The following is a 136,045-nucleotide window of genomic DNA, read 5'->3' as shown; positions in this document are numbered from 1 at the left end:
TCACACTAGTTCAGTAACTAGGTTAGATTTTTGAAAAGAATCTAATAAACTAAAATTGATTTTTTAAGATAAATTAATAAAATCTTTACAATCTCTCTCTTGAAATATAGTGAGAAAAAGTATGATATTAATTAATAATAAATCAGATGATATAACAGTTTTTGAGAGAAAAACTGACAAAAAATAAATCAATTTTTTGCAGAGAAATTGATTAAAACTATTCAATTTTATTCTAAATCATTCAATTCTTCTCACATAACAAGTATGCAACTCAAATCAGTTGATAAAGAGTGTAAAAAAGAATTAAGTATTAATAAAAGTTTTTCAGTCACTGAAAAAGTAATTCTTACTTAAAAGAATATAAAATTATGATAGAAAATAACTCTGTTTTTAATTCTTTGTAAGAATATTGTATAAAATCCAGAGAAAACCATCTTGCTTTTTCAAGAGAAGTAAAAAACTATTTCTAAGATCTTTTTTTTTTTTTTGTATTAACTGCTGCAGAAGAATGAGATAGAAACTGCTAAGATATACACTACTGTATACTTTCTATCAAGACTTTCTCTCTTCAGAGTCTTAATATTATAGAGAATATAAGTCTGTTTCTATATAATAATATAAATATTGCCAGCAGAATGTAGAGAAACTGGTTATTTATATCTCAAAATAGAAGACTTTGTATGGCCTGATCTTACACAAGATGAATTAGAGTCAGCTATCTTCTCAAGTTCTGTTAAAACTGCTGCAGGGCCTGATTCAATTAATCACTTGATTATTCAAAATACATATTCCTACTTAAAGAATGAATATTTTGAGCTCTTTTTCAATCTCTTGAAAAATGGATATCATTCTGAATCCTGGAGAGAAGCCACTGGAGTGATTCTTGCAAAACCTAATAGAAAAACTTCAATTCCTAAGTCATATAGAGTAATATCTCTATTAAACTGTCTAGAAAAGGGTTTGAAAAAGATAATAGCTACTCAACTATCTTTTATAAGCTCTATTAATAACTCTCTTTTATTCAGTGAATAAATGAGAGGTAGAAAACAATGTTCTGCAATTGACACTGTTCTCTCAGTTGTTCATGATATTCAAATAGCAAAGCATGAAGGTCTGGTCTCAACTGCAGTTTTTATTAACATAAAAGAAGCATTTGATCATATTTCAAAGTCAAAGTTAATTCAGACTTTGAAGATGTTAAAACTGCCACTTTCTCTAATAAAATGAGTTAACTGTTTTATGTCTAAAAGAATCATACAACTTTTCTTTGATGGAATGAAACAAGACAAGACTGAGATAAAAATAGAAGTGCTGCAAGAATCTTCAATCTCACTCATTTTATTTGCAATATACACTGCATATCTATTCAAAGATAGAAATATGAAAATAGTGCAATCTTCAAGTTATGTAGATGATATTGATCTAGTCTACAGCTCAAAAATTATCAAAGAGAATTTGAAAGTGATTGAAAAAGCTGCAAAGGAAATCCTTGTCAGAGCAGATATCAATCAAATTCAATTTGATATAGATAAAACTGAGTTAATTCATTTCTTTTCTAGATTCAATGAGAAAGAACTATCTCTAACTCTTTTAAATAAAGAGATTAAACCTAGTTTAAATGTCAAATGATTAGGAGTATGATTAAACTCCAAGTTGAATTTTAAATATCATATTCAACAAAGAACTGTCAAGGCAGAAAGACTATTGAACAACATTATCAGACTATCAAATACAGAGAGAGATCTATTCTTTCAGGCTATGAGATAGTTATATATAGCCTGTATTACCTCAGTAGCTGATTATGAAGTTCAAGTTTGATGAAATAATCAAGGAAATTTCACTGAACTCTTTCAAAGTCTGCAAAACAGAGCTTTGAGAAGAATTCTAAGAGCATTCAAATCATCTTCTATTAAAGCAATGGAAATTGAAGCTTCAATTCCCTCTCCTGCTATTAGATTTGAAAAGGCCTGTATGAACTATGCTCTGAGAGTTATAAAGATGAGCTCAAATCATATAATCAGAGAAAGAGTCTCTTTCTCATTTTCATCAGTTAACTCTGGAAATGAACTGAATTGAAATAGATTTCTTGATTGAAATGAAAATAATTCTTTAAAGAAAATGCCTTCTCAACTGTACAGACTATGCTCACTGATTAAAAATCAATTTTCTTCTTTAAATGTTGAAAAAGTTGATCATGAGAAGTTATCTCTCTGAAGAGAAAAGCTTGAATCTCTCATAGACTTGCAAATAAGTGAACTATCTAAAGAGAAAGAATATGAACAGCATTTGAAGAGAATTTCTACAATCAATATAAAAGACTCTATTCTGATTTATTCAGATGACTCAAAAAATGAGAATTTGAATAGATTAGATGTAGGCATTGCTTATACTGAAGATAATATTAATTTTATCTCAGATTTCTGAAATTTAGGCTGTGAATCTGAAGTCTTTGATGCTGAACTATTTGCAATAGTGAAAGCTTTCAAACTTATTAACATAAAATCTCATAAAAGAGAAAATAGTTTGAAAGAGACATGACTATTCTCTGATAGTCAAGCTGCTTTAAAAAGACTTAGAAATAGTCAGATTCATAATGATCAAATGAATCTTGAACTGATTTTAAACTTCATTTTAAAAATTCAAAAGAGAAGAATATCAAAGCTGATAATTCATCTGCACTGAGTTCCTGCTCATATGAATATTCATGATAATGAATTGACTGATTCAGCTGTAAAAAAGAATTCAGAATTAAGCAGATCTATTTAAAAAATTATATTCTAGTCTTTTATAAAGAGAAAGATAAAAGAATCTTATTTAGACAAGTGAAATGAAAGCTAGTAGAAATAAAAGAAGAGTATACATTATTCAAGATTTGAAACAAAACTCAAGTGAAAATCTTGTTTAATTAAATACAAAAAGAAAATATTCTCATCTATAATACAGCTGAAACTAGAACATGACTATTTCAAATCTTATATACAAAGATTTGATGATAGATTTGATTCAATAGAATGCTTATTCTGCAATGCAAATGAGAATTCTGAGTATATTGTAATGCACTGTGCATTATACAATAGTCTCAGAGTCAGATTGAAAGAGAAGTATAATCTAAATCAATTAAATATGAGATTCTTATTCTCAACTGAGACAGGAATTAAATACTTAATAGACTTTCTATCAGAAACTCAAGCAGCTACAAGAAAATGACTGAATTCAGAAATATCTGAATATGAAGAGGAGGAAATTGATCAGATATAGTCTGTTAAAACAGCTATATACTATCTTTCAATAATTTGTTTCATTACAGTCTCTCATTATTTTACTTTACTTTTTTCTTTCTATTCTTTTCTATCTATCTATTTACTGTGTCTATCTTTAAGACTGTGTTCTCTTTTCTTTTATCATGTTAAATAGTTTCAAAGTATCAGAAGATGTTAAAATACTGCAATTTGTAAACAGTTTTTATATTCTGAGCTGGAATTTTCTGATTTTGCATATCTAAAATTGGTGAATGTATAATAGTTAACTTTATAGATATAGGAATAACCCTGAGAACTTTTAGTTCTCAGGTAGATGTCATAGTCTCTGACTGCATACATCTATAATTGAAGAATAATAATAATAATAATAGAAGACTTTGTCAATGATTATATTAATATAGAGTTAATTCTCAAATTTAATAGAAATCTAGTATTGCTGTTCTCAATCTCTTACAGAATCTATTGAACATTGAGATATTAAAACTAGATTTAATATATCTCACTGTGCAGGGATCAAAGACTCAGTCGAACCTTGAAATATACTGAATTTATAGTTGTTAATATGCTGTTGACTTGTTCTGTTAACTCATTGTCTGCTGATTATGTATTAAATACTGTTACTGAGGTATCTTTTTGTATTATTCTGTCAGAAATGAGTCAGACTGAGAGAGACAGTATGAGAATGAGACTTAATGTTGATGTCTACATACACTGAAGACAGACAGAGTATTCACAGAGATTGCACTTCAGAGATGTTCATTGATTATATACTTGATATCATTACTGAGATATCTTTTTGTATTTTTCTACTGAGAATGAGTCAGATTGAGAAGGGTGATATGAGAGTGAGACTTAGTGTTGATGTTTTGAAACATCAAAGATGAACAGGGTTTTCACAGAGATCACTTCTCAGATATCTTCACAATTACAGATCAGAGATCTTCCAAAATCAAGAAGATTGATGCATATGACTAGGTCTCTTCACCTTACAATTTATATGGCAATTTGGCCCAGGGTTGTGGTGTGATAGGGGAGAACAGAGGATAATCCCACACAGGAGTTTCAAACAACATCTGGTTCACATTTGGCTGGATAACTCCACCACCACACGGGGTATGCGGTCGGCGATTGGGGTTAAAATTCTTGTATAATCGAGGACTTTTTGATGAATCTATCGGCGGGTTCTTATTCAAAAAATCGAGCGAGTTCGTGGTAAAGCGGTTTCTAATCGTGTCTTTGATTATAGTTTTGAGAAAATAGAGTATAAGTCTTTATAAAATCTTCTATTCAGATTGTCAGAACAGTAACTGAAGAATAAATATACTCAGTATATTCAGAAACTGCTTTTAATAGAAATCAATTCTGCAGAAATAAAGAATTGAAGAAACTTAAATAATCTCTTATAAAGAGAGAGCTGAATTTATATATCTATAAATAAGTTTCTATGTATAGAACTTATTAAAAGATATTATAACTCTTCTTTAGTGAGTCATTTTATAGATACTAGAACTTATAAGTTACTTATAAGAAAATACTTCTGACTGAAGATATAAGAGCTTGTGAAGAAGATAGTGAATTCTTATACTATTTATCAAAGTTTATAGATAGTATAATTCAGACTATATAAAGAACTTACTTCTCTACTCATCTCATAGAAATCTTAAGAATAGCTAGAAATGAATATTCTGATAAGTCTCTCTGAAAGTAAGAATATATATAATATCTACTTTAACAGTGTGCTGATAAAAGTAGATTACTTTATCAAGATAATACACTTTATACTCACTTAGAAGAACTTAAAGTGAAAGAATTAAACTTATATCTTTATTTATAATATAATTCAATTACATGAGTTGTCTGTGAATATTATCTCAGATAGAGAATTAATCTTTATAAGAGAGTTCTGATTTAATCTGATAACTATACTGAAGATCTTATAATATCTAAGCATGACTTTTCATTAATAGATAGATGATCAGATAGAATATCTGATAAGTATATTAAAATAGTATCTGCAGTGCTTTATTAATTATAATTAGAATGACTGAGTGTATTGATTATTACTCACAGAGTTTATATATAATAACTTAAAATATATTAGTATAGATAAAACTCTCTTTAAGATACTCACTGAGACTTATCTGTAAATAATCTTAATATACTTGTAAGAGTATACTATAGAGTGTGATAATATCTGTGAATAAACTGAGAGAATTTAGAATATCTAGAAGAAAGTCTGTGAATTCTTAAGAAAGACTCAAGAGTGTCAAAAGAGATACTATAACTTTAAGTATATTATAAAGAGTTTCAAGAAAGATGATAGAGTCTGACTGAGTCTGAAAAACATTATTATACAGAGATTTAGCAAGAAGCTGAATCTCTTATAAATAGAGTCTTATAAGATTATGAAGAAAGTTAGTTTATAGTTTTATAGATTGAAACTGTTATCTAAGTTACAGATATATAATATTTTTCATATCTCTTTACTTTATAAATATAAGAAATTCTTAGAAGAGAACTCTGTAACTCATCACTCTATTCACAAAGTATTAGAGAGTGAAAGAGAATATCAGATTAAAGAGATTATTAACTCAGAGAAGTGAGATTATAAGCTCTGATTTAAAATTTAGTGATAAAAGTATTCTGATAAGATAAATAAGTTCACTTAAGAATTATCTGAGTAGATAAGATATCTGTGAATTCTGATAAGTCAGAATAACACAGTCTTCACTAAGAATCTGATTGTGATAAAGATATTAACACTATTATTTATAAATTCTAGTCTATAAAGATGATGAGTTTCTACTGAAATGAACAGTTCACAGTATATATAAAGAGAAGAAGAAATCATGTTATTATTAAAGTTAAAAATAAAGAAAAATAAAAACAGAACTGTGAACATAATTTAGAGATTAATAAAGAAAAAATAAAGAAAATTTATATTTACATTTTCAACACTTATAATACTTAATCTTTCTATGATTATTAATTTTTCTCTTCAAAGAAGCAGAGAGTATTATATCTATGATACAGATAATTATTACATTTGATATAAAAACTGTCAGAAATGCACAGACTTTAAGAGAGTTAAATATCAGAGTATGTATAGTTGCAGCAGAGTCTTTGTAAGAATAAGTGCTCGCAGGCGATTATTCGGGTGTTTGCAGCTTGGCGTGATATGTACTATTAACTACTAGAAGTATTCATGATAGAAAGATAAAATATAGAGATTAAATATATAATAGCATTCAAGCTGAGTTGTAAATAGTATTTGTGAACTCCAGTCTATATAGTTGTGTGTAGTCAAGAGCTGCTAACTCTATTAATTATATAAGAGATAGAAATGAAGATAAAGAATCTGTAAGAAGTAAGATTTCTTATATACTCTTCTCTCTCTAAGACTTTGTCTGTAAAGCCTTTCACTGAGTGACTTTATAGAATCAGCTCAGCACTGCAGTGATACTCACTAAAAACTCTTTATATTTATAAAAAAAAACCTCAGTGAGAAAAAATCTCTTATTATTATAAAGAGAAAAGAGTCTGTCACTTAGTTTCTTATTCTATGAGATTCTTTATAATCTACAGATTCTTCTCTGACTACTACACAGATTCATCTTGCATCTTTCATACAGAAGAGTTTCAGTTAACTCTTAATCATTTTCATAAGATTCTTATGTGATTATTATATAGATTCATCTCACAGATAAATCACTCTCTGTAAGATTACTCTCATCAAAGAGAAGTATTTATGAGTTAATCTTTCATTCATTCTTATGAATCATTGTTCTTTAACACTGTAGAATTATGAGGAATTTTTTATTCTTTTATCAACTCTGTAGAATTGTAGAATCAAGATATCTGCAGTGTGTAATCACTCTTTGTAATTATATAGAAAGATTCAGATCTGTAATTCATAATCACTCTTTATTTATTAGAGTAATCTAACTGTTTTACAGAATCACTCATAGTGAAAGTAAATCTCTCTAGAGTAGTATAAATATCTCAGATCTGTTTATGAAATCTTTTCTTCTTTTCTCTTTTTTATAACAGCTCTTATTCTTATAAACTATGAGTATTCTCATTTATCTGTGAAGTGTTTTCATTCAAATGACAGAGAGAGAGTGTTTCTAATAATATTCATATATTGATTCAAGAACTTCTCAAGAATAAAATTTTTTTCAATTTTAATATCTTTATAAATAATATCTGACTGCTGTTAAGCTTCTTATGAGTGTCTCTGTGACTTCTCTGATTACTTTTTACTAGCTGATGAAGCAGAGACATTATTACTTATAACAGTGTCTTCACTCTCTTCAGCTCTGTCACTGTATCTGATCTTCAGGTCAGCAGTTAATCTTATACCTCTCTCAGATCAGTCTCTGACTTTAAGTAGTATAGTTCTACTCTTTGCTGTAAGTCTCTCTGTAAGTAATTTCTTACAGATTCTAGCTAATAGTTCTTATGAAGCTTCTGATATTATCAGTGTCTTCTGCAGTCTTATAGATCTAAAATGACTCTCTTTCTATCTGCACAATCTCTGATCAGGTATATGCAAATATGCCTAGGTTCTCTCTCAACAGTTCTCATACTGTGGTGCATTTTCATAATTTTATTATCAATAAAAGATGAATCTCTGAGTATCTGTAAAATCTGAGTAATCAAGACAATGTAAATGTCATGAATTTGTGACAGAAGTTAATCTGAGTAGATGAGCTCTCTCTTTACATCTTAATTGTTTCTGAGCTGAATACTTCAGTATAACTGAGAGAGTGAATACAGCTTTGTGAGAAGTATCTGATCACACACACAGATAATCAGTTCTTAAGATTCTGCTGCAACTGTGTATATTCTGATGTCTGACTTCTCTGAAGTCTGTGCATTTTCAGCAGTCTTCACATCAAATACAACAATTATCTGTATCACAGACATGATACTCTCTGCTTCTTTGAAGAGAGAAATTGATAGTTATAGAGAAATTAAGTGTTACAGATATTAAGAATATAAGTGTGAGTTTTCTTTGTTTTTTCTTTATTAATCTCTAAATTATGTTTGCAGATCTGTTTCTGTTTTCTTATTTTTTAACTTTAATAAGAATATGATTTCTTCTTTTCTTTTTATATGCTGTGAACTGTTTATCTCAGTAGAAACTTATTATCTTATACACTAGAGTTTACAAATGATAGTGTTAATATCTTTATTATAATCAGATTCTTAGTGAAGACTGCATTATTCTGACTTATCAGAATTCACAGTATAAAAGTTATATCTCAGCTTTTACAGATATCTTATCTACTCAGATAATTCTCAAGTGAACTTATTCATCTTATCAGAATATTCTTGTCACTGAATCTTGAATCAGAGCTTATAATCTCACTTTTCTGAGTTAATAATTTCTTTAATCTGATATTCTCTTTCACTCTTCAGTGCTTTATAAATAGAGTGATGAGTTATAGAGTTCTCTTCTAAGAATTTCTTATATTCACAGAGTAAAGAGATATGAAAAACATTGTATATTTACAACTCAGATAACAGTTATAATCTGTAGAACTGTAAGCTAACTTTCTTCATAATCTTATAAGACTCTGTCTGTAAGAGATTCAGCTTCTTACTAGATCTCTATATAATAATGTTTTCTAGACTTAGTCAGACTCTATCATCTTTCTTAAAACTCTTTATAATATACTTGAAGTCATAGTAATTCTTCTGATACTCTTAAGTCTTTCTCAAGAATTTGTGAGCTTTCTCTCAAATATTCTGAATTCTCTCAGCCTGTTCACAGACATCATCACACTCTATAGTGTACTCTCACAGATTTATCAAGATTATTCACTGATAAGTCTCAGTGAGTATTTCAAAGAGAGTTTTATCTGTGCTGATATACTTTGAGTTATTGTATACAAACTCTGTAAGTAATAATTAATATACTCAGTTATTCTGATTATAATTAACAAAGCACTGCAGATACTGTTTCAATATACTTATCAGATACTCTATCTGATTATCTGTCTATTAATGAAAAGCTGTGCTTAAATCTTACAAGATCTTCAGTATAATTATCAGATCAGATCAGAACTTCTCTGTGAAGATTGATTCTCTATCTAAGACAATGTTTATAAGCAACTCATGCAACTGAATCATATTATGAATGAAGATATAAATTAAATTCTTTGACTTCAAGTTTTTGTAAGTGAGTATAAAGTGTGTTATCTTGATGAAGTAATTCACTATTATCAGCACACTGTCAAAGCAGGCATTATATATATTCTTACTTTCAGAGAGACTTACAAGTAGACTGGCACTGAGATCATGAATTTCACATTTGATTTCATTTGGTCTGGTCCTATACATTTCTTGGCGTGAATCCCGCTGGGACTAGTCATTAAAAAAATATGCAAAGTGACTATATATCAGATCTTAAAATGAAACCATGACTTGAAAAAAATGAGAAAGTGATCTCATTTGATCACATTTAGTCTCATTCTTGGCATAAAGTTACTATTTTTAAACATTTTAAGGTTTTTTTTAGACTATTTTTAATTTTTTAAAAAGTAATGCTTTTTGATAACACTCAAATGAGATTTAAAGTCATTTTAAGCAATAAAAATAATTTAAATTGAGAAGTGGAAATCACAGTCTCATTTGGAAAATATAATAAGAGTAGACAGTAAGTCTCACTGAGACAGTATGAAACTACTATTTAATGTTAAAACCGTGTAATAGAATCAGTTGAATTGATAATAAGACTATCAAAAAATCTGGTCCTGATCTCAGACACGGTCACACGGTCAGTCTACTTACAAGAGTGTTCATTTCTAGCTATTCTCAAGAGTTCTGTGAAATGAGTAGAGAAGTAAGTTCTTCATATAATCTGAACTACACTACTCATGAACTCTGATAAATAGTATAAGAATTCACTATCTTCTTCACAAGTTCTCACATCTTCAATCAGAAGTATTTTCTTATAAGTAACTTATAAGTTCTAGTATCTGTAAAATAACCTGCTAGAGAAGAGTCATGATATCTTTTAATAAGTTCTATATATAGAAACTCATTTACAGATATATAAATTCAGTTCTCTCTTTATAAGAGATTATTTAAGTCTCTTTAATTCTTTATTTCTGCAGGATTAATCTCTGTTGTGAGCAGTTTCTAAATATACTGAGTATATTTATTCTTCAGTTGCAGTTCAGATAATCTAAATAGAAGATCTTATAAAGACTTATACTCTGTTTTCTCTTATATCAGATCTTCTACAGTACTTCTCAAAGTCTGCAAACTCTTCAGATTATAGATACTCTCTTCAAGAATTCTCACAGAGATTCTCAGAGTGTTAACTCTCAGTGTTATAGAAAGTAGTTGTACAGACTTCTTCTCTTTCTTTTCTCTCTTCTCTTACAGAGAATTAAAAGACTCTTCAGTTAATCTCTTTATAACACTCAGTCTGAGTATTCTGTGAATCTTTTCTGTCTTCTCTAGTCTCTCTGTGTCTGTCATTCTGATCTTCTTAACATAGTCTGATCTGTGAGAGAGTTTATCTACAGAGTTCTTAGTTCTCTTAATATACTCTATCTTGAATCAGAACTCACTCAGTCTCTGAGCTCAGTGAATCTATCACTGTGAGAGTTTCTTGATTAAAGTAAACTATTATAAGCTGTTATAATCAGTTCTAATAGTAATCACTATCACAAGATTCTCAAAATAGTGATATCAGTGATAGAAGAATTTCACTATTATAAGAAGCTTCTAATCATGAATATTATAGTTGATCTCTGCAGATTGCATCTTCTATGAGAAAAAGATCACTGAAACTCAGTTCTTATTTAACTATAGTTATAAAACTATTTCTGAAATTGTAAAGAAGAAGATATCTGTCTTTAATCTGATTAAGAGTAAGAAATTAAAGTGAAACAGTATCACTGTGTCTATGAATATCTATTTCAATCTTATAAAGATCTTGTAAACTTCTGAGATAAGAAAGTTCTTATAACTCTCTCTTCTTAATAATCTTTTCATTCTCTATTTATAAGATAACTTCTTCTTATTTTCACTCTTCAGCATGTCTGTAAGAGTTAAGAAGATTCTTATAAATACAAAGATAAATTATTTATAGAAATTCACAAAGCTTAGAAAGATCTGAATCTTATAAATACTAGTTGACTTCAGTTATAATAGAATAGTCTTAACTTATGAAGATTTTATCTGAATATCATCTGCAGTGATTATATATTTTAGAAAATTAATTCAATGAGCACTGAAGTTATACTTTATAAGCTTAATATACAGTTCTGTCTCATCTAAGATCTTTAATATACTTCATATATACTTAGTGTATTCTTTCTTCTTCATAGAGTACATCATCACATCATTCAGATATGTTATCATAAAGATATTTAGATATATATGAAGTGTTTTATTAATGAAAGACTGAAATACTATAAGAGTATTACTCAAATCAAAAGACATTACTAGATATTTAAATAATCTCAGTGCAGTTCTAAAGACAGTCTTTCATTCATTCTCAGACTGTATTCACAGCTGTGTATATATATTAATTACATTCAGTTGTGTGAATATAACAGCTTCTGTGAGACAGTTAATTACATTCTCAATCAGAGACAGAAAATAGTAACTCTTTATTATCTTGAAGTTCAGATTATAGTAGTCTATATATAATCTGAGATCTTTATTCTTCTTTTTTATAAATATTACAGAGACTTCTGCAAAGATCTGTGAAGATCAGATAAAGTCATTCTTCAGATTCTTCTTCACATAGACTTATAAGACCTCTATCTCATAGTAAGAGAGCTTATAGATTGATTCTTAGAAGAGTTTCTACTCTTCTATTAAATCTATTATCAGATTCTTCTCACAGTGAGAAGAAAGCTCAGCTGTCTTTACTGAGCTGAATATCTCTGTGAGATCTCAGTATTTCTCTGATATCTGAAGCTCAGTTTTCATAACTGTGAAGTTCTCAGACATTTACAAAGTCATTATATAGATGAGCTTGTCTTCTCTAATCAACTCTGTAATATCAACTGATTCTATCTCTGTGAGTGAGTCTGTCAACACTGATCAGAAGTATAAACCTGACTCACAGACAGCTATATACAGATTGTGTCTTTAAAGTTATACAAGTCTCAAGTACATGTCATCTATAATATCTATGATAATCACAGTTTTTATAAATCTTCTTCTGTGGCGGGCTGCGCCTGATCAATTATATAGACTATTCTGTTACACTTCACAGATTCCAACCGCTCCATTCTCAAACACGTACACTCCGATTCTCAGCCATTCTCGATTGCCAATCCTCAGCCATCACGAACGCGTATAGATTCTTCCGCCCTGAAGCTCCATCACATACATCATCACATACACATATAAATATTCACTTCAATTGCTGATTCTCACACTTTCTCTTTCTTTTTCTTCTCTAATGTTTTTCTCTTTGTTATATAAGACCTATTAATATAATACTGATCTATTCAGTGTAGGCCTCTTATACTAGAAAAACATTCATTGTCTTCTTATTAGAAATGATTATTCTCACATTGTTTTCTTATTAGAAATGATTATTCATTGAGAGATATCTGAACATATAACAATGTGTAAGAAAGAGAAACAGTTAAGCAGACACTGAGTTCTCAGATAGAAGCTTGCTTATCAGTCACTCTGACTCTGTAATAAGATTTTACAAGAGAATGTCAGTGAAAGATCTGAGAGTTCTGATATCTCAGACATATAAGATATTCATATAATTACACTTTTACAGATATCACACATCTGATAAACAATATAATCATGTCTAATGACAATATGAGAGAACTCTCAAATGCAAGCATAGATATGATATCACAGTAACTTCAAGCGATATTGAAATTATAATATCAATAAATAGTTGATATGCATGCAACTCAATAACATCAATATGAAGAGATTCAACAATTATCACAATAAGAAACTCATGCAATTTCAATATCTACAGAATTGAATACAAAAGCACTGAAAGAACACTGAGATGCTCTTACATATTTCAATACTTCTGATCTCACTCTCTACTCATCATGAAGAATGAAAATGCTTGCAAAACTGAGTATGAATGAAGATATCATCAGTTCACTAATCAATCAAGACTGATATATCAATGAATAATTGAAGAATTGCATGAAACAGAAGTTTTATTCATGAATAAAAGTATGTGAATCAGTATTGTGAATATCTGACAATATTATGAAACATCTTGATATTCTGTTCTGAGACACTGCCATGCAATAGAAGATGTTAGATTGATTACAGAGTATCTGACAGAGGAATATTTCTCTTACAACATTCATCTCTGACTTTAACACTAAGGTTTTAGAAGCAGGTGATCAATCTTGAAAGAATTAAATGAAGATTAGCATGCTCAAGAAGACATTAACTTTTGAACTCTTACAGACTCTTATAAGCATAAACAAAGACTTAACTTATAAAGGCTTCTGCACACAGCTTCAGACATTGAATAATCATCTTACTAAGCTCAAGAGTATACAGAACAGTGGCAGAAAACATTACATCTCAGTCACTCATATACCTGTGCTGAAGAATAACAATGATGCAGATGTCATGAATTGAGTAGACTTGAATATCTATACATAAGCAAGGATCTCCGCTATCTGAACAGGCTTTCAAGTTCCTGGGATCACTTCTGAAGAAGTCGCTGATCAATGTCAATAAGAGGTGTACATCAACTGTAACTGATCAGAGCACATTGCTTTCAACTGCTGATTGACCTATGTACCTTCTCACTCAAGAAATGAATCAGTGCCTGTCCGCGCTAATCACATTGCAGTGAAGAAAGATTCAGAAGATAACTATGAGAATACTCTAATGAAACAGGGAAAAGATTAGCTTCTGTTCAAATTTATAAACAGAAGCTTGAAGAGATCAGATGATAATAATTTGAAGAGAAAATAACAATGAATGTGATTCTTGTATCTACTGTGATTGATAACATGTATAATATGAAAGTTATAATAGACAGTGATCTATGTCACTATGCAATAATAAAATCTTCAGTCATAAAACATTATAATCTTCAGTGTATTCTCTTATTAAAACCCTGACTTCTCACAGAATTTAATGATTCAAAAGATATTTGTACTCATTACATGATGAAACTAAACATAGATGTGAGAGAACATCAATGTGAAGATGTCTATATATATGAAGTTAATAATCTCAATTATAATCTTATATTAGAACTTGCCTGACTATCTGAACAAGACATCTTATTAAATACTCAAAACAGAAGCTTGATATTCTCTAACAATGATAGAATTCACAAAGATAATATTCACAAGACTATGAACCTTACATAGATCTCTGTCAACACTTACAAAATACTCTGAAAAAGAAGTCATCATCAAAACTGCTGACAAGATCATTAACAGCAGAATCATGTATCAATCTATTTCATCAGTCTGACTGATATTAAAAAGGCTCTAGAAAAGTTATCTCATGTTATAATAACAGATTCTCATACAAAACTCTCTTAATAATATTATGAATATCTAGATATCTTCTGATACAATAATAATGTTACAAATCTACCTCTCTTATGAGGTTCAGAAGTGAACCACAGTATCAAGTTGAAAAAGATGAATGATAAGAACTCTAAATCATTATAAGACTCTCTTTATAATATATTCTGAGATGAACTTCTTTTTCTTTGAAAGACACTCAATGATCTGTTGAATAAAGAATTCATATATATTAGTAACTCTTTCATCACAGCTTCTATTCTCTTTGCAAAGAAACCAGGTGAAGAACTTCAGTTCTGTGTGAATTATTGAGAATTGAATAGATTAACAAAGAAGAACTGTTATTCTTTATCTCTTATCAATGAAACTCTAGCTTGTATCAGACAAGCTCAATAATTTATAAAGTTAAATATTATCACTGCATTTCATAAGATTCACATCACTGAAGAAGATGAGTGACTTACAGCATTTCAAACATGATATAGTCTCTTTGAATGAGTAGTCACACTCTTTGAACTGGCTAATACTTTCAGTACATTTCAGAAGTATATTAACTAAGCACTCTGAGACTTTCTTAATGAATTTGTATCTGTATATCTTGATAACATTCTCATCTTCACTGATGAATCCAGAAAAGAATATCAAGAATATGTGTGAAAGATATTATAATAACTACAGAAAGCAGGACTGTCAATAGACATAGACAAGTGTGATTTTGAGATTAAAAGTACAAAATATCTAGGCTTTATCATAGAAGCTGATAAGAGAATCTGAATGAATTCTGAGAAGATCTCTCTTATTCTTGAATGAGAGATCTCACATACTGTGAAAGATGTACAAAGCTTCATTAAATTTACTAACTTCTATCAGCAATTTATACAAAACTTCTCAGATATCATGAGATCACTTACAGAACTTACTAAGAAAGACTCAGTATTTCAATAATCAGTAGACACTGAAGCTGTATTTATATAGATGAAGAAGATGTTCATTAATATCTCTCTGCTGATAACATTCAATTCTGATTGTGAGATAGTTATTGAAGCTGATTTCTCTGACTATATCACAGAAGAAGCTATATTATAATATGATAATGAAGATGTCTCACAATCATGTGTCTTCATATCTAAGAAACTGAGTCTCACTGAATACAACTATGAGATCTATGATAAGAAACTTCTCATAACTGTACACTGTCTAGAAGAATGAGACTCTGAACTTCAAAGTATCTCTGAATTTAAGATAATCACAGATCATAAGAATCTTAAGTACTTTATAACTATCTGTAAACTCACTGAATAACAGATATAATGATCTGAGTTCTTAAGCTGCTTTCATTTTACAATTCACTATCATTCTGACAGTCAGAACTTGATAACAGATGTTCTCTTATAATAAGAGTAAGATATGTCATTCAATGTAACAGATACTCACTGAATGAACTGAGAGTATCAGCTCTTAAATCTGAAGATAATAGTTGATCAAGATGAAACAGCTCATGACACTATACACACTTCTCTGATTAGAACACTCTCTCTCTGAACTGTCACTGACATTAACACTGATACTGATACTGATATCTCAACTTCTTCTGAATCTACACTAAATGAATTATGACATGTAACAGCTTAAACTGATGAACTTCTTCAAGTACTCACTGAAGCAGTATATCAAGAAGCACTCTGATTTCTCTCAGAACTACATATAAGAATCAACATCTCATAATACTCAATCAATAACAATAACACTTCGCAGTTTCATGAATGACATTAAGTTCTCTACTCTGAACTCTTACATACTCAGATAATGCAAGAGATGCATGATTCACATATAATCAGTCACTCAGATTATAAACAATTGTATTAAATAATCTCTCAAGAGTTCTACTAACCTGAGATATTAAACAGTATTAGACATTTCATTCAAAACTGCAACTATTATTCTTCTGTTATCTTATAAAAGAACTGTAGAAAAGATCTACTGAAATCACTCAATATCTCTAATAGAATCTGATAAGATGTGATAATTGACTTCACTATTGATCTCTCTAAGAGTAAGAGTTATAGAAACATTCTGATCATTATGAACTGATTGAGCAAGAATATAATATTAAAACCTTGTGATAAGATGAATACTGAACAAGTCACTGAAGCTTTTCTACAGAGCTCATTCTATCAGATGTATGAATTACTGAGATTCATAGTATTGAATCAGAGTCATTAATTCATGAGTACTCTCTAAACAAGAATCTGTCAAGTTCTCAAGATTATACACTGTCTGTCAACTGTCTATCACTCTGAGACTAATGATATGTTAGAATAGATAATTCAGACTGTAAAGAATTATCTTCATAAGTTCTGCAATCACTTATAAGATGATTGATATGACCTGCTTCTACACACAGAGATCACTATCAATGAATGAGATGCTGTTTCAACAGGCATAAGCCTGTTCATTCTTATACACAGTTATCATATAAAAGTGTTGAATCTTCTAGAGATTATACAGTTCACATCAAACTCTCACAGTTCAATTCAGATTGCTGATAATATAGTAATAAAGCTTCAAGATATCTGTGACTGAGCAGAGGCCTTCATGACAACTACAAAACAAGATCAAGAGAATCAAATCAATGTTCACTGAGACCTCACTGAATAATATAAGATAGAAGACTTAGTGTGATTGAATCTTAAAAATATACAGATTACATGTTCATCTCATACACTGAATTATCATCATATCAAGTATAAAGTGATAGAAGTTCTAGATAGTTATAACTACTATCTTGACATATTATCAGAGATTTATGATATCTTTCACACAAGCTTGCTTCATCATATCATCACTGATTCATTTTCTTCTCAACTGACTTTTAACTGACAGCTGCCAGGCATCATAGAAGAAGATAATAAGCTTAAGTGAGAGATTGAGAATATTCTCAATAAGAGACTCTGCAGCTGTAGCTGATAATATCTCATGAAATGAGTCAGCTATAATTAACTGATCTGAACTCTGAGTTCTGTATTATCTGAAACAGCAGCTCTTGACTGATGAGAACTGCTTCTGAAAGAAGGAGACTAATATAACAGGCTGTGTCTGATCAATTATATAGACTATTCTGTTACACTTCACAGATTTCAATCACCTCATTCTTGAATGTGTATGCTTCAATTCTTGGCCATTCTTGATTGCTGATTCTCAGCTACTACAAACATGTATAGATTCTTCCATCTCGAAGCTTCACTGTGTACATCATCATATACGTGTATAAATATTCACTTCAATCACTGATTCTTGCACTTTCTCTTTCTTTTCCTTCTCTAACATTTTTCTCTTTGTTATATAAGACCTATCAATATAATATCAATCTATTCAGTGTAGGCCTCTTATATCTTCAGATTCTGAAAGAATCTTGCAATTCAAAGATAACTCTTATGAGTCTCTCAGCTCTCAAATCTGAGTTCTCATACTCTGCTTATTATAAGAGCAGGTTCTCAGTTTTCATCACTCAGCTTATTCACTCTGTGAGCTTTAGAGACACTACAGTGATCTGAGATTCTGAGTTCATCAATACTTCTTATACTTATAGAATAGCAGTATTACAGCACAGTCTCTTCTCATAAGCAAGTATTTTCATTGAGAGAGTAACGGATTCAGATGTTAGCTTTAAGACTTTTAAGAAGGCTGTTACTAACTCTGTCTGTAATTTCTCAAATTTCTATTTTAATTTATCTGAACAGTTTACATGAAGATATTCTAATTTAGAACAGATAATTATTATTATTATTATTATTATCATTATTCTTTCATTATACTCATATGCAAGTGAAGCTTATGATGAGTCCTTGCGTGATGTTAAATACAGGTCAAGTGTTAATTATACAGGAGGAAATACAGGTGTTGAGACCATGTCAAGATAACAAGAACATAGGAAAATACAAAGAAGTGATAATTAGATACATGTGATAATAACTTCCCAGCTCAGAAACATAGAGCAATTTATTGAAGCAATTTGTACATCTCTGTATTTATTAGAAACCTGAGGTGCTTGAGTTCTGGATTTAATGTATTCCCTGCGGGTTTCGAATCCACGCGCCTTGGTTTCCCACGTCAAGGTGCTACTGAGTGGCCGCATTAATCATTCAGCTACTGAGGCTAGAACAGATGAAGTAGAGACTCTTTTTCTTAATCTCTCTATTATACACTCTGTTCACAGAAGCTTGTAAAGCTCTCTCTCTCTACTCAGCAGTCAGATATAAATCTCTCTATATCTTATCATCTTTCTCTAATAAACCTGTTCTCTGTTATTCTGACTCTTATGAGACTGATTGATGATCTACTCTCTGTAAGTCTATAACTCTCACAGTGATCTGTAAGTGATAAATAAGAGTTATCAGTTTCTTCAGAGTTAAGAACTTAAAGTCTTACTTAATAAGCTTGTTCTATATATCTTTATTCAGTCTCTTTATAAATATCATCATTCAGAACTTGTTTCAAGACCCTGTTTTCACAGATCTTAATTCATATCATAATTTCATGAAGTGCTCTGAGTAATCTTCATCAGATTTCTCATCTCTTTTTCTAATATTGATAATTACAGTTCAGATGTTCTCTGTTCAGTTTACAGAGTTCTCTAACTTATTCTCTAGATAGATCTTGAGAACAGATTAGTATAATCTCTCATGATTATTCTCTAGATAATTCAGTCAGTTCTTGACTTCAGTGTAGTAGAGATCTGTCATTATATAGATAACAGCTTCTTTATCTTTCATATTACACAGCTGAGCTTGTAAGTCAATTTCAAATACAAACTTATAAAAGTTTTTATAGATTATGATTCAGTAAGTAATCTTAAGTGATCACAGCTTAAGAAAGTTTCTTTTCAATTCACAGATATTTCTGAAGATTATGTTTAGAGACTCAGTTTGAGAGTGTTTACAGACAGTAAGCATTTCTTGTAGAAAAATAGCTTAATTCTGTAAGAGATACTTAAGAATGTTCTTCACTGAGATTGATTTATTCATGAGTTTAGAGAATTTCTCTGTCACAGATATAGAGAATGATATTCTGTGAGTAATTAGTAAGTTCTTTAAGACTTCTTTTATAGAGATTATTCATAATTTATATAGCTGCTTCTGAGTGTCTATAGTAGAGTTCACAGAGATTAAAGTATATGAGTTTCTAGTTCTTTCAGTTATAACAGATGATTACTAACTGACTGAGCTTGAAATGTAAGAATAAGTGCTCATAGATGATTATTCAGATATTTACAGCTTGACATGATATGTATTATTAACTACTAGAAGTATTCACAGTAGAAAGATAAAATGTAGAGATTAAATGTATAATAGTATTCAAGCTGAGTTATGAATAGTATTCGTGAACTTCAGTCTATATAGTTGTGTGTAGTCAAGAGCTGCTAACTCTATTGATTACATGAGAAAAAGAAATAGAGGTAAAGAATCCGTGAGAAGCGGGATTTCTTACAGTCTTGAAAACTGATTATCTATATATATAATCAGATATTTCTTATAAAGCTGTGTCTGCTTTCTCAGTTATACTGAAGTATTTAGTCTGAAAATAATTAAAATATGAAAAGAAGACTCATCTGTTCAGATTAACTTCTATTATAAATTTATAGCATTTGTATTGTCTTAATTATTTGAATTTTACAAGTATCTGAGAACTCATCTCTAATTGACAATGAGATTGTGAAAATGCGCTGTGATATGAGAACTGTTGATAGAAAATCTAGACATATTTACATATATCTTATCAGATATTATATAGATAGAGAGAGAGTGATTATAAATCTGCAGAGCTACAGAGAGTACTGACAGTATCAGAAGCTTTACAGAAACTGTCAGCTAAAGTCTGTAAGAAATTACTTATAAAGAGACTTACAGTAAAGAATAAGACTGCACTGCTGAGAGTTAGAAGCTGATCTGAGAGAGATATAGAATTAACTGCTAATCTGAAGATTAGATGCAGTGACAGAGCTGAGAAGAATAAAGATACTGTTATAAGTGATAACATCTCTGCTTCATCAGCTGATAAAAAGTGATCAGAGAAGTTACAGAAACATTTATAAGAAGCTTAACAGTGATTAGACATTATTTATAAAGATATTAAAATTAAAAAGAATTTTATTCTTAAGAAGTTCTTGAATTAATATATAAATATTATTAGAAATACTCTCTCTCTATTATCTGAGTGAAAACACTTCACAGATGAATAAAGATACTCACAGTTTATAAAAATAAAAGCTGTTATAGAAAAAGAGAAAAGAAGATAAGATTCTATGAACAGATCTGAGATATTTATACTACTCTAAAAGAGTATATTTACATTATAAGTGATTCTATAAAACAGTTAGATCACTCTAGTAAATAAGAAGTAGACTGGCCGCTGGGACCATGAATTTCACGTTTGATCTCATTTGGTCTGGTCCCATACATTTCTTGGTGTGAATCCCGCTGGGACTGGCTATTAAAAAAACATGTAAAGTGACTATATATCAGATCTTAAAATGGAACCATGACTTGAAAAAAATGAGAAAGTGGTCTCATTTGGTCCCATTTAGTCCCATTCTTGGCATAAAGTTACTATTTTTAGACATTTTAAGGTTTTTTTTAGACTATTTTTAATTTTTTAAAAAGTAACACTTTTTGGTAATGCTCAAATGAGATTTAAAGTCATTTAAAGCAATAAAAATAATTTAAATTGAGAAGTGGAAATCATGGTCTCATTTGGAAAATGTGACAAGAGTAGACAGTAAGTTCCACTGGAACAGTATGAGACTACTATCTAATGTTAAAACTGTGTAATGGGATCAGTCGAATTGGTAATAGAACTATCAAAAAATCTGGTCCTGGTCCCAGACACGGTCACACGGTCAGTCTAATAAGAAGTGATTATAAATTATAAGTCTGAATCTTTCTATATAACTATAAAGAATGATTGCAGACTGTAGATATCTTAATTCTATAATTCTACAGAGTTAATGAAAGAATAAGAAATTTCTTACAACTCTACAGTGTCAAAGAGTGATGATTTATAAGAATAAGTAAAAGATTAACTTATGAATACTTCTCTTTGATAAGAATGATCTCACAGAAAGTAATTCATCTGTGAAATAGATCTGTGTAATAACTACACAAGAATCTTATGAAAAAATGATTGAAGATTAACTGAAATTCTTCATATTAAAAGATATGAGATAAATCTGTGTAATAATTACATAAGAATCTCATGAAAATAATTGAGAGTTAACTGAAACTCTTCTGTATAAAAGATATGAAATGAATCTGTATAATAGTTAGAGAAAGATCTGCAGATTATAAAGAATGTTATAAAATAAGAAACTGAGTAACAGACTCTTTTCTCTTTGTAATAATAAGGGATTTTTTTTCCTCACTGAGATTTTTATAGATGTGAAGAGTTTTTAGTGAGTATCACTACAGTACTGAGTCTGACTCTATAAAATTACTCAGTGAAAGACTTTGCAGACAAAGTCTTAGAGAGAGAAAAATATGTAAGAAATTCTACTTCTCACAGATTCTTTATCTCTATTTCTATCTATTATATAATTAATAGAGTTAGCAGCTCTTGACTACATAAAACTATATAGACTGAAGTTCATGAATACTATTTACAACTCAGCTTAAATACTATTATACATTTAATCTCTGTATTTTATCTTTCTACTGTGAATACTTCTAGTAGTTAACAGTACATATCATGCCAAGCTGCAAACACTCAAATAATCGCCTGTAAGTACTTATTCTTACAACTATAAATCTTGATAATTTACGCATCTAATAGAACAGACTCTGTAGAAAGACTTCAGTGACTTGTTTAGTATTTATCTTATTATAAGGTTTCAATATTACATCTTTGCTTAATTAGTTTATAATAATCAGAATATTTCTACAACTCTTACTCTCAGAGAGATTAACAGCAAAGTTAATTACTATATCTTATCAGATTCTATCAGAAATATTGAGTGATTTCAGTAAGTTTTTTCTATAATACTTTTATAAGATATTGAAAGAATAATAGTTGCAGTTTCAGATAAAATATCTGATACTATTTAATATCTCACATCAGTAGAACTCTTGAGAAATCATTTAATACAGTTACTTATAATCTGAGTAATCAGTTATATGCAAATCATGTATCTCTTATATTATCTAAGTGTGTAAGAGTTCAAAGTGAGAGACTTAATATTGTTCACAGAATTATAGAGTGTTATTATTATTAATTAAGTATTCTGAGATGTTAATTCTTATATATAGTTCCGAAAAGAATCAGAGTGCTTCTTGATGTACTGCTTTGATAAGTATTTAAAGAAGTTTATCAGTTTAAGCTGTTATATACTATAATTCATTCAGTATAAGTTCAGAAGAAGTTGAGATATTAATATTAATATCAGTATCAGTGTCAGTAATAGTTCAGAGAGAGAATGTTCTAATCAGAGAAGTATGTATAATATTATAAGTTATTTTATCTTAATTAACTAGTATCTTCAGATCTAAAAGCTGATGTTCTCAGTTTATTCAATAAGTGTCTGTTACATTGAAAGATATATCTTACTCTTATTATAAAAGAGTATCTGTTATTAAGTTCTGACTACTAAGGTGATAGTGTATAATGAAATAAAAACAGCTTAATAGCTTAGATTATTACATCTGACATTCAGTAAGCTTATAGATAATTATAAAATACTTAAAGTTCTTATAATCTGTGATTATCTTAAATTTGAAGATACTTGTAAGAAATCCCGCTTCTTGCGGATTTTTTACCTCTATTTCTATCTCTCATGTAATCAATAGAGTTAGCAGCTCTTGGCTACACACAACTATATAGACTGAAGTTTATGAATACTATTCACAACTCAGCTTAAATACTATTATACATTTAATCTCTACATTTTATCTTTCTACTGTGAATACTTCTAGTAGTTAACAGTACATATCATGTCAAGCTGTAAACATCTGAATAATCACCTGTAAGTACTTATTCTTATATTTCAACCTCAGTCAGTCAGCAACTGCCTGTTATAACTGAAAGAACTAGAAACTTATATACTTCAATTTCTGTGAACTCTACTGCAGACACTCAGAAGCAGTCATCTGAATCATGAATAACTCTTATGAAAGAAGTCTCAAAGAACTTATTAATTACTCACAGAATATCATTCTCTGTATCTGTGATAGAGAAACTCTCTGAACTCATGAATAAATCAATCTCAGTGAAGAATATTCTTGAGTATCTTCTACAGAATTAAGCTATCTTTCTATAAGAAATGTTTACTGTCTGTAAACACTTTTGAACTGAGTCTCTAGACATAATCTTCAGAGATATCTATGAACTGAAAAGAAACTTTCTTAAGTTATAATCACTTAAGATTACTTATTAAATCATAATCTATAAAAGCTTTTGCAAGTTTATATTTGAAATTGACTCACAAGTTCAGCTGTGTGATATGAAAGATGAAGAAGCTGTTATCTATATAATAACAGATCTCTACTACACTGAAGTCAAGAACTGACTGAATTATCTAGAGAATGATTATAAGAGATTTCACTGATCTGTTCTCAAGACCTATCTAGAGAATAAGTTGAGAGACTCTGTGAGTCAGACAGAGAATATCTGAGCTGTGATTATTAATATTAGAAAAAGAGATGAGAAATCTGATGAAGACTACTCACAGTACTTCATAGAATTGTGATATGAATTGAGATCTGTGAAAACAGAGCTCTGAAATAAGATCTGAATAATGATATTTATAAAAAGACTGAATAAAAATATACAGAACAAGCTTATTGAGTAAGACTCTAAGCTCTTGACTCTAAAGAAACTGATAACTCTTATTCACTGCTTACAGATCACTGTGAGAGTCACAGATCTACAGAGAGTAAATCACTAACTGACTCTGTAAGAGTCAGAATAATAGAGAACAGATTTATCAGAGAAAGATAATAAGATATAGAGAGATTTGTATCTGACTGCTGAGTAGAGAGAAAGAGCTTCATAAGCTTCTGTAAATAGAGTATATAACAGAGAGATTAAGAAAAAAAGACTCTGTTTTATTTATTCTAAATCAGAATATCTTCATACAAACTATCTGAATAAATCAATATAGAAATTTAAGAAGTTATAAACAGAGTTAGTAACAGTCTTCTTAAGAGTCTTAAAGCTGATATCTGAATCTGTTGCTTCTCTGATGAAAATACTTGTTTACAGAGAGAGACTGTACTGTGATACTACTACTCTATAAGTATGAAAAGTATTGATGAACTCAGAATCTCAGGTCACTGTAGTGTCTCTAAAGCTTATAGAGTGAATGAGCTGAATGATGAAAACTGAGAATCTGCTCTTATAATAAGCAGAGTGTGAGAACTCAGATCTGAGAGCTGAGAAACTTATAAGAGTCATCTTTGAATTGCAAGATCTCTTCAGAATCTGAAGAAGATTTGTAGAAACTGTGATTATTGTAGACATCACAGATAATATGTACTTGAGACTTGTATAACTTTAAAGACATAATTTATACATAGCTATCTATGAGTCAGATTTATACTTCTGATCAGTGTTAACAGACTTACTTATAGAGATAGAATTAGTTAATACTGCAGAGTTAATTAGAGAAGATAAGCTCATCTATATAATAACTTTATAAATATCTGAGAACTTTGTGATCATGAAAACTGAGCTTCAGATATCAGAGAAATATCAAGATCTTACAGAGATATTCAGCTCAGTAAAGACAGCTGAGCTTTCTTCTCATTATAAGAAGAATCTGATAATAGATTTAATAAAAGAGTAGAAACTCTTCTGAGAATCAATCTATAAGCTCTCTCATTATAAAACAGAGATCTTACAGATCTATATAAAGAAGAATCTGAAGAATGACTTTATCTGATCTTCACAGATCTCTGCAGAAGTCTCTGTAATATTTATAAAGAAGAAGAATAAAGATCTCAGATTATATATAGACTACTATAATCTGAACTTCAAGATAATAAAGAGTTACTAGTTTCTATCTCTGATTAAGAATGTGATTAACTGTCTTATAAGAGCTGTTATATTCACATAACTGAATATGATTAATATATATACACAGCTGTGAATACAGTCTGAGAATGAATGAAAGACTGTCTTTAGAACTGCACTGAAATTATTTAAATATCTAGTGATATCTTTTGATCTGATTAATATCTCTATAATATTTCAGTCTTTTATTAATAAAACACTTCATGTATATCTGAATGTCTTCATGATAATATATCTGAATAATGTGATAATATACTTTATAAAGAAGAAAGAACACACTGAGTATGTATAAAGTATATTGAAGATCTTAGATAAGACAGAACTGTATATTAAGCTTATAAAGTATAACTTTAGTATCTGTTAGATTAATTTTCTAGAATATATAATCACTATAGATAGTATTCAGATGAAATCTTCACAGATTGAGACTATTCTATTATGATTAGAGTTAACTAGTATTCATGAGATTCAGATCTTTCTGAGCTTTGTGAATTTCTATAGACAGTTTATCTTTATATTCATGAGAATCTTCTTAGCTCTTACAGACATGCTGAAGAGTGAAAATAAGAAGAAGTTATTCTATAAATAGAGAATGAAAAGATTATTAAGAAGAGAGAGTTGTGAGAACTTTCTTATCTTAGAAGCTTACAGAGTCTTTATAAAATTGAAATAGATATTTATAGATGCAGTAATACTGTTTCACTTTGATTTCTTACTTTTAATCAGATTGAAGACAGATGTCTTCTTCTTTATAATTTCAGAAATAGTCTCACAACTATAGTTAAATGAGAACTGAGTTTCAGTAATCTTTTTCTCATGAAAGATATAACTCACAGAGATCAACTATAATATTTATAATCAGAAGCTTCTTATAATAGTGAAATTCTTTCATCACTGATATCACTACTTTGAGAGTCTTATAATAGTGATTACTGTTAGAACTAATTATAACAGCTTATAATAGTTTACTTCAATTAAGAAACTCTCACAGCAGCAGGTTCACTGAGCTCAGAGACTAAGTAAGTTCTGATTCAAGATAGAATATATCAAGAGAACTAAGAACTCAGTGAACAGACTCTCTCACAAATCAGACTATGTTAAAAAGATCAGAGTAACAGATATAGAGAGACTAGAGAAGATAGAAAAGCTTTACAGAATACTTAAACTGAGTATTATAAAGAGATTGACTGAAGAGTCTCTCAATCTCTTATAAGAGAAGAGAGAAGAGAAAGAAAAGAAGTCTGTATAACTACTCTCTATAACACTGAGAGTCAATACTCTGAGAATCTCTGTGAGAATTCTTGAAGAGAGTATCTATAATCTGAAGAGTTTGCAGACTTTGAGAAGTGCTGTGAAAGATCTGATGTAAGAGAAAACAGAGTATAAGTCTTTATAAGATCTTCTATTCAGATTGTCTGAACTACAACTGAAGAATGAATATACTCAGTATATTCAGAAACTGCTTATAACAGAAATTAACTCTGCAGAAATAAAGAATTAAAGAGACTTAAATAATCTCTTACAAAGAGAGAGCTGAATTTATATATCTATGAATAAGTTTCTATGTATAGAACTTATTAAAAGGCATCATGACTCTTCTCTAGCAGATTATTTTACAGACACTAGAACTCATGAGTTGCTTATAAGAAAATACTTCTGACTGAAGATGTAAGAACTTGTTAAGAAGATAGTGAATTCTTGTACTGTTTATCAGAATTCACAGATAGTGTGATTCAGATTATATAAAGAACTTACTTCTCTACTCATCTCACAGAAATCTTGAAAACAGCTAGAAATGAATACTCTTGTAAGTCTCTCTGAAAGTAAGAATATATATAATGTCTGTTTTAATAGTATGCTGATGATAGTGAATCACTTTATTAAGATAACACACTTTATACTCACTTACAAGAACTTAAAGTCAAAGAATTTAACTTATATCTTTATTCACAATGTGATCTGATTGCATGAATTGTCTATGAACATTGTCTCAGACAGAGAATCAATCTTTACAGAGAAGTTCTGATCTGATCTGATAACTATACTGAAGATTTTATAAGATTTAAGCACAGCTTTTCATTAACAGACAGATGATTAGATAGAATATCTAATGAGTATATTAAAACAGTATCTGCAGTGCTTTATCAATTATAATCAGAATAACTGAGTGTATTGATTATCACTCACAGAGTTTACATATAACAACTCAAAGCATGTTAACACAGATAAAACTCTCTTTGAGATACTTACTGAGACTTATCTGTGAATAATCTTAATAAACCTGTGAGAGTATACTATAGAGTGTGATAATATCTGTGAACAGACTGAGAGAATTCAGAATATTCAGAAGAAAGTCTGTGAATTCTTAAGAAAGACTTAAGAGTATTAGAAGAGATACTATAACTTCAATCACATTATAAAGAGTTTTAAGAAAGATGATAGAGTCTAACTAAGTCTAGAAAATATCATCATATAAAGATCTAGTAAGAAGCTGAATCTCTTGTAAACAGAGTCTTACAAGATTGTGAAGAAAGTTAGTTTACAGTTCTACAGATTGAAACTGTTATCTGAGTTACAGATATATAATATTTTTTATATCTCTTTACTTTATAAATATAAGGAATTCTCAGAAAAGAATTCTGTGACTTATTACTCTATTTATAAGATACTAGAGAGTGAAAGAGAATATCAGATCAAAGAAATTATTGACTTAAAGAAGTGAGATTATGAGCTCTGATTCAAGGTTCAGTGATAAGAATATTCTGATAAGATGAATAAGTTCACTTAGAAATCATCTGAGCAGATAAGACATCTGCAGAAGCTGAGACATGACTTTTATACTGTGAATTCTGATAAGTCAGAATGACACAGTCTTCACTAAGAACCTGATTATAATAAAGATATTAACACTGTTATTTATAAATTCTAGTCTATAAGATAATGAGTTTCTACTGAGATGAACAGTCTGTGATATATGCAAAGAGAAGAAGAAATCATACTCTTATTAAAGTTAAAAAATAAGAAAATAAAAATAGAACTGTGAACATGACTTAGAGATTAATAAAGAAAAAATAAAGAAAACTTATACTCACATTCTTAATATCTGTAATACTCAATCTTCTCACAACTATCAATTTCTCTCTTCAAAGAAGCAGAGAGTATTATATCTATGATACAGATAATTATTACATTTAATATGAAGACTGTCAGAAATGCACAGACTTTAGAGAAGTTAAACATCAGAGTGCATGCAGTTGCAGCAGAGTCTTGAGAACTGATTATCTATATATATAATCAGATATCTCTTATGAAGCTGTATTTACTCTCTCAGTTGTGCTGAAGTATTCAGTCTGAAAACAATTGAGATGCAGAGAGAAGACTCATCTATTCAGATTAACTTCTGTTATGAATTCATAGCATTTGTATTATCTTAATTACCTGGATTTTACAGGTATCTGAGAACTCATCTCTTATTGACAATGAAATTGCAGAAATGCGCTGCAGTGTGAGAACTATTAATAGAAAATCTAGACATATTCACATATATCTGATCAGAGATTGTGTGAGTAGAGAAGAGATGATCATAGACCTGCAGAGCTGCAGAAGATACTGATAATACTGAGAGCTTTATAAGAACTATTAACTAGAGTCTGTAAGAAATTACTTATGAGAAGACTTATAGTAAAGAATAAGACTGCACTGCTTAGAGTCAGAGACTGATCTGAAGAAGATATAAAGTTGACTACTGATCTGAAGATCAGGTGCAGTGATAAGACTGAGAAGAGTGAAGATACTATTATAAGCAGTGATATCTCTGCTTCATCAGTCAGTAAAAAGTGATCAGAGAAGTTGTGAAGATATTCATGAGAAGCTCAGTAATAATCAGATATTATTTATAAAGATATTAAAATTGAAAAATTTTTATTCTTGAGAAGTTCTTGAATCAATATATAAACATTGTCAGAAACACTCTCTCTCTGTCATCTGAGTGAAAACACTTTATAAATGAATAAGAATACTCACAGTTTGTAAAAATGAAAGCTGTTACAGAAAAAGAGAAAAGAAGATAAGATTTTACAGACAGATCTGAGATATTTATACTACTCTAGAGAGGTTTACTTACACTGTGAGTAATTCTGTGAAACAGTCAGATCACTTTAATAAATAAAGAGTGATTATAAATTACAGATCTGAATCTTTCTATATAATTATAAAGAGTGATTGCAGACTGCAGATATCTTAATTCTACAATTCTATAGAGTTAGTAAAAGAATGAAAAATTCCTCATAATTCTACAGTGTTAAAGAATAATGATTTGTGAGAATGAGTGAAAGATTAATCTGTGAATACTTCTCTTTAATGAGAATGATCTCATAGAGAGTGATTCATCTGTGAGATGAATCTGTGTAATAATTACATAAGAATCTCATGAAAATGATTGAGAGTCAACTGAAACTCTTCTGTATGAAAGATATAAGATAAATCTGTATAATAGTCAGAGAAGAATCTGTAGATTATAAAGAATCTCACAGAATAAGAAACTGAGTGACAGACTCTTTTCTCTTTGCAGTAATAAGAGATTTTTCCTCACTGAGGTTTTTTATAGATATGAAGGATTTTTAGTGAGTATCACTGCAGTGCTGAGCTGATTCTATGAAGTTACTCAGTGAAAGACTTCACAGATGAAGTCTTAGAGAGAAGAGAGTATGTAAGAAATCTCACTTCTTGCAGATTCTTTATCTCTATTTCTATCTCTTATATAATTAATAGAGTTAGCAGCCCTTGACTACATATAACTATATAGACTGAAGTTTGTGAATACTATTCATAACTCAGCTTGAATGCTATTATACATTTGACCTCTACATTTTATCTTTCTATCATGAATACTTCTAGTAGTTAACAGTACATATCACATCAAGCTGCAAATGTCTGAATAATCGCCTGTGAGTACTTATTCTTACAATACTTCAGAGTTCAGAATCTCATTCTTCTAGATAGTATATAATTATAAGAAGTTTCTTATCATAGATCTTATAATTACATGCAGCAGAACTCAGTTTCTTAGACATGAAAATACATAATTATAAGATATTTTTATTATTATATTATAATATAGCTTCTTCTGTAACATAGTTAGAGAAGTCAACTTTAATAACTATCTCACAATCAGAGTTAAATATTATTAATAGAGAGATATTAGTAAATATCTTCTTCATCTGTATGAATATAGCTTCAGTATTTACTAATTACTGAAATACTAAGTTCTTCTTGATAAGTTCTATAAGTGATCTCATCATATCTGAGAAGTTTTATATAAATTACTGATAGAAGTTAGTAAATCTGATAAAGTTGTATATATCTTTCACAGTATGTAGAGCTTTTTATTCAAGAATAATAGAGATCTTCTCAGAATTTATTTAAATTCTCTTATCAACTTCTATGATAAAATCTAGATATTTTATACTCTTGACTTTAAAATTATACTTGTTAATATCTATTGATAGTTCTGCTTCTTGTAATTATTATAATACTCTCTACACATATTTTTAATATTTCTTTCTGAATTTATTAGTGAAGATGAGAATGTTATCTAGATATATAGATATAAACTTATTAAGAAAATCTCAGAGTGCTCAGTTAATATACTTCTGAAATATACTGAAAGTATTAACTAGTTCAAAGAGTGTGACTACTTATTCGAAAAGATTATAATATATTCAGAATACTGTAAGCTATTCATCTTCTTCAGTAATATAAATCTTATAAAACTTAGTAATAATATTCAGTTTTATAAACTATTAAGCTTATTTAATATATACTAGAGTTTCATTGATAAGAGATAAGAGATAATGATCTTTCTTTATTAATCTATTCAGATCTCAATAGTTTATATAGAATTGAAGTTCTTTATCTGATTTCTTTACAAAGAGAATAGAAGCTATAGCAGAAGAGTTACTAATATATATAAATTTCTTATTCAACAGATCATTAAGTGTCTTCTGAAGAAGAAGAAGTTCATTTCAAAACATATTATAAAGAGAGTCTTATAATAACTCAGAGTTCTTATTATTCTTCTTTTCTAACTTAATACTGTAATTCACTTCTAGATCTTGTAAGAAGAATATATCTATAATATTATCTTATCAGAAGATATCTAGATATTTATAATATTATTAAGAGAGTTTTGTATAAGAATCTGTTATTATAATACAGAATAACTTCTCTAGAGTTTTCTTAATATCAGTCAGACTAATAAAATAGATTACTATATAATTCTACTATCAGTGACTTTGTCAGTGATCTTATTAATAACTTCTCTTTCAGAGTATTTTATAAGTGTTGACAGAGATCTATGTAAGATTTATAGTCTTATGAATATTATCTTTATAAATTTTATTATTATTAGAGAATATTAAGCTTTCATTTTAAGTATTTAATAAGATATCTTATTCAGATAGTCAGACAAGTTCTAGTATAAGATTATAGTTAAGATTATTAACTTTATATATATAAGTATCTTCACATTAATATTCTCTAATATCTATGTTTAGTTTTATCATATAACAGATATAAATATCTTTTAAATTATTAAATTCTGTAAGAAGTTAGAGTTTTAATAAGAGAATATACTAAAGATTATAATATCTTATAACTGAAGATTTAATCATTGTATAGTAATATAGATTACTGTCTATCATAACTTTCATATTATATATATTATTAATTACAATAGATATAAGAATTGCTTTTATTATTATTTTCTCTTTAAATTATTATTATCTGATCTTTTCAAGCTTCTGTTTATATATTTAAACAGAAGCTAATCTTTTCTCTATTTTATTAAAATATTCTTATAATTATCTTCTAAATCTTTCTTTAATATAATATGATTAATACAGACTACTAATATTAATCTTTCTTTTAAATGAAAAGATATATAGACTGATTAGTAGTTAAAAGTAATATATTCTAATCAGTTATAATTAATGTATATCTCTTATTAATATTGATTAGTAACTTCTTCAGAAGTGATCTCAAAGACTTAAAAGTCTATTTAAATAATAGAAACTCTTGCTTATATATAGATATTTAAGTTTACTTAATTTATAACATCTGTATTATCATTCTTCAGTGTAGATATATAAGTAACTGAGATGTAATATCTTCTATTACTATTCTATATACTCTTGAGCTTGATTAAGCAGTTATTCAATGTTCAGAGTTATATATAAAAGTTTTTATAAGTTAAGTTTTTATCTATACTTATAAGAGTCTGTAAGAGTTTGAAAGTTAATATCTTCTTAAGTATACTACTCTTTATTTAATTCTCTCAAGATTGATCACCTACTTCTAGAATCTTAATATTAAAGTCAGAGATAAATATTATAAGAGCAGTATTTCTCTATCAGATACTCTGTAATTAATCTAATACTTTCTATTGTATAGCAGTATTTTAAAACAGAATATTAAAATATTTAATAATATTATCAGATATTTATAACACTGATTCACATACTTTTATTTATGAATAAAACTTCTATCTTATATAATCTTTCAATTGATTATTAATATACTAATCTTAATTAGTTAATAAACTGATAACATCTTCATCTATACTTAGTTTTATAAGTATTTTCAATCTCTATAATGAATAGAGAGTGAGATCAGAAGTATTAAAATATATAAAAGTATTTAAATATTTCTTTAGTACTTATATATTTATATCTGATTTAATCAGTGTTAAAATTACTTATACAGAAATTTCTAGTTAAGATAATCATTGAATTTTCTTATATTAATATTATTAAGTTATATATATATCAGTTATTTATTACTATTATTATTATTATTATTATTCTTCCATTATACTCATATGCAAGCGGAGCTTATGATGAGTCCTTGCGTGATGTTAAATACAGGTCAAGTGTTGGTTATACAGGAGGAAATACAGGTGTTGAGACCACGCCAAGATAACAAGAACATAGGAAAATACAAGGGAGTGACAATTAGATACATGCGATAATAACTTCCCAGCCCAGGAACATAGAGCGATTCATTGGAGCGATTTGTACACCTCTGTATTTATTAGAAACCTGAGGTGCTTGAGTTCCGGATTTAATGTATCCCCTGCGGGTTTCGAACCCACGCGCCTTGGTTTCCCACGCCAAGGCGCTACCAGGTGGCCGCATTAACCATTCGGCCACCGAGGCAGTTATTTATTACTGTTATAATTTCAATATTACTCAGAGTCACTATAATACTATATCTATACTTATATTTAAGAGTTCTCTTATATTATTAGTAGATATAGCTGTATTATTTATCAGATATATAATATCTACAGAATTAGAAGAAATGTAATTATATAAATATTTTATACATCTAAGATATCAGAACTCTCAGATCTTTTACTAATATTCTCTTTATAAAATCTTATTACAGAGTCAGAGTAACTGATAAGTAAGCTTCTATTTAAAAACTTAGTATCTACTTAACTGTTTGATTATTTCTCTATTTCTTATGTATTATTATGCATTTAAATATCTCAATAGATAATTATTTCTAATGAGAAGATAATAAGTGTAAATAATCATTTCTAATAAGAAGATAATGAATATTTTTTAAGTGTAAGAGATCTACACTGAATAGATCAGTATAATATATAACTTATAAGCCTTATAATATAAAAGTGAAAAACATTAGAGAAGAAAAAAAGAGAAAGTATGAGAATCAGCAATTAGAGTGAATATTTATATGTGTACACAGTGAAGCTTCAGAGTGAAAGAATAGAAATTTCATATACACAGTGAAGCTTCAGAGCAGAAGAATAGGAATTCTGTGAGTTTTTCAGCTAAGAATCAGTGACTGAGAATCGGAGCTTTCAGCGGAATCTATGAGAGTGTAATGGAATAGTCTATATGATTGATCGGGCGCAGCCCGCCACAATAATAAGTAAAACTTGCTTTTTTTCTTAATATTTAAACATGTTTATAATACTGTGATAATATATATTAACAGATTTCATATTTTTTAGCAGTCTCAGTGTAATTAGAAATCAATTGCAGATTCAAATCAGCAATTGTTATTTGTATAACTGTTTCATAGTGCATGTTGTAAGTAGACTGGCCGCCGGGACCATGAATTTCATGTTTGGTCCCATTTGGTCTGGTCTCATACATTTCTTGGCGTGAATCCCGCTGGGACTGACTATCAAAAAAACATGCAAAGTGACTATATATCAGATCTTAAAATGGAACCATGACTTGAAAAAAATGAGAAAGTGGTTCCATTTGATCCCATTTAGTCCCATTCTTGGCATAAAGTTACTATTTTTAGACATTTTAAGGTTTTTTTTAGACTATTTTTAATTTTTTAAAAAGTAACACTTTTTGATAACACTCAAATGAGATTTAAAGTCATTTAAAGCAATAAAAATAATTTAAATTGAGAAGTGGAAATCATGATCCCATTTGGAAAATGTGACAAGAGTAGACAGTAAGTCCCACTGGAACAGTATGAGACTACTATCTAATGTTAAAACCGTGTAATGGGATCAGTCGAATTGGTAATGAGACTATCAAAAAATCTGGTCCTGGTCCCAGACACGGTCACACGGTCAGTCTAGTTGTAAGTGTTTGAAAATGAATGAAAAAATGAAGATTAAGCAGGCGTTGAGTGTAACCAGGCATTGAGTGATTGATCACGTTAGAAGAAGAAAAAAATATAATTGAAAATGTAAAAAAAAAGAGAAAAAAATGTTATAATAGTTAGAAAAAAAAAAAAAAAAGAGAAAAGAAGAGGTAAAATCAATCTTACAATATCAATATAAAAGCACAGAGAGAGAGAGAATGAGAATAATATATCAATCAATCAATCAATCAACTCACTTAATACAGACTCTGTCTCTTGCTCTCTCTCTCTCTCTCTCTCTCTCTCTCTTTTCACAATCTCATTGAGAAACTCTCATACTAAAACCCTTCATCATCTCCAAAGCTCCAATTCCTCTGATGAACACTCCGACTGATCCTCTTCTCACCCACGCCTGAACCCACAGACGACGCTGGCTTGGCCTTCACCTTCTTCTCTACCTCCGCCTCCTCCGCCACAAACGCATCCGAGCTCGAATGGATCGGCTTCACAGCCTTCTTCTGACCACCACCATCATCATTTGCGGGTGGATTCCCATTCTCATCGCTCTTCTTCCCATTGGCATCACCGCTGCCATTACTATCATGATCATTATTTGTATTATTGTTACCATTATTCACCTTCTTCTCCCCCCCTTTCTCCATAGAATTCGAATCATCCGCACCACCGTCCACCATCGTCCAATGGCTATCAAAATCCTTACGCCGATGAGCGGCATTTGCAGAAATGTTAGACGCAGGTCGCACCGGTGCCTCATCAGTACCACCCTCAGCAGCACCGCTACCGGGGCCTGGGACGCGCGTGTCTGAATCTCCGTAGATGTTGTTTTGATACAGGCCTAGACCTTTGTTATGTGCAGCGCCGGGGACCTTGAAGGGCGCCTGCCCCTGTTGCCCCTGTCCTTGTTGTTGCTGTTTCTTGTTGGCGATAGGTGCATCGGCGTCCTCGAAGATATTATTTTCGTACAGACCCAGGCCTTTGTTATGTGCGTTGCCCCTGGGATTGATCGGCTGGTTCAGCTCGCGTGCGTTAGGCGCTTCATCGTCACGGAGCTCAAAATGCGTTTCTGCATCGCGCCGTGGTTGCGGGGCTCGACGTTGCTTAGGTGGACTATCTGCAGCATCCCCCTCATCGTCGCTCCAGCCGAAATGTCGCACGTTCTGCGGCTGGAGTTTCTGTCGCGGTTTTTCAGGAGTGGCAAAGTCCTCGAAATCCCACTGGGACAGGTGTTTCTTTGCGTGGGGGCGGATAGGGAGGTTGTTCTGTACACTCTTCTGGTCCGCTTCGCCAAACTCAAAATGATTCTCCTGCCTTGGTTTTTCTTGCCTCAGTTTGGGTGGTTCAGCCTCGCCAAATTCAAAGTGGCCTGGGGCCTGTGGTTTCGTCGTGGGTCTAGGATGAGGAGTCTCTCCGAACTCGAAATGGCTGTATTTCGATGAGTGAGTTTTCTTAACTACTGTTTTTTTATCCTCTTGCTCTACTCGTTTCCCTTCATCTTCATCCACAAACAACCGCGATGGCCTATACATATCTCCCCCCCCTCCTTTGGACGCGATAACGTCATCATTCCTTACAGGCCGCGAGAATTTTCTCGTAGGTGTGGACTCAGCATCGGACCCAACAAGCAATTCACCTAAATCGCGAGGAGGAGGTTTGGCAGACCCGCGCGAAGCGCCTGACACGGGCCGTTCTTCCGGTGGAGGAGAACGGGGTTCGAAAAGCGACAATGAAGTATGCGGATCTTTGGTGATTCTCTTGCTGGGGGACGAGATTGATCCAAATGACGCGTTTGACGCGGCAGTAGTAATCGATCGCTTTTCTGGCAGAGACGCCGGCGACGAAATGGAAGTGGAGCTTTTGGCCGCAGCGGAGATGGAGGAGTTGACGAGACGCGACTGTTCAGTAGTGTAGCGGATTGGCCAATTGCGGCTGTCCGCGTCGATGACCTCAAGCTGCTTGAGAAGCGCTCCTTGGTCCCAGTACAGTCGGATTTGTGTAATCCTATCGTTGCTATTAAAATGGACGATGTGGACCTATTAAAAGAGTTCAAACTTTGGTCAGTGTTTACACTCATTATTTAGATATTTTTTGTACCAAATATTGCTCCATATATTTGCAATAGTTTGTCTTTCTTTTTGACAATTTATTTTTTTTAATTTTTGCTTTTTCTTTTTCTCTTATCTTTCGCGCGGGCGGGGCAACAATTGCCCCAAAAAAAATAATAAGAACCAGAGAAATAATAAGTTTTATTCGAAGAAGAAGAAGGATAGTTAAATAATTGGGCAGACTGACTATTGGCACCGTGACGACGCGATCGACAAGGAAATTATCATCCAGCTCCAGCAGATAGGCCCCTCCCCCAGATATAAACTCCAGCGAAGTCTCGACGTCCAAGCATAGCGAACGGGCACCCTCGACTGCGTGGACGATCTTCTCTGTTTTCTTTCTGAGAGCGCGGGACTGGGTGATGAGATGTTTGACGATGGGTTCTGGGTGGGAGAAAGTGGTCGTGGTGGATATGTAGTGTAGCGCAGCATCGGCGGAGAGAGACGCGGCCGTTGGATCGGCCAAGAACCGCTCGTAGACGGCTTTGAGCGACATGGTTGGTGGGGATGGGTAAGGTAGATAGATAGATAGGTGGATGGAGGATGGAGAGAGGGGGGGGGGGGGGAGAGGGAAGAGAGGGATACGGAGGAGATGAGGAAATAGGACGAGACCAGGTAGGTATGAGGAAGTCAGTCAGAGCCCGGGATCAGGATTGTTTATTATTTTTTATTATATATAGTGGTGTTATTGTTATTAGGGGACGGACGGTGTTTGGGCGCGCGGGTTGGGATGTTGCTATGGATGTTGTTGCAGCAAGGAGTAAAGTAATCGGCGGGCAAGCGTGTTCAGGTGTATCCTGTATTTATTTGTATCCTGTATTCTGCGGTTTCTGCGGTTTCTGCGGTTTCTGTTGGTTCTCTCCAACGGCGGCAGGGATACAGACAGACCGTTGCACTTGGGGGGCTCGGTATATATTTCTCAGGAGGGCTGGCTGGCAGTTAAATACATAGTTGTGTAGTTATAATCTCTCTAACATCTACGTAGTAGAGGCCCAGTTGACAGCAGGTGTATGGTATGTATGATCTTTTCTTCCTTGTGAAATGTACTGACTATTATATGTGGAGTGCAGAGATTATTATTTATTAGAGATAAAATAGATAAAAACAAAAGATAGAGAGATATTTCCAACTTAATCAATAATGATAACATTACTACGTATTGTCTGGGGAATAACAGAAACCAAACAAGGCGGGTTAACAGGCCAAGGAAATCCTGGACAAGGTCAGGGGTCAGGTCAGGTCAGTCACCATAACATATACCTGTTCCTGGATATGATTATAGTTAAAAGGGAAACTCTCCATTGTTTTCCTGTCTCCTGTTCCTCAGAAAACAAGAACCAGGAGTTTCTTCTACTCCGTACATGCAATGCAGCCTATTATTATCAATATCCACGGCAGCTGTAACTAAATAAGCCCCAGAACAAACGCCACTGTTTCATCTTCCCTCGAAAGACGCCGTGACTGGCTGGCTGTGCAGACGGGGCCTAGCTCGGGCTTCTGGAATGCTGCGGCGAAGAGAAGCCTGGAACACAGCAACCAACAAGTAGCCAGGCACGTGTGTTCAAATTGAAATTGCCAGCAAGAATCATCAAGTATCAAAAGTATCAGTATTATTATTATTCTTGATGTGATGGAGTATGTATGTATGTATGTACGTACAAGGGCAACATGCTAGTTTTGATCCATCATTATCACTCTCACAGTCTCTGCACTGGGTTTTGTTTTAACACTGATCTTGTTAAAAGTGAAAAGTGAAAGTTGTTTTCAAACCTAGTTAACTACCTGCCTATGTGCCCGTGTCATACAAAAAGGTGCACATTATTTCAGCTACCCCATTCCAATCTATTGTCTAACATAAAGAACAACAACACTCTGAACAATCACAAAAAGAAATAGCTAACTCTGAGAGAAGGACAGGACAAATATAGAATACAATCAATTTCATCTGTAGTTATGTATATTGCCAATGATGTGGGTGTCTGGGTGTATATATGTTCTTCTTAAAAAATTGAAAAATTGAAAAAAAAAAAAAAAAAAGAAAAAGAAAAAAAAACCCCCCGCCTTTTTAAACGCCTTGCTAAATGACTTTAAATGAAGTCTAGTGGTGGAAAATACTCCGATAAACCCGTCCATCGTTCTCTGGGCGTTTGTTTGTAACAGCTTTGGGGTAATGCTTTTTGACAACTGGATGCAATAAATGAATGCAGCCCTTCCAATGGACAATAATAGCCCGACAGAGCAGGCAAACGAAACAGAAATCCGGAAGTCATCCTCGTACCTTTCGTTTCCTTACTTTTGCTTTTTTAATAATAAAGGCTAGAACACCGCGACGAGAATAAGACAGAATACTTAATTCTTTGGTTTCTCCTTCGCTTCTCTCTCGCTCCTCCCGTTATTTTCATTTCCACTTTTTTGTCCTTTGCCTACCTTCGTCCCTTTTTATGGTATAGATAATTTTTAGAAAGAAAGATGTGGTATATTATTACAACGTCCTGTTTTCATAGCAACTGTTAGTCATGGGCTGATCGTCTATCCGCCGCGCTTCTCTCTTCCCCTCTCTCTCCGCAGTTCAAATATACAACACCAGTGCCTGCAGGAGTGGAGACATGGGCATGGGACGGGTTTAGACAGACCCTAAATAATCCTCTTTGATACTTCCAATCGCAAACATATTGCGCACGTCATTTCGCAACCCAATCAGCTTGATGCGCAAATTGGTGCCCTTCTCAATAACCTGTTCTCCATTGTCCGTATATTGCGGCGGAGTCGCGTCGGGGTCCCATTTGATTTCGGGGGGAATCAACTGTTACTCGGAACAAAAATGGAATGATACTCGTTAGCAAAGCGAACCTCGGGTGCGTCCAGTTCAAACCAATCCAGTAAAAGAAGAACAGGAAATATCAGCGGCAACGAGCAAAACATAATAAATGAAACATACATGTTTCGACACGAAGACCGTCAACTGGCCAACTTCTGCAAATATCCCTTGGTTTTTAACAGATGTCACGATAGCATCCACCTTCATGCGATCATCACCATCACAGGCGATACCCAGTTAGCACGACACGTGTAAAAAGCCCATCTGAATCCCACAAACAAGCCCCACAGAAAATACATACCGTCTCCCCCTTAAACGGCTTCCAGACAATCGCCCTGTACATAATAGTATACTCCGCCAGCCCGCTACCAGGCAACACCCTCCCCTCCGAAATGTCATATGTATCCATCACACAAACAATGTAATAGTCGCCCGTGCACACCCCTTCCACGTCATCTAGCAGCTTCTGCGTCAGGTATTCCTTCACATGTGAGCCGAAGAAGGTCGGGTGGAGAGTGAGGACATGTTCGAGGAAGTGGATGAAGAACATGGTGAAAAGGCTGGGCGGGTGAACGCAACAGAGGACAAACCCGCGCGCTGTAGTTTCGCGCTCACTGTATGGCGACTAGAATAACGGCCTCTCAAGCAATGAATCGCCGGGTTTGTCTTTTGGACGGAAGGATGCTAAATTTTCTAAATCCCCCGCAGCCCCAATGTGCGTGTGTGCGTGTGTGGGTAGGCGGGTAGGCGGGCAAGATCCAATCCAACCCCCAAAGCTCCCAGAACGGCCTTCCTAACAAACGGACTTTGCGCGCAAAACAAAGCCCGGGCGACGTCGTGCGATTCTTAGCGTATCATGACAGAGCTGTTTTTTTTCCTTCGCTTTTTACTCTTTCTCTTTTTCGTGGTCCAAACAGGAAGACTGTTTGATAATGACAGGCAAAAGCAGCGCGTAGCTTTAGCCAGCAACAAATCGTCTATTTCTATAAACTGGGTAAACGAGAGACGAGAAGAGAAAGCTGAATATTGGTACCCTAAGGGAATTGGAGGAGGAGAAGGGCCGTGGTTAGCTGAGCTGAGTAAAACCTTAATTAAGTAGCCCACGGGCGCGTTATGGAGAGCAAAGTAATCCGCAGGATTGCGCAGGTGAGCAAAGGATAATGAGGAGGGGAGAGAGGGAAGGGGAGTGTGAAGCGGGAGAGATTCAGAGATTGGCATGTTGAGCCTGACAGAGGCAAGAACCTTGGAACCTTGGAAGTTTGCGGGCGCGAAGAGCAGTCACGTGGATTTCATGTTTATCACGTGATATAAAACTCAAGGGTGATCTCCGGCTCCTAGACAATGGACATTACCTAGGTAGTAGATGAGCGACTTAGAAGTTGGATGAGGTTCATGAGATGGCAGAGGGTTAAGGAATCTATGCAAGATACGGAATGAATACCAAATGGACTTCTTTCTCGGTATACTGACAGAGGAAGCTACTAACGAGCAGAACTATGAGGCGAGTGTGAGGCATGTGTAGATGGCGAACATGAGCGCTGCTTGCTTGTCCCAGAGGAGAAGTGGGAGGCAGATAAATAATTCTTTACAAACAACAGAAAAGGAATGATAAAATGGCATACTCATTTGAGGGTACGGCTTTGATGGATGTACTAAGTATATCTTCATGGTTGACCAATGACGATCACATGAAAGCTGGGCACTTCGCGGCGGCAACCTTAAATCTTCCTGCCCAGAACAACATCTGGGGAAATTGGAACATCTCCGCCTACGAGCCTGAGACAGACAGACAGGCGAGCCGGAATATACAGAAGCCAGAGTCCGAATACAGATATTTCCTGATCCTCCATACCAAGACTGGGAACAATATACCAACTCAAATCCCCAGTATCCAGTTGCTTGCTCCTGCTCTTCCCACCATCCCCGCTTATCTATAACCTATTTCTAGGTTCCCAGGTTATTTACTACACCCAGCGACACGTTCATGTACCACACTTACATGAGATCCCACTCCTCCATCTCTGTGTAGACGGGCAACTCGGATAGCAGCCATGGCGCTCAACCTGGAAAAGCAGTTTACCTTTGTAAGTAATAGTAGAGTCTCTACTTATTGACCCCTCCTTAACCCACAACAAGAGACTGACCGTTCTGTGCAATAGTATGGTGCCTACCACCATAATCCAGTAAGAGATATCCGGAGAACCCGCCCTCCTATGTAGATCCTATATGTCACATACGTTCAAATCGTCTCTACCTATCTATCCTAACGCATCTCGTCTCGCTACATAGGTGAACGTCGCAATCCACATCACATGTGTCCCGGTGATAATGCTGTGCATGTTCCAACTGGTACACCTCCTATTCTCCCATTCCCTCCCTATCAGCAACAAATCCAGAACTAACAACAACATCCAGGCAACAAACTCAGGCCCCGTCATCCCTCTCCCGGACTCCCTCTCCATCACGAACCTTCCCCCAAACCTCGGCACCATAGCCGGCCTCCTCTATGCGTCCCTCTACGTCCTCATGGAACCTGTGGCCGGCGCTCTCCTCGCCCCTTTACTAGTCGGTGGCACTGCGCTTGTCAACCATCTCACAGCCACCTACGGTTCCGCAGCGACATACTGGGGCCTAGGCATCCAGGCAGTCGCATGGATAGCGCAGTTTGTCGGCCACGGCGCTTTCGAGGGGAGAGCACCCGCATTGCTAGATAATCTGGTGCAGGCGTTTTTCCTCGCGCCGTTTTTCGTGTGGCTTGAAATTCTGTTTTCGTTGGGGTACCGGCCACAATTGAAGGCCAGGATTGATCAGGCGGTTATGAAGGAGATTGCGAAGTTTAAGGAGGAGAAAGGGACTGGGAAGGGAAAGAGCTAAATAGTTATTTTGCTTTTCCCGTTCCCACATCCCACCAAACTCCCTTGGCCGTTTTCTTTTTCTTTTAAGCCATCAGGTGGAGGATAGGGTGGCTATCTGTTGTGTGCTACTTTTGCGGCCGGGCTTTTGTATTCAATATATACCCCGGGGTCAAGCGAGAGGTTTATTGAATAGTACGGTATGGTATGGTGTGGGGGTGATTGATGCGTGATGGGAACAATTGGAAGGAGGAAGCAGGATGCACTGACACGACCCTTTCATATGTATATTCATTTTTGGAGGGGCAAGATTTCATCTATCCGCGACTTCCGGAGTTGTCTACTCTCCTCTCTTCTCCATGATCGATTCGGTTCTATTACTCTCAAAACAAGTGGATGTTTATACGTGACGGATAATACTTTACGTGACGTTAGTTGATATTTTTATATAATCTAGCATATGATATTGGCATTTGTGTTTTCAATTGCAAATGCCCTTTATCTAATTTATATGCGTTTGAAATGTATCTTTTCTCGTTATGCTCATGACTAAGCACAACAATGTCGCCCTAGTCGCAACTCTAGGAATCAACAAAACCCAAAACAAGGCGAAACACCACGCATTACGCCTCTAGATGGCGGTATTTGGAGCAACTGAACCGTATAGACGATAGTAAAGGTATCTGCAATGATAAGCACTGTAATTGCACCGTCTCATCGCCTGCAATTGTGCGCTGTGGTGGCATTCAGCCCTCGGAACAAACTTTGCTGACTGTCCTATTAGGCTCGGCAAGATCTTGGCTAGTCCCGTTTGGGCCCAGTCCTCCTCGCAACCTCAAAGCTCGCTCTTTTCCACCATCCACAATATCCGCTCCTCTCCTCTCCCACTGTGCAACCTCCAATTGCTCTCTCCTCCCATCTTTTTCCATCTCTACTCCCTCTGAACCCCATCCTTCACAATGTTCAGAAACGCCCTGCGGCAGTCCAGCCGCTCTGTCGCCGCCGTCTCTGCCTCTGGCAGGATCGCTAGTGTAAGCCATCCCTCTTCCCATCCCTTTTCATCGATCTTCCCATCCAAACCCCCAGCCACGCCCATTGTCTTCATCGCTTCCACCCGACAGAATCCATCCATGCCGCCCTCAATATTGATGTCGATGTCCTGTTGGGATCCAATTGACTCAATTATATCCCCTTGGAGTCGCGTCTGCTCTGTTTAAACCCCGCTGACAAATTTTCTTCCCGTCGAAAACAGGTTCGAGTTGCTGCCCCAGGACCACTTTCACAAGTTCGAACATACGCTGCGGAAGCAAAGGCTTCTCCTACCGAACTCTCCTCTATCCTCGAACGGAAAATCCGGGGTGCCCATGAAGAAGCCGGCTTTGCTGAGACTGGCCGTGTCCTTTCTGTCGGGTACGCCTAGAATCTCTCACCCAAACAGACCAACATCAAGGACAAAAAAATTAGCCATTGCGAAAATACAACCACAACAAAAAGATATAGTGATGAATGCTAACTGGCTGGACAATAGTGACGGTATTGCCCGCGTCCATGGCATGGCCAATGTCCAGGCCGAGGAACTCGTCGAGTACGTTCTTTGTCTAACCTTCCGACCGTTGAAAGTCAAAAACATACTTACACCAAACTTTTAGGTTTGCCTCTGGCGTCAAGGGCATGTGCATGAACTTGGAAGCCGGCCAAGTCGGTGTTGTGCTCTTCGGTTCTGATCGTCTCGTCAAGGAAGGCGAGACTGTCAAGCGAACTGGCCAGATTGTATGTACAGGAAATTCTTTGTCATCAACTTGATGTTTTTTATATGCTAACCCTTCACCCTCAGGTTGATGTCCCCGTTGGCGACGCGCTTTTGGGCCGTGTCATTGATGCTCTCGGTAACCCAATTGATGGAAAGGGCCCAATCAAGACCACGGAGAGACGACGTGCTCAGGTCAAGGCCCCCGGCATTCTGCCTCGCCGCTCCGTCAACCAGCCTGTGCAGACCGGTCTCAAATGTGTCGACTCTATGGTTCCCATTGGCCGTGGTCAGCGTGAGTTGATCATTGGTGATCGTCAGACTGGAAAGACTGCCGTTGCTCTTGACGCCATGCTTAACCAGAAGAGATGGAACGACTCCAATGACGAGACCAAGAAGCTGTACTGTGTTTACGTTGCTGTTGGACAGAAGCGTTCCACTGTCGCCCAGCTCGTCAAGACCCTTGAGGAGAACGATGCCATGAAGTACTCCATCGTTGTTGCCGCCACTGCTTCCGAGGCTGCTCCCCTTCAGTATATTGCTCCCTTCACTGGTAAGTCTTATTTTTTCCCTTCTTCCCTTTTATTTTATATTATGTTTTTATTTTTAAAAAAACTTCTGATTCTAATGACTGTTCTTACCCGTTTCAGCGACTGCTTGCGCCGAATTTTTCCGTGATTCCGGACGCCATGCCCTGATCACCTATGACGATTTGTCCAAGCAGGCCGTTGCCTACCGCCAGATGTCTCTGCTGCTCCGTCGTCCCCCCGGACGTGAGGCTTACCCCGGAGAGTACGTTTCAAAATTTCTCTCTTTTGTAGGGTTCACATATGTCTAACTCTTATTCCTTTAGCGTCTTCTACCTCCACTCTCGACTTCTCGAGCGTGCCGCCAAATTGAACGACGCCCACAAGGGCGGTTCCCTCACTGCCCTCCCCATCATTGAGACCCAGGGTGGTGACGTGTCCGCGTACATTCCCACCAACGTCATTTCCATCACTGACGGCCAGATCTTCTTGGAGGCCGAATTGTTCTACAAGGGTATTCGCCCAGCCATTAACGTCGGTCTCTCCGTGTCCCGTGTCGGCTCCGCCGCTCAGCTCAAGGCGATGAAGCAAGTCGCTGGTTCACTCAAACTTTTCTTGGCTCAGTACCGTGAGGTTGCCGCCTTCGCCCAGTTCGGTTCCGACTTGGACGCTTCCACCAAACAGACCCTCAATCGCGGTGAGCGCCTGACCGAGCTGCTCAAGCAGAAGCAATATAGCCCCATGGCTGTCAACGAGATGGTCCCACTTATTTTCGCTGGTGTCAACGGCTATCTCGACTCCATCCCCGTCAACAAGATTCTGCAGTGGGAGACCGATTTCCTTGCCCACCTCAAATCCAATGAGCCTGAGCTTCTCCAAACCATTGAGAAGGAAGGGCAATTGAGCAAGGACCTTGAGGCTCAGTTGAAGGATGTCACTATTGCCTTCAACAAGGCTTTCTCATAACCTTTTTGCGCTGACAACCGCAATGTATTTGAAAATGAAAGGAGGGAGAAGGAATAGAAAGGAAAACTATGTGTAACAAATTAAATCTTTGCATCCTCTTTTTTTCCTTTTTTTTTTTCTTTTTACTGTTTTTATCCCTTAAGCATTCCCACCTACTCAAGAAAAAGGATCATTTTTTTCCTTTCTTTTTCTTCCTCTCTCCTTATTTCTTTAATAAAAACTCACTCTTGCCACAATGTATAGACAAGAAATAGCTCGTGTACAATTTTGAAATCAATTTCATTTTCGTTTTATTACTTCATATTTTAATTTCTTGTGTATTCTTGGCACTCTGTGAGAAAGAGAAAAGTGGTATAAAAAGTTACACTCATGACTTCTCTACATGGGAGTCATCTAAGTAATGAATTCTCTCCTTTTACTGCCTCTTCTCCTGTGATCACTTTTCATACGTTTCAACTCTGCTCATCTCTCATTTTTCTCACTAGCCTACTTTTTCAATTTCCAGTTTCCGTTGTTTTTTTACGGCATCTTTCTCTATTTTGTCGCTTTTCTACTTGCTATATGATGAATGTACTGTGTACGATTATCCCTCTGTTAGACACAATTGTATTGAGATTGATTAAGAAGAGAGAACTGAGAACTGTCTGCTCTTAGATGCTGCTGCTAGGTTCTGACAGTTGTGTGAAATGGAGGAGAAAATATGAGAAAAAAAGATATACTAATACAAAGTGCTGAATTTTGAACAATGAAAAAGCTAAAGAAGCCGACATCTAATGAGCACAGCCAGCTCTGGTGAATTTGAACTCTGTGAAGCTGTATGAGTGAGTATTTTTTTTTTATTATTTCAGCTAGAGAAAGATGTTTAAGCTGACATTTGCTGTGTTTCCAAATTGAAAAGATTTTCTTGAAAAAACATATATATATAAAATAATACACCCAGACATACGGTAGACTATTTGCACCTGGTCAAGAGTTTAGCTCAAACACAGCTTTTATATATAAAATACCTAGTGATTCAATGTAGATATCAAAGTTAAGAAAAGAATCTCTTCTCTACTATTCATCATTGTATTATTCAATTCTAACAAGTCTCAGTGTTTCACAGAGAGTTTAACTATATATAGAGTGCAGATACTCATAGTTTTTCAATTGAATGATTAATATAATAATGTTAGCTATGAGTAGACTCTTTATTATCACAGAATATAGTAGCTGTCAATATCTGTACTTCATAGATACTCACAGCTCCTCTTTCATTATCTCATAGTGATAGTTAAACTCTTCAAGAAACATCAGAGCTGTCAGGATTTGACAATATAATGAATAGCGGGGATGAGATTCTTTCTTGACATTGAGATCTACATTGATTGAATCAACTAGCATTTGAAACTATTCTATCTCTGAGTTTGTAGTATCCATTTAGAGTTATAGAAAATATATGCATAGGAATATTCCAACACATTCTAGATTAGATCTCTTACTCTATTATTTACTTGTTTGACAAGATACTCTGTTGATGTCCTCTAGTCTAGCTTGTGAATCAATTCATCATTTTAAAGACATAGCTCAATCAGCTCATTGATAAGCCTGGAACGCACCCAAAAATAAAAGGAAAAAGTTTATAAAACCCATTTCTCACCTCCGTAGACACTCATGAATTGATTCCTGCCACACCCTCCCTTCCTTACATCTTCCCCTCCCCTCGACTACAAATAAATCCAGACACATGGCATCAGAACCAGAAACCCCCGCCCCAGCTTCCTGCAAAGTTGTACTTGCCGCGAATGTTGCGCGGGGCCTTTTGGCTGAGGTCAATGAGGGGCGTCAGACGCTGAACAGGGCGCCGCACCTCGTGGGGTTTTTGGCCAATTCAGACCCGGCTGCGAAGATGTATGCGGATTGGACGGAGAAGACGTGTAAAGACAAGTGAGTGTAATTTTTTTCTTACTTCTTTAGCTGTGATCGTTCCTTTTTTGCTTTTGCGAAATGAGAATCCTCCCCGTGTAAGCGCAGATGTGCTTCGCCCGGGTTGCGATTGTGGCTGCTTCAATTAAGATAACAGCCAGGGCTTTGGAGAATCATTTTACAGAAACCTCAATTGACGTTTAATTAATTAAACAAAAATGTAACGGCGAAAACATGTTAACCTCCAACTCATAGCAACTTTCGCTATACCCTCCGCACCGTCTCGCGCGACGACATCGAAGACGCCATCCTAGCCGCCAACGCAGACTCAGACATCGATGGCATAATAGTCTACTACCCCATCTTCAACAACAGACAAGACCAATATCTCCAACAAATCGTCGACATCTCCAAGGACGTAGAGGGCCTCAGTCACCGCTACATCTTCAACATGTACCAAAACATCCGCTTCCTCGACCCCCCGCAAAACAAGCAGAAATCCGTCTTGCCCTGCACGCCGCTCGCAGTTATCAAGATCCTCGAGTACCTGCAGATTTACAACACTATCCTCCCCTACGGGAATAGGCTGTTTGGGCATACGATATGTGTGGTTAATCGGTCGGAGGTGGTGGGGAGACCGCTGGCGGCGTTATTGGCGAATGATGGCGCGTGTGTATATAGTGTGGATGTCACAGGTGTACAACAGTTTACGCGTGGGGAGGGGATTAGGAAGAGACATCACGAGGTTATGGATATGGAGGGGTGGGGGTTGGAAGATGCGGTGCCGCATTGTGATGTGGTTATCAGCGGGGTGCCAGGGGATAATTTCAGGTTTGATACGAAGTTGTTGAGACAGGGGGCTGTGTGTATTAACTTTTCGAGTGAGAAGGTGAGTGTAGTCTCTGGTGATAAGGAGAGGAGGTGGCCGATTCTGTTCTTTTTCGAGTAAGTTTTATAATGCTGACGGCGGCTTTCTTTCTTTTGCCGATAGAATTTCGGACCAGAGGTGAAAGAGAAAGCATCCATATACGTCCCGGCCATTGGGAAGGTTACGATCGTGGTGCTGCTGAGAAACTTGCTTGTGAGATTTCCCCCTTCCTTACCCTTTCTAACGATATTATGTATTTGAATTTTCACTTTATCTGTCCTGACTTTCAAATCCCCTTAAAATAGAGGATCGTCCAGAACCGCAGCCACAGTCAGGTCCACCCTGCAGACGCTGTTGAGAAACCCGGCACTCTTGAGGGCGTCGTCACGCAAGCGGAGTAAGGAGAGTGACCGTATTCTTAACCGGTATCGATATGTACACATTTTTGTATAAACTCATGTTCTTCCATCTAGGGACAAAAGGTTGGTAGCCGGACTGAAGGGGAAAAAAAGGGAAGGGGGGTATAATTATATAAAACCAAGGAGTAAAAATGTGGAAAACGAAGCAAAACGAAGAAACTCGAAACGAACATAAAAAGGAAGATAGTTTCAACGATATCCTTGAGTTGATTTTTGGAATTTTGGAGTGCATGTTATTATTGTTTTATGGAGTGAAACGGAGCGTTTGGATTTTGATTTCAACATCAGATCAGGGGTTGCTGGTGGGAATTTAAAGGAGCGACATCTCTTGAGACTTTATTATTACTATTATTGTCATCTGCATGATCGTAATCATACGATGAGGGAACCGATATCGCAGTGCAATCCTCTGATATCCCCAGGAAAGAGGACTGAATACGAAACCTGGATAGGAGAGTAGGAGGTGTTCATGAATACATCCTTGCGCAAGTTGAAAAAATGAATACATCAGCAGCATCGGTAATGTAGGAACTAATTCTTTTTTTTCCCATAACGTACGATATCCCAATAATAAACATGCAGAATTCTTGTTACCAACCATTCCATCATCCAGCAAGCAACAGAATCAGAAACAAGTCCGAAGAAAAGAATATGAATGGGAGTCAGGACAGGACATGGGTGGTCAGTTAACAGCCAAAAGCCACTGCCCACACTCTTCTTCGATTTTATCATCAAAGGGATTATCCCACAACCCTACTGCTTCCCTGTCGCATCCTTATCACTAGTAGCCGAATCTACCCCCTTCAACGCCTTTATCTCACTATTAAGCCAATGCTTAAAGGGTTCGGGATGAAACGTGCCATCCGCAGAAAACCATCTCGAAAAGGGCGCAGAAACAGTAGCGTCCTGAAGAACCGCACCGGAGTTGGATGTATGTCTAATGCGCAGTGTATATAACGGCGAATGCTTTTTAGTCGATGAGCAGATGTGGAGCTGGTTGGATTCGTTTATTCATTAGTCCACAATGCTACCCTGAAAAACATCTACGTTGTATATAAGCATATATAACCATACCTTCTCACCCCCTTCCCTACTCCCCTCAAACACCTGTCCGGCCTCCACCAGCCAAATCCAGACCGTAAAGGCGAAGTTGAGAATAAAGTATGTCACGACAGCGGCTATGGTCCATGTGTGCGAAACATTCCACCCCAGCTGGCGGTCGACGTAAAATAAGGCTCCTGACATGGCCACGGCGGTGTATCCTAGTATTAAGCGGACATTGGATTTGAAGTTGTCTGGGGTGAATCGGTAGGGTTTTGGGATGGATATTAGGTAAGGAGTTAGTGCGTCGTCAGTAGCATTTTTGAGCTCTGTAGTAAGATATGTTAAATTTGGGCCAGTCCATTATTCGGTCTCTTGCACTTGGATTGTATATGTCGTATGATTGGGGGAAAAGAGAGGAGGGTTGCGATAAGTGTAATATGCTCACCAGATAATGAGTAGACGGGGACCTTAGAGGAGGCCATTGGGGGTGGTATGCCGTGCGTGTCCCGTGTGATTCTGCTTTGTTTTGAGATGACAGAGGCACGTTCATAGAATATCGATTTTGTTCAAGGGGACAGGACGTGTTAGCTTCGTTAAAAGATACTCTGAATCCTAGCTATCTGATAATTAGCATTGAAAGCTGTCCTTGGGCTGGAAATCAGACTAGCATCTGTTTAGGCTTAGTGCGCCGAGTTGACAAAGGCCAGCCTCCTGTGACATCATACTGCCTTAGTCATCACACGTCGGGAGGTTTATGTTGTTCCGGCCCTACTTTTCTCCGAGGCGTCAGCTAACTCACTCCTTCTGCAAGAAGTCCGCTGAGCGGGATGAAACTACAACAGGTAAATATCGCCAACTATTATTTGAGAGTCAACAGCTTTCATTGTCTCTTGCAATGGCGGTTCAAGGGGTGGAGCAGACCATCCTTCGGGATCCGGCTCTGTTGTATGTACTCATTAACTTTCCTTTGCTGTCTGCATGGCTAATGTTACTCCCAACGATGTAGTTACTGGATCCTCATCCCTATTAGTGTGGTCATGGTACGGAATATGTCCCAGAGAATTGCGTCTCGTCAGGCGCCTTCATTTTCTACTCATGAATCCATCTAATAACAAATTCGTGAACTCTATTGTTTAGATTTTAACTGGAATCCTGCGCCACTACGCAACCGTGTTCCTGGCAACTCCGGCCAAAACCGCCTCAACGCTAGCAGAGTCCCGGGAACGTCTGTCACTCTTGCGCGGCGTCAATCTACGAAATAATGCCTCTGCTGTCCTTACACCGTCATCTCTTGCTTCTCGCAAGAACTTTCTCATTACAGGCTACAAGGAGGGCTCGTTCCTGAAAGATCCAGAGGGACGCGGCGCGGGACCCGTAAACCCCATGACTGATCCTGCAGGCATGGATGCGATGATGGGTATGATGAAGGGTAACATGGCGATGATGATTCCGCAAACATTGATTATGGGGTGGATTAATGCCTTTTTTTCTGGATTTGTTATTTGTATGTTCTTGCGATTCTTGCTTTCGCAATTCTCCTTGAAAGCTACCAGCTACCTGCTACCATTGAAAATTGGACATGGAGGGATGCGAATACGGACACTGACAATTTCGCAGTGAAATTACCATTCCCGTTGACCATTCGGTTCAAGTCCATGTTGCAGTCCGGAGTTATGACTCGTGATCTTGACGTGAGATGGGTCTCGAGTTTGTCATGGTATTTCTTGAACTTGTTCGGCCTGCAGCCAGTTTTTGGGTTTATACTGGGCCGTGATAACTGTGAGTGCTTTCCATTTGCTTCCTTCTTCTTACTACTCTCCCTCCCGTGTTGCCCATACAACCAACCTTCTGCAAGTACTCTTGCTAATTGCATCTACCTATCAGCTGCGAGCCACATGACCGAACAGATGTCTCAAATGAATCCCAGTGCGACTGCCAATCCCTTTGGACCTGGTCAGGACCCAGATAAGCTGTTCCTGGCCGAGGCAGAAAACCTGGAAGTCATGGAGCATTACTGTATTTTCGATGGCATTGAAGAGAGATTGTTGCAGAGAGTTGGGTAGAATGACGAGACCATGATGTACTATATTATTTGAAATTTTACAGGCAATTAAAGAGTTCGCTGTGTAGCGTTGAAGTTTGATTTAATATCATATCGTGACCTATAGATCTTGAGAAATGTGCATCCGTAATGATAAACACGCCCCATAACCATGTCAATCCCAAGCAGAAGATGTTAAAATTGAGAAAGCTGTTCCGGGATATCAAAACGAAAAGCCATAAATCATAGTTGTCATGAAAGAAATACACCCGCCGACGCCGATGCCATTAGCACCATTAATCTAGTTGAGGCTTAGACATAATTAACAACCCCCTTAAGAACCCAGACTTCCCCGTTGGAGGCCTGAGTCATAATCTTCTGGACTTCGATTTTACCCGGATAAATCTATCCAGCCATCAGTAAACTATCAACTCAACGAAAAAAAAGAAACGAAAAAAGAGATAAGGCACTCACATAAACCTTCCCATCATCGCCTTTCTTCCAAAAGACCCCGCCACCACCGACAGTTTTAACCGTTTCATGAGACGACCATGGGCTCACCGGTACAATATGCGCCTCAACAAAACGCCTCAGATTCCTTGCCGCTCTCCCTTCCCCTTCCTTTCCCGCATAAGCTGCTTTCTCTCCAAAGTTCTTGTAATCCTCCGGGTCCTCCCAGGGTTTGCGGGGCAATCCCTGAATTGCGGAATTCAGCGGAGCTAGTACGGTGCTCTTCTCCGACTCATTGTTGAAGCGGGCGGAGACAGGCTCGATATCCCGCGTGAGGGAGGAGAAGATGTTGACTTCGCGAGTCTTCGCGAGGATGTCGGAGACGAAGAGGTCTCGGTGGGCTTTTCCACTCGGATCGTTGCCTTTGCCTTGCTGGCGACTGTTACTGTTCCCCATTGCCACCTGGTCTTGTGGCGGGAGCAGCAAGGAGAATGTGTTCGGGTTTGCTTTGGGGATTTGAAAGTTTCGCGGGAGGAGACGGCGGCGGGTAACGAGGCGGAAATTGAGGCTCTCAGGGACGCCACGAAGGGCTGTTACGCTGAGGGAAATTGAAATTAAGAGGACAAAATATTTTAGGAGGAGGGACTTCATGGCTGGCAGTGGAAGGAGTCCGAGGACTCGACTTGGGGGATATATTTCACATAACCCAGAGTGTGAATGATATCATCACAAGTTGATAACTTATGAACTCCACCATCTTCACGTGATTTACTGGCGAAGCTGATTACGTCATATGACCTTTGCTCTACTTTCCATTATTTCGCTCTTTTGCGCGAAGCAGCGGATGACGAATAATATATTTTAAACGTGTTACAGCAGAACCAGGACTCTTTGATCAGAAAGTCATAATCGGCTGCTACCCTGCAGTTCTGTGTAGATGAACCAGTTGTAATGTTGCCCCAAGGACTAGTACTAATTTGGCATCGATGATAGTTTGGCTTTTATAGCGTATGACTAAGTCCTTAACTATATCAAGCAAGCATGTTGGCGCAGCGGAAGCGCGCCGGGCTCATAACCCGGAGGACCTTGGATCGAAACCAAGACATGCTAACATAGAAGAGGTTTCTTTTTTCTTCATCTTCTCTTTCCACTTTTTTAAATTTGTTTTTTTTATTTTTTATTTTTTTATTTTTAATTTTCTGCTCCCTTTCTTCGCGAATTCCTTGCCCACAGCGGCAACCACCACACGTGACTGTTATCGATAAGGGCTGGCATCTTTGACCGGAACGCGCGAAAACAACCGCCATCGTCACAATTCCAAGTTCACCACCGTTGGGCTGCTTCGGGAATCACCAGCAAGATGTCTGAATTGCAAGATTTTTTGCTGGTAGTCGAGAATAACAGAGAAGAGGCTCTGGGAATTGCTAGCATAACAGCCCAAAGTACGTCTTCCATGTTTCATTCTCGATCTGCCAAAGTGCGGAGAACTGACGGGTTCCGTTTATTCTTCATTTTTTGCAGAACTTGAAAGCAAACAATCAACTTTGATCGACGTTGTTCAATCCCTGGGAGAATATATCAATGACGAAAATCCTATTATCCGGGGGAAGGCGGTTTCATATTTGACAGCCGTCATAAGGGCCCTCTCTCCGAAATTGCTTTCCCGCCAACAAATACAGGCTCTGACAGATTTCTACTGCGATCGAATCGCAGATGGAGGGGCAATCGCAGGCCTGGATAGGCTTCAAGGCCTTGAGCGCTTTACTAAAGATATGACTGAGGGGGTTATACGATCGTAAGTGCGTCAGTAGACGACGAGTATTAAAGCCTCCGCTTTTTTATAGATCAGTGTTGAAGCGTCCAATAAACATACTCACGTACCCCAAGGATTTTCCAGCACTTTCCGGATTTACAGGCTCGTCCACAATCACAACGTTTCCAACTTCTTCAGTTGCTTAATGGGTTAATGTCAAACCACAGAAAAGGTGCGCATGTACCCCACATTCGAGGTTTTGAGATGTAACTCACCATCTATTTAGCACTGCGAGATATGGGTGACGAATCGCTTGTTGGAATTGTTGACCTTGTGAGCGGAGAGAGAGACCCAAGGAATCTCATGCTCATTTTCTCCATTCTTAGGGTCCTGATGGTGGAATGGGACATAACCAAAAATGTTCAGGTACGCACGCAACCGCCGACGACAAATATTGGAGTTCGGATTTTGACGTAGTGGCCACATACAGGCCCTCTTTGATTCGGTATATAATTATTTTCCCATCACCTTTAAACCTCCGCCAAATGATCCATACGGAATCACAGCGCAAGATTTGAAGACCCGCTTGCAAGATTGTATTTCGTCAACGCAACTTTTTGCCCCTTACGCATTCCCTTCACTCCTAGATAAACTAGACTCTACATCACTAAATGTGAAAGTACGTGAACCTCTCCTCCCCTTTCCGGGATGAAAGGCTGCTAACAGCCGGGCAGAAAGACGCCTTGAACTCGCTCTATGCATGCATATCCTCATACGATCCGGCTACTCTGTCGCGCTACTCGATAAGCGTCTGGGACACTTTGAAATTTGAGATTCTTAATGCGCAGGAAGAAATTATCACAGAAGAGTCATTGCGAGTACTTCAATGCCTCGCAAAGCGACTGTCCACACTTACCACGACATCTCAAATTTCAGCTCTCGCACAATATCTGAAACCAATAACAAAGGAATGCAATGAACAACTGCGCGAACCGCAACAGAAACAAGCCCAGCCAGCACGACAGATCTTGAGATCTCTTTCATCTGCTTCTTTGGCCTCTTTTGCTCTAATTATTCAGGCCGTCGTTGCACCATTACTCGCAGTTTATCAAGATGCTGATGGAATTGCCAAGCAAAGAGCTCTCCTGGAATCTTTTGTAGTTCTATTTGATTCCGCTATTGATATATTTGGAACATGGACTACACCTGGATCGGACCCTGCGCCGGAAAATCCTCTCTCCTCGTTCCAAGAGCGGTTAATTGAAATCTTCAGCCAAGCTCTAATGGGATCTGCAAAGGATGAAACCTCATTCCGCCTTACCTCCTTGCAAGGCCTGCTTCGCCTATCCTCCATTCGAGGATTCTTGCAGGAAAACGAAATCGGCCTTTTTGTACAGTATCTCGATGACATTCTGCTCATAGAGACCTCAGTGAGAGCAGAGCTGAGAAAGGCGGCAATAGACGCACTGGCTGGGATATCGAAACATAAGCCCCGACTCATTATGGATATCGCCTTTCCAGCTTTCATGGCGACGCTTCCGGATTCCGACAAAGATGCCGATCCTGTATATCTTACAACGCTTGAAAGCCTTGCTCAAATCAGCATTGAAAAAGACATATTCGAAACCTTCGTCCGACGCCTCTTGAGCAGGCTTGAAATTGTACTTCAGCTCGGAAATACAAGCACTTCCGCATATCCCCGTGCGATTTTGTTGACGATACTCTATGCTATGGATCGAAAAGGCTTGCAAAACGATTCGAACATTACCTACTATTATGATCAGATACTGGTGAAATTGACTAGGCGGGCGGCCCTCGCAACGACCGAAGATGATACGACCACGGTTATGAAGGACTCGTCCTTACTGGACGTCCTTGGGCGCCTGTGCAACCTTATTGTCCGGTCCCTTCCCCGCGAGAAACAGGATGAAGTTTGCGGGAACGTATACGCACTTTTTGCAACAGATGATAGCTTTATTCCCATCCCGTTTTCGTCGACTACCACATACCTTCGAGAGCAAACAATGATCCTGTCAACCTACCTCCTTGCCGGACTCCCTAAGGACTCTAAGCTGCCGTACACCAGCCCCGATATGGAATCTCTTCTTCAGGAACTAGTCCGACGTGCTATTGCCGAAGAAAACCTCACTACACATCTCGCACTCGCACGCCATCTTGCCCTTCTCGTCAACAAATTTCTCCCAACCACGCAGGTGCCTACCGCATCCTCAATCCTTTCGGCCCTCATCCAATCCTCCACATCCACATCCAAACCAACACCAAACGAAGCCTTCACCTCACCCAAAATCCGCACAATATTTTGGCTAGCGAAGGCATTGATACTTCGCCTTGCTCCCTCAACGGCAGAAATACTCAACTCGCTTTTAGCCCTCCTCTCGTCCTCGGACGCCCAAACAAGCACAACCTCTGGACGGGGATTTGCCCTCCTCCTAAGCCCAGATGATGTTCTTTCCCCCCAAAACGGCGCTGTCATCCGCCTCCTTTCGAAACAACGCGTCTTTTCCACTCTAATCCCGCTAATCTCCCAAAACGTGCGAGATCTCAACACGGGCGCAACCGCCGCATCCCGAGTTCCACTCCATACCAAACAGGCATACCTAACTGCCCTATCTGGCATTCTCTCCACTATCCCTTCATCTCTCGTCATGCCAGAACTACCAACTTTACTTCCTCTCCTCCTCCAAAGTCTAGATTTGACTGACCCACTATCACAGCCCATAAAAGCCGGCACGCTGGAGACGCTAGCTGTGATCATCCGCGATAACGGTGTCAGCGTAATTAACGAAGTGGGCTACGTCGATGATCTCGTGAAGAGGTTGTTGAAGACAGCGGTATATAACAAGAATACCGCAGCATCAACATCAACAACAGTAACCAAGGAAACAACCACGGCTGCAACTAGTGCCAATGACACCTCCACCTCAGTGCCAAACACTCCACACATCCGCGCACAGTCCCTCCAGTGTCTCCTGCTCCTTGCGCAGACTCCTGGCGTTTCGGATTCAACCTCACCGGCAGCTAAAGCTGCAAGTGCGAAACCATCGCCGTTGCTTCCGCTGAAGCATGTCGTGCTGCGCACCCTTAGGTTTGCGCTAGATGATCCTAAGCGGGACGTACGGAAGGCCGCTGTAGATGCAAGGGCGGCATGGCTGAGGGGGGTGGTGGATGTAGAGGAGGATGAAGAGGATTGACATAGCTGTGGGAAAGGAGAGGTGCGGTGCTCGTCCTCCAAGCATGATGAATGAAAGAAAGGAATGGCATCAATGGAACTTTTCAGATAGAAAAAAAAAAGAAAAAAACCTGTTCTTGTTTTGCTTTAACAAACCATTTTGATTGTTGTTCTTATTTTTAGCCTGCCACTTTCTAGGGTTAGATTTTATAGATTCTCCTTTGATGGATGTGCACAGCTCTTCACAATGCTATGTCCCTTGATTTATCTTTTGTATTGGTCAAAGGTATCCTTTGCTAGCTCATAATCTTCACTAAGCTCTATATAATGTACTTCTTGTTAAATAATGTGTGCAAGCTGGCTGGGACTTTAACTGACAGCCTGTTTCACAAAATTGACAGTCAATCTGTAGCAAAGTCAAGTTTTTACTTTTGAATTAACTAGTTAGTCTGTGGACTAAAGCTTGAGGAAGAGATGCAGAATGCAACTTACATCTATGCCTATGTTCATGGAACTATAGTTCATAGTTGGCCTAGAATACAATACAACTGATTGAAAATTTACAGGTTGATGACAACAAAAGAGGATTTTCTTGTAGAGATATACATGACTGCTACAGCAGCTAGTTAAACTATAAAGTCTAACTGTGAACAGCAGAAAACTAGCATCAATGTCTGATGATTGAAGTGTGTTTACTACAGCAGTCTATAGCAATGTTTTTTTAGTGTAAAGGCTTAATTCCACATAATACTGATTTTATAATCACGCACCCATTACACTAGTCCTAATATAGTTAGTATATTACTATATATAGTTTAGAGAGTCTTGGCTTTCAGACTATGAGCTTCACCTCATAGATCTCTCAATATATACTCTGTAATTCTCTTGAACACTGTAGAGCCCTCTCTCACCCCAGCAATGAAGGCTCTCAGATATATAGATATAGATTTTCTGTGTATAGAGACTATCTGAGTAGAGGCCTCTCTGTGTATAAAGCCCCTGGTTATAGAAGGGTAGAGGCTCTCTGTGTATAAAGCTCTCAGATATAGAGACCCCTGAGCATAGAGACCACTGAATATAGATTCCTCTGAAGACTCTGAGTATATACACAGTGTACACTGTGTAGAGACTGTCTCAGGTCAAGAGCCCTTCACTGATGTGAGTCATTATTTCATACAACCTCCAATGAGGAGATCTTGATTGCTAATACAATCAGTATCATTAATGTGTGCTCATTGTAACACTAGTATAAAATACCCATTTGACACATTTGTCACTATAGACTGCGTATTTACAAGTATGAGAATAATTAATGCATCACTCCTCCATGGAAAAGCCCAAAAAACGACTGCCTGTCGCCGCCCCTAACCTCTCCACGCTGTGCCTGGCTCTGGTTGGGATGCAAGGACCTCAACAAATTACAAATGCAAAGAACAGATTTATTCATATAAGGTACCCCCCCACCCTGGGAATCCCTTCCAAGCACTCACACCCACCACCATCTATGAGGTGCACGGCAAAAGCTTCTCACCTACCAAAAGCTTGTCGGCACTTCAGCTGTAGCCACTGATGGGACAGTAATGGTTTGATCTACCTTCAGTCCTGCTTGGGCCTCAGGGCCGTAGTTGTCCCGTCCAACATCGTCGATCTTTTGAACAATCTTGTTCGCGGCGTGGAACATTTCGCTCACGTCCTTGGAGCTGATTTCTGAAGTGGGTTGTTCTGGAAGTTTCGAATTTGCTATGCTGGTCTCGGAAGTTTTGGCAGCGGTGATAGCATTGGTGGATCGCTTTCCATTTTTTGCAGGTGGTGGTTTGAAGACGGACCAGGAAGTGACAGTGTCGCCAAATTCGAGATATTTATTGGAGTGCAAGATCTCTTCGATTGTTGGGTTCATAACAGATATCTCATACCATAACCTGTGATCGTCTACCATCTTATCAGCTGATTTTGCCCGCGCACGCACGGCCATCATATCATCACCAGAATACCCCAAAAAAAGATTCTGGACTTCAGTGATCTGGAGAAACGTTTCCTCATTCCCAAACGGTGTCGTATTGCCGTTAGCACTACCAGCAGATCCGCTCCCTTGATCATTAAGAAGAGAATGAATCCTGTCGTGGATGCCGGATTTCCTTGCAGTGCTTACTTGCAAGGGTCCTGTCTTATGCCGGTGGAAGCGATGGCGCGTGGAACGCTTCATGAGAACTTTTGTGATATTCAGTTGGCCCCCTTCCGGAATTCGAGTGAAAATTACGATTTCGGACAGGCCGGGCTCGATATACATTTTGCCGATGAGATTTTGGATTGCTTGGTCTATTTCCTCGTCTCCTCGAATGTATTCGACGGCGCCTTTCACCACGCCCCTCATATCCCAGGTTTGCGCTGCGCAGTGGACATTGACCGCACCCAACACGGATTCCGGCCTATTCACAGCCGCTGTCCCAGATTCATCGACAGTGACCACCAAAGTCTCGTCATTTTTGGTTGTGCAGTGAAATTCGTACCAAACACGACGACTGACAACTTCCTCTGAAAACATTTGGCATGTGGAACCATCCTGGCTATCAGGTAAGTCGAGTATATAATCGACGTCAGCGCCAGAGGTTGTGAGCATGTTTGTGAAAATGGTGCTGGGCTTAGGGAGGTTATTCTTGGGCTGAAAGAGGCTGTTCCAGGCCTTGAGATCTAAGGGCACTTCCTTTGACTGTTCGATGAGCGATCGACTTGCAAGTACAAGTCCCAGCTGAATTTCAAATGAAACAGTTCCTGGGAAGCATCGGACTCCATTTAGAATGAGGCTAACGTGCCGGAGGAACTCATTGAGTGCGACCCCACGTTTTTCATCCTCTTTCGCCTGTTGCGCCTTCTTCCATCCGCTTAACTGGATAGATTTTCTAGAGAAACTAGAAGAACAAGAAGTCGATGTTCTTGAGAGAATCGAAGGTGCGGATGGAACATCAGCAAAATTTTCCCGATTTTCGGCTTTATCTTTTCGATCCTCTCCCGTTCGGGCATTCTTCCCAGCCTTCTGGCCCATGATCCGATGGAAAACTCGAGGCTCAGGCTCGCGGATTCTAGGAGCGTTTCCAACAAGTGGCTCATTTGTGGGCCCATTGCTGCGGCAAGTTTTATTCTCTTTTGCATGTTCAGAATGCCATTCTCCAATCGTCGAACCTAACCTCGCCGCCTCTGTGAGTGCTAGGGGAACTGGCATGTACGATATTGGTGGTATCACTGCACTTGCCACTGGCGAGGTATCCTCTAAATCAACAAGTCGGGTTGGCTCGCCCTGTTCTGTGGGCTCCAGGCACGAGGTCTTTCTCAGACAGCTGTTCTCAGCGGAAAAGCAATCTGGTTGTCCGTACGCGACGGGAATAAAATTCACAGGCAGCCGAGGGTCCGGTTGGGCAGCACCATCTTCGTTGGTTGCACTTCTGACGTGGCCCGCTGTAGAGGCCTCAGCTGACGGAAGAGGCTTCGAGTCTTCGATGGGCGCGCAAATACCCTCTCCTGTATCGATGATGACAGCTTTGCGCCTTTTAATTCCCGGAGGCAGAACTGACTGAGCAGGCTCTGTATGAGGGTTTGGAGGCGGCGTGCCGTTAGGTTCCGAGACGTTTGGTCCCACTGCTCCAGCCTCAACTTCTGTGGCCCAGTTATCGACAAACGAAGCCTTTTCCGGAGTCAGGAAACGATGCTTGCCAACCAGGGCACCCCCTGGCGGAGCAGTTGGCAACGCTCTTAGTTGACTCTGCTGAACAGGATCCGCCTCCTCAGGGACGCTGTCCCCAAACCGAGGGGCATTTGACGCGTCCCCCAGACCCTGAAATTTGAAATCAGCCCAGAGCTTGGACCGTCCTTTCTTGGGCTCCGTTGGACGGGGTGGCTTCCTGAGGTTGATAGGAACCTGGTTGTCGTGACTTTCCGAATCTCTTCCCACAATCACGGTGACAAACATCTTGGAAAGTTGACCGATATCTTTCCTTTCCGGGTCGACGAGAATGCGACGAACTGCGTTTCTATGCAAATCTGCATATGGCGAGAGTTTGACGTGATATCCCGTCTCTGGGGGCACATTTAAAATAGGTGAGACTTGAGGCGTAATTGAAAGAGACTAACGTCTGTTAGCATCGATGCCGCCCTAGGAAGTGGTCATATATGGAATAAAATGGAGTGTAAACAAATGATGAGGGTGAAGCAAAGAAACCAAAACAGAGGATCTCCCAAACCTGACAACGAAAGGAGTTCAACAATAACATATTCAACATGGCATAAGCCAAATCGAGAATTATAAACAAAGAGGACATACTAGGCACGGGTGCAAATTGGAAAGCCGGCTCATTGCATCGTCAACGATGCTACTATCCAAGTAACTGAACACACGGATTCTGTCATTCGCCTCTTCGAGGACGATATCTGCTCCAGATAGCCTGGACACTTCGTCGATGGCGTATCGCAGCTTCTCAAAGCCACCAGTAGTCCCCAAGTTGGACTTCCAGTACTTCGTGGTAATCGGAATTTTAGTGCTCTCACTACCTCGAGAGAAATTGATCAAAGCCCCTTCCGCTTCCTCGATTATATCGTCCTCATATGGAATTTCATAAGGAGCATTTAGTGGCCCTAGGCGGGACACCTTCGGAATCTTTATGATAACATGAAATTACTAAGAGTTGCATGTATGGAACTACACTCATAGCAGTGTTTGATGTTCATACCTCTATCCTGTCGTTATCCTTCTCGGCGTCAATATACTTGGCCACCAAAATGCTCAGCTCTGACGCCGATCCCATAACATCACAGTTGTCCACAACGAAGACCTATATCATAAGCCTATATTTAGCCGACGAAAATATGCCTTTGTTACCGTTTGGATACGTAATGTCCTTTACTCACGTTATTAACAGGCTCATATTTGCAGAAACCAACACCAGCTGCGGAGGTTGCCCTTAAAACGCGATCCGAATTAGTATTGCCAGAAAGAGATTATAAAAATCGGGTGATCATGAACGAACTTGAAGAGTCTTCTAATATGTCCAGCCTGCAATGTATAAGATATCAGCCCTGTCCTGTTCGAAACCTTGTACAAATCCTGCAAACTCACCGCGTCGTTGTCAAATTTCCAAGTGGAGGCCACAGTCAAGGTCTGTGGACCTTCCATTTTGAGGTGTAGCTTTGGACTTTCAATATATCCAAGTTTACCGATATCTGAGCCACAAGGGGGTTACCACAGAGCCAGAATCTGGGGCAGTTATCCCAAATGCACACGATGCCGCTTCGAAACGAAAGGCAATGAAATAGTTTCCGCAGATGTGAGGAGAAGAGCTGCCAGCGAGTCAGATCTCGATTAGGAGAAATAGTATCAAGAACAAGTCGATCAACAAATAGCGTAAAAGCAGAGAAAAGCCGGATAAATTGGGGACGAAACAAACGAATATGGATGGGTACAGATAGGGCCGATTCACCAACGCATCTAACCTTTCACCGATCACGCCTGTTCTATCAGTGGCCGTGCCTTTTTAATTTATACAGGTGAAAGCGGACGCGGTTCACCAGTGAGAGACTGGGTTTAGCAAAATAAGAACTCTTATGCAACTTGCTTGAAAGGACTGGCAACGGGGGCCTTCGAGCCTTGGATAAATCAAGATCGTTCAACAAGGAGATAGTGAAATTCCAGGGGCACTTTCTTGCCCGTTGACCGTGGTATTGGCTGATATATGCCTCCGCGAAAACCGATTTACGGACCGCCAGACGAACTGACAGGCCAAAGAGAAGAGCAGTCAACGGAATGATAGGGATAGGGAGGACAGAGAATAGTGACGAGTGCAGCATGAAAAATCAAAGACAGCAAGCAGTGAGAGTTAGCAGTAGGTGTCACATACTTGGTATCAGACCGTAGCGGACGGCAAAAGATGCTTTTTCTTCTTTTTCTCTCTCTCTTCCCCCCCTTTTTAGCCTGCGCCACTCTCTACCAGGCAAAGTTGATCTCAAGGACAGATGAAAAAGCTGATGAAAAAGAGGTTGACAGTGATACAGAAGAAGGAGAAGAAGAAGAGAAGAAAGAAGAAGAAAAGAGGCCGAGAGAATCAAATAGCAGATACCCAGTTAGTTGTTGATCTGCTATTTCCTCTTTTGGCTGCGTGTTTCTACTAACAAGGCAACACTAGAGCTTGACCATAACAGCACGCTCTCTCTTTATACTCTAGAGAATTAGTATGAATGATATCTTCAGTGTGAGAAAATCATAGAGAGCTGCTATCCTCTTACTGTGAAGTTGTGTTAAAACATTAGTTAATCAAAGAATGCTTGAGATGGTCAGTCACTATGGTGATGAGAGAGATTCCCGATTTCCATATTTCCATACAGCTCATTGTGTATCCTTCCTCTCTCCCTTCTCACCTGAAGCCAGTAAGATAGGCCTATGGGTATCTGCATTGGCATAACTGCTGTAGGGCTTTTAAAAGCTGCGCTAAAGAGAGAAAATGCAATATGTATCCTGCAGGCACAGGTACCATGCTAGAGTTGGTGCATTCAGCATGCTCTCACTCACCTCCCTTATTCTCATTTGCTGCATGCTATTTTTAAAAACCAGGGTATGTGTATTTATCAATCAGTATATATTTCATCAATAAAAAAGCTCCCTTTAAGAGTGTTGGAGAAAGGGAAAAACCAGCAAACACCGTCCCGTCTTAGATAGCAATGAAAGAGGCCCAGTAAAAACGAAGCGAAGAGTAATTAAAATATATTGTATCAGCAAACAACAGGGCAGTAGAATAGTGGAATGAGACAAAAGTGAACGGGAGCCCGAAGGGAACGAAAAGAAGAGAAGAATTAAAAGGGATTACAGGAGAAATAGAGGAAGGAATTCGTCACTTCTTTAGAATGGAATAAAGAAAGAAAGAAAAAAGAAAAGGTAAAAGGGCATGAAAATGTAGTTGAGATTTCCCTCCTTGCCTTTATGATCCTTTTGTTGGCTTTGTAACCCTGTAAAACTGCGGCTGTAGATGGTAAAAATCCGACAAGGGAAAAAAAAAAAAAGAGGATAAAACCGCCGTATACCTGTCCTATTTTAGGGGGCTGTAAATGCTTTTCCGCAGGCCTTTTGGTATGTGTATGTATGCGCAATGTGGTATGTAAGTATGTTTGTCCGTATATGTATGTATGGTAAGGAATTTAGTCGTTAAATTGGTCGCGCTTGCTGCTGCGTATATGTAAATGGGACTCTGTACACAAGATCAGAGGTAAAGAGATGAGGAAATAAAATATGGTCGTAAATTGGAATGAGTTCTGGGATATATGCGTGAAACGGGGTCGGGGTCGGGGTCGCTATTTTGAAGATTCTGGGTATATGTGGGTGGAAACATGCGTTCAGCCAGTCGTGCGTCGAAATCATGTGATGGGCAGGTTTCTTTTCATGCGCATTGGAAAATGGAGTGTAACCTCTGAGGACGAAACGAAAAGGCATATATAAGACCGGCAACATCCCGAATCCGTTTCCTCTATATGAGCTTGGGAGAATCCGGAACAGGCTCGGCCTTTGTGGTGTATCCCTAAACATCGAATCGAATCGCCTTCGCTTCGTACATCATACAGTATCTCGAAGGAAGAAGGGAAAAAAGAGATAATCAGAAGGACGACAGGAAGCGGGTATCCTCGGCAAATCCGATCAGGTTTTCCGTATCCATGTCTACCGTCATTCCGCTCCCTTAACCTCGTCTTTGACCTTCATAACCCACCTCATCCTCCCCGTAACTTCCTTCGCCTGGTCAACCACATCATCAATCGCAGCGTTATTCTTCCGGCTCCTCTCCACCAGCTCATGTACCGCACGGTCGCTGGCCTCCTTATATTCCGCAAACAGTCGTCCAAACCGCTCCATCCGATCCCTCTCCGCCTCAATCTCCTTATTCTTCTGCTCAATGATCACATCGAAGCGCGTGAGCTGATTCTGCCTCTCTATTTCCCGATTGCATAACTCCTTCAGCTCTGCGCGGAAACCATCGACACGCGTTCTAAACTCGCTTTGCTCCCTCGATCGCGCATGGGACAGCGTTTCATATTGATTGCGCGCCTGGCTGGCGATCTCCGTAGCCTCAGCGATTGCACGGTGGCTTTCATCTCGCTCCTCAGCGGCTAGCTGGTTTGTTCTCCGCGCATCCTCCTCCGCCTTCAGCCGCCTATCTTTCTCCGCTTGTACCTCCGCTTTCAGGTCTTCGATTTTCCTATCCTTGCGCGCTATCGAGATAAGATGCGCCTCGTGTGATTGCTCGGAATTACGCAGACGGTCCGTCACGTTTTGTAGCTGGAGCTTGAGCGTCTCGTTTATGCGTTGCGCCTCTTCTGCGCGGGACCGATGTAAACTGCATTCGCGCGTCAGGCGTGCTATATCTTCCTGTAAATTGTGAATGACTCGGCCGGACTTCCCGGTCATCGCGTGTCCTACGGCAGATGACCATTCGGGGGCAGGCGGAGAGTCTCCATTGGACATTGCGGCGGTGGCAGGAGGGTTTCGGGTTGTAGAAGGAACTATCGATCATGTTGGGAAAATATGTTAGCAGCCGATTTTATAGGCATTTCGTTAATATACGTAACATGGCTTTGGTATAATATAAATTACACGAAGCCGATATTTAGGTATTTAGGCGCACCATGTGAGTTTTCATCGGACCCACTCCCGTTCTGAGCGGGATAATGGAGCTGCTGCTGTTGCTGCTGCTGCTGTTGCTGTTGGCGTTCGGGAGTAGAGGATTCGAAGAGACCATTGAACTGATGCATGTTGAGACGGGTTTCGACATCGGCAAGGTGCACCTGGGGGGGCTCTGCAGCTAGTTGTTCCACCACCACGGATGGCGGAGGAGAATGATTAGCATCGGAGACCCGGCAGAAGCTGAATTTGGTCTTGACAAGTCTGACGCGCTCTATCGCGCCTCGCATTTTTCTTGTTGGAGGGGATGTTTTTCTCTTCCTCTTCCTCCCTTTCATCCCTTTTGTCCCCCCTCTTCCTTTATTTTCCTTTTTTCTTTGTATGTACAACGGGAGAAACGGGAAGGGCATAGGAGGCGCGACAGGTAGGCTAGAGAGTGGAGTGCTGCTCCTGCTGCAGATGCTGGATGCGGGGCTTGGATAATGGGGAAGGATGTTTTCAACATACTGCCAAATGAATTCAAGCTCACTTTCTGCACCTGGAGGAGATCTGACTGTGGTGTGTTGTGCTGTTTCTGTTTCTTCATCGTCGAGACATTGTAAATCTGATGAATGAGAGAAAAGGAATGCCAGGTTGCGGCTGATTGGAGATGAGAGAAAAGGTATACCAGGATGCGGAAGAGATACACAGAGACACAAACACAATTCTGCAGATGTGAATGAAAGTAATAAGTTAAACAGTATATCTATATGATGGGATAAAAATGAACAAATGGAGGATTAAAGAGAGAGAGCGACACAGATCTGCAGATGCCCAACCCAATAGTTACCGGCTGCAGCGTTTTAGCCAAGCTCTAGAGGCAAAAGAAAAAGGAATGAGATTTAAGCTGGGATAAGGGAAAGGATTGAATAACTGCGGAAGCCAGCATGGAATCAGGCCCCATAACAATTTAAACAAACAGGTATAAGAATAATGATGGACTGACTATCTCTTGTATGAAGGAATCCATGAAGGTTGTTGCGGGATGAGAAGAAATTGCAGATTTTGACACCTCATTCATCCACCTGGTGATGTCAGCATCCTCTGCTGCATCCCCTGCTGCATCCCATTCGGTGGACAGACAGTCTCTCTCCCCAGAAATTTGGGGCAGAAAGGAAAACAAAACCAGATCTTTACTCTAATTGAGTTTCGATGGAACTTGGTTTCTTGATCAGGAACGAACCTTCATATTTAATGGTTAGAGTCTCTAGCATCATCTCTCCCATGGTTTCAAGATCAACCTACATCTGTATGTTTTCAGTAGATTAGTTATCTACAACTCTCGAGCAACATTCACCACATATATTACTGGCTGCCAGCAGTTGAACACAGTTCACGGGCGTCTATCAGAATGCACGATATTTATTTCACTGCTGAGAAAGGGCACGCATGAAAAACTATTCGAACTGCTAGACTTTAACCTTTTATATACATTAAGTTACTAGTTAGTGCGACTAGTATGAGGGGAAGAAAGAGTGAGCTGTACCTGTAACTGTGCCTATAGGGTGAGATGAGCAATTCCGTACTACTGTCGCAGAGGTATGGATTCTCCGCCCTCTGCCAGTCTAGCCAGGTGGTGGAATATGGAGCAGCTTGTACAGCTTCGAATACATCAGCCCGTGCTGCACAGGTAAGGTCCCCTAATCCGTCAATACATGGATGTAGCCTGGAATAGAGAGGTACATCTGTGGCAATGTAGTAGTTACATACTAGGGACGGAGGCCGGTTGCAGAATGCTATTTTTCTAATTACTTACGAAAGAAAAAAAGAGAGGCAAAGAATGAGAAAAACAGAACACTGCCCTTTTCATTATCAAGAAAGATACAAGACTCCAACTCTAAATCAATAGAAGACGAAGCACAAAAGGATAATCTCCATACGGAGCTTCTGGGCGGCACTCAAGGCGAGCCATGCCGGCTTTCATCCCTCCCTGCCCTCTCCAAGCTTTCGAGAGCAACACCCCTACATCATTTCCCTTCTTCCTGTTTTAACTGATCCCGCTCCCATTTCCGTCCTAGGTGGTCGGACAAGAAGTCGCATGCGACTGTGTGTGAAGATGCGCAGCATGTGTAAAGATGTGTTTGTAGGTAAGTCAATAGAGCGACACAACATTATTATGACGAATAGATCGGGTCGAGTGTTGTCTATAGAAGAGAAAAAAATAAAAAATAAAAAATAAATAAAAAAAGACAACAGAAAGACAGGGTATGATATCACGAGCTCCAGTAGAAGATGGAGTTTGCAGTGGACAAAATAGAAGAAGAAAAGAACCGAAGCCCAAAGAAGCTTAAATATATCTTCGACAATCGAAGTAGAGGAGAAAAAAATTTAGATGGTTTCAAAATACATCAAATGTAATTTAATGCAAGTAGACAAATGCGACCAACACACCCATAATCAATGCGAAGGGGCTGGACACGGCCATAATGGAGGCGGCAGAAGGTTCGCTAGGAGTTGGAGTGGGAGGAGCAGTTGTGGGACCTGTGGGAGTAACAGTCACGCCAGTGGTGATGGTGGTTGCTTCGCTGCTGGTGCTGTTCCTAGAGTTGCTGGGGCCAGAGCTTGGGGAGGAAGTGCCAGTAACGGTGGGGGGAGGAGTGGTAACGGTTGGAGAGGGTGTCTCCTCCTTGCCAGAGCCGCCGCTGACGTCGAACAGGTTGGTGTAGTTGACTTCGTCACCCTGGCTGATTCGGAGAGCATAGTCGTCGCCATTGACGATGTCAGATTCAGGGGTCCATGTGAAGGTACCGTCTTGTCCGGAGGCTGTAGGTTGAGAGTAAGGTAAGTACATGTACTAGAATGCGATTTGATTAGGGATTGCTACAAAGCTGGGGTGAACTTACTGGTCAAGGTCTCGACCTCTTGCAGGTCCTTACTGAGGCCCTTCATTAGCGTGATGGTGACAGGCTAGAAAGTAGACACGGTTAGCAATTGATATCTTGGATCAAGCAAAGGGGCCTCTGGAAGTACCTCGTCACTACCACCGGTCCAGGTGACAGTCACAGGCTCGCCAGCCTGGACATCCTCGGGGAAGCTGGTGAAAGAAATCTTTTGGGCAACAGCAGCAGCGACCAGAAGCGCGCTGGCAAGAAGAGATTTCATCAGATGCATTTTCGCTGGGGGTTTTTTTTTCTTTTCAAAAAAGAACAATATATATAAGAAAGAAATCAAAGTATTGATGAAGGAGAGAATATAGCGAATATGTTAATTGGCAGCAGTTGAAGAAAAAAGGAGCGGAATTTGCCAAACGAGTGCAGAAGCGAAGAATTTAAGTATTGTCAGAGCGGACGAGGGAGAAGAGAAAGAGGAAGAGAAGGAGAAGAAGAAGAGAAATATCCAACAAGATAGGAGAGGAATAGCCTCCTCTCGCCTGTCCTGTCCTCCCCTGCACATTATTATTATTATTATTATTATTATTATTATTGTCGTCTTACATCGTCGCCCTGGTTGGCCTGTCGCGAAATACGGATCAGCCATCAAGCCAAGGGTCCAGCACGGACAGACCATTGGAACTCTTTTCTTTCTCAAGCATTTCTGCTGTTTTTGGCATTTCTCTGTGCGGGATAGTCGCCGTCAAGATGCAAAGACATTCGGCTCGCCTCTGTAGCGTGGCGATTATTATTATTATGGATACAACCTCACACAAGAAAGTCGCCGACCTAGAAGGCCACCGGTATCCCAAGAATAATATCACCCCTTTGCACTTTTTTGAAGATGTAACTAATAAGGGTTCAAACCTTCCAGGGGATGACTGGTCGCTGCGCCCTTCCCCAGCGAATTACGCGGCGTATTACTGGACCTGAAGATAAAGTTAGATGTCAGTTCAGGGTGAACTAGCGGGCGGAGGGCCTACCGACAGGCTACCAGCAAGGACTAACTGCTACCCACTCATGTTTCGATGAATTTCTGCGACAGTGCAAAGGGGCTGTAAAGGTCCCATCGAAGCGTGGAGCGATGGATCCATGGACATTTTGCTTAATATAAATCAGCAAGGATGAAGGCCATTTTGGATAACAAACATTGGCAATCGCGGCTTTGGGAAATACGACGATTTGAGAATCTCTTTTGACCCTTCCTGTCCTTTTCTTCAGAGAGTTATAGGGGAGAATAATCATGATCGGACGAGATGCATGTTGGGAAGCCTCTTGAGAGCCTTGTTCGCATTGTTCGCATTGTTCGTAGCGTAGGATGGCTGGATCTAGACTATCTAGACTGCGCCAGTCGAGTTAAGAGTGGACGCCGCTGGACTGCCATTACAGCGTATTATTGATTTAACACAAGGTTGCTATTTATGAAAAACTCGACTCCTCGCGTGCTGGAGTTGGAGAAAAAGGAAGTCTAACTACTCCGTACACACCCTCCAATCTCATTCACTAGTAACTGTCGTTGAAGCCGACGAGATCTAGTTATCTCATCAGGGTAGCTCTAAATTTATTGATTGACGTCAGGAAATAAAAGTGATTTTCGCCAGGCGGTTGAGCAATCCTTGCCCCTCGCGATGTACGCAGTACACTAACTACAGGAGGATAATTACTCTTCACACCCCCCCTTGATGTTGTTACTTTTTATTAAGCACCAACATCAACAGATAAACTACTCCGTACTCCGTACGGAGTAGAAAAATCGGAATTAGGTGAGAGTAGTAATAATAGACATTCATTCAGCTAACTAGCTCCCTCATTTTATTTTCGAATCACCGATGTAACTAACAAACATGGAATGTGGCTAATCTTCCTTCGCAGACTTTCTACCGCAAATAGTAAAATGAAATAAAACTGTGCTATTGCCCGTGAGTGAGGAATATTGTCCGCGGTGACTATGTGAATCTGCGATTGGGACTCAACCCCGTGTTGGACAAACTCTCGGCCTACATAAACTTCTCCCGAAAGATGCCACGAACAACGGTGGCTATTTATTGGTTGTCTTGTTTAAACGACAGATCAAGATCCAAACATCGCTGGACAGCATCAGTTCACTACTTCCATCCTGATCGTTAGGCGCTTGTCAGCTGAGTCATGCCCCATTTTTAGAAGTTCGACTGACAGCCTAGAGCGCGCCATATCTCCCGGGATTTTGGCGAACGAGAAAGGTGGCTGGCCATTGCTGGCTGCGGTGGCTTTCTCTCGTGAAAAGATTACTTACTTGCATGATTGATTGAGGAAGAGGCGGCCTTGATGACAAGAGCCGCATCAGCAGCTTCTGCCACAGCATTTGGTGGAAGAATTATGAGACGGAGACTGGAGCAATGCGCGCATTCATCATACTTTTGTACAGTACAACTACGTGGCGCCAGAGCAAGGGGATGAGGGAGTTGAGTGTTGGTGGTGGAAGATGATGTATACAGATGAATACCAGAAGAAGCATGAGCATAACATGAGGAACGATTGATTGATTGGTAGTTATAGGATAATAATCTAGGAAAGTTTTCTTTTTTCTTTTTTAACCGGGGAAACCATTTTCCTGGACCTCAACCATGGAGCTTCTGATATAAACCTGTTGGAGGGATTGGATTGGGTAATTCGTCCCCTCTTTACTCCAGTGGCATTGGCGACTGAATACATGGACGCCATCTGGTATTCTTAGAATCAGGATCAGCTCATATGCTTATAGATCCATGGCAGACCCGCTCAGGGGTCGTAAATTCTGGAGATTTCTTGAGTAATATACCGTATACCTCACAAGCAAGTGAAGAGAAGAATAAGACTTGGAAATGTGATGCTATATAATGTATTTATTGTTGCTGGGGGGTTCGTGGGAGCCAAACCAACCTCCATCGTGACAGTCCGCTATAGCTAATAATAAGTCAGTTTACTCAACAACCTCCTTTAAGCCCAAGAACCCATGCCAGAGCGTACTCAGATGAAGGTGCTTGCAAAGAAGTTTCAGGAGTCTCAACCAAATACAAAACTGCCAGTGCGGGGAGAGTGATCAAGCTATTTTCTCCATGAGCCAGCAGCTAGCTATATCGCATGTGGAATAGCATCTGCCACTACTAACAACATATTCCACCGTTGTATGAGGCATTTTTTTTTTTTTTTCTTCTTCATCCCTCATTTTCCATCCGTGTCTCTGTGATGTTTGGCCTGACCTCTCGTCTCCAGCAATAATAATAATAACAGCGCCGACACGGAAGCACTGAAGAAGGCCCTCTCTCGTGTGGCTACGCAAGGAGACAATAAGAGAGGGCAGTGAAGGTAAAGCAGTGGAACCGCAGTGCGAAACAGTATATTAAACTCTATACAGAAACACATGGGACATCTATGGGACATCTATCACTCTTGCAAAGGGACCTTCTTCTAACACTACCAAAAGCAGCAGCAGCAGCAGCAGCCACACACGGAGATAATTAAGGGAGCATGAAAGGAAAAATAAGCAGCGGAGCAGTGCAAAACCATAAGTGGAACTATATACATGAACAGGCACATATGGGACGCAGATAACTCTCGCACGAAGATTCTCTTCTTACACCACCAAGAGCAGCGGCGCGAGGGAGCAGATAGTATAGTTGCGTGAGATCTCCGTATCTACATTCCTCTCACGCTCAACCCTGTCCCAATTCCGCCCATCACTACCGCTGCACCCATTCTTGTCGTCTGCCGTCAACCCAGTGATCCAAGCTACTCTCCATCGACTTTGGCAGCTTCTACCTCTCTTCCAATGCGACCTCTGATTCCTACATAACCCCCACAGATGCGCCGTCTCTAGCATCTCACTCCCTATTACAATCACACTGATTCCCCTCCGCCAACATCAAAGTGGATGCTGGTCTTCCGTGACCACGGCTGTGGCCTTGAATAGGCTGACTGGAACTCGATCTGTTCTCCTTGGTCGTCCCTAACTCGGCTACCGTGAGAGGTTGGTAGCTCCCAGTTGCTGCTCTGACCCTCCGCCGGATTGCCACGTGAGAACCTGTTGTACACAGTAATCGAATTCCGCTTCTTGTTCGACATGCTATTTTTCGGCAACGACATCCGTCTCGAAGGTGGCGTTATCTCTACTGGCCCAGCTTTATCTACTATTGGGTTGATGCCTGCAATCTTGTAGATGACGTTGTGGACTGGGATTGAGATGCCGTGGACAACAATCGAGAATAAGACCAGCCAGTATACAACTTTTTTGGCGTTTAGATTAGAAAAATTGCTTTCGTGCTTACGCAACGATGGGAAATTTGGAGCAATACTCACCAGGGGACAGAGCACGGATGAGATTAGTCTCTTCGAGATCTCCTTCTCCGAATTTGGGAAAAAGGTGACGGGCATGTTCGAGATAGAAAACCGCACCGACTCCTATTCAAGCATTCAGGGTTAGCAGAGAAAAGGGTAACAACAAAACTTACTACCGTGCCCTTTGTTGGGTTTTAATCTGCGGTTTCTCACTCACCGATTGGACCATAATATCCCATGAACAAGGCCTCCTTCCAGTTCTTGCACACCTTCGGCATGAGCTTGTACAGCACCAAGATCGCGGGAAGGCGACGGAGAAACAGCACGAGGAATCCCAATCCAACTAGTCGCGGGTATGTAATTCCAAACTCAGGCTGATTAAATTCAGACCACGGTATGATTGCTCCAATGTACATGAATCCACCGAAGTTCAGCAGTACATCTATACATGAGTTCACCTCGTCATGTCTCGTTTCGGACTCGGCGAGGTATTCGCCATCCCAGTTCAATGCATTTCCGGCAACGAAACAAGCCAGGAGATCGTCAGTGCCCAAAGCGCCGCATGTTCCGAGGATGAAAAGCTGCATACTAGTTAGTATCGAGCATTTTCAGATATTCGGCGGGTAACTGGTTCTTAGAACTTACCCCTAACGCGCACGGCCATAGCATAAAACTTTCGTTATCGATCAATTTCCTAATAAATGTGAGTAAGCAACCCGTGGGATAACACATGCTCGCTCTTCTTCCCCCTTGAAATATTAAGAACTCACTTTCTCAGGCAAAATTTCATAATTAAACAGCTGCCGTAGCCGCATATAGCGCCATATACAACGCTCATTAGAACTGTGTAGAGCCATGTTTCCAGAAACCACATTCCAATGGCTTTGCAGACACCGCCGCCGAGACGACCGATTTCCCCGCTTCTCTTGTGAATTATGTTCTCCCCAGCCCCGGGAACGTCCGCGTATCGGATGAGATACGTCGCCAACATGAGAAATGGGAAGCCGAAGCCATCGTTAGCTCCAGCCTCGGAAGAGATAATCTCACGTAAGTCCCGATCAACGTATTTGTCGGCAAATGGTCCTTTAGCAATGGCCTGCGACAGAATAGGGTCCGTGCAAGTGACACAAGATCCGATAACGAGAGCAGCTAGCTAAAAACGACAATCTATTAACCAATCTGAACTACGATTCTGGAGGTTGGGCCCTAGTTTCGGGGGAGGGGTTTTATTTACCAGAGTAAGGTTTGGGATGGTCAAGAGGATACACCCCGTCGTGCATAACCACATAATGGTCATGATAGGAAGTAGACAGAGTGCCATTTCTTTCCATCGCGCTAATTGATATTTAGCAGGCAGCTGGAAACCCGCAATGACTAGCTGAACACCGATGACAACCCGAGCCACGCCCTGTGGTTCAGAAAATTTCTGGCTTAGCGAACGACTGTGGTCTGAAGGGGGATTAGATGGCTGTTGGGATGACTTACTAGAGTAACTTGGTACTTCTGATCTTCTGCTGCTGAGCCCCAGTGTTCAACTTCTATGAACTTTGCTGCGAGGGGCCCAAGAAGTATACCAAATATGACGGCGGGCACTGCAGCCATGTATCGTTCCACGTCAGGAAAAAAGTGATTGATCGGGTGTAAAATGAAACACTTCACTTACAGGCTTCTCCAAGATACCAAACATTTCGGATCTTTGTGGAGATGGAGCCATACAGAACGATGAATGCTCCTACAAAGAATATGGGTTGGTCGCTATGGAATATTATCGAGAGATATGCTGTCTCTACAAACCCAAGATCGAGAGAACAACGTTCAACTCGCTGACGTTGAGAAGAGGCATGGTTGGTTCGGTAAGAAGATTATCCTCTTCCTGAGTTTGGTCTTTTTTTTTGAGGTTGTTTGTTTTCTTTTCCTTTTTGCTTTCTTTCTTTCTTTTTTTTTTTTTCGTTTTTATCTTGTTTACGTCGCCGAGATGCTGCCAGCAGCAAGTGGGGGAATGGCGAAGGGGGAGGAGGGGGTGGAATGGAAAGCTGAACAATTACTTCTATCGGGGAGCCATAAAAGAAAAGGATGGAAGCAATGAAAATAGAGAAACATTTAAGAAGAAGAGGTGATCGAAAGGAGGTAAGTAATGATAATATATCTATTGGAAATTGGACAGGGAGAACAATATGGAAGGGTTTCAGCAGTCTCTAACGGGTTGGGGTGAGAAAATGGAATTGATGCGAGGTGTGAAACAGCAGAGCCATCGTCACCGTTCTTATTTGAAACCGGACGTGAGAGAAAAAAGAGGACTTTGATCCAAGAAGAATGCAGGAGCAAGTTAGCAAAACGGAGCTAATGAAAGAATAATCTCGGACCACTGCCCGCGCTACCAAATTAATTCCTCGACCCCCCTCTCAGTCTCAGACACACCGCCAGCGATCGGAGGTCCACAGGCACGGTGACACCCACCTGTTGCTTTCGCCGCACATAAATCAAGTAAACATAATGTGCAACGCCGCGCAACGCCCCCCCTGGCCCCTGGGCAGCACCAAATCACTAACTACCGACGGCGCGATCCGTTTCGTCGGCGCATCGGATTTAGCCACTATTCTTATTTTAACTCGCGTGAGCCTCGAGACAAAGTTGAACAACAATGACGAATGGATTTTCCGCCGTGCATAGGAAAAGTGCGCAGTGCGCGCAGTGCCAAGCCCCAGGGGCAGCGCCGCTCCACCCCGCCAAGCAACTAGTGTGTGATATTCGCCTTGGCGATCTCCTCGGATTTTCCACTGCCAAGAAATGATTGGCCTAGCAGCGCTCCAACTCCGCCGCCGTCGTCCAGTTTTATTTATTTATTTTTCTTATTTTTTTTTTTTACCCTCTACACCGGCAACTCGGCAACTCGGCAGTACAGCATAGACGGTGCAGCCATCTCCAGTCGGCGTTAAGTTTCACCGGCTAAAGAAAGAATATATGGATATATATGAAAAAAGGGGGAGAGGAATGAGTGGGTGGAATCCTGAAGGCTCCGGTGCTAACCCGCCCATCTCATCTGGTCCTGACCAGCAAGCAAGACATCGGAGTACTGTACATAGTACACCGTACAGAACTTGGCGGGGAAACGTCATTGTTGCAACCACTTGGTGACCGCTACTGTTCAGTGTTCCCCGAAAACGGTTTCCGAATACACCGTCTCGCTGTCTCAGTCTGTCCAGATGCAACAATTCTATTCATTCATTTATTCTCGTTTTCATTCTCATTATTACTATTTACTATGATTAAAAGTTATTATTCCTCCTCTGTGCCGCCGACTGGCAAAAGTTGCAATCAGTGGTGGGGGTGGGGGTGGGTTGTGATATTTCACAGGTCTGTGAGCTGACAACCACACCACCGTGGGGTTACGAGCTGGAAACCTACCGATTCTCCTCGGAGCCGCTGAGAAAATTGTTCCCTTTTTGAACTATTTTATTCATACCTAAATCCCCCCACTGAAAATGGTTGTATAAGTGGTGCAGTTGCTCCATCCAGCCTAACGCCGCAGGCATGACCTCGCGTAATATTTAATGCGACACACCCAAGTCGAGGACACGCTTGAGCATAGTAGTCCGTACCACTACCACCACTACCATGATCTCTTCTCTCGTTAATTGCGGGGGGTTGGGGATGCCGGGTTGCCGGTATTTCGTTGTTTCTTTACACACCTTTTTTTTAACTGATTTTACATTATTTTACAATCAACGCTGACATATAGATACAGATTCAGAATCTGTTGAATATAAGATGTCTTTGTCACCACTCCAACGAGAAAATAAGCCCATCCTTCGAACGGATTTCATATTATTTTCTCTATGAAAGCATCCCAGGCCCAGGACTACTGCCTTGAGTTCGTTGCAGTTTTATTTTTCCGTAAAGGATATTTTCGACCAACCAACAAAAAGGGATGCTTCCAACGCCAAGGGTTGCCCGTTGCACTGCATTTTACCGCTGCTGACAAGAATGCCTTGCAGCAGATCAGGACTAATTAATGCAGTAGATCGTCGCCACACCCTGCCTGAATATGCAGAATTCAATCGCAATGCGCTTCACATCAAGAATTATGTCCGGTGGTCAGGTGGGAGGGACAGATCCTTCTTTTTGTTGCTTCCACAGCAAAGTGGTTTTCCTTTTTACCAGCTGGGTATAGGTGGAATAATAATGAGAAATGAAATCCATGCTCATGGCTCTCTATTCTTATTATTATTATGCATGCCATACGCCGTACACACGGGATATTATCGGTCGTGTGACCTGGTATATAGCGGACTTCATCTTCTGACCAGAGTGATACGCAGGATGCATTATACACGTTTTACCGCATGGGGAAATGGTTGGATACCGGCTCTTGTTGTTCGCCCATTTCCAGACTCTTGAAGGCTCGTTCGTCCAACAGGGTCTGTGCTGTCATTCGTGCTAGCGAATTCGCCTATCAATCAGCCCCGCCTTTTTCTGGAATATTCCTTTTTCGCACCAAAAGTCCTCATCGTCGGCCGGCCCGGGAGCCCGCTTAGGCGAAAAACATGGGTATCATCATAACTAGGAAACGAAGGAACCTATTGTTCTTCATTTCCTGTCGCTTGACTTGCCTCGGTGAGGCGGAACCCTTGATGGGTTCCCCGTATACGTTCTTTTCCCCCACCTCTCCTCCCGCCTCAGTCGAGTAAATGATTGTTTATCCGCTCGTCTGACGGGAGGGGGATAAGAGGAACAAATCGCTCCCGTCTGATCACTTGTCGCAAAAAACCCGCGCGGGGGAAAACCAACAAAGTTTGGCTGATCATTTGGAAATTTTCTTCATCCTTGCGTTTTTTGGATTTTTGCTGATACTTTCATTGTCTGAATCACTCTATCTTCCCACGCTATCTACTGAAACGGCGCGAATTTCAGATTCAGAGTCCCACCTGACCTTTCTGCCGTTTTTTGGGATAGAGAGATGTGGGGGCGGGGAGCAAAAAAATAATGACGATACGAAGACGAAGAAGACGAAAACCGCCGATGTCATTTTCGCCATGTTTCCGAGCGCTGAACGATGACGCATCACGCAAAGTATAGAGAGGGTGACGAATTGGTTTGCCGATTAACTGTAATAATAGCCATTTTTATTCTGTCGACATCCGCCGCCCCATTGCGCAAGACGGTGAGGGTACGTTATGGGCACTTGATTGGGCGATTGTCAGTTGCACCATCGGGGAGCGGATATCTTGCTACTTATCCCCGCTGGTGGTTTAATTACGTTCTCAGAAATATCTCGAATGCCAGAGTCAGAATTTTACTGTATATGTTCAATTCCGGTTCTTTGGTTGTGGGTGAGGCAAGCCCTTATTCGGGATGACGGAGATAATAAGACACATGAAATTGAGAGTATGAGTGGAAGGTCAGATTCGTTATTACAATATGGAAACTGAGCCAGCAAGATAAATAGTAATGAGTCCGCCATCGCCATCCCCACCTTCTAGAGACACACTCACGTGCTTTGGAAATTGCGGTAACTGCATTTTGAGATTGTCTAACATTATTTAGAGGGATATGAGAAAAATCAATACTGATTTATAGGTAACTAACTATTATACACATTTCCCATCCCATATCCGGGCATAGAACAAATAAAAGAGCAGCGCTACATATTACTTTCGTATTAACAAAGTGAAAGAAGAAGAAGAAGAAGAAGAAGAAGAAGAAGAAGAAGAAGAAGAAGAAAAGAAGAAACAGCAAAAACATCATCACTGCAAGTACCGTTCAATTTCCTTCTCCGTCCATTCCCCGCAAGAGCTTCATCGACGGACAACTTCGTGTGTGCAAGTGGCTTTCCCACGGCCTCGCAAAGGCCGCCGGACTCCAACGAAGCCCCCTCCTGCCCAGCCGTCCCTGTTGCCTGTGTCGTCGTCGTCGTCATCGCGGCCCAGAGGGTATTATACACCCCCTCCTGCAAACTGTAGGACTCAAAATTCCTCACAGCCAACTTGACCACCAACCGGTCGATGAAATTCATATGCCCCATCAGCTCCGTCGACGCAATCACTCCCGGATGACTAGCAGCGACGGGAAGCTCCGGATAGCGCCTCGCCAGCTCTGCAGCGTGCAGGACATTCGCAAGTTTGTTCTGCGAGTACAGCGTGTTTTTGGCCAGCATGGCCGGCCCGCCTACACCGCCTTGCATCTTCTTCAGCCCCGCGAAACCAATCTCCGGCGCGCCCCTAAACCCAGGCGTGGAAGTAACAACGATACGGCCGCGCCTTTGTTTTTGGCCCGTGCGTTCTGCAGCGCGGGTATACAGTGTTTTACCAGCAGGGCATGGGAGAGGTAGTTTATGGCAAATTAGATCTCGGGGGTATGGCCATGACGCCCGTGTTGCAGATTAAGACGTCGATTAGGCTTTGCGATTTGGCGAGTAGGAGCTTTGTGGCATCACGGACGGAGCTGAGGGAGGTTTGGTCGCAGGGGATGAATGTGAGTATGCTCTTTCCATCGTTGGTCGTGGTAGTAGAGGTGGTAATGGCGTTTACCTCGTCGATGAGGGAGTTGACGGCCTGCACGTTGCGGCCCGTGAAGTAGATATGAGCGGGATTGTGCTGGGCGAGTTTGAGGATCTCTTCTTTACCGACACCGGCGGTTCCTGGTGATTTGAAGGGTAAGCTAAGTGTCTTTTGTTGAAAATGAGGGGAGCTCAGGGGATGGAGTTGGTTTTTTTCAACTCACCACCAGTGATAACGATGACTTTGCCTGATAACCTACGGGATAACTCATCTTCTTGCCAGTACATATATAGTGAGTGTTGCTATCTACCTAGGTGGTTGCTTGCTATCCAGTATGTAGTAGGTGGTAGGTAACGGTGCTTAGATGTTCAAACAGACTTCAGGAGTGATGAAGTCACTCCTAAATACTTAGATATTAATAAATAGTCTTGCTACACATGAAGTAGCAGCTGCCACCATCAGTGATGGCTCTGATGAGCCCGTGAAAGTGTCTGTCTCTTTTGTATCCTCTGAGACCGGCCATACTAAACTCCCACTATCATTTGCAATGTTGGCATTGGGTATTCAAACGGAGTACTCACACTGCTCGACTAGCATTGGCTGTCTTGTCTCTTGGCTGCCATCAGCGGCTAACCTGAACATCTCATCGACCTCACACATCAACAAGACAATGAGGGTAGGCTGGAGATTTGCTCCTGTTAGCAGGGTTGGACCTTTTCTCGGTTCGCTGTCTTTCAGAAACATCACCAAAGGCTTCCTCATAAATCTCCACTGATGCGACAGCCAGGACATCCATTTCTGCTTTGCCATTCCACGGCTGAGTCACCGTCTTTGGAAGCCGAGAGGATTTCCTACCCCGAGTCAGATGTGGAGGATTTGGAAGGATACACGCCGGCGGGTACCATCCAACTCTCATTGGAGACAGCTTTTGCGATATGGTGGTTATTCAACAGTCTGGCTCGCCCATGACCAGCAGCTCCAGTGCTATGTATCGCTGAAGATACTTGTTACAGGAGCTTCACCGGCCAGTAATGAGGGTGAAATTCTCCGTCTATTGGCAAAGGGTACATCGAATTGTTTCGGAAGACGGTTTATCCCAACCTTGCTTGACCAGTTCTCTTTTTATGGTCCCATGGTGGGAGAGCCTGCCGGGGCTGCAGCATCGCCAATTCGAAGGAGAACGGTACAAACTTTATGTTTCCACGAGATGCTGCCGGATCCACCGCTGCCTAGCCCATCATGGTCTTGAACTACATGCATGCGAACGATGTATGCCATGAAGGTACGTCAAATACAGCCTTGTCCCCCTGATTGCTCATCCAAAATTACTGAATCAGACAGATCTCCATCTGGACAAATTTCTTCTTCGTGTCCCGGGCTTTGACAATTTGAGTACATGTACAACTGAACTGTACAAGCGCCATGGCAAACCATATGAGGTTCCTACCCGGCGCCTTGACGGAAAGTCTAGCACACCCCATGCGCCACCGCATATCATCTATCCCATGAATTGGAACAGGCCTGCGAACGAGGTGATGGATCCTGAGATTATTATCTCGGACTATGGGACGTCTTTTATTGCTTCAAAAGCTCCGTCTCCAACACTTCACACGCCGACCCTGTATTCCCCGCCAGAAGAATTCTTCAATGAACGCATCACCACCGTGGCTGATGTATGGACGCTGGGTGTCGTCCTCTACGATGCGATGGGCGAACGGCCTCTCTTTGAAACCTTTGCATGGGACCCAAACCACATCATTGCCGAGATGGTCAAACACCTTGGGACAACTGCCCGCACGATGGTGGGGTTCCTGGACGAATCGCTCTGAGTTCTTCAACCCAGATGGCTCATGGATCACCAACTTCCAGCACATCGGCACACCTGTATTCTGTCGTCTTCACCAACGGATGTGGGATATGGGCCGGGGTGAGACGCCAGAAGCCTGTGAATAGGATGTTGCTGGTGGTGAGCTCAAAGCTCTGGAGGATATGCTGAGGGCTATGATGGCATTTGAACCAGCGGAAAGAAAGGCCGACGGCGAAGCAGCTCATGATGTCTGAGTATATGGTGAAGTGGGCCATGCTAGCGTGGGAGAGGCAGATGAAACGAAAGAGGACTTACTCTGTGGAGCAGAAGTGGTAGATTTGCCCACAGTTATTGTATAATTGTATACGTAAGTTCATCCCAAAACATCTCCCGATAGCTCAAGTCAATGGTCTTCGGCGTTGGCTCCGGCTCTTGACTCACCTTTTCAAGGGTTTCCCAAGGCACGTTACTCCCGTGCCCTTGGGCTGTATCGCCGCTGTTGAAGGCATCATATATCTGTTTACCTATCTAGTTATAATTCACTGCCCTCCAAGGATTCTGCAGCGTGCATAGGATAGGCTGGGAGCCGATCCTGGTGAAAAAGGGGAGGAGGGGTGTAGGGGTGGGTATTCACAGCCAGCAGAATGCAGCATCGTAATGACGATCGGAATCAACACGCGAGAGACTGGACGAGCGGGGCCATCGTTGCTAGTTGCTCGAGACTTTGGGAGAGTTTTAACGTATGCGGTGAGGCAAGGCCATTCACGCCCAAGATAATCCGAGTGGAATCTCTGGCCCCCAGCTATGTAATGACAGAGAGCCACAAGAGATCCCAGAAATCAGCAGAGTGATCGGAATGTTATATTTACCCTGCTTTATCAAACACTTTCAGCGCAGCTGGGATTGGTTCATTGGCACGGATACTGCGTGCTATCATTGTCGCTACAATTCTTGAGATAGTTAAGACCCTTGGATAATATCAGTTTCCCTTGCCTAGGCTGAGTTCTATCTACATCCGTACCTGTGCATGAGTTTAAGCGCCCCCCCCCCCCCTCTCTTATTTGTGCAGGCGCCATGGCCTTCCTCATTGTGGACTAGTTAGTGGTGCTTTACAAATTGGAGTTGCTGAACTGCCACGATGGAGCAGGTATAGGACATACATACATACATACGTACACCTACATGCCGGCCGAAATTTAATATCAAAATCAACTACGGAGTACACCTGTTGCTATCCAATCTTGAGCTCTAAATCAATTTCTGTTCTAAAAACAGATGGTTGCCAGTTACGTCCGAATAGGGGGCCATATGCTCGCTATAAGAGAAGCGCGGAGTTATATAAGAAGAAACAAGTTTGTTCGATTGCAAACGGAATCTTGACAACCCTTTCTTTCTCTTTCTCTCATCTTCACCACCTTCGGAAGAAGCCCTCTTCGCCACGAACTCTCAACGAAACTCATTTTGTCAGTCGTTCACAATGACTTCTCAGTTTTTGGTTTTACTCAAAATCTGCTTCTGCTTGTTGTTGATCAAGCCTGTGTTTGCAGGCCCCCTGGCAGATACACCAGCGTCGGTGGATCAACCCACCAGACTTTGCAGGAAGTCGGCGGGGAAACCCCTCGAGCCGATTCAAAGCAGTAACCCTAGCTTCCCGCATAGTATGTGCTGAGAGCATAGCCGCTGATGTGGAATTACAACATGGCCGAAAAGACCGGCCCCTGCGAGCTGACGAGCGAGTTGCACGTAATGTAATGTACATGTACATTACATACTTCTCATTCGTGTGCGTTGGGAGAGCGATCCTATTCATTTCAAGTACGGGAGAAAATAGCTGGACAAGTCATACCAAAACCTTAAAAAGCACGTTGCGAGCTCGGGAGATGGGATCCGAGATCGCGGTTCTGGACGTCTTGCAACATTGACAAGAATCAGACATATGTATTGTTTTTTTCCCTTGCTGATATGGGCTAAAAGTTTCTGTTAGAGGGTGGAGAGTTCATAATACTGTTTTTGTCCCCTTGGATCTCAAGTTTTCATCTTTTTTTTTCATTTGTCTGTTTTTCCCGCCGGTTTTGATTCCTGCTTTTGATGTATCACTATTCATCTCCTCAGTCGTTTATTTTGGTGTGGTGCTTTCAAGCGCCGCGAGGCGTCCATAATATTACATGCATGTTAGCTGGAAAGTTGGTCCCAGGCTTTACATAAAAAGTTCCACGCAGGACAGATCTCCTCATATACATACGAACTCATTTCGCTGCAAGACAAACCGTGATGACTTGTGGCAAGTGTGGCTTCATTAAATGTTAGCAGGCGACCACACCATTAATAAAAATTCTCAGATATGGGAGCGGTTGTATGATACCAAATCCTAGATAAGCGATAAGCTTGCGTAACTTGAGACCTGTTATCATTTCAAATATCCCCCAGACTTGGGCATGAAATAAAATGGTAGTAGTTTGAAGATGGTATCTTGAATTGTGGTTAGTTCTGTGGTCACCTACATGATTCTTTTGTCGCTATGGGCTGTCTCTATCATATCTCATGTATCGATCACTGTCACGAATAATTTTCTTTCATCCAAAGCTTGTTCCCCAGAAGGAACTTGAATGGACGCGCAGAATTTGTTTTCCAATTTGAATTCTGCCGCTTGAGTGGTTGCTTTCTTGTAGACTCAAATATCTCCACCGCTAAGTAAGTGAAATGTCTAGAGCAAGACATCGACGCAGGAAAGTGTGAGGCGATGATTGGGGTTATTAATGAGATTGTGTACGGGTACTTAGACGGAAAATGGAAAGGAGCTATAAACTAATATAAATCGACGGAGAATGAATGGTAACTTAGTTGGCCGTGCCAATCTTGTTGAAAAGAAGGCGACCTGATGAAAGATGTTTGTTCACCTGCTTTGTCCTGTTTGGAATGGGGTATAATAGATATCTGCTGGTTGAAAATCGGGCTTTCCTCTCTTTTTTTTTCCCGGGGTCAGCGTTTAAATGGGCTCATCGCGAGGCTCAATCAGTACCTCATTCACAGCGACGTGCTCGGGTTGTCGTAACGCATAAATTATCGAGTTCGCTACATCTTCCGGATCTAGGATCCGAGCTCCTGATGGTTCACCATACTGTTTAATAGCCTCAGCATCAGTAGACATCCCTAGAAGATCGGTGGCCGTATTTCCCGGTTGGACGCTCGTGACGCGCAAGCCTTTACCTGCTGTCTCCAGTCGCAGCCCTTGTAACGTGGCTTCGACAAAGAATTTGCTTGCTGAGTAGACGCTTAGTCCAGGGAAGACTTTACGGCCGGCATCAGATGATATGGCGACGATATGGCCTTTACCACGAGAAAGCATTGACGGCACAGTGGCCGCGAGACAGTGTAGGAGGCCTTTGCAGTTCACATCGACAGTGCGATCCCACTCCTCCATCTGCGTATTCGCCATCATTGTGAAGTACATGACTCCAGCGCAGGCGACAACTATATCCACGGGGCCTAGCTCCTCGTTGGCTGCACGAACTAGGGCTTCCACCTGGGACTTATCTGTCACGTCGGTTTGTCGGATAATTACTTTGTTGTCACGGAGAGGAAGGGTGCTCTTTACGGCTTCAAGAGCTTTAGTGCGTCGTGCACCGAGAGCAACATGGGCCCCTTCTCGGACCAAGGCAGTAGCAACAGCCGCACCGATTCCGGAAGATGCGCCGGTGATGACTGCAACATGGCCGCTAAGTGGACCTTTGGGTGCTGGCTGCGAAACTCCGTTGAGGCAATGTTTCCGGGAAGGAGAGCGAGGGAGCCAACCTCGGGCAAACCAATGGCGAGCGTAGGTTTCTAGCAAGATAATGTCCACCTTGGGGCGTTCGACGTCCGAATGGAAAGGCCTGGTTTCAGCGTTGCTCAGGACAACAATGCCTTTGAGGAAATCAACAGTTGGCATGCCGCTTCGAAGGATGTCAACTGTAAAGGCGCCATCTCCACCTTTTGCAGATGCTCTTTTCTCCGTCCACAATGCAACCCATTCATCCCAGCTGAGACGCTGGGTTGGGTAGCCTAGGTCCTTGAGGCAATCGAACACGGTTCGTGTGTCGACAGGGCTTGGGTCACCGAGATGAAACATAACCCGATTGGTTTGAGTCTGATTGGAGAGATGGATAATAGCTTTGCTGACGAAGTCTACTGGAGTCATCTCTGCACGCCACCCCTCTACGTCAGGCGCATAACCGAGATGGATCGATTCCACGATTAATGCAGATAGGAGATCCCAGGCGTTTCCAGCGCCCGTGGTACTGTGACCACTTATTGTTCCGGCTCGTAATATTTTCACCGGCAGGCCGCGACGACCAGCCTCGAGCACAAGTTGCTCTGCCACCCATTTGGTCTGGCCGTACCCGTCAAGCAGCTTTTCTGGAACTTCAGATACATCAAGCATGGCATCCTCTGGCCAGCCTTTCTGAGATGGAGGCAACACTCCGTTTGTCGATATATATTGTACTGTGGCACCGGACTGACACGCGAGGCGCAAGATCTCTCTCGTCCCTCCTACATTGGCACCTCGCAGGGCGGCATATGGATATACAAGATTGACTGTCGCCGCAGCATGGATGATGACCTGGACACGAGCGGCAAGATCATCGAAAGCCTGGGGGGATAGACCAAAGCGTTTTCGAGATAGATTTCCGGGCAGGATCTCGACTCGCTCCATGATCGAGTCGCGCCATAATCCCAGATCAAGCAGATTTCTGCGTATTCTCGCTACGCCTCCCGGGCCATCTTCACCAGAAGGGTCGTTAAAACGAACAAGACACACGATCTTGGCGGATGTGGCTTCCAACAAGTCGTTGAGGAGAAATGCACCTAAGAAACCAGTCGCGCCAGTAAGGAGCACTGTATTTGCCTCGGAGAGCGACCTTGTTTTCGCACTGGAGGGTTGAATGTCATCGTCAAGGATAGAGTCCGCGCGTAATACTGCTGGTAGATCTGCTTGCAATGCGGCAGTGTGCCCATCCCGTACAGCACGTACCGTTTTCAGGTGACCAGTGAGCGTTGGAGGATCCACTAGACGGTCGAGGGGGATGCGGAAACCAAAATTTTTCGATAGTCTTGAGGCAAGGTCAGCAATTGACAAGGAGTGCCCACCTAAATCGAAAAAGTTGTGCTCTGGAGTAATGGCGCTGCGTGCTATTTTGAGGGATGCAGCCCAAAATTCGGCTATCGCGTCAATTGAGATTGGATCGCTTTTAGCCTTATGCCCATTTGTTATTATAGGTTTGGGTGTCGGAGGGGGAGGGAGGCGTTTCAAATCGGCTTTTCCGGAGACTTCATGGGTTGGTAGCTCATTTAGTTCGACCCATAATGCTGGAATCATGTAGTGGGCCAGATAAGGAGAAAGTATGCGACGTGCTGCTGGGCTATGTCCTGATTCATTGACTTCTATATTTGGCCGACCAGAAGAATTTGCCTTGTCCTGGACAACATACGCTACCAATTGCCTTTCTAAACCTTCACCGTGGGCGACTACGACACAGTCGTTAACAGCAAGATGGTTGATGATGGCATTTTCAACCTTTCCTGGAACAACAGAATAACCACGCAGCTTAATCATAGCCCCAACGCGACCGCTAATCTCGAGAAGCCCCGAGGGTAACATTTTGGCTGTGTCTCCGGTTCTGTACATGAGGGCTCCTGGTGTTGAATCGAATGGGTTTGGGATGAAAGCCTTGGCCGTAGTTTCAGGGCGGTTCAGATACCCTCGGGCTAGCAACGGCCCGCCAATGAAAAGCTCACCACCAACCCCATGTTCCACTGGTTTGCCACTATCATCTAGAATATACGTCTGTTTAGGGAACAATGGTGGACCAACGGGGCAGTAAAGGGCTTCGTCATCAAGCATATCCCTGATGTCCCCGCACGCAATCTCATGGGTTTCGCAGGCACTGTAACAGTTGAGCAGTCGGGTGTTTGGAAGAGCTTTGATCGCTCGCCGGGCTAAATCAGTGCTGACGACCTCACCATTAAGCCACAAGGTGCGCAGATCCGGGAGACGGCTCCCAATTGCCGGGTGCCTTGAAAGTACCGCGGCCAAAAGCGTAGGAGTCATTAGTGTTTCTGTGATACGTTTCGCAGAAAGTAGGTCGACCAGTGCAGCAGGGTCATAACTCATATCATCCGGAACCGCAACGACCGTCGCTCCTCGCAAGAGAGGGCGTAGTATTTCCCAAACAAAGAAGACATTGCAAGCCACACGGTCTCCGGGCTGAAGATCAGAAAGTCGAAATCTGAGATTATATGAGAGGACCGGTGCCCGGTGTGGATTTGCAATTCCTTTCGGGCGGCCAGTTGTCCCGGACGAGTAAGATACAAAAGCTAGCCGTTCCAAATCATCGTCAGCAGGTAATGGCGGGAGTTCGTTCGCGTGCGGGGTTTCTTTCTGCGGCTTGTCGAGGACTATCAATGGGGTGCTGGCCTTTATTTTGGCAGCCTGGCTTTGATTCGTGATTATCACGGTGGGATTGGAATCGTCGATAACATCAGCGAGGAGGTTCGGGGGATAGGCAAGCTCGAGAACAAGAAAAGCTCCCCCGGCACGAAGAGCTGCCAAACAGGCAATCACGTAGTCGGCGCTGCGGCCCAGAAGCACACCAACAAGGCTGTCTCGACCAACGCCATGTCCACGGAGACGAAGAGCAAGTTCTGAGACTTTCCTGTCGAGTTCGGAATAGGTGTATTGGGTCTTTTGGTCCTCTAAGGCGATAGCATCTGGTGTCACATGCACCTGCTGGAGGAAGAGAGCCGATAAGTCCTTTGTGATATCTATAACAGACATTTTCCTGTCCTCTTCACCTGGTGGATTCATTTCTTTGTTTCTTATTTTCACAGTTGTTTTCATTCAATCCTCAATTCATAAATAATTGATCCGTTGTTTTGTTGTTGTATGAAAACTTTGTTGTTGTATGAAAACTTAGTAGCGCGTAGAATTTCGTTGTGGGATAAAGGTCAGAACCTTCTAGGTTCAACGTCGGTTGCTGCTAATTCAGGGGCCTGGCTAGATCTGCGGAACAACACCTAAGCCAAGTTCTGATTCGCTGCAATACACCCACAAGCTACTTTTAGGTGTGTGGGGGGAGGGGAGTAGTGAGGATGGCTCCAAGTGGCTGAGAATGCCAAAATAATAATATCGTCGTCGATTATTCCAGCGTATGCAGCGGGCCACCAACCAACCTTGAGGGGTTTGCCACAGCAATCGCCTCTCAGCACGTGATCCACAGCTCCTCCGAGATTGATGAGAGATCAACAACTATCCCACCCACCAGGGCCACCACATGTTATTTCACCTCCCTCTAAAATACACATTGGGTGTTGAGCACTTGTAATGGGGTAGTGCCATGCCATGAGTCCAGTTGAAATGGGTTTGGAACCACGCTGAGCTGTTTTTCCGACCCGAGTTGGCACCATGTTCAAGTGTACTGTGCGTTATGTATGCCCATTTCCAACCATCGCTCCAAGCAAACGACCGACCCGCTGAATCTTCCAATCAAAATTTGACGCTCATCTCTTCTCTCAAACCAAAGGCATTTTTCCTCGTCAAGCAGGGCAGGGCAGGGCAGGGCAGGGCAAGGCAAGGCAAGGCAGAACTTCTTCAGGGATAATATCCCGCGACTCATCAACCCTGATTTCAGGAAGAACAATCCACAACTGGGCCCCCCTCAAGGTTGATGAGCACAGGGACGAATTCGTAAACAAACTTTTAACATGTAGCAAGCACATAATGATGTGGTTGTTCTGAACCCGCAGTTTTGGCATCGTCCATCACTCCATTCGAGATCGGGCGGGGAAGAGCAGCGGGTAACTAACCGACGAAGTATCGACACACCCGTGATGTCACTGCTGCTGTGGAAGTCGTCATTCCATGGAATGAGCTGTGATGGTGGTTGGTTGGTTGTTTTGGGTTATGGTGATGTTGATATCCATGATCGCGCACGACGACGGACAAAGCCGCATGGGTGCCAAGATAATGTATGTAACTATATTGTACTGTACGGAGTACGGTGTAGTTACATACATACATTACATACCTCAACAGGCAATCTAGGGTTCATGCCCTATCATTGCCCTTTTGCCCCTTGCCCTACGAAGCAGGAAACTTGCATCCTTGCCCCCCAATTCTAAGAACGATGGAAAGCAGAGCAAAGAACAGATAGAATATTCAATGATAAATGGCCCTTCTCCTTCACAGGCGCAAATGCCAACTTCAATACAGGGCGAGCAGGGAGATAGATGCCCTTTTTGAACAGAAGCAAAATGGGGTAGAACGATTATTCTAGAGGTCTTTACGCTGCTCGCAAATTAATACTTCCTTACTTTGTTTCTTGCACCGTTTCAGTTTTCTGTCTCTCATTTCTTGCTGGCTGTCTAACTTACCACTTCTGCCATTCTAGAAGCCCAGGCCTCGTATAATTTGATATCTACTACGCAGTACGTACACAGTGAGATTGTTACTGACGTCACCATTCACGCAGCACTCACATGGGAGAGAGAATCAACAGGATTCAATGGAAATAGAAACATTGAAAGACATTGAAAATCTAGGAGATAAGAGTCCAATATGCTATTTTTACGCAGTTTTCCCTCCCTTACTCCCTGCTACGTCTGGAATTGCGCTTTCCCTTGATTCAGGGGCCGGGCTGGGCTGGCTTGGGGCCAATCCTCCTTCCGCTGCGGACAAATCGCCCTGCCAAAACAAACCCTGGGTTGGCTTACGGCGTCTATTTAACTATTTGCCTACTTCTTGACTCGCTGAGACTGAATCCTTTGTGGTTTTATCTATTGCTCTCATCCGTCAAGTTATGCCATCCACTCGTTTGAAGTTATTGAGATATCTGTACATAGTTTACTTATGGGCCTCCCTTTAAGCTTTTTGCTTGCGTTCAGATTCATTATAGTTTCCTCTGCTTTTGTTGCGTGGTTCTTCGTTCGCTTCTTTCTTTCTGTCCTTCGTTACTTGTTTCTCGTTGCCACATGCATTATCGATATCACCAACGGGAATGCAATAATGCAGGGACTACGACGCCCTATCACCTCCTTGAATGGCTACAAAACACCGCCTCAAAACAGGGCCTTAGTTCCCCCCCCGGTGTCGAGGTAGTTTATTCTCGCTCCAAAGAAGAATATGAACCCGTCCAGTACCGACCAGCTTCACCAGCCGATTCCGCCATCGACATTGGCGACAGTTCACCCCCTCCTGCTAAGTCCGTGTCCGTACCACCATCCGTCCTCGAGGCCCGCGAAGACGCAAAAGATATCCTTAATAATTGCCACACCGCTCTTCTCTCCTTGGAATTGACGCGGATGCGGAAATCAAGAATCGGCATGAGCAGCTGGGTCGCCTTTTGGCAACGAATATATTCCCCAGAACTCGCCAAAGTCATTTGCACCACGATTGCCAGCGCTGCGCCGAAAGTCGACAAGGTTTTCCAATCCGTCGCTAAGGAACTTTTCAACATCACTTACAGAGCGGCAGAGAATATCAAGATGGCAACAACAGAAGCGCAAATCATCCAATGCTGGCAATTGATGGAGCAAGAAACGATTGCGTACCGAAACCTAAGGGACCGGTATGTAAGAGCAATCATGGAGGATTTGCGGGTTAGGATCGAAGCTATACCAGTTGATATATCCGATGAATTATTCGATGATCTCAAGCGAGCTATTTTCGTCGTCGATCCGAGCGGCAATTACCACCCGGGGGATCCGGAGGCAGAGGAGCGTGATATGCACAGTCAAAGACGACCGCAGGCGCGAGAATATATTCGCGCAGATCCGCACCTGGTCTTTCGCCCTGGGTTTAGTGGAGATTTCCAGTCTGCACTTGAGCGGGCTGCTGCGGAGGATCTGGGAATGGTAGTTGAAGAACCGGACCCGTTGGAGCTAACTCCTTCTGATGCATCTGCGACGACGGGGGAGTGGTCAGCAAGCGTCCTCTCGGATATGGGCATTGACATAATCACGTAAAATTCATTAAAGACTTACATGGATTTGAACGAAGCTTTGGGACTTTGGGTCGGTGTTTTGTGTCGTGGTTTAGGGATACATACAAGGTTTCTTTCTCTATCTTTTTCCAGGGGTTTGATTTGATGGCAAGAGTCACTCCACTCGTTTAGTTTGGCTATTTCTCTTTTCCTTTTCCTTTCCTTTTTCATCCTGCATCCTCTTTCCGTTTTGGGTTCATATGCGCAGGCGTGATACACGGGAGTTCTTCGTTTGTTTTAATGAACAAGGGATCCAACAATCTCTAAATTGAACCATTTCCCTTTTATTCCGCTCTCTGCACTTATGCTCAAAGATTAGAAGGGAAGGATGTGTGTAATTTTGAAGCTGAAGAATAAAAGGTTAAATATCCCCGTAGTCACTTGGTTGTGAGTTTTGGGCTCTCTATTCTTTACATCCAAATAGGTACATATATATATATATCTCTGTGTGTGTATGTGTGTGTGTGTGAGGGCCATCAGCCTTACGTAAAATCCCACAAGCCTCTTACCAACGCCCCTACTTCCTTGTCCACTCCCCCATCCTCCTCCAGCAACCTATCCGTAAAAATTCTCTTCGGAATCTGAAACTCTACCACAGGAGCCTTTCGGAACTCCTTTTCCTCCTTCCCTAGCTCCATCCCAACCATCCCTTGATACGAATGATCCAAGAAATCTTCCAAGTTATACGCCTGCTTCGTAAACTGCTCTGAGATGATCTTCGAAAGCGATGCCACATTGGGATGGTAATGTGACTGCAGAGTCTCGATTTCCCACAGACTGCTTTCTAGAGCGCCGGTGCGGGTTGGGTCTGGCTCCGTAGGATCGAAGGGGTCGGTCATGCCGTGAGATTGCAATTTGGATTGTGAGTCCTCATCGCGGATCACGCGGTGCAACATGAAGGTACATGTTGGGTGGGACTTCAGGAGGTTGTAGATCCAGGGGACGATGACGACTATGGCAGCCGGGGGCGCGTTGAGCGCGAGCCGGGATAGCCGCTTTATGAAACTTGCGACAAGGGTTGCGGGGAGATGGGAGGAGGACAGGAAGGTGTCGAGGAGGCGGAAGAAGCGAGAACGGTGTTTTGAATGGAGGAGGTCGGCATCTAGGAGAGAATAGAGTTTCTGGTAGAATTGTGGGTAGTCGAGATTCTTTTCTTGGATTAGGTAGAAGAGGCCTGAGAGGGCGAGGAGGGATGTTGATCCTCCCTGGTCGTAAGAATCCGTTAGGAAGTCCATGAGCATCTCCGGTTTGAGGAACCATGGGGCTATAAGGCGGGACATTAGGCGGAGGAGAGTCTTTCTTTGCTGTTCGTTTAGAGTATTACTCCGTAGAACGCTGAGCCAAGCAGCTTGGACGCGTTGCTTGTACGAAGAAACAGAGAGAAGGGTAGCTTTGTGTTTTTGACCGACACTTGATAGGTCGGTGTAGAAGCTCTCGAACTCGTGGTTTGGCGGTGGCGGTTGGCCTAGGGCGGATAAGAGGGATATGACAACTTCTATTGACTCGGGAGATTTATTGGTTGATGCAAAATCGCTATAATAGTAGTTAGTGAAAACCGCACGTAGCAAGAAGAAAGAAGTGCGAAACTTACGAGAGCCGAAGAAGGGTATAAAAAGCAACATCATGGTACTTGGTCAGAAAGTTCTCGATGAATTCCGACCGCACACGCTCTCCATCTTGGGCCTCGATGAGAGCTATAACCAGGTCGTTGAAGTAGCCCCCCTTCCACACTCCCACATCAGCTCCAGCTCCTCCATTGATGGACTGTTCTTTGATCAAGCGCATGCAAAGGGAGAGGGCCGCAATCTAATGCAGAAATTCGTTAGGCGCACATTTTCCGAATGAATTGAAGAGAGGGTAGAGTCCATACTTGAGCTGTTGGCTCTGCCTTTTTGAGAACATTAATCAAACCCTGTTGATACTCTTGATATCTTTCTTTCAGCCATGCAACCAGTATCAAGTCCTGCTCACTTGCGCCTTTGGGTTTGTTGAACTGGCCTCCTGCCAACAGTCGGCAGAAGACCCTGCAGAGTGAAAGGGCAACAGTGAGATTGGGTGACTTTGTAGAGTCTTCGGTGATAAAGAGGGATATCAAGGTGACAATGTTGTTATAGTACTTTCGGGACTCTGCTATCTGGTCCTCCAACTGCTGTATCCTGTTTTTATCCTCATTGTCGTCCGCTACAGCTCTCCGCTTGGACGATTGCGGTTTGCGTTCCGAAGCATCCTTCTTCCTTTTTTTGGAGTTGTGCACTCCATCAAGTAGGCCGGGCATGCTGGCTGGTATGTGAAGAATTTCTTAACAGAGCAGACTTATATACCGTAACTTGTAGACATCCGACTTCTTCTCGTGTCCTCTCTTCTGTCTATCAAAGTTTTAAGTTCATTTTATATATTTCTTCGATCCAAACTCGGAAAACACACCCCCACTAGTGCCGAATTGGCTTAGCGCCACCTCCCACCCGAGCCTCTTCACCAAACTTGACTTGGCTGGTATTAGACTGCAACAAACCCCCAATATCATCACCACCACACCACTCCCTCGCTGCTCACTCTTCCTCCTACCGCAATGGCTTCGAGATTGGCAAAGAGCGCCATTGGTATGTTGCTGCGCCCCCACTATGCTGAATTGGAGCCACGGCTAATTGATTGATCCCAGGCGCGGCCGCCCGTGTCCGTCCGGTCATCACCTCCCGAACCATCCCAGCGGCCTCAACCTCCTTCACATCTACGCGCTCGGCTTCCAATGTGCCCACCGAAGACCCCAAAACTAAGGCCCAGTCCATAATTGATGCCCTGCCAGGCAATAGCTTAGTGTCCAAAACTGCCATCCTTTCTGCTGGTGCTGGTCTCTCCATTGCCGCGATCAGCAATGAGCTTTATGTTTTCAATGAAGAGACTGTGGCTGCATTCTGTCTCCTCAGTGTCTTTACTGCTGTAGCTAAGATGGCTGGCCCCATGTATAAAGAATGGGCTGAAACCCAGATCCAAAAACAGAAGGATATCCTCAACGGTGCCAGAACAAACCACACCAATGCGGTTAAAGAGAGAATTGAGAATGTCAAGCAATTGAGCGGCGTTGTTGAGATCACCAAGAACCTTTTTGAGGTGTCCAAGGTATGTGGAATATCCTTTGCGTAGCAAGTAAGGAACATGTTAATTGTTGGGTTTCTGACAATTCGATAATTATAGGAAACCGCCCGATTGGAGGCTCAGGCCTATGAAATGGAGCAGCGCACTGCTCTCGCCGCTGAGGCTAAGAAGGTCCTCGACTCGTGGGTACAGTACGAGGGACAGGTCAAGGTCCGCCAACAGCACGAATTGGCCCAGACCGTCATCAGCAAGATCCAGAAGGAATTAGAGAACCCCAAGGTTCTTCAACAAATTTTGCAACAAAGTGTGGCGGATGTTGAGAGTGAGTTTCCCTTTATTTAGCGAAGGAACAAAAACAACTAAATAGAAACTCGCCATTTCAAGAACCATCCGATGGGATAAGTTGCTAATGCATAACCTGTAGGAATCGTTTCTGCGAAGCCCTAGTAAATCTTGGACAATTTATCTGACCTAGAGCTAGCTTCCTTTCAACTTCCGTGTACAAAAATCCAAGAATATAAACCATTGTTTTTTGCCATTGAAAATCGTTGTATAGTACTTGCGAATTTCACTTTCTGCATGCTTGCTTACCAATTGAAATAACGAATTGAATGATGACTGAAACACCATCCCCTTGCACATACGTATTTCCTGCTGACGGTACACAGAAAAGCTACAATTCACGAACCCTGAACGCGCCACTGGGAACCGGAATTTGCGCGAGGCAAGGTGTCCGGCTGTCTATGAACCTAGCAAATTCCAAAGCAAAAGGACGCTCGTGGATATTTCCGCTCATTCCGGTACGAATACAAGTAGCCAGTTCTGAACTGTAAGGTGATGATATTTGCGCACCAATGCCAAGGGCCCAGTGAGGCAGGCACAACAACTGGGCTATCGCCGCAGTACGGTAGACATCGCTACGTTCACCACATAGAGGGTACTCCGGGGGGAACCAACCTGGGGCGCACACTGCGCTGCTGGTAGAACTCAAGTTATTGATGTCCTCCTTGTTGATAGCGAGGCCGAAATCACCCAACTTAACCGTTGGATATATGGTCCTGTGGGATGTGTTGGTTTGGAGAAAACAATTATCCGGTTTAATATCCCTGTGTATGACAGGCATCCAGCCTGTCATGCGTCCTTGGCTGGGTCGGCGGATGTTGGATGGATTGAGAATGCCATCATGCATCCAGCACAATGCTGCGACTAAGCCATACAGCACGTGCCACACGAATGGCTCAGGAACAGCGAGGTTGGTGCCTTTCATGTATTTCATGAAATCGTGCAGGGTGCCCATTTTGCAATACTCGAGGTATAATTCGCCCTTCTCCGGCCCGATGTCAGCTTCGATGATGCCGCAGATGTTCCGATGTCCTCGCAGTTTACGCATGAGGGCTGCCTCTCGATTCCAGTGGCGCGGCGTCGATAGCTGGCCGAGGACGAGTCGCTTGCGAACACAAATTAGTCGGTCTGATCTACGCCTAACGATGGCGATGCCTGCATTGAAGCCGCCGCCCACCCGGCCCATCTCGACGAGCACATCGTATTTGTTGCTGACCAGCTCCATATGAAAGAGATTGATTCTACTGCGTAACATTTTCGGTTGTCAAAATTCCTTCGATAGCGACTGTTGGACCAATTCAAGGAAGGTTGATATGTTCGATCCTGCGGCTTTGCTGGAGCTTGGTTTGGCGATATTGATTGGTTGGGAGGATGACTATGGTGTGCAAATATGAGTACAGGAACGGATATAGGGTCAATTTGTGATAGTCATTTGAGGATATCCTTGATAACTTGCAAACTAGGAGTTGATGTGAGCGCTTTGAAAAGCGAGCTAGAGGTTGAAAAACCGCCCTTGCTTCTTTTATACGCAACATTGTCGGGTCAAGGATCATCACAGGGTTGAAAATTCAATTCAATATGGGTTGAATTGGGAAATGGACTTCGTGGACACCACAAAAAATTGTGTTAACTGCCTCTACTTAGTCACTGAGTCGAAAAAAATGAGGCCTGGTTAAGAGTCGCTTAGGGTTCTCAATAGCTCGAGATTTGGTCCGGCTGTCTCCTGACCCAACGCCTATCCTAACCCAGTAGTGATCTTAGTGATACGCAAGTGCAATGATTTCCTCGTCTCTCGATTCGGTGACTCCTGGTGAGCTAGGATGGGGAAATTTTATTGAGTTTCTATATCGATGATGAAGGGGATGGGAAGTGATATATTGGCCCAGGGACTGTGACCTTTTTCCTTTAGAGCATTTATGGCCAGATATTTGTGGATTGTGTAATAATGAAAGAATCCTGCTGGGAGAGTAGAGTCAAGAAATCATATAATTCGGTTCATTAAATAATACAGTTACTAGCTATTTGGCATTCCTGTATCCCGGCAGCAAACTGAAGAACAACTCTTTTCAAAAAGCTCTAGATTTATATCCCAGTAATGTTCAGCAATGCTCGGCTCTGGCCGGTTTGCGACATGGAGACCAAACCAGGGCTTTTTTTGTTCAGCTCGATCGCATTGTTAGTTTCTTCATAAATAGTCTACACACAGCCACAATCGCCAGCTTGAGGCAAATAAAGACTTTCTTGCGGGAGATTCTACTCCCTTTTCAAACATACCGAATGAAGATATAATTTCCCCCGCTATCAGTGTATTTGTTAAAGCTTATCCCTAACATCTATCTCCACGGTGCGCATATAGTTGCCCCACCACAGAACAGAAAAAGCAAAGAACAACGACGCCATGACGCTCAAAGACCTTCTCAAGAAGAAAGACAAAAAAATAAAAGACGACGACTCCCAACACCCTCAGCAACAGCAGCGCCAGCAACAGCGCTATTACCAGCAAGAAGCTTTCCCTCCTCCGCCTCTTTCTCCTCCTCCCGAATTTAAATTCTTCCGCTCAGACACATTCACAACCGAACCTATCCAACCCCCCGGGGCCCAACACCACTCGCACCCCGAGTCCCAGGCTCAATCGCAATCGCAATCGCAATCCCCTCCACTTTCAAACCCCTCCACATCGTCGCAAAGTCCTTTCTCCCGCTTGCGCCGCTTCTCCAATGCCTCTTCCGCCGGGAGCCGCGAGCACTCGCCCGGCCATGAGTTATCACCCTCGCGCGGCGAGAAGGGCGAGCGCCGTCTTTCCCAGCGCCTGCACCTGAACCGTTCTTCGCGCTCCACTAGCACCTCCTCTGTCAATCTTCCAGCGAATCTCCCACAAATCGCGCCGGACACGGGCGATGCGCAGGAGCGTGAGGCTCAGTGGGAGAAGAGAGCGACGATAATGGTACAGGGTGGCTTGAATGCAGCTGCTGGCATGCCACCTCCTAGCCCGAGAGGGGTTATTGAGCAGCAGAAAGAGGGTGATGTATGTCCGGATCCTTACTTTTATGATATCGTGGGAAGGAATATTGCTATTAGTTTGTTATCTCGTAGAGATATGCCCCGGTTACTAACTGGCTACAAATGCTATAGGAGAATATCCAAGAAGCGATTCGACTACATGAAAATGGACGTAAGTTTTAAGCTACTCCCATTATGTACAAAGGATGAGTGTTTGGGCAAAACGGCGGAGGTGGATTGATTCATTGGCTTATTTTTGATCTCTTTTCTTTGGGACAGAGCTCGTGGAATCAACTCAGATGTTCGGCAGACTGGCTGATCCCAATGGTGCAAATAATCCATTGAGCCAAGTACTCTATGGCCTCGCTCTCCGGTTTGTTCGCTTGCCTCCACGATGAAACTAAAAGAACAATCTCTGACCGTATGATACAGACATGGATGGGGATGCACACCCGATCCTGACAAAGCCATCACCTACCTATCCGCTGCGGCATCCAACTCTGCCTCGATCGAGGCTGAAGCTCTGCGTGCGGGTATGAAGAAAGGAGGCGCTGCTAAGGGCGAGTTGGTGCTTGCCATGTATGAATTGGCCAATTGTTTCCGTAATGGTTGGGGAGTAGCCAAAGATCCCGTCGCAGCCAGACATTATTACGAGACTGCAGCGAATCTAGGAGATACGGATGCCATGAATGAGGCAGCCTGGTGTTTCTTGGAGGGATTTGGAGGGAAAAAAGATAGGGTAGGTCAAAATAACGAAGAGAGAGACGAATTCCTATTCGTCGCACGAGCGTTTTCTTTCTCGAATTTCATTCCTCTAAAATTTTCATTCCGCTGTCGAGATGGTTGGTTACAAGGGGGATCTGAATATCATAACCATTCAACCCCATTCAAACAGCCCAGACTGAGAAACCTGTTGAGGCTGAATCCATCTTGCGTTCACGCTCCACCCACTGGCTCAGTGTGCCTTGCATAGCGCGCCCAAGAAAAAAGAAGCTTCTACCAAACAGAGCTCCGGATGCAGATTTCACGATCACAATCGGATCACGGTTGGGCAGCAATGCGTCTAATTTTCCCCTCCCTCACTTTTTCCCCTTGGCCTTTGGGCATCCAACTCTCCCAAGCTCGCCTTTGTCATCTTTTCCCATTCGCCATTCTCCTGCTTCCCCCCTCCATCTCCACCTTCTGTCCTTCTAAGTCCGCTTCTTGAATTTGTTACATGGCCGCCCTTGCAGAATACAAACAAGAGCTATGAATGGAACCAAGACTAACCCTTTTTTTAATTTTTAGTATAAGGCCGCACAATACTACCGCCTTGCTGAAGAGAACGGCAACAAGACCCTTGGAAATACTTGGTTAGTTCTCCTCCGCCCCCCCTCAACCACCAGAGATAATTTTTTGTTTTCGTTCCGTTTCTTCACCCCGTTTTCCCCCCCTTCTCCTCACAACATTGGACCCATTCGTATCCACCCCTTCCGTTACATTTTCTCTCATCACAAACCAACCTCCCCTCCCAAAACAAGGTCCCGCCTGCACGGGGCCGGGGGGCACCAGAGCCAGCCCAAGCAAAGCAAAGCAATCCAATCAACTTAATCAATTCAAGCTAGCAAGCAATTCAGCTCGCGAACAGACAGCTGCAATGGTTTTGCCCTGCGTTGCCTAGTTGCTTCCGGGCTTCGGCTTACTTGCTTGAGCTTGGTCCTTGACATCACTTTGCATGACGTGACAGTGCGTTCGCTGCTGTTAGGAGGGGGGGGGGGGAGAGGGAGAGGGAGTCTTGTGTGTTTCAAACCGCAAGTGTCAAGATGGGCATGATAGGCCAGCAGCGCTTGAGCTAAAAATAGCCCACACCCTCACCCACACCCCCCCCCCCCCCAACACATCCCCTCTTGTTTTCCTCAGGCTCCAAGCACCAGAAAGACGGGAGCTAAATCCGCCAACCAATCATCCTCTTACTTAACGCTGGAGCTGGTTTCCTTCCTTTCCAGACTTTCGCTAACTTTCTTGTTGTTACTGATAGGATATGGAAGGATAAGTATAATCCAAAGCAGTAAACACTTTCCCGTTCCCGTGTAACGTTTAAGGGTTTAATTATCCATTTTTTTTCGGCCTATGAATTTTCATTATTTCGATTCGAATTTAATTGCTTGAAACAAGCAAACTGGCTTCGTTAAGACGCCATTTATTTTCGGTCTGGTTACCATCCTTTCTACAATCGCTTTAGTTATTTGATAGTTATATGAAATTATATTGTCCCAGAAATGCAAATGAAATCAATTCCATGATTTGATTATAATTAGAAGAAATCTTTAAAAAAATATATCCAAAGAAGGTAAGTTGTTTCTGGTAGGAGCTCTCAAGTAGCCCAGAATGATAATATGCGTAGATCATCAACAAATGATTGGCTCGGCTGGATCCGGTCAAATGAGCGGAGAGAGTGCAAACTTTGAAAATTAACAAAGGGTGAATAAAAACAAAAGGAGAGCATAGTGATAAGCGTTCGCGTGGGAGATGGAGTTCCCACTTGCTTCACTTCGCCTAGGCCCTAAAAGAAATGGCCATTGTCATAGAAATCATAATCATAAGCACGTCAGAATTAAACAGGAAGGCAAATCAACAGAAAATGGCCCGCAAGTACTCATTTCCACGAGCACATAGAGCAAGGTTGGGACAGGATTGGGTCATGAAAAACCCAGGGCAGAAAGGGGAGAGGAGAGACGGGGAACCATGCGCAATCGCTAGAAATATTTGAGAACGCAAAAGAGCTATCAACAAAAGCAAGGCAAATAAGCAACGTAACAAAAATAGAAACACACATAATCAAGAAAAATGGAAAACAAGAAGCGGTTAGAGAGCTAAACATATTACAAAACAAATTATCAAATAACAAGGAGCCAAAAAATGCTTGGAAGTGTCTCCCAGAAAAGAAAATCGCAAAACAAGACGCTAAATACGGGGTACACGCAACACAAAATTTCGAAGGACGGCCCAAAATCACAAGCCCGCGCGCAATCCACTCGCTGATCTACCCTATCCGTGGGATCCAGTTGGTCAGGGGTTGAAGCCAACGAAGGGAGAGCGTTCTTTCTCGCCGTTGCCAGCGACGGAGTAAAACCAAAAGTTGTACAGTGTGCATATATAGAAAAATTCAAATAAGAGTCCACAAAGGAAAGGGAGTTGCTGGTCAAGCGCCGTTGAGTATTGTAAAGAGAGCAAATCTTCTTGTGGTAGGTTGGCCTGGTGCATGCTGTTGTTTTTTCTGGGTTGAAGGAATATTCTGCCGTGTTGGACGGACACGTCTTTGCAAAGACGCAAAATAAGAAGAAAGTGCGATTGGGACAAAGGAGATTGCAAGGTGCAGTGTATATAGTTGGATTGTAACATGCAGGGCGTACATAGGAAATATGCAGAAGTGCCGCGTTCGTTCGTCGTCTGTTGCCGCCCGTGTGAACGGTATGTCGTCTGTAGTTTAGTTTGGTTTCGTTATGGTCGCCCACGTGGAGGTAAATCAGGCAAGCAAAAAACTGAAAATGAGTCGCCCCTGAATTTTCGCCTTGCGGTCGCATCTAGTGCTGTAGGTGTCGTTTCAGAGAAGAAGAGATTGAAAGAGAAAATTTGTTTCGAAATATGCGCGCTTTCCCAACCCATTTTGGCCGTTTTGCTCAGAGAAAATCACCGGAGAGGATAGATACAAAAAACAACCAAAAAATCAAAATCAAACATAAGGCCTGCTTGCAAAATGCTGTTCATGAACCCGCTAGATGGTAAAAACACATGCATGTCGAACTTAGAGTGGCAGAAATCCGTCAAAACAAATGAAATTGTTTCGGGTCGCGTCAAGCGGAGTAGGATGCTTCAAGGCATCGTACGGTAAGTCCGTTGCTATTCGTCATGGGAAAGAGACACAGCAAGGAATGAATGCAAGGTCTTGTACCTTAAGATATTATGACTGGCAAACGGCTCCGGCCTGTTCATCCTTGATAGGGGTGGAAGCGCTGCATTCCTTCACCATCCTCCTAAAATCTTGAACCACCTTTTCTGGCACCCTGTCCCACAATAGGGACCGTGAATAGATGTCCGGAACGTTTTTCGTATGCTGCATGCCAGCATTGCGCATATTTGCATAGGCTTGCTGGAAATTCGATGGAGGAGGTTTGAAGTCCCCTCCGTCGTCTTCCAAGGTGGTGAGTGACCTATACCTCTCTGTGGTGAGAGAGAATACTTGTTCCTCCTCTTGTTGCTTAGTAGGGGCGACAAGGTTGCGATGCAAGTCGTCAAGATTTGATGTAGAGGGCCCTCCGCCAGTAATCTGTGCCATTTCCGCCCCAGTAATGGTGGTGGGAAGGTTGGCAGTGATGGAGGAGGATGTGCCAGGAAGGGCCCCGGGGTTGAGGGCATTAGCGGCATCGGACGAATCAGCAGATGCGAGGACAGCTCTCAAGACGTTTGCCGATTCCGCACGGTACTCCTCGGAGAGGGCTGGAAGAGCGGGTGAGATGGAGCTGTTGTTTGATGCAATAAAAGCACCAAAAAGTAAACACATATAAAATGTGTTCCAGCTGAAAGGAGAGGAATCGGTATGGCCTGGGGGCTTGTCCAAGGATTTCTCGGACTTTTTGGAAGTCACAAGCACAGTGTTGTCAGGCACAGGGGTAGGCGTGCGAATGAGACCATGGTTTTCGGTGTTAAGAGAGAACTCGTTCACCATCGAGAAGTCATCCCAAGGAGCATTCTCCATTGTGATGTTCTCGTAATCAGAGAATTCGTTCCGGAATGCCGAGTTCGGAGCCGGCTGGGCACCAAGCTCCACTTTCTCCAGATGTTCTCGAAGAATTGCGTTTTTCTTGCGAAGTTCACCAGTTTCAAGTGTGTGGGACCGAATCATCTCTTCCTTCTCCATGTGGAGCTGGTTAATATATGTGCGCAACTGCTGCTCACGCTCGAACAGTTCCGCTTTTTCCCGATGGTACTCTTGCTCCCGGAGTTTCATCTCCCGAAGAGCTTCTTCGAGTTCGTTGATAAGAGTGGAAGACCGTTTCTTGTCTTCCTCGAGCTGTTCAGTATGCACCTTTTTCCGTTGGCGGGAGTCAAGTCTATAACAATGTCAGTCTGAGATTCCGTTCTGTTAGGGTTGGAAGAATTACATTATCCCGCCTATGGATGGATAAGACGGGAACAATGAGTGAGAGGGAAAGGGAGGAGTCCATACGCTGCCTGTCGGTTTCTCAGCAGACGTTTTTGCTGTTTCAACTCTTTGATCTCATCCTCATCGGTACATTGACTAATCAACAGATCAATGTTGCTGAGAGTTCTCTCAGCGGGAATGTCAAAACGAGCGTTCTTCTTCCGGATGCCGTCTCTCCGCAAATGCAGCGGAGATCCATTCCGGTATGTGCTATTCCGACTAGGTTTTGAGCGTGCCTCGGTAGCCTCTGACGTCCCTGATACCCAGCCCTGACTGGACTGGGGAGACATTGGGGTGGCAGAAGAGCCGGGGAAAGTCGACCCAGGTCGATATTGCATATGGGAGAAGGACATGGGGTTAATAGGACCAACTGCGCCACCAGCAAAAGGGTTGGTGGAGTTCCCATCGTAGTCCTGGGGGAATTGTTCGTAGATTGGGGTGGGCGTACATGAACCAGAATCGGCAGAGAGAGGCCATGGTTGTTGCTGGCCGTAGCTGGTTGGGTGTGAGGTGTCTACTCGGGCAAAGGGGTTTACGGGCTCAAAGAGGGGAGTAGACATTTGAGAGGCATGCCGCGATTGGGATTCTGACCAGACTGAATTTCTTCGGGAGAAGTCCTCTGAAGTGTGATCGAAGGACGACCGTCTTGGGTCGTTCATGGAGGGGATATCTGAAGTGGAGGATTCGAGAATTTTATCATCCAGGACGCTCATCTCATCGTCCCCGGAAAATACAGGTTTCGCATCGAGAGCGGGTGACTGGTGATAGAACTCGAATGTCGACGAAGCCTGATATCTCGTCATGGTTGTGGAGGTGGATGTATATGAAGAGAGATGGGGAGAATAATAGAGTGGGGAGGAGGGGTAGAAACAATAGTAGTAGCACGGCGTTAATAAAACAGGGTCGTTAAAAGTCGTAAAAGGTCGTTATGAGGACAAAATAAAGAAGAGAGGCTGCGAATAGAAGACCTCTTCGAGAAGGGATGAAGTTCGAGGAGAAGAGGGAGGAAAGACGTTTGTTTGTGTGGAAGAAAAAGTGGTTGGGATTGTGAGGAATAGAAGAGGCGGTGTGGTTGGGTTGGGTTGGGAGGATAAGCAGCAGATATAACTAGGGAAGGGAAGGGAAGGGAAGCGGTAGTTAACTAGTTAAGTAGTTAAGTAGTGTGTAGTTATGTGTGTGTGACCTGGATGGAGGAGGGAGAGATCAAGCAGTGCAGTGCGGGGAGGTGCGGTGGTTGCGGTGCTGCTATATGGTATTTTAGTATTATCAACAAATTAATTGTCAAACCGGTTCAACAGCCGATCAGACAATAAAAGGAAGATGATAATAATAATAACAATAGTATAATAGAGATAATATAGAGTGAGGATGAGGAGTTCGAGGGCGGGTTGATGCTAATATATGTAGGTGTAGGAGATAATATAGTTAGCGGTCTGCAGCTGTCTGTGCAGGAAGATATAGTTGAAGAGGGAGAATTTGATTGAAGAAAAGACAAGATCATGAGGAGGAGGGTAGGTATAATAAATATAAAAAAAAAAATCTTCTCCAGCTCCTTTCTCTGAGGATAATATTTCCCCAAAATCCGTTCGGGTTTTAAGGCCGCTACTTTTGTTCGCAGGGGGAACTCCATTATTAGTTATTCCTGCTGGCTGCGGGCAGATCCTCTAAAACACTAGCTTTCCTCTCTCCCCGTCCAGTCGGTCAAGGATCGGTTTGAGAAGAAGCCTATTCCTTAACGATGATCGAGCATGCTTGAGCCCGACGTATCATATCAGAATTCAGGCATAGGCAGAGAGAACCAGAAAAATAAAATCATCCATTCGAGAGGGCAACATTCATGTCAGAGCCATCATCAAATCAAAGCTCGTACGTAACTCAAGGCCCATGTCGCTTTGGTCCCTTTATTTTTGTTGATTTTTTTTTTTTTTTAATTTTTTAATTTTTTAATTTATTTCCTTTTCTGATGAACCGGATAGTCCGCCAAAAAAATACAAGACCAGACAGACATTCCTGTCAGAACGTTCTGTGGTTTGTTCTGGTTCCCAAGGACCGATGAATGGTTCCAGTGAAGATAGGTTGGTCGCGGGGTCTAATAAGGGATGGGATGGATCCCCAGCATAAAATAAATGCTGCATAGGCGTGTGTGGGATCCAAAAAGTAAGGCGACGCCTTATCGTCCATCTCGAGCTCTTCGCGTGGAAACGATTGGTCGCTCTGCCTGGGATTGGGTAGACGTGCATCTTGAGACTTGCTTGCAACTGGCCTGCCAGAGCAATAATAATAGTTATTAAATAGTTAGTTAAACTTACCTGACCCTGACCTGAACAAGCATGCATCCAGCGCCAGGGGACGCGGACCCGGCTCGCTGAGTTGAGTGGCTGCCACGAACTCCAGCGCCAGAAATTATTAAATAAATAAAAAAAAAAGGTTCCAGTCAAGTCAGTCAGTTGTATTTCAAGCCTGGAGCTAAAAGATGGACTCCTGGCTTTCCTCTCTGGTTTCGCTCGTCTTATGCTTGCTGCTCTCTCGCGTTCCCTTGTCATGTAATAATAATAATAATAATAATAATAATGTAGTTATGTCTGTATGTATGTGTGTACATGTGTGTGTGCCTTTTTTGTCCTGATGTCATGTCAGACTGGCAACAACACACCACCGTATCGTATGGTATGGATGGTATGATCGAACCTCTCAGTCCTTATTCTCATTTCCCATCCTTATTCTGCATCAGTAAGTCCGATACACATCTCAGGACTTACTGAAGGTACTTACTTATATGGAGTACTTGGGACATTATTATTATTATTGAACAATAATATGCACGTACCATGCCCTCGGCACCCTTATTAATTTTTTAATGCGTCGTGGAAAAGCCATCAACACTATTTTGCGAGATGGTTGGTTGTTGTGGGATGAAAAAAGTAAAAATAATCTTTCTTCATTTCCAGCAGCACAGGGCAACTGTCAACTGTCAACAAGCCGGAATACTATTTCCCCCCCCCCCCAGAATGTCTCCGGGCTTCTTCTCTGTTTGTCTTGTGTAGAATGCGGCGGCGTGGTGGTTGGCGGGTCAGTCAGTAAGTAACTAGCCATGTTCATGTTCATGTTCATGTTCATATTGCCTGGAATGGATGGAATGTGGTGACCTCACCCGCTGATTTCTGTCGCTGCCATCACAACAGCAACAGATATCTCTATCCTGAGAATCTGCATCACTCTCTACTCACTCCTCCATATTCTTCTGGCATTTACTGGTAAATCTAATCACCGAAGCCGCTCCGTTTTCGCCCTGGCATCACCAGGGCCCATTTGTTCTCTCCTCTTCCTCCTTGTTTCAAATATCTATTTCACGGCTTATAGGTCTATGGAGTAGCTTCACAAGGCGGAATCCCCTTTCCTAATGCCTACGCCTCCGTCATCACGATCCCTTTCAGTCTTACTCCCTATTAGCTGATATTTCCAGCACAACTAAACACCTCCATGTCTTACGATCATAAGGACCCGAGTTCCTGTCCATATACGCAGCGTAAGAAGTATGTGTGTTGCCTTGTGACTATTTCTCGTGTCTCCTCCCCCTTCCACCCTACCGCGCGATCTCCTGTACATTATTCTCCCCCATCGTCCCATGTAAAAGGCAGATGCCTAGTTCCCGATGGATTATGGACTCTATCCTCTCTCTTCACATTTCTATTTCTCTAGTAGGGAAAGAAAGGCGTGGGAAAGCAAAGACCCGATCTACAACCCAGATCTGAACCAAGTGCGGGGGAAGCAAGAAAAAGAAAATAACAAACAAGACGGAAAAGAAAAGAGTGATGAATTAATAAGTTAACTACTAACTACGCCCCTTCATCCCAATACATAAACCTATTCTCTTCCCCCCACCTCACCTGCCACTCTTCTTCACGTTAGATATTACAAGTGCGGTGCCTAGGCACCCCGATACTTTACTCAGCAAACTAGTTGAACAATCGAATTCATTCCCAAGCTTCTCTCTCCATTATTATTATTATTCATGACCTCTGCTTGGTCACTGGATAAAACAAACAACCAATCGTCTAACTATCATCTAGCTACGATCTAGTCCAGTCGGATCGCACCCAAAGACCCAGAAGTCCACCCAAAAGAACAGCCCTACCTCATCAATCATAATGAAGGGCCGATGACCGGGCTGAGGCGAGGTAAATGCGAGGGAGAGAGGGAATCCATTTCGGCCTGAACGCCTCACATCTCAGACATCCGAGACCTTGGCCGCTAAGGAGATCTAGATAGATAAATGATACCGCCTTGCCTTTTTATCCGATCTTCCTTTTTCTTTATGAACAGACATCCTCATGGATCCTACTGGTTAAACCCTCGAAAGGGGCGGGAAATTGTGGCTCTCTGTATATATCTAGATATATATTATTTAGTTATTTACCGAGTTCGGTCTGGTGGTGTAATTCCATACCGAGGGAAGGGGTATGTATACACGCCTCTTTTTCTTTTGACACCCCACCCACCGCTCTCTCTCTCTCTCTCTCTCTCTCTCAGGATCGTCGAGCCCCCAATCAAGTATGTATGTATTACGCTGTACCTTCAGGTACGCCCAAGTCTCCGGACGGATCTTTTCAAGCAAATACCCGGAGATACGGAGAATGGTCCCACACCGTCGTCGCTCAAACAGTGAGTCAAACTGTCGGTCTACTTTAAGTTACCTCCTTTATAACTTATAAGGGACCAGACCTGATGGAGCCAACTACCTGGTTCCTCGGGCCCCATTTGGCGCCTGTCTGTGCTTATCGGTGGTTTATCTTCAAAGCCAATATACTTCATCCATACGCTGTAGTTCACCCTGCTTTCCTCGGGTGGATGATCGGCGGACGATATAATTGAGAGTTGTTAGTATGTATGTACATACATGTACAATGTATATACATACATGATGATGATGATGATGAAAAAGCCGTGAGTACAATCAACATCCCGTGCATGAACAAAAGTTAGCGAACAGCATGAAATTGGGTGGAACACCCCTTCTCAACATCACATCAAGTGGAGTTCACCTAGGGAGCCCAACTGCAACAGAATAGGCATGGTCAACCGCCGTATCGGGTACCCTGCATAGAAGTACCTTTGCTGTATTCTCGTTTCATCTGGCTACCCCCTTATGATGTCATTGATACCTACCTAGTCCACGGGTTTAAGCCAGTTATTTTCAGTTGCTTCTCGCCATGAAGAGTCGCCTCACCAGCCTCTCTCTCTCAGCCCCGCCACGGCGGAAGAAATAGACCGAAAGAAAAAAAAAAAGAAAAAAAAAAAAAGAAATCAACTCTCAAAATAAAAGTCACAGGCGCAGTGTTTTGAATTAAAATATTTCACAGAACTAATCTATCCTCGAGTAAAAAGGACCAAAAAAAGACATGATACAAAACAATTTACTCGACGGGCGTGAAGTGAAACAAAAACAAAAACAAAACGCACCAGACAAACAATTTCAAAAGCCCAATCATGCAAATAAATGTAAAGGACCGAGAAGAACTGATAGCCAATACATTTCTGTGGCGACTCCACGGCGCCTCGGAACATGAGAAGTAAAAAAAGGTTGATTAATTCCTGACATTTTCTAGCCTGAGGCAGTCACCGCCTCCTTCCACTCCGGTGTAAGCGAATGACATACATTACATGCATCTCATCTGCAGGCCCTGCCTGTACCTCTCTCGTTCCACTCTTCCAAGTTTTAAGTTAACTTTATTAATTAAGTTAACTACCCACGCTCAATTCTGGCCTGTGAGAAAAAGTAAATGGGTAATTGGAACGTCTAACGAGATTCTGCACCTTCCACCGATCACGGGCTAAAGATTTCCCTTGCATCAAACTAAACCACTTTCAAGCAACACAAACCCAGCCATTCCAACCCCTTGTAACAACTCAGGCAATGAGGCTAGAAAGCGTAAGTAAGGCATCAATGGATCAAAATTGCGGCATGGCCAAAAAAAAAAAAAAAAAAAAAAAAAAAAAAACCAATCAAAAGCCAGAGATAAAAAACTCACTACTACCCTGATTAAGTATTGGCTCTGATTTCATGTTTCCTCCTTCGGTGGTTCTCATCCCACTTCCCACCACCCCTCGCTCACCGTCCGTGCGAGCCTGAACAATCAACACCCCCGCCCCCCCCACCCTTCAATCCTATCAATCCTATCAAATCATGTAAAACAGAATAACATAACCTAATCATTGCCTTATCATAGGCCCGCTCGCCCGGACAGAGAAAACAAAAGACGCGACGAGGGACAGGTACAAACAAATCCTGCAAACAATAAGCAGCAACAACAACAACAACTATGCAAGCTGGTCAGGTTGTGATGATGAGTGAGTGGGACTGGTGCGGGGCGGACAGGGGACGCGGGGGACCAGGGACGGGCCGTGGTGCATAATTTAATCTAGCCGAACTTGGCATCCTGCGTGCCATTTGGCCTGGTCCGTTTGCTGACAGTGATAAAGAAGAAGAAGTAGGACAAAGCTGGGATCATGGTTCAAGTCAGGCTTCATCTTTTCCTTGTTTTGTTGTTGATTTGGAGGTGATGGTTTGGGCTTTTTTGACACATGCTTCCTTTTTTTTTTTTTTTTTTTTTTTTTTTTTTTTTTTTTTTTTTTTTTGCCAACCTAACGGTTGAACAGCGTTGGGTGTCGTGACTGAAGGAATAGAGAGAGAGGTAGTTGGGAGGTGGTTGCCCATTGGTAGATGGCGGGGCTTGGTGGGGTAAAAATACACCTGGGTGGTCTCACTATTCTAGCATTTTGCATGTTCTTTTTCATGATCAGGATAGCAATGAGTCGTGGGAGAAGGCGTACAGCGATTTATGGATGGTCGTTAGAGAGGCATATTTCGTCAAGGATGGAGACATCTTCTACTCCCGCCCTCACAGGCTATGTCCCCTGAGACAGCTGGTATTTATTCTTGGGGGTGCAGTTTAAGAGGCCCATATAACCGCGTAATGCCTTGAGAACACACCATTAAAATGTCACCACATCGTGTTGATTATTAGTAGAATTTGTAACATGTCCTACACAGATTCTCAAAATAGAATTAAAAAATCCCACTCTCTTTCCCAACTCCTACGTTCGAGAGAAGAGAAGAAAGACGGGCCCTGATCATCTTATTGCCATCAGCATGCCCCAGAGGGAGGGGAATTCGCTTCGAGAGCAGTTGCCTTCGGTTTGTTGGATACTACCATTCTCCTGCAACACTCCAACATACCCTGGTCGTTGTACGCCATTGAGTAAAGGAGAGAGAATTTTCAAAACGCCGAGGGCCTAAGAGCCGGTATAATTCGGGAGCTAATTTCTCGAGATCTTTCTCAAAATAGATCTGAGTTACTGCGGTGGCAAACTTCGTAACACTCGTTGACCCAGCATCAGAGAATTTGGGGGTTGCAAATATGTTGACTAGGGCCTGAGGCTCCAGGGCTCGTCAAGCCCTTCCATTTCGAGTTTAGAACTCATTGCACGAGAGTTTGTCTCATCTGGACTCCGTAAGCATCACAAATTCGTCGACTCGGCATTAGAGACGATGTAATCAGGCCACAGTTTTGGCATATCACTGAGTCTCATTGGCTAAACAAACGGGCTGGATCATGGTCAGTAAAAAGTAACCAGTTACGTTGAAACAAAGTTGTGAGTTGGGTCCAAAATTGGCGCGTTTGGCGCCTAAGTTTCCGGAAGCGAATTCCTACTAAGCCGAATTAGCCCAAGTGGCCGCTGTACCCGAACGCTATCCAATAATTGGGACCATAATACCTCTATTCATAGTTTTTTTTTTTTTTTTTTTTTTTTTTTTTTTTTTTTTTTAATCGGGGTTCACGGAGCAATGTGCTTAAGCTACCAATTTCGAACTCTTTCCGTGCTCTCCAAGATAATAAATAGTTGAGTTTACCGCTTCTATATTGATAACCAGGAAGGCGCCTGTCCATGCTATTTCATACGGTAAATCCTCAAGACACTTTCCTAGCATCCTGACACCCAATGAGCGGGGCATTTTTCCTGCGTGCAACTCTACCGTGCTACATTTTCTGTTTGCATTGTTTAAATAGCGTCACCTACGTTTCATAATTCGTGATAGAGATATCCGAAATTTATAATAGGTTTTGACTTTGTCTCCATTAGTTACTCAACTATTTGGGTTTGGTCTTCGGCCAAGGGGGAAAAAAGTCCCCCTCCCAAAGATCAGCTTGATGTAACTACGGAGGACGCTTCCACTCTCGACCTGGTTTATCGGCTACGTTAACTGAGAACGGCTCGATACTGGTATTTACAACCACACTCCGTCGCCGATTTCAACAACAACGCCACCACCACATCCGCCAGCATAACCTTGGCTCTCTATGTTAGAAGATTCTGCTTAACATGGCTGAAATGAGGCCACGCTCATACATATGTTTCAGGCGATATGCATGTAGGTAATGTACTGTACATGTAAGCTGACTAACGTCCGTATTCCCCGAATAAACGAAACGATTGTTATGTAAAAGTTAGTGAGGCGAACCTATCAGCAACACTCTGAAGTCAGGTACCGTAGATGTATACATGTAGCTTTTTCGCATGGGGGAATTGAAATATGTCATTGCACATCCCCTTCAACTTTCCACCATCCCTCTAGCATGTCAGCCCCGTCCATTTCCTCATCATGCACTTAGCTCCGGTACGCAACGTTGGAATTAAAATCCAACACGTCCAACTGAGAAAGAAATCACCCCGCGAAGGAAGTGGAGTACCAAAGAAGTAGACCAGCCCACCACGACGCCTTGCCCAATTACCAAAGTCGGCGCACCGTGAACGCCGAACAACCAATATCGCCAATACACCTGATCCAAATAAAACGCATGTTAGACTTACGGGGTCCATATTCCCTTTTCTTTCATCGCGCCGTTACAAGCTAAACAACTCAATAGCAAACGAGCAGCCTACACGCGGTCTGTGGCAATAGGCCGGCCTGGCTGCCCTTCCGACTCGCTTGATTCATCCAGCTAGCTAGCATGCATGCTACCAATATATATTGGGATCCATTTAGTGGAAAGATTATGTGCGGGCCGGTCGAGTTGGCCATAATTGCTACTCAAACTGGCCCAAAACCTCACATGAATGTTCGTTTATGTTGAACTGTTTCGTCGTTGCATTTTGCGCCCGCAGACATGAACCAAGGTACCGGGTCCCTGGGTTGCTTTTTAATGTAATGCACCTCAAGGTGTCTATTTACGTCACCTCGCTCTTCTAAGTGGAGGACGGGCCCCTTCGGCTTGGCTTGTTAAAGGAGGGGTCGGAGGGATTGCATGATGAGAAAGAAGTGGCTTGTATTGAGAATTTTAAGAGCTGGAGAGAAAGATAGGAGGAATATATCACAATTCAGTTTGATAAGGTCAACCTCAAAGTCCCCTTCATCTGAATATTTTGAACCACCTAAGTTAACCAGAGTGAAGAGTCGAATGAATAGAGTAAGGAAGCTCTGATGCAAGGAATATGAAGACTCCTTGCCTCCTGTCGGTTACACCCAAAAGGAAGCTGAATGCGCCTGTATCAGCACATCCACACGGAGAACAATCATAGAAGCATTTTATAATCCTTCAAAACCTACAATGCAGCTAACAGACCAGCTATCACTCGTTCGTGGATTGTTCAACAGCAACAAATATTTAAACTATACAGAGAGTACATGTACATACATATATACTCATACATAAAGTCAAAAACGCGACACCCATAGCTGGCTGCATATCGACTATTATGCACTATGCACGAGTTACTGCCCGACGACAACAACGACGAAAGAAATATAGATGTAGCAAAATAGAACTAACAAAACCATTGGGACGGGGAACTTGAAGGCGCCCCTCATGTTCTGTGTTGTTGTCTTGTCGTTAGTGTTGCCCTTGTTCAATCCATTTTCTTCCTCTTCTTCCTCCCTAGTACGTTTCAATTTTATTTTTAATAACCCCCTTGCGAAGAAGAATCGTGAGCTGTTAATCAAAGCATATCCAGAATATTTCAGTTCCGACGACATCTCTTCGCCTCCTGCACTCAGCTGCCAACCTATCACGGATGGCAATTATAATCCAGGTGTGGGTGTGAGGTGTCTGCGTGTATACTGCTTCCACCCCTGATCACTTCTCAAGAGCATGTGAAAAGTATCCAATTCATGAATAGAGTGCACGTTTTATATTATTGTTTTACTCAATTGGTTGTTGGTTTGTTGGATTCCTTATTTCTTTTCTCAAAAGATAAGACCCTTGAGCCGAGAATATCTTCTTCCCATTTCTTTCTGTTCGCTATCTTTCACCATCCGAGCCACTTCATCTGGGAGGGCCTTACACCGAGGGCCATAATATTTTATCCCCCAAAGCTATAGGGGAAGCAAAGCTATAGGGGAAGCAGAACAAGGGTATCTCCTATTCCCGTCGCCCAAAGCAAATGCAAAACAAGAGGAAAACCAAAGAAGAATCAAATGAAACTCGGGTTGTCAAAAACCAAAACAAAAAAGTAAAAGAACAAAGACCAAAGGCAGAGAGATGTCTACAGTTCCATCTCTGAATGATTGTTCGGTAGACACTGATAACTTGGATAGAGAAGTTTAGAAAAATGACCAAATACGCCAATTGGCATCATTATTTCTACACTTCTACTAGAGAGCGCCGACCGTCGTTGCGTTTCTGAGGTAGAGTAAAAGAAGGGGGGAGGGGGGATAAGGGGAAGCCAATGGCTTCTGGAAGAATTGAGCCTTACGGTAATTTCCTTCCTAGTAATATAACCCTTGCGGACGTACGAGGGAGATCTCGTTCCCAGTTTTAGCTGTTAAAAGCATTGGACAATTTTAACCACGGCTCTCAGGTGCTATATTAGGAAAAACGGACGAAATCTTGTTGCTGCGAAATTTCACCTGTGTCGATTCCCTCGGTGATAATGACGGGGTCATCGTCAAGATCATCGGAGTCAACATCATCCGAATCAATTTCATCGTAAGCTCCTTCATCGCTAGAGATATCTTCGTCGTCGGTTCTGTCTCCATCATCAGTAGCTTCTGGCTTGTTAGCTGCAATTTTGCGGATTTGGCCTGCCCGATCCACGTGAGGGAGCTGGCACTTCCGGTTGCCGCAATTCCCCGTGTTAGCATAGTCAGGGCATTCGTGGGCGTGTCGCTGGTCACAGGTCTCTCCGTTGCTACAGTAGCCCAAAATCGCGAAATCGCGACACACAGGTGCGCCTGGGTTAACTCGAACGTGTGCATATCGGCATGATGGATTGGAGCAGCGCCCACGAAGGAAATGCAAACATGAGGGAGATCTTTCCGCGCTTGGTTCATGTGAGAGGTCACATGCCAAACCAGCTACACATTTGCCTGTCTGAAGGAACTCTTTGCATATGGCAACTTTATGCGGGTCGTGGATATAGGTGCAATTCGGACCTTTGAAGCAGGAACCTAGAAAAGGATACGCCAGTCAGCATGCCAAAAACCACACTTCCCCCATCTAAACCCATATGCTCAATCAGTATTATCATGGTGGGTGTGGTGAAGTATTTCGGAGGGAGAGTCGGGTACCCGTCGAAGTAAATCTTTTGCAGAGTTCATTCTTTTTCTTCACAGCTCCAGTTTTTCTGTCGATTAATAAATGTTAACGGCGCCGCCGAGGAGAATTGTATCAGAGAAATTCCGCCGACCAGGTACATACTTTCTTGAAACCACCGATCCTAAACGATGCAGGTTTCCTTTCTTGCTTCTCACAAAGTTTACCCCACCAATGTTCACCTTCTTAGGAGTAACGTTCGCAGCCGACGGTTCATCTAGGAAGGGTAAGTCGGTTCCAAACTTTCTATCTATAGGGGTATTGGTCTCACTAGGTAGCCGAATTAATTTGCTCCCGCCTTGCACAACTTGGAACGGTATGCCTTGTATGGTGATTTGGTAGGACGCTGCTCGTTGTCCAACGACTGGAGTGGCGACGGGATGGTATCCGCCAACGCCCTGTACATGTCTTAAAACCTTGGCTTCTTCTCGCTGTGCCTTTTTCTGGGCTTTGAGCTTGCGGCTCTCCTCGATAGCTTTGGTTCTGGCTTGAGCTTCTTTATCATATATTGCGGAATTTATTAGTTGCATGTGGCGGTCCCTTTTGGCAACCCATCCATTTTGGCTTCCAGATTCGCCTTCATTCATGTCATCAGTTGACGTGTTGCCAGATGGGATGCCGCTCGCATTTTCCGGCGGCGTAGACTGGTTGCTGAGTACAAGGGTTCGATTTCGATGAGGAACTGCATGCCGTCTCGGGCCCGGATATCTACCTCGTCCACGGTAGGGAGCCCATCCCGCGTGATGTCGCGGGTGGTGCGAGCTGTAAGATGTATGATATCCACCACGGGATGGATGTGTTGAGGATGTAGCCTGATTTTTATGCTGGTTGATTTGCCCTGTAGAGAAGCGTATGTTCATTAACAGAAGCCAATATCAAGAGACTACTTGAACGCAACACTTACCGGCAAGCTGCCCAATTTTAGCCAAGAGATCTTGATCTTCTGTCATGGCAAAGTTGACTCTAATGTCGCCGCAATATTCGTAGATTCAGATACACCGTGCTGTTAAAAAGAAAAGTGGATGTTGACGCGAAGTGAATTTAAAGCAAAGTTGAACGAGTTTCCCCTTGCCTAATATGACGATGGCACCTGCTGGCTCCAGTAAATCACGTGATGTTGTTCAGGGATCCCTTGGATTATCCATGGATGCTATTTCGTCACTCGGCAGCATCACTTGCTCTTGTCTTCCTCGTTATATTAACTCAAAATCATTCAGCTCATTTAACCGACCGGCTTCGACCGCTGAAAACTTCACGGAGCAAATAGGTCACAAAACTTGAATATACCTACGGAGATATTAATAAACCCTACGCAAATACGGCAACGTCTGAAGGCTAACCGCGCCGCCACTGCGAGGACAAGCTGTCGCATTGCCATTTTGGTGCTCCGCGTGAACCAAAATTAGGCACTCCTCGCTAGATATACCCTTCACATGGCTTCAGGACCCGGCCTTGGAGGGCAGCGAGTTAAGCTAGAGCCAAGCCCGATCCCTATGATCAAGGCAGACCCCGATGCTCGACCTGAACCCGCGGGTGCAGTATCTGACGATGATATTTACGAAGACACGGGGGATTTGGATTTTTCTAATTCAATGCAAGATGTTTGGTTGACTCGTATACCGAAAATGCTTTGGGAGAATTGGTCAAGGCTCGAAGATGATGAGGAAGTGCAAATTGGGACCATTAGGGTGGAGGGCGGCCCTACGGACATCAAACGTGTATGCGCTTCGAGCTCAGTCTCATCCCCTAAAATCAACTACAAAAGTAAAATTTGGAATAAGAAGAAGAATGAAAAGTGTTAACTTATCCCGCTCTAACAGGTTAGCATGCGGCTTAATGATACACCTCAAATGAAAGGCGTTCCGAAAGATTACAACCTGCGACGACAAAATGTTAACCCTGATAAATCGGCCTTTGCGGTGCAGAACACATTCATCTTCACCGAAAAAGAACTACCGGGATATCGGGATAGGACCAATATACTGTTTAATGAGGCTCAGCCCCATGGAAGATCATATCTATATGAGCAGACAAAACGCGATTCTAGAAAACGAACCAATCGCAAAAAATGGGAGCCATACACTCGGAAAACCATCCCAAGTAAGTTTATCTATTTCTGGCGCTGTTAGTTAGATATGAGACGTTTAACCCATCTTTCTAACCCGGTATATAGAACAAACGGCCATCGTCGGTAGCGTCCGTGACGAATTTAACTGCCTTCCTGTAGAAAATGAAGAGTATCAGAGGATGGCTGAAGCTAGGGCACTTGACGTTCTTAAACCCAAACGCGAAACAATATATATTGGTAAAGTTAGTGGTGAGATGCTGAAACCTAAGACTGTTGCAGCTGCCGATAAATCTACTTTCATTGTAAGTCACATCGCATTTCTCCCTTTCAAGCAAACTATTCACCTTGGTCTTATCCTTTCCTAACCCTTCGATTAGCAAGTTGCAAAGCCTCCCAAGGCTCGCGCTCAAGAGAACAAAACGGCCCGTATGCCCCAAAACGAGCTTCTGGATCTTATCTATGGCTGTTTCCGACGACACAAGTACTGGCCGTTTAAATCTCTCAAAGCAGAACTCAGGCAGCCTGAGGCTTACCTTAAACAAACCTTGGAAATGGTGGCCCATCTTGTCAAAAGCGGAGATTTTGCAATGACATGGGAGCTTAAGCCAGAGGCCAGGGAGAGTAACTACGCCGATGCCTTGGCCTACAAAGATGCCAAGGAGGAGCTCCCGCCTACAGCAGGTTACAACTTCGATTCCGAGGGAGAACCTACTGCTTCAGGGGTTGGTACTGATATGGACGAGGACGACCCGAACGTTTCGTTTGAGAACGTAGTTTAGACGGGTAGAACGACCACTTAAATGAAGTGAATTGAGTAACAGGGTATGGCGTTTGAGAATGATCTGCTGGCAAAAAAGGGGCCACCTTGCTTTATGTAACTTAGCCTCCAGGAATACTAAGGAAAAATTTTTTGGGGGTTAATGTCTTCATAAATAGTTTATGTTACATTAATATATCAAGCTACATTCAATAATCCCATAGAATTAGCTCTCCAAGCATTCAGTCGGACGACTCGGCATCTCCACCCCTTCGAAATTTGTTAGGCCGTCCCATTAGGGTTTAAACCCGACATATTCGAAGACCCATATGCTCTGGGCGCGGCAAGAATTCCTTCATTTTTTGCGGGCATTTGAAAACACCGTGAAGCGGAGCAACACTTACAAAGCGATGTTTCGCTCCGCCACCGGTTTATCACTATGTAATAAGAGTAGGAACTCCACTCTCTGGGTCAACGGAAAATGGAGACGGAAAGTGGATATTCTAGTTAAAAGAAATCAGCTTGTATGGTGAGGCCATAACTTACTCAGATCGAGCACATATGCGACTCCCACTGTAACTGAAACCACTCATAGTCCTGAAAGGTATTGGAGGTTATGTCTCTCTAGCAAGCAGACATGCTACAAAGAGCTTCACAAGGGAAAAACCTCACAACACTAATTGGGTTGATAGCCCCATTGTTTGTTTGTGATCTATGATGCCTCATTCATCACACAGTCACTTATTGATACCCACATAATCATGAACATGGCTTTATAGCTTAATCGAGGGAAGCAATTCTCACTAAACAGGAGTATGCACATTTTCACATCTTCTTTTGAGCATCTTCACTTCACTGCTGAGAAGCTGTCAATGATATAAGCATCTCACTACGGATTACATAGCTTACATTTTAAAGTTATTGAGCTTGAATTTGTAGATTGTCACAAATTTTAAGCTTGCTTCTGAGCTGAATGAGATCATATTCCAAATCTGCTTCATACATCAGAAACCATGTCTCTTTGCTGTCATACTGCTTCAAGAACATCATTTTACAGAAAAATTCATGTTGCTGTCAAATCAATAAATCTTTTGCTATTGAAAAAATTCATATACAGACTATCCACAGCATGCCAACCCTATGAAATATGGTGGCAACTAGGCCTGTGGGCGGTTCGAGTGTAAATCGGAAGGATGTACTCCGTATAACGCTGATGAAATCAGAAAGGAGTTGTCTAAACGGGACTAGGCAGATGGGTCAGTTTTAAGCTTAACTTAAACTGACGGCGGTCCAGATGACGAAACGCCTGACGCGTCGACTACCCACGGACCAAACCTACCTTAATTTACCTCGTAGTTGCCTCGAGGGGCAATTGTATTTACAACTGAAGAAGCGAAACGCCAAAATAGCCTGAAAAGGTATAAATAAGGATGGTACAAAGATGCAATTTCTAGTGATTTAATTCAGCTTCATCACATCTCACATCATTAGGACAGTCATTAATCCCATTGCCATGTAGAAGGGCTTCGTCAAGGATGCGTGAACACTTCTCATTTTCATGATATAAACCTTCAAGAGGGTTGCAAGCAAGGATTTAGCTGTACAGCTTTAGCAATCATATATTGGAGAGGGTAACCTTGATTTCCTGCTCTGGACTATTGGATATGCCTGGCAATTACCCCAAATCTACTTCCCGACAAACTGGCTGGTTGGATTGCTGCTGCTTTGATATGCAATACTGCGCCAGAGTTTGTGATCCAGTAATTTACCTTTTATACACTAGAACTCATGTTTTCAAAGTGTTGCACTATATTTAATTCTTTGGTGAGAAGGAGTTTTGGTAAGTGTTCTACTGTCTGTTTAATCACAAATAAACTATTTTATTCAACCAGCAGCTGGCATGCTGACTAAGCCCTGTCCAGCTCCTCCACTCTCTCCAGATAAATGTTGGTGATTACTACACCTACCCTAGTCACGTGCCACCCCAACCTATTCATTTAGTTTGTAACTCGCGTAGTTAGATAACAATACAACATAACAACATTATTCTCCAAGAGATTATGAAGCCCTCTATGCAATGAAAAGCTGTAAAATAACACGCAAATTGACATCTCCATGTATTATTATACATGCCTAGATGATTTATTAATTAATTGAACTTATGATGAATCTGAGATCAGGTGAAAAGCCTGACTTAATGAAGAATTATATGCTAATATGTAGAAGAAGAAATCTGTAAATATCTGAAGTATAAGAAGAATTGAATGTAAGCTTATTAATATCTGTAATGAACTGAAAAGTGACTGTATCAGAGACTTTTAAACTAAATAATATAATTATAAAAGAATAATCTGATAAGTTTAATAATGAATATAAAGATTTGATTGAAGATATCAGTGAGATATCAGATAATACAGAGAATTTAAGTGACTAAAATGACAATAATTCTATGAGTGAGAAGACTTATATAAGACTAGAAATTGCAAGACTTCAGTATAAAGTTGAGTGAATAAAAACAGACAGAGATAAGAATAAAGAGCTTAGTATAAATTTAATAAACTATCTTCAATGAAAGAGTAGAATATCTGTATTAATAAAGATTCTTAATAAATTCAGAGATTAAGTAAGATTTATACAGAAGTCTGTTATACTTACTGACTCTGTAAATTACTCTATATAAAAGAAAGAGATTCTACTCATAGTAAGATAATCTGAAATGAATGATATTCATAATAATAAGCAGATTAATTCTGATGAGAATATCAGTATAAATATATAATATTTTTAATCAGAATGAAATATCTAGCTGTATAACTATATATAATCTGCAATTATCTTACAGATTAAATCTCACTTTATTATACTTAAGAAGTTTCAACTATCTACTTATTCTCTATAATCTGTCATAGAGAATAATTTTACTGAGAGACTTGCTATTCACAGAACTTATCTGTTTTAAGAATTGATTAAGATAATATTAAAATCAAAGAGTTCTGATTATACATTTATTGAATATTTAATCATAATTAGAACTAATTATATCTGATTGAGATATAATATTGAAGATTTCATGTTTTTCAACAGACTTCTTACAGAGATTAGTAAAGATTAATCATCTTTTATAAAGAATTAAATGAATATAATAGAGAAGAATAAGAATGCTAGAATACTTAAAGATAATTTCATGAAATTATATTAAGATATTCTTCTATAATTATTAGCTACTGATAAATCTCTCATCTCTGATGAAAAGATCTCTGTAAATAATACTCAAGATTTCAATAGAAAGAATAAAAAGAATAAGAAGAAGAAGAAGATCTCTGAGAATAAGAATAAAGATTTTATTAAGCTGAATAGAAAGAGTAATAATACTATTAAAATATATTATCATTATCAGAAGATTGATCATATTTAAACAGATTACTGATTGAAATTTTCTGAAAAACACTCTACTAATTATGATAAGAATAAGAATAAGAATGAAACAGACTCAGTGTCAGTTTATAATATTATTAAGTAAGTATTTCATACAACAGAAACAGTCTATTCTACTGATTAAACTGATAAAGATATCTGAGTTCTAGACTCTGAATTCAGTACTTATACTATATCTTACAAGAATCTCATATTGATAGTACTGTAGAAGATTAATATTATATTAAAGATGACTGATAGATTGACAGCTTCTGCAACAGCTATAGAGAAGATAAATATACTAGTTAAAGAAGTGAATCTGCTGCTGTAAGATGTCTGCTATGTTTTCAAGCTGAAGATTAATCTTATGAGTTTTGAAAAGCTTGTATATTAGAGTTATACATATAAGTAACTGATCTATGAGAATACTCATTCAATCTTGCTAATCTCTTCTGACAAGATATTGAGTTTTACTGTTAAATTAAGTGATAAGAACATCTACATTCTGAAAAAATAATCAATGACTAGAGACTTGATTTGATTTGCAATGTTAAATAATGAATTTGAATCTGTAAAAATTCTATAGTCTGCAGAGAAAAAAGATTCTCTGCTAGCATTGTTTAATAAGAATATTAAGATTATTGAACACATAATATTACAATGATATCAAAAGCTTGATTATCTTAATTCTGTAAATATCACTAAATTAGTAGCAGATTCACAACTGAGAATGAGAATTAAGAGTAGCAGAGCTTTGCTATTCTATAAGACCTGTGTACAGGTAAAAATGACATGTTCAATATTCATATTAATAATAAGAACTATTAAATCTGTAATAAGATTCTTCATGAATCTTGCAGATGATAACTGTACACTATATAATAAAATCAATCTCTCTACTTATAAGAGAGTTAATTATTGAATGAGTATTACAGATAATGTTATATACTACAGATGAATTATTCTTATGATATTAAAAAGTGAGATCACTGTGTATTTAATAATCTTTATTGATGAAATTAAGGTTACTACTTAATATTGAATTGAGACTTTACACTGAGATGATAGAGATGAATTTAAAAGTGATGAATTAAAGATCTACTGTCAGTGAAAAGAGATTATATATGAGATTACTACATCTGTGTAAGAATAAGTACTCACAGGCGATTATTCAGATGTTTGCAGCTTGGCATGATATGTACTGTTAACTACTAGAAGTATTCATAGTAGAAAGATAAAATATAGAAATTAAATGTATAATAGTATTCAAGCTGAGTTATGAATAGTATTCATGAACTTCAGTCTATATAGTTGTATGTAGTCAAGAGCTGCTAACTCTATTAATTATATAAGAGACAGAAATAGAGATAAAGAATCTGTAAGAAGTAGAATTTCTTATATACTCTCTTCTCTCTAAGACTTCATCTGTGAAGTCTTTCACTGAGTGACTTTATAGAATCAGCTCAGCACTGCAGTAATACTCACTAAAAATTCTTCATATCTATAAAAAAAATCTTAGTAAGAAAAAATTTCTTATTACTATAAAAAGAAAAGAGTCTGTTATTTAGTTTCTTATTCTATGAGATTCTTTATAATCTATAGATTCTTCTCTAACTACTATACAGATTCATCTTATATCTTTTATATAGAAGAGTTTCAGTTAACTCTTAATTATTTTTATAAGATTCTTATATAATTATTACACAGATTTATCTCACAGATAAATTACTCTCTATAAGATTATCTCTATTAAAAAGAAGTATTTATAAGTTGATTTTTTATTTATTCTTATAAATCATTATTCTTTAACACTGTAGAATTGTGAGAAATTTTTCATTCTTTTATTAACTCTGTAGAATTATAGAATTAGAATATTTATAGTCTGTAATCACTTTTTATAATTATATAGAAAGATTCAGATCTGTAATTCATAATTACTCTTTATTTATTAGAGTAATTTAACTGTTCTATAAGATTACTTACAGTGTAAGTAAATCTCTTTAAAGTAGTATAAATATTTCAGATCTGTCTGTAGAATCTTATCTTCTTTTCTCTTTTTTTATAACAGCTCTTATTCTTATAAACTATGAGTATTCTCATTCATCTATAAAGTGTTTTCACTTAGATAATAGAGAGAGAGTATTTCTGATAATATCTATATATTAATTCAAGAACTTCTTAAGAATAAAAATTTTTTTAATTTTAATATCTTTATAAATAATGTCTGATCACTTCTAAGCTTCTTATGAGTATTTTCATAACTTCTTTAATTACATTTTATCAGCTGATAAAGCAGAAGTATTACTGTTTATAACAGTATCTTCATTCTCTTCAACTCTGTCACTGTATTCAATCTTTAGATTAGTAATCAATTTCATATCTTTCTCAGATCAGTCTCTGACTTTAAGCAGTATAGTCTTATTCTTTACTGTAAGTCTTCTTATAAGTAATTTCTTACAGACTCTAGCTAACAGTTCTTATAAAGCTCTTAGTATTATCAGTATCTTCTACAGTCTCACAGATCTATGACTACTATATTTCTATCTATATAATCTCTGATCAGATATATATAAATATGTCTAGATTCTCTATTAATAATTCTCACACTGTGACATATTTCTGTAATCTTATTATTAATAAGAGATAAGTCTCTGAGTATCTGTAAAATCTGAGTAATTAAGATAATGTGAATATTATAAATTTATAACAGAAGTTAATCTGAGTAGATAAGCTCTCTCTTTATATCTCAATTATTTCTGAGCTAAATACTTCAGTATAACTGAGAGTAGACTGGTCACTGAGACTATGAATTTCATGTTTGATTTCATTTGATCTGGTCTTATACATTTCTTGGCGTGAATCCCACTGAGACTGGCTATTAAAAAAACATGTAAAGTGACTATATATCAGATCTTAAAATGAAACCATGACTTGAAAAAAATGAGAAAGTGATCTCATTTGGTCTCATTTAGTCTCATTCTTAGCATAAAGTTACTATTTTTAGACATTTTAAGGTTTTTTTTAGACTATTTTTAATTTTTTAAAAAGTAACACTTTTTGATAATGCTCAAATAAGATTTAAAGTCATTTAAAGCAATAAAAATAATTTAAATTGAGAAGTGGAAATCATAGTCTCATTTGAAAAATATGATAAGAGTAGACAGTAAGTCTCACTGAAACAGTATAAGACTACTATCTAATGTTAAAACTGTGTAATGAGATCAGTTGAATTAGTAATGAGACTATCAAAAAATCTGATTCTGGTTTCAGACACGGTCACACGGTCAGTCTAACTGAGAGAGTGAATATAGCTTTATAAGAAATATCTAATTATATATACAGACAGTCAGCTCTTAAGATTCTATTACAACTGTGTATATTCTGATATTCAGCTTCTCTGAAGTGTAAGAAATCCCGCTCCTCGCGGATTCTTTACCTCTATTCCTATCTCTTGCGTAACCAATAGGGCTAGCAGCCCTTGGCTACACACAACTATATAGACTGGAGTTCCCTCTATTCCTATCTCTTACATAATCAATAGGGCTAGCGGCCCTTGGCTACACACAACTATATAGACTGAAGTTCATGAATACTATTCATAACTCAGCTTGAATACTATTATACATTTAATCTCTACATTTATCTTTCTACTGTGAACACTTCTAGTAGTTAACAGTATATATCACATCAAGCTGCAAACACCTGAATAATCACCTGCAAGTACTTATTCTTACATTTCAAGCTCAGTCAGTCAGCAATCACCTATTATAACTGAAAGAACTAGAAACTCATGTGCTTCAACCCCTGCAAACTCTACTGCAGACACTCAGAAGCAGTCATCTGAATCATGAATAATTCTCATGAAAGAAGTCTCAGAGAACTTATCAATCACTTACAGAACATTATTCTCTGCATCTCAGACAGAGAAACTCTCTGAACTCATAAATAAATCAATCTCAGTAAAGAACATTCTTGAGCATCTTCTGTAAGATCAAGCTATTTTTCTATAAGAAATGCTTACTATCTGTAAACACTCTCAAACTGAGTCTCTAGACATGATCTTCAGAGACACTCACAAACTGAAAAGAAACTTTCTCAAGTCATGATCACTTAAGATCATCTATTGAATCATAATCTATAAAAGCTTTTACAAGTTTGCATTTGAAATTGACTTACAAGCCTGGCTGTGTGATATGAAAGATGAAGAAGCTATCATCTACATGATAACAGACCTCTATTACACTGAAGTCAAGAACTGGCTGAACTATCTAGAGAATGATTATAAGAGATTCTGATGATCTGTTCTCAAGACCTATCTAAAGAATAAGTTAAGAGACTCTGTGAGCTGAACAGAGAACACCTGAGCTGTGATCACTAATATTAGAAAAAGAGGTGAGAAATCTGATGAAGACTACTCACAGTGTTTCATGAAATTGTGATATAAATTAAGACCTGTGAAAATAGGGCTCTGAAACAAGACCTGAATAATAATATTTGTAAAGAGACTGAATAAAGACATGCAGAACAAGCTCATTGAGTAAGACTCTAAGTTCTTAACTCTGGAGAAACTGATGACTCTTATTCATCACTTACAGATCACTGTGAGAGTTACAGACCTGCAGAGAGTAGATTATCAACTGGTCTCATAAGAGTCAGAACAACAGAGAACAGATTTGTCAGAAAAAGATAATAAGACACAGAGAGATTTATATCTGACTGCTGAGCAGAGAGAGAGAGCTTCACAAGCTTCTGTAAACAGAGTGTATAACAGAGAGACTAAGAAAAAGAGACTCTGTTTTATCTGTTCTAAACTAGAACATCTTCACACAAACTGTCTGAACAAATCAAAATAGAAATTTGAGAAGTCATAGACAGAGTCAGCAACAGCCTTCTTAAGAATCTTAAAGCTGACATCTGAATCTGTTACTCTCTCAATGAAAATGCTTGCTTGCAGAGAGAGATTGTGCTGTGATACTGCTGCTCTGCAAGTATGAGAAGTATTGATAAACTCAGAATCTCAGATCACTGTAATGTCTCTAAAGCTTGCAGAGTGAATGAGCTGAAAGATGAAGACTGAGAATCTGCTCTTATAATAAGCAGAGTGTGAGAACTCAGATCTGAGAGTTGAGAGACTCATAAGAGTCATCTTTGAATTGCAAGATCTCTCTGAAATCTGAAGAAGATTTGCAGAAACTGTGATTATCACAGACATCACAGATGACATGTATTTGAGACTTGTATGACTTCAAAGACACAATCTGCATATAGTTATCTGTGAGTCAGGTTTATACTTCTGATCAGTGTTGACAGACTCACTTATAAAGATAGAAGCAGTTGATGCTGCAGAGTTGATTAGAGGAGATAAGCTCATCTATATAATAACTTTATAAGTGTCTGAGAATCTTGCAGTCATGAAAACTGAGCTTCAGATATCAGAGAAATACTGAGATCTTACAGAGATGTTCAGCTCAGCTAAGACAGCTGAGCTTTCTTCTCACTGTAAGAAGAATCTGGTAATAGATTTAATAGAAGAGTAGAAACCCTTCTGAGAATCAATCTATAAGCTCTCTCATCATGAGACAGAGATCTTGCAGACCTATATAGAGAAGAATCTGAAGAATGACTTCATCTGATCTTCACAGACCTCTGCAGAAGTCTCTGTGATATTTATGAAGAAGAAGAATAAAGATCTCAGATTGTATGTAGACTACTGTGATCTGAACTTCAAGATAATAAAGAGCTGCTACTTTCTATCTCTGATTGAGAATGTGATCAATCATCTCACAGAAGCTGTTATATTCACATAACTAAATATAATCAATGCATATACACAGCTGTGAATACAGTCTGAAAATGAATGAAAGACTGTCTTTAGAACTGCACTGAGACTGTTTGAATATCTAGTGATGTCTTTTGATCTGACTAATACTCTCACAGTATTTCAGTCTTTCATTAATAAAACACTTCATATATATCTGAATGTCTTCATGATAATATATCTGAATAATGTGATAGTGTACTCTGTGAAGAAGAAAGAACACACTGAGCATGTGTGAAGTGTGTTAAAGATCTTAGATGAGACAGAACTGTATATTAAGCTTGTAAAGTGTAACTTCAGTATCTGCTGAATTAATTTCCTAGAATATGTAATCACTGTGAATGATATTCAAATGAAACCTTCATGAGTTGAGACTATTCTATTATAACTGAAGTCAACTAGTATTCATAAGATTCAGATCTTTCTGAGCTTTGTGAATTTCTATAGATGATTTATCTTTGTATTTGTGAGAATCTTCTTAACTCTTATAGACATACTGAAGAATGAAAATAAGAAGAAATCATTCTATGAATGAAGAATGAAAAGATTATTAAGAAGAAAGAACTGTAAGAACTTTCTTATCTCAGAAGCTTGTAAGGTCTTTACAAGATTGAAACAGATATTCACAGATACAGTGATACTGTTTCACTTTGATTTCTTACTCTTAATCAGATTGAAGACAGATGTCTTCTTCTTTATAATTTCAGAAATAGTCTCATAATTACAGTTAAATAAGAACTGAGTTTCAGTGATCTTTTTCTCATGAAAGATGTAATCTGCAGAGATCAACTATAGCATTCATGATCAGAAGCTTCTTATAATAGTGAAATTCTTTCATCACTGATGTTACTACTTTAAGAGTCTTGTAACAGTGATTACTGTTAGAACTGATCATAACAGCTTATAACAGTTTACTTCAATCAAGAAACTCTCACAGTAGTAGATTCACTGAGCTCAGAGACTGAGTGAGTTCTGATTCAAGATAGAACATATCAAGAGAACTAAGAACTCAGCAGACAGACTCTCTCACAGGTCAGACTATGTTAAGAAGACTAGAATGACAGATATAGAGAGATTAGAGAAGATAGAAAAGCTTCACAGAATGCTTAGACTGAGTGTTGTGAAGAGATTGACTGAAGAGTCTCTTAATCCTCTATGAGAGAAGAGAGAAAAGAGAGAAAAGAAGCCTGTATAACTACTCTCTATAACACTGAGAGTCAACACTCTGAGAATCTTCATGAGAATTCTTGAAGAGAGTATCTATAATCTGAAGAGTTTGCAGACTTTAAGAAGCATCACAGAAGATCTGATGTAAGAGAAAACAGAGTATAAGTCTTTATAAGATCTTCTATTCAGATTGTCTGAACTGCAACTGAAGAATGAATATACTCAATATATTTAGAAACTGCTCACAGCAGGGATCAACCCTGCAGAAACAAAGAATTGAAGAGACTTAAATAGCCTCTTATAAAGAGAGGACTGAATTTATATACCTGTAAATGAGTTTCTATATATAGAACTTATTAAAAGGTATTATAACTCTTCTCTAGCAGGTCATTTTATAGATACTAGAACTCATGAGTTGCTTGTAAGAAAATACTTCTGACTGAAGATATGAGAACTTATGAAGAAGATAGTGAATTCTTATACTGTTTATCAGAGTTTGCAGATAGTGTAGTTCAGACTATATAAAGAACTTACTTCTCTACTCATCTTACAGAAACCTTGAGAACAGCTAGAAATGAATACTCTTATAAGCCTCTCTGAAAGTAAGAACATATATGATGCCTGCTTTGACAGTGTGCTAGTGATAGTGAATTACTTTATCAAGATAACACACTTTATACTCATCTGTAAGAACTTGAAGTTAAAGAATTTAACTCATATCTTCATTTATAATATGATCTGATTGTATGAGTTGTCTGCAAACATTATCTCAGATAGAGAATCAATCTTTACAGAAGAGTTCTGATCTGATCTGATAACTATACTGAAGATCTCATGAGATCTAAGTACAGCTTTTCATTAACAGACAGATAATCAGACAGAATGCCTGATAAGTATATTGAAACAGTATCTGCAGTACTTTGTCAATTATAATCAGAATAACTGAGTGCATTGATTATTACTTACAGAGTTTATATATAACAACTCAAAATATATCAGCACAGATAAAACTCTCTTTGAGATACTCACTGAGACTTATCTGTGAATGATCTTGATAAACCTGTGAGAGTACACTATAGAGTGTGATAATGCTTGTGAATAAGCTGAGAGAATTCAGAAGATTCAGAAGAAAGTCTGTGAATTCTTGAGAAAGACTCAAGAGTATCAGAAGAGATACTATGACTTTAAGCATATTATAAAGAGTTTCAAGAAAGATGATAGAGTCTGACTGAGTCTAGAAAACATTATTATATAGAGATCTAGTAAGAAGCTGAATCTCTTGTAAACAGAGTCTTATAAGATTATGAAGAAAGTTAGTTTGCAGTTCTACAGATTGAAACTATTATCTGAGTTATAGATATACAATGTTTTTCATGTCTCTTTACTTTATGAATATAAGAAATTCTTAGAAGAGAACTCTGTGACTTATCACTCTATTCATAAAGTACTAGAGAGTGAAAGAGAATATTAGGTTAAAGAGATTATTAACTCAGAGAAGTGAGATTATGAGCTCTGATTCAAGATTCAGTGATAAGAGTATTCTGATAAGATAAATAAGTTCACTTAAGAATTATCTGAGCAGATAAGATATCTGTAGAAGCTGAGATATGACTTTTATACTATGAATTCTGATAAGTCAGAATGATGCAGTCTTCACTAAGAACCTGATTATAATAAAGATATTAACACTGTCATTTGCAAACTCTAGTCTATAAGATGATGAGTTTCTACTGAGATGAACAGTCTGCAGTGTATGTAAGAAAAGAAGAAAACATATTCTTATTAAAGTTAAAAAATAAGAAAATAAACAGAACTGTGAATACAATTTAGAGACTAATAAAGAAAAAATAAAGAAAACTCACACTTATATTATTAACATCTGTAACACTCAACTCTCTCATAACTATCAATTTCTCTTTTCAAAGAAGCAGAGAGTATTATGTCTGTAGTACAGATAATTATTGTATTTAATGTGAAGACTGTTAGAAATGCACAGACTTCAGAGAAGCTGAATATCAGAGTATACACAGTTGCAGCAGAATCTTGAAGACTGGTTATCTGTGTGTATAATCAGATACTTCTTATGAAGCTGTATTCACTCTCTCAGTTATGCTGAAGTATTCAGTCTGAAAACAATGAGAATGTGAAGAGAGAGCTCATCTGCTCAGGTCAACTTCTGTTATAAATTCATGATATTCACATTATCTTGATTACTCAGATTTTGTGAGTACCTGAAGACTCATCTCTCATTGATAATGAAATTGTGAAAATGCACTGCAGTGTGAGAATCATTGATAGAGAATCTAGACATATTTGCATATATCTGATCAGAGATTGTGTGAGCAGAGAAGAGATGATTGTAGGCCTGCAGAGCTGCAGAAGACACTGACAACACTGAGAGCTTTATAAGAACTGTTAGCTAGAGTCTGTAAGAAATTACTTATGAGAAGACTTACAGCAAAGAAGAGAACTACACTACTTGAAGTCAGGGACTGATCTGAGAAAGACAGGAGATTGGCCGCTGGCCTGAAGATCAGGTGCAGTGACAGGACTGAGAGAAGTGAAGATGCAGTCATGAGCAGCAGTGTCTCTACTTCATCAGCCAGTAAAAAGTAATCAGAGAAGTTGTGAAGACACTTACAAGAAGCTCAGCAGTGATCAGACATTGTTTGTGAAGAGATTGAAATTGAAAAAATTTTTATTCTTGAGAAGTTCTTGAATCAATATGTGAACACTGTCAGAAACACTCTCTCTCTGTTATCTGAATGAAAACACTTTACAGATGAATGAGAATACTCACAGTTTATAAGAATGAAAGCTGTTATAGAAAAAGAAAAAAGAAGATAAGATTCTACAGACAGATCTGAAATATTTATACTACTCTAGAGAGATTTACTTACACTGTGAGTGATCTCACAGAATAGCCAGATCATTCTAGTAAATAAGAGTGATTATGAATCACAGGCCTGAATCTTTCTATGTGACTATAAAGAGTGATTGCAGACTGCAGACATCTTAATTCTACAATTCTACAGAGTTGATAAAAGAATGGAAAATTCCTCACAATTCTACAGTGTTAAAGAGCAATGATTTACAAGAATGAATGAAAGATTAACTCATGAATATTTCTCTTTAATAAGGATAATCTCACAGAGAGTGATTCATCTGTAAGATGAATCTGTGTAATAATCACACAAGAATCTTGTAAAAATGATTGAGAGTCAACTGAAACTCTTCTATATAAAAGATATGAGATAAATCTGTGTGATAGTCAGAGAAGAATCTGTAGATTATAAAGAATCTCACAGAATAAGAAACTGAGTGACAGACTCTTTTCTCTTCACAGTAACAAGGGATTTTTCCTCACTAAGATTTTTTATAGATGTGAAGGATTTTTAGTGAGTATCACTGCAGTGCTGAGCTGACTATGAAGTCACTCAGTGAAAGGCTTCGCGGACGAAGCCTTAGAGAGAGGAGAGTATGTAAGAAATCTCACTTCTTACAGATTCTTTACTTCTATTCCTATCTCTCGTGTAATCAATAGAGCTAGCAGCCCTTGGCTACACACAACTATATAGACTGGAGTTCCCTCTATTTCTATCTCTTATGTAATCAATAGGGCTAGCGGCCCTTGGCTACACATAACTATATAGACTGGAGTTCGCAAATACTATTTATAACTCAGCTTGAATGCTATTATACATTTGATCTCTACATTTATCTTCCTACTGTGAACACTTCTAGTAGTTAACAGTACATATCATGCCAAGCTGCAAACACCTGAATAATCGCCTGCGAGCACTTATTCTTACATGAAGTCTGTATATTTCTAACAGTTTTCATGTTAAATATAACAATTATCTGTACTGTGAATATAATACTTTCTGCTTCTTTGAAGAGAAAAATTGATAGTTATAAGAGAATTAAGTATTATAAATATTAAGAATATAAGTATGAGTTTTCTTTATTTTTTCTTTATTAGTCTCTAAATTATATTCATGACTTTATTTCTGTTTTCTTATTTTTTAACTTTAATAAGAATATGATTTCTTCTTCTCTTTATATACACTGCAGACTGTTCATCTCAGTAGAAACTTATTATTTTATAAACTAGAGTTTATAAATAACAGTGTTAATATCTTTATTATAATTAGATTCTTAGCAAAGATTATATTATTCTGACTTATCAGAATTCATAGTATAAAAGTCATGTCTCAGCTTCTGCAGATATCTTATCTACTCAGATAGTTTTCAAGTGAACTTATTTATCTTATCAGAATACTCTTATCACTGAATCTTAAATCAGAGCTCATGATCTTACTTTTCTAAGTTAATAATCTCTTTAATCTAATATTCTCTTTTACTCTCTAATACTTTGTAAATAGAGTGATGAGTTACAGAGTTCTCTTCTAGAAATTTCTTATATTTATAAAGTAAAGAGATATAAAAAATATTATATATCTATAACTTAGATAATAGTTTCAATCTATAGAACTGTAAACTAACTTTCTTTATAATCTTATAAGACTCTATTTATAAGAGATTCAGCTTCTTACTAGATCTCTGTGTAATAATATTTTCTAGACTTAGTCAGACTCTATTATCTTTCTTAAAACTCTTTATAATATACTTGAAGTTATAGTATCTCTTCTGATACTCTTGAGTCTTTCTCAAGAATTCACAGACTTTCTTCTGAATATTCTGAATTCTCTCAGTCTGTTCACAGATATTATCACACTCTATAGTATACTCTTATAAGTCTATCAAGATTATCTGTGAATAAGTCTTAGTAAGTATTTTAAAGAGAGTTTTATCTGTGTTGATATACTTTGAGTTATTATATATAAACTCTGTAAGTAATAATTAATACACTCAGTTATTCTGATTATAATTAATAAAGTATTACAGATACTATTTTAATATACTTATCAGATATTCTATCTAATTATCTATCTATTAATGAAAAGCTGTGCTTAGATCTCATGAGATCTTTAGTATAATTATCAGATCAGATTAAAACTTCTTTACAAAGATTAATTCTCTATCTAAGATAATATTTATAGATAACTTATATAACTGAATCATATTACAGATAAAGATATAAGTTAAATTCTTTAACTTCAAGTTCTTGTAAGTAAGTATAAAGTGTGTTATCTTGATAAAGTAATTCACTATTATTAGTACACTGTCAAAGCAGGCATTATATATGTTCTTGCTTTCAGAGAGACTTATAAGAGTATTCATTTCTAGCTGTTTTCAAGATTCTCACAGAATAAGTAGAGAAGTAAGTTCTTTATATAGTCTGAATCACACTATCTATGAATTCTGATAAATAGTATAAGAATTCAGTATCTTCTTTATAAGTTCTTATATCTTCAGTCAGAAGTATTTTCTTATAAGTAACTTATGAGTTCTAGTGTCTGCAAAATGACTTACTAGAGAAGAGTTATAATATCTTTTAATAAGTTCTATACATAGAAACTTATTCATAGATATATAAATTCAGCTCTCTCTTTATAAGAGACTATTTAAGTCTCTTTAATTCTTTATTTCTACAGAATTGATTTCTGCTGTGAGCAGTTTTTAAATATACTAAGTATATTTATTCTTCAGTTATAGTTCAGATAATCTGAATAGAAGATCTTATAAAGACTTATACTTTATTTCTTCTTATATCAGATCTTCTACAGTACTTCTCAAAGTCTGCAAACTTTTCAGATTATAGATACTCTCTTCAAGAATTCTTATAAAGATTCTCAGAGTGTTAACTCTCAGTATTATAGAGAGTAGTTATACAGACTTCTCTTCTCTCTCTTCTTTCTTCTCTTACAGAGAATTGAGAGACTCTTCAATTAATCTCTTTATAATACTCAGTTTAAGTATTCTGTAAAGCTTTTCTATCTTCTCTAGTCTCTCTATATCTGTTACTCTGATCTTCTTAACATAGTCTGATCTGTAAGAGAATTCATTTACTAAGTTCTTAGTTCTCTTGATATATTCTATCTTGAACTAGAACTTACTCAGTCTCTGAGCTTAGTAAATCTGTCATTGTAAGAGTTTCTTGATTGAAGTAAACTGTTATAAGCTGTTATAATTAGTTCTAACAGTAATTACTATTATAAGATTCTTAAAGTAGTAATATCAGTAATGAAAGAATTTCACTATTATAAAAAGCTTCTGATTATAAATATTATAGTTGATCTTCACAGATTATATCTTCTATGAGAAAAAGATTACTGAAACTCAGTTCTTATTTAACTGTAGTTATAAGACTATTTCTGAAATTGTAAAGAAGAAAATATCTGTCTTTAATCTGATTAAGAGTAAGAGATTGAAGTGAAATAGTATTACTATATTTATGAATATCTGTTTCAATCTTATAAAGATTTTATAAGCTTCTGAAATAAGAAAGTTCTCACAGCTCTTTCTTCTTAATAATCTTTTTATTCTCTATTTATAAAATGACTTCTTCTTATTTTCACTCTTCAGTATGTCTGTAAGAGTTAAGAAGATTCTTATAAATATAAAGATAAATTATCTATAGAAATTCACAAAGCTTAGAAAGATCTGAATCTTATAAATACTAGTTAACTCTGATTATAATAAAATAGTCTTAATTTATAAAGATTTTATCTGAATATTATCTGTGATAATTATATATTCTAGGAAATTAATTTAATAGACACTGAAGTTACACTTTACAAGCTTAATATACAGTTCTGTCTTATTTAAGATTTTTAATATACTTTATACATGCTCAGTGTGTTCTTTCTTCTTTGTAAAGTATATTATCACATCATTCAGATATATTATTATGAAGACATTCAAATATATATAAAGTGTTTTATTAATAAAAGACTGAAATGCTGCAGAGATATTAGTTAAATTAAAAGATATTACTAAATATTCAAATAATTTCAGTGTAGTTCTAAAGACAGTCTTTTATTTATTTTTAGACTGTATTCACAGCTGTGTATATACATTAATTATATTTAGTTATATGAATATGACAGCTTCTATAAGATAATTGATTACATTCTTAATCAAAGATAGAGAGTAGTAACTCTTTATTATCTTAAAATTTAAATTGTAATAGTCTATATATAATCTGAGATCTTTATTCTTCTTTTTTACAAATATCATAGAGACTTCTGCAGAGATCTGTGAAGATCAGATAAAGTCATTCTTCAGATTCTTCTTTATATAGATCTGCAAGATCTCTGTCTTATAATAAAAGAGCTTATAGATTAATTCTTAGAAGAGTTTCTACT

At 40.1% G+C, this 136,045-nt stretch overlaps 26 protein-coding genes, 1 non-coding gene and 1 pseudogene across 29 annotated transcripts; 12 read left to right on the top strand and 16 right to left on the bottom strand.

The window, feature by feature from the left end:
- Positions 1–33,964: 33,964 nt before the first annotated feature.
- Positions 33,965–34,053, bottom strand: BDBG_16981 (annotated as a pseudogene). The gene has a single exon. The product of its transcript is annotated as a tRNA-OTHER (tRNA).
- A 1,414-nt stretch (positions 34,054–35,467) lies between these two features.
- On the bottom strand, positions 35,468–38,236 carry BDBG_04199 (uncharacterized protein). Its single transcript, XM_031721573.1, has 2 exons — positions 37,784–38,236; positions 35,468–37,524 (listed from the first exon to the last, which is right to left on the bottom strand). Exons 1-2 carry the CDS (start codon positions 38,090–38,092, stop codon positions 35,812–35,814), a joined length of 2,022 nt encoding a protein of 673 aa, XP_031578177.1. The 5' UTR covers positions 38,093–38,236; the 3' UTR covers positions 35,468–35,811.
- Positions 38,237–40,065: 1,829 nt separating this feature from the next.
- On the bottom strand, positions 40,066–40,964 carry BDBG_04198 (DNA-directed RNA polymerase II subunit RPB7; the record flags this gene model as incomplete). Its single annotated transcript, XM_002625283.2, has 3 exons — positions 40,066–40,399; positions 40,535–40,615; positions 40,716–40,964. 3 exons carry the CDS (start codon positions 40,962–40,964, stop codon positions 40,220–40,222), a joined length of 510 nt encoding a protein of 169 aa, XP_002625329.1. The 3' UTR covers positions 40,066–40,219.
- A 1,063-nt stretch (positions 40,965–42,027) lies between these two features.
- Positions 42,028–42,351, top strand: BDBG_04197 (uncharacterized protein; the record flags this gene model as incomplete). Its single annotated transcript, XM_002625282.1, has 1 exon — positions 42,028–42,351. The coding sequence occupies one exon, from the start codon at positions 42,028–42,030 to the stop codon at positions 42,349–42,351; it is 324 nt and encodes a 107-aa protein (XP_002625328.1).
- A 114-nt stretch (positions 42,352–42,465) lies between these two features.
- BDBG_04196 (DUF962 domain-containing protein) lies at positions 42,466–43,288 on the top strand (the record flags this gene model as incomplete). The annotated part of the gene is made up of 4 exons (XM_002625281.2): positions 42,466–42,498; positions 42,574–42,597; positions 42,704–42,763; positions 42,830–43,288. The coding sequence occupies 4 exons, from the start codon at positions 42,466–42,468 to the stop codon at positions 43,286–43,288; spliced, it is 576 nt and encodes a 191-aa protein (XP_002625327.1).
- A 552-nt stretch (positions 43,289–43,840) lies between these two features.
- On the top strand, positions 43,841–47,446 carry BDBG_04195 (ATP synthase subunit alpha, mitochondrial). Its single transcript, XM_002625280.2, has 7 exons — positions 43,841–44,297; positions 44,519–44,676; positions 44,795–44,851; positions 44,916–45,036; positions 45,101–45,566; positions 45,664–45,805; positions 45,867–47,446. Exons 1-7 carry the CDS (start codon positions 44,226–44,228, stop codon positions 46,504–46,506), a joined length of 1,656 nt encoding a protein of 551 aa, XP_002625326.2. The 5' UTR covers positions 43,841–44,225; the 3' UTR covers positions 46,507–47,446.
- A 533-nt stretch (positions 47,447–47,979) lies between these two features.
- Positions 47,980–50,814, top strand: BDBG_04194 (methylenetetrahydrofolate dehydrogenase (NAD+)). Its single transcript, XM_002625279.2, has 4 exons — positions 47,980–48,432; positions 48,667–49,300; positions 49,403–49,492; positions 49,585–50,814. Exons 1-4 carry the CDS (start codon positions 48,233–48,235, stop codon positions 49,678–49,680), a joined length of 1,020 nt encoding a protein of 339 aa, XP_002625325.1. The 5' UTR covers positions 47,980–48,232; the 3' UTR covers positions 49,681–50,814.
- Positions 49,140–51,417, bottom strand: BDBG_04193 (signal peptidase complex component). The gene is made up of 3 exons (XM_002625278.2): positions 51,188–51,417; positions 50,773–51,068; positions 49,140–50,691 (listed from the first exon to the last, which is right to left on the bottom strand). Exons 1-3 carry the CDS (start codon positions 51,222–51,224, stop codon positions 50,452–50,454), a joined length of 573 nt encoding a protein of 190 aa, XP_002625324.1. The 5' UTR covers positions 51,225–51,417; the 3' UTR covers positions 49,140–50,451.
- Positions 51,418–51,537: 120 nt separating this feature from the next.
- On the top strand, positions 51,538–53,066 carry BDBG_04192 (DUF850 domain-containing protein). Its single transcript, XM_002625277.2, has 5 exons — positions 51,538–51,687; positions 51,749–51,782; positions 51,880–52,246; positions 52,360–52,521; positions 52,627–53,066. The coding sequence occupies exons 1-5, from the start codon at positions 51,638–51,640 to the stop codon at positions 52,803–52,805; spliced, it is 792 nt and encodes a 263-aa protein (XP_002625323.1). The 5' UTR covers positions 51,538–51,637; the 3' UTR covers positions 52,806–53,066.
- BDBG_04191 (FAS1 domain-containing protein) lies at positions 52,713–54,127 on the bottom strand. Its single transcript, XM_002625276.2, has 2 exons — positions 53,258–54,127; positions 52,713–53,188 (listed from the first exon to the last, which is right to left on the bottom strand). Exons 1-2 carry the CDS (start codon positions 53,882–53,884, stop codon positions 53,096–53,098), a joined length of 720 nt encoding a protein of 239 aa, XP_002625322.1. The 5' UTR covers positions 53,885–54,127; the 3' UTR covers positions 52,713–53,095.
- A 144-nt stretch (positions 54,128–54,271) lies between these two features.
- BDBG_16980 lies at positions 54,272–54,343 on the top strand. Its single transcript has one exon. It is a non-coding gene; the product is annotated as a tRNA-Met (tRNA).
- Positions 54,344–54,384: 41 nt separating this feature from the next.
- Positions 54,385–58,748, top strand: BDBG_04190 (DNA repair/transcription protein). Its single transcript, XM_002625275.2, has 6 exons — positions 54,385–54,675; positions 54,755–55,028; positions 55,121–55,218; positions 55,273–55,412; positions 55,477–55,665; positions 55,721–58,748. The coding sequence occupies exons 1-6, from the start codon at positions 54,594–54,596 to the stop codon at positions 58,196–58,198; spliced, it is 3,261 nt and encodes a 1,086-aa protein (XP_002625321.1). The 5' UTR covers positions 54,385–54,593; the 3' UTR covers positions 58,199–58,748.
- A 594-nt stretch (positions 58,749–59,342) lies between these two features.
- Positions 59,343–64,463, bottom strand: BDBG_04189 (uncharacterized protein). Its single transcript, XM_002625274.2, has 8 exons — positions 64,444–64,463; positions 64,059–64,376; positions 63,281–63,501; positions 63,192–63,217; positions 63,073–63,124; positions 62,895–62,996; positions 62,489–62,821; positions 59,343–62,293 (listed from the first exon to the last, which is right to left on the bottom strand). The coding sequence occupies exons 3-8, from the start codon at positions 63,335–63,337 to the stop codon at positions 59,708–59,710; spliced, it is 3,156 nt and encodes a 1,051-aa protein (XP_002625320.1). The 5' UTR covers positions 63,338–63,501; positions 64,059–64,376; positions 64,444–64,463; the 3' UTR covers positions 59,343–59,707.
- Positions 64,411–67,988, bottom strand: BDBG_04188 (uncharacterized protein). Its single transcript, XM_002625273.2, has 3 exons — positions 67,328–67,988; positions 66,825–66,995; positions 64,411–66,702 (listed from the first exon to the last, which is right to left on the bottom strand). Exons 1-3 carry the CDS (start codon positions 67,404–67,406, stop codon positions 65,870–65,872), a joined length of 1,083 nt encoding a protein of 360 aa, XP_002625319.2. The 5' UTR covers positions 67,407–67,988; the 3' UTR covers positions 64,411–65,869.
- Positions 67,989–68,322: 334 nt separating this feature from the next.
- BDBG_04187 (extracellular matrix protein) lies at positions 68,323–70,279 on the bottom strand. Its single transcript, XM_002625272.2, has 3 exons — positions 69,830–70,279; positions 69,703–69,766; positions 68,323–69,622 (listed from the first exon to the last, which is right to left on the bottom strand). Exons 1-3 carry the CDS (start codon positions 69,968–69,970, stop codon positions 69,219–69,221), a joined length of 609 nt encoding a protein of 202 aa, XP_002625318.1. The 5' UTR covers positions 69,971–70,279; the 3' UTR covers positions 68,323–69,218.
- Positions 70,280–72,505: 2,226 nt separating this feature from the next.
- On the bottom strand, positions 72,506–76,652 carry BDBG_04186 (plasma membrane antiporter). Its single transcript, XM_031721572.1, has 9 exons — positions 75,817–76,652; positions 75,686–75,754; positions 75,508–75,614; positions 75,257–75,430; positions 74,793–75,175; positions 74,668–74,716; positions 74,240–74,603; positions 74,044–74,145; positions 72,506–73,970 (listed from the first exon to the last, which is right to left on the bottom strand). Exons 1-9 carry the CDS (start codon positions 75,863–75,865, stop codon positions 73,585–73,587), a joined length of 1,683 nt encoding a protein of 560 aa, XP_031578176.1. The 5' UTR covers positions 75,866–76,652; the 3' UTR covers positions 72,506–73,584.
- Positions 76,653–79,433: 2,781 nt separating this feature from the next.
- On the bottom strand, positions 79,434–80,806 carry BDBG_04185 (oxidoreductase; the record flags this gene model as incomplete). The annotated part of the gene is made up of 4 exons (XM_002625270.2): positions 79,434–79,552; positions 79,780–80,301; positions 80,456–80,659; positions 80,743–80,806. 4 exons carry the CDS (start codon positions 80,804–80,806, stop codon positions 79,434–79,436), a joined length of 909 nt encoding a protein of 302 aa, XP_002625316.2.
- A 487-nt stretch (positions 80,807–81,293) lies between these two features.
- On the top strand, positions 81,294–82,348 carry BDBG_04184 (protein kinase domain-containing protein; the record flags this gene model as incomplete). Its single annotated transcript, XM_002625269.2, has 4 exons — positions 81,294–81,417; positions 81,473–81,702; positions 81,753–81,801; positions 81,861–82,348. The coding sequence occupies 4 exons, from the start codon at positions 81,294–81,296 to the stop codon at positions 82,346–82,348; spliced, it is 891 nt and encodes a 296-aa protein (XP_002625315.1).
- A 2,964-nt stretch (positions 82,349–85,312) lies between these two features.
- BDBG_04183 (nonribosomal peptide synthetase 10) lies at positions 85,313–89,140 on the bottom strand (the record flags this gene model as incomplete). The annotated part of the gene is made up of 1 exon (XM_002625268.2): positions 85,313–89,140. The coding sequence occupies one exon, from the start codon at positions 89,138–89,140 to the stop codon at positions 85,313–85,315; it is 3,828 nt and encodes a 1,275-aa protein (XP_002625314.1).
- Positions 89,141–89,628: 488 nt separating this feature from the next.
- On the top strand, positions 89,629–92,796 carry BDBG_04182. Of its 2 annotated transcripts, XM_031721571.1 has the most exons (2): positions 89,629–90,330; positions 90,753–92,796. In XM_031721571.1, the coding sequence occupies exon 2, from the start codon at positions 91,333–91,335 to the stop codon at positions 92,323–92,325; it is 993 nt and encodes a 330-aa protein (XP_031578175.1). In that variant the 5' UTR covers positions 89,629–90,330; positions 90,753–91,332; the 3' UTR covers positions 92,326–92,796. The 2 variants fall into 2 exon arrangements, with proteins under 2 accessions (XP_031578175.1, XP_031578174.1); XM_031721570.1 differs by having other exon boundaries at positions 89,629–92,796.
- On the bottom strand, positions 91,217–94,696 carry BDBG_04181 (ribosome biogenesis protein Noc4). Its single transcript, XM_002625266.2, has 4 exons — positions 94,213–94,696; positions 93,934–94,148; positions 92,344–93,875; positions 91,217–92,260 (listed from the first exon to the last, which is right to left on the bottom strand). The coding sequence occupies exons 1-3, from the start codon at positions 94,615–94,617 to the stop codon at positions 92,825–92,827; spliced, it is 1,671 nt and encodes a 556-aa protein (XP_002625312.1). The 5' UTR covers positions 94,618–94,696; the 3' UTR covers positions 91,217–92,260; positions 92,344–92,824.
- Positions 94,697–94,849: 153 nt separating this feature from the next.
- Positions 94,850–97,813, top strand: BDBG_04180 (ATP synthase subunit 4, mitochondrial). Its single transcript, XM_002625265.2, has 4 exons — positions 94,850–94,942; positions 95,002–95,459; positions 95,535–95,757; positions 95,860–97,813. The coding sequence occupies exons 1-4, from the start codon at positions 94,912–94,914 to the stop codon at positions 95,880–95,882; spliced, it is 735 nt and encodes a 244-aa protein (XP_002625311.1). The 5' UTR covers positions 94,850–94,911; the 3' UTR covers positions 95,883–97,813.
- BDBG_04179 (NEK protein kinase) lies at positions 96,109–97,032 on the bottom strand (the record flags this gene model as incomplete). The annotated part of the gene is made up of 2 exons (XM_031721569.1): positions 96,109–96,176; positions 96,246–97,032. 2 exons carry the CDS (start codon positions 97,030–97,032, stop codon positions 96,109–96,111), a joined length of 855 nt encoding a protein of 284 aa, XP_031578173.1.
- A 362-nt stretch (positions 97,814–98,175) lies between the features above and the next one.
- Positions 98,176–99,750, top strand: BDBG_04178 (uncharacterized protein; the record flags this gene model as incomplete). The annotated part of the gene is made up of 4 exons (XM_031721568.1): positions 98,176–98,802; positions 98,910–98,949; positions 99,057–99,150; positions 99,210–99,750. The coding sequence occupies 4 exons, from the start codon at positions 98,176–98,178 to the stop codon at positions 99,748–99,750; spliced, it is 1,302 nt and encodes a 433-aa protein (XP_031578172.1).
- A 1,250-nt stretch (positions 99,751–101,000) lies between these two features.
- Positions 101,001–105,880, bottom strand: BDBG_04177 (bZIP transcription factor). The gene is made up of 2 exons (XM_002625262.2): positions 103,984–105,880; positions 101,001–103,867 (listed from the first exon to the last, which is right to left on the bottom strand). Exons 1-2 carry the CDS (start codon positions 104,760–104,762, stop codon positions 102,718–102,720), a joined length of 1,929 nt encoding a protein of 642 aa, XP_002625308.1. The 5' UTR covers positions 104,763–105,880; the 3' UTR covers positions 101,001–102,717.
- A 92-nt stretch (positions 105,881–105,972) lies between these two features.
- BDBG_04176 (uncharacterized protein) lies at positions 105,973–106,291 on the bottom strand (the record flags this gene model as incomplete). Its single annotated transcript, XM_031721567.1, has 2 exons — positions 105,973–106,222; positions 106,269–106,291. 2 exons carry the CDS (start codon positions 106,289–106,291, stop codon positions 105,973–105,975), a joined length of 273 nt encoding a protein of 90 aa, XP_031578171.1.
- Positions 106,292–113,681: 7,390 nt separating this feature from the next.
- On the bottom strand, positions 113,682–116,586 carry BDBG_04175 (CCCH zinc finger protein). Its single transcript, XM_031721566.1, has 5 exons — positions 116,455–116,586; positions 115,822–116,388; positions 115,656–115,767; positions 115,526–115,581; positions 113,682–115,405 (listed from the first exon to the last, which is right to left on the bottom strand). Exons 1-5 carry the CDS (start codon positions 116,498–116,500, stop codon positions 114,825–114,827), a joined length of 1,362 nt encoding a protein of 453 aa, XP_031578170.1. The 5' UTR covers positions 116,501–116,586; the 3' UTR covers positions 113,682–114,824.
- Positions 116,587–116,664: 78 nt separating this feature from the next.
- On the top strand, positions 116,665–119,514 carry BDBG_04174 (transcription initiation factor TFIIF subunit beta). The gene is made up of 4 exons (XM_002625259.2): positions 116,665–117,268; positions 117,371–117,650; positions 117,724–117,920; positions 117,996–119,514. The coding sequence occupies exons 1-4, from the start codon at positions 116,984–116,986 to the stop codon at positions 118,395–118,397; spliced, it is 1,164 nt and encodes a 387-aa protein (XP_002625305.1). The 5' UTR covers positions 116,665–116,983; the 3' UTR covers positions 118,398–119,514.
- The last annotated feature ends 16,531 nt before the right edge of the window (positions 119,515–136,045 follow it).

Source organism: Blastomyces gilchristii (assembly GCF_000003855.2).
Source record: "Blastomyces gilchristii SLH14081 genomic scaffold supercont1.7, whole genome shotgun sequence".
NCBI classification, from domain to species: Eukaryota; Fungi; Ascomycota; class Eurotiomycetes; order Onygenales; family Ajellomycetaceae; genus Blastomyces; species Blastomyces gilchristii.
The sequence above is the reverse complement of the archived record's forward strand: the minus strand, read 5'-3'. Positions and strand labels throughout refer to the sequence as shown.

What these genes read in the sequence shown, in the direction of transcription:
- BDBG_04199 (XM_031721573.1), bottom strand. Translation starts at nt 38,092, where the DNA reads ATGTCGCTCAAAGCCGTCTACGAGCGGTTCTTGGCCGATCCAACGGCC. An exon ending in GCGTCGTCACGGTGCCAATA is followed by an intron (nt 37,525 to 37,783) that starts GTCAGTCTGCCC and finishes CTCTTTTAATAG; the next exon opens with GTCCACATCGTCCATTTTAA.
- BDBG_04195 (XM_002625280.2), top strand. Translation starts at nt 44,226, where the DNA reads ATGTTCAGAAACGCCCTGCGGCAGTCCAGCCGCTCTGTCGCCGCCGTC. An exon ending in CAGGCCGAGGAACTCGTCGA is followed by an intron (nt 44,852 to 44,915) that starts GTACGTTCTTTG and finishes CCAAACTTTTAG; the next exon opens with GTTTGCCTCTGGCGTCAAGG. An exon ending in TCAAGCGAACTGGCCAGATT is followed by an intron (nt 45,037 to 45,100) that starts GTATGTACAGGA and finishes CTTCACCCTCAG; the next exon opens with GTTGATGTCCCCGTTGGCGA.
- BDBG_04194 (XM_002625279.2), top strand. Translation starts at nt 48,233, where the DNA reads ATGGCATCAGAACCAGAAACCCCCGCCCCAGCTTCCTGCAAAGTTGTA. An exon ending in GAGAAGACGTGTAAAGACAA is followed by an intron (nt 48,433 to 48,666) that starts GTGAGTGTAATT and finishes TCCAACTCATAG; the next exon opens with CAACTTTCGCTATACCCTCC. An exon ending in TTAACTTTTCGAGTGAGAAG is followed by an intron (nt 49,301 to 49,402) that starts GTGAGTGTAGTC and finishes TTTTGCCGATAG; the next exon opens with AATTTCGGACCAGAGGTGAA.
- BDBG_04193 (XM_002625278.2), bottom strand. Translation starts at nt 51,224, where the DNA reads ATGGCCTCCTCTAAGGTCCCCGTCTACTCATTATCTG. An exon ending in CCCCGTCTACTCATTATCTG is followed by an intron (nt 51,069 to 51,187) that starts GTGAGCATATTA and finishes ATCTTACTACAG; the next exon opens with AGCTCAAAAATGCTACTGAC. An exon ending in GTAGGGAAGGGGGTGAGAAG is followed by an intron (nt 50,692 to 50,772) that starts GTATGGTTATAT and finishes GAATCCAACCAG; the next exon opens with CTCCACATCTGCTCATCGAC.
- BDBG_04192 (XM_002625277.2), top strand. Translation starts at nt 51,638, where the DNA reads ATGGCGGTTCAAGGGGTGGAGCAGACCATCCTTCGGGATCCGGCTCTG. An exon ending in TTTTTCTGGATTTGTTATTT is followed by an intron (nt 52,247 to 52,359) that starts GTATGTTCTTGC and finishes ACAATTTCGCAG; the next exon opens with TGAAATTACCATTCCCGTTG. An exon ending in TATACTGGGCCGTGATAACT is followed by an intron (nt 52,522 to 52,626) that starts GTGAGTGCTTTC and finishes TCTACCTATCAG; the next exon opens with CTGCGAGCCACATGACCGAA.
- BDBG_04191 (XM_002625276.2), bottom strand. Translation starts at nt 53,884, where the DNA reads ATGAAGTCCCTCCTCCTAAAATATTTTGTCCTCTTAATTTCAATTTCC. An exon ending in GCGATGATGGGAAGGTTTAT is followed by an intron (nt 53,189 to 53,257) that starts GTGAGTGCCTTA and finishes ATGGCTGGATAG; the next exon opens with ATTTATCCGGGTAAAATCGA.
- BDBG_04190 (XM_002625275.2), top strand. Translation starts at nt 54,594, where the DNA reads ATGTCTGAATTGCAAGATTTTTTGCTGGTAGTCGAGAATAACAGAGAA. An exon ending in ACTGAGGGGGTTATACGATC is followed by an intron (nt 55,029 to 55,120) that starts GTAAGTGCGTCA and finishes ACGTACCCCAAG; the next exon opens with GATTTTCCAGCACTTTCCGG. An exon ending in ACATAACCAAAAATGTTCAG is followed by an intron (nt 55,413 to 55,476) that starts GTACGCACGCAA and finishes GGCCACATACAG; the next exon opens with GCCCTCTTTGATTCGGTATA.
- BDBG_04189 (XM_002625274.2), bottom strand. Translation starts at nt 63,337, where the DNA reads ATGGAAGGTCCACAGACCTTGACTGTGGCCTCCACTTGGAAATTTGAC. An exon ending in GGAAATTTGACAACGACGCG is followed by an intron (nt 63,218 to 63,280) that starts GTGAGTTTGCAG and finishes TATACATTGCAG; the next exon opens with GCTGGACATATTAGAAGACT. An exon ending in CATATTAGAAGACTCTTCAA is followed by an intron (nt 63,125 to 63,191) that starts GTTCGTTCATGA and finishes TCGCGTTTTAAG; the next exon opens with GGCAACCTCCGCAGCTGGTG.
- BDBG_04188 (XM_002625273.2), bottom strand. Translation starts at nt 67,406, where the DNA reads ATGAAGAAACAGAAACAGCACAACACACCACAGTCAGATCTCCTCCAG. An exon ending in GAGCTTGAATTCATTTGGCA is followed by an intron (nt 66,996 to 67,327) that starts GTATGTTGAAAA and finishes AACTAGCTGCAG; the next exon opens with AGCCCCCCCAGGTGCACCTT. An exon ending in GTCCGATGAAAACTCACATG is followed by an intron (nt 66,703 to 66,824) that starts GTGCGCCTAAAT and finishes CATGATCGATAG; the next exon opens with TTCCTTCTACAACCCGAAAC.
- BDBG_04187 (XM_002625272.2), bottom strand. Translation starts at nt 69,970, where the DNA reads ATGCATCTGATGAAATCTCTTCTTGCCAGCGCGCTTCTGGTCGCTGCT. An exon ending in GGACCGGTGGTAGTGACGAG is followed by an intron (nt 69,767 to 69,829) that starts GTACTTCCAGAG and finishes TCTACTTTCTAG; the next exon opens with CCTGTCACCATCACGCTAAT. An exon ending in AGAGGTCGAGACCTTGACCA is followed by an intron (nt 69,623 to 69,702) that starts GTAAGTTCACCC and finishes CTCAACCTACAG; the next exon opens with CCTCCGGACAAGACGGTACC.
- BDBG_04186 (XM_031721572.1), bottom strand. Translation starts at nt 75,865, where the DNA reads ATGCCTCTTCTCAACGTCAGCGAGTTGAACGTTGTTCTCTCGATCTTG. An exon ending in TTGGTATCTTGGAGAAGCCT is followed by an intron (nt 75,615 to 75,685) that starts GTAAGTGAAGTG and finishes ACATGGCTGCAG; the next exon opens with TGCCCGCCGTCATATTTGGT. An exon ending in CCATCCCAAACCTTACTCTG is followed by an intron (nt 75,176 to 75,256) that starts GTAAATAAAACC and finishes TGTCGTTTTTAG; the next exon opens with CTAGCTGCTCTCGTTATCGG.
- BDBG_04182 (XM_031721571.1), top strand. Translation starts at nt 91,333, where the DNA reads ATGCATTATCGATATCACCAACGGGAATGCAATAATGCAGGGACTACG.
- BDBG_04181 (XM_002625266.2), bottom strand. Translation starts at nt 94,617, where the DNA reads ATGCCCGGCCTACTTGATGGAGTGCACAACTCCAAAAAAAGGAAGAAG. An exon ending in AGGCAGAGCCAACAGCTCAA is followed by an intron (nt 94,149 to 94,212) that starts GTATGGACTCTA and finishes TTTCTGCATTAG; the next exon opens with ATTGCGGCCCTCTCCCTTTG. An exon ending in TATACCCTTCTTCGGCTCTC is followed by an intron (nt 93,876 to 93,933) that starts GTAAGTTTCGCA and finishes CTACTATTATAG; the next exon opens with CGATTTTGCATCAACCAATA.
- BDBG_04180 (XM_002625265.2), top strand. Translation starts at nt 94,912, where the DNA reads ATGGCTTCGAGATTGGCAAAGAGCGCCATTG. An exon ending in ATTGGCAAAGAGCGCCATTG is followed by an intron (nt 94,943 to 95,001) that starts GTATGTTGCTGC and finishes GATTGATCCCAG; the next exon opens with GCGCGGCCGCCCGTGTCCGT. An exon ending in AAGTGTGGCGGATGTTGAGA is followed by an intron (nt 95,758 to 95,859) that starts GTGAGTTTCCCT and finishes CATAACCTGTAG; the next exon opens with GAATCGTTTCTGCGAAGCCC.
- BDBG_04177 (XM_002625262.2), bottom strand. Translation starts at nt 104,762, where the DNA reads ATGACGAGATATCAGGCTTCGTCGACATTCGAGTTCTATCACCAGTCA. An exon ending in CTGAGAAACCGACAGGCAGC is followed by an intron (nt 103,868 to 103,983) that starts GTATGGACTCCT and finishes ACATTGTTATAG; the next exon opens with ACTTGACTCCCGCCAACGGA.
- BDBG_04175 (XM_031721566.1), bottom strand. Translation starts at nt 116,500, where the DNA reads ATGACAGAAGATCAAGATCTCTTGGCTAAAATTGGGCAGCTTGCCG. An exon ending in TAAAATTGGGCAGCTTGCCG is followed by an intron (nt 116,389 to 116,454) that starts GTAAGTGTTGCG and finishes GCTTCTCTACAG; the next exon opens with GGCAAATCAACCAGCATAAA. An exon ending in GGATCGGTGGTTTCAAGAAA is followed by an intron (nt 115,582 to 115,655) that starts GTATGTACCTGG and finishes ATTAATCGACAG; the next exon opens with AAAAACTGGAGCTGTGAAGA.
- BDBG_04174 (XM_002625259.2), top strand. Translation starts at nt 116,984, where the DNA reads ATGGCTTCAGGACCCGGCCTTGGAGGGCAGCGAGTTAAGCTAGAGCCA. An exon ending in GCCCTACGGACATCAAACGT is followed by an intron (nt 117,269 to 117,370) that starts GTATGCGCTTCG and finishes CCGCTCTAACAG; the next exon opens with GTTAGCATGCGGCTTAATGA. An exon ending in CACTCGGAAAACCATCCCAA is followed by an intron (nt 117,651 to 117,723) that starts GTAAGTTTATCT and finishes CCCGGTATATAG; the next exon opens with AACAAACGGCCATCGTCGGT.